Genomic DNA, 133,725 nt, shown 5'->3' with positions numbered 1-133,725 from the left:
CTCATCAAAGCATACTTCTTATAGTTCTCCATAGAAGGAATTTGTTAGTGCAAACCAAATGTAAAAGCATACACACAAAGGTAAGAAGACCAGAATAGTAACTTAAAAAAAATCATGGGTCTTAATGCAAACAGAATGGGGCAACGAGAGCCGGGAGAAGAGAAAGTCCTAAATATGGGGCCGAAAAGATCAGAATAAGAAAAGCACCTTTCCAAAGAAACTTGCCTTGTTTGTGTTTTTTATATAAAATGGGAAGGGATGAGCTGAGACCCATGCCAAGGAGAGCAAGTTTCATTCCATAGGTCCCATTGAAGCAAAGTCATGATTGCCTCAACTTTTTGGTGCTCAGTGGGAGACACTTTAAATGGGGCTTGACTTTCAGAGACTGCTGAGCACTCTCTGAAAATCATGCCCCAAAAACCAAGGCAACCAAAATCCTAAATTGCTTTGGAAAATCTTAGCCAATATAGAGTTTAAGGCCAGAAGGGACCACCAGATCATCTAGTCAGACCTGTTGCATATCACAGGCCACCAACACCACATGGCATCCACACACTAAACTCAACAAGGGAAATTAGACCAGAGTATTATAGCCCACAGGAGACTAGACTACAATGCATCACAGGCAGAGAAAGCAGGGACCAAGGTACACTAGTGCTCTGCATGCCTGTAGAGACAGGGAAATGATTGAGACATACCCAGATAATCTTGGGCAGTGAACCACACCCACATGCTGCAGAGGAAGGTGAAACACCCCAAAGGTCACTGTCAATCTGACATGGGGAGAAATTCCTTCCCAACCCCACAGCTTTGGATCAGTTAGACACTGAGCGTGAACCAGCCAGCCAAGCACCTGACAGAGAATAATTGGTGCCACCTCACAGACCTGGCCCTCCCTATCCAGTGTCCCATCTTCAGCTCTGGCCAGAGGAAGGACATTAAAAAAACAACAACAAAGGATATGCTGGGGGGGGGCGGAAATCCCATCCTGACCCCTACATATGGCCAACAGAAATCCTGAAGCATGAGCTTCTAGAAAACTGGAAGTGGGCCTGAGCCCAGCCCCCTACCATCACACGCAACCCTGTCAGACAATTGGACTCATAAATTTGTCCAATTCTCTCTTAAAACTAATTAAGTTGTTTGCCCCCACAACTAGTACTGGGAGGCTGTTTCAGAACCTCGTCCCTCTGTTGGTTAGAAATGTTCTTCTAATTTCCAGCCTGAATTTTTTCCTGGTCAGATTACACCCCTTTGTTCTTGTGTCAACATGTCCTTCAGTTTAAATAGCTCTTTACCCTCACTAGCATTTACCCCAATGTATTTATAGACGGCAATCACATAGTCCTGCTGACTTAGTCTTACAATGGTGATCTCCTCTTCATTCTGTCTGGCCCCTCTCTTGTTCATGACCCTTATTTATCTGTATAATTTAAGGCTGGATTATAACTTTATAATCTGCCTGAAAAAGGGGGTCACGTATAGTTGTGCTGCTCCAGGAAAGGAACAGCTAGGGAAGCAAACTGAGCCTCTGAGCTACTCTCTGCAGTAGGGAGGTAGAAAACGATAACCTGCCTCAACTGGTACAGTGTTCATCAACAAACACCCTAGTCAGTACACTGAGGGTGCAAAGCCAAGTCCCTGACCTTTTCACACCTCCTCCTGCTTCCCTCTCAGGCTGCAACTACTGGAATAAGTAGCCCATGCAAGAGAACAAGATGATGTCTTAGATCTGGTCCACACTGCGAGGTTAGGTCTGATTTAGAATTTACACTCCCTTCCACCTATGCATAGGCACGTAGAGCTAGTGACAATCTAGTCCTTAGCTCCGTAAGCTACTTGGAGGTGGAATCATGTCTTCTTACATGTTTTTAAAGCAGCTTGTACACCCCCTGTTCTATGTAATTGATTTATAAAACAATGGTTATTGCCAGCTGCTCATTATACAGAATAGTACAACAGCAGCCAATGGGATGTATTTGGAATAAAATGCTACAGTGTGTTCAGTGGGCTTGATCCAAAGCCTACTGAAGTCAACAAAAGTAATGACCTATAGAATATAATGTGCCCATATCTATAGCTTCTTCCTCCTTTAGATACAACTCTCTTCTATCTTGTTGAAACCATTGACCAGAGTTATTTGGGACACACGAGTCCCTGAGACTCAGCATAGTTTAGAAAAGAGCTGGTCAAATAGTAAAAAAAAATGGATTTGGGTATATTTTCATGAATACAAATGCCAACTGAACATTGTTACTGTGATTTGTGGGCTGATGTTATTCATTATATGTGAATATTTTGACAACTGCTCGTATCTGAGAAAATGTTTGTGTATACCAAAAGTTACACACATTTTTATTCTAAAATTTAATTCTAGAAGTTTGATTCTCCTGTTTAAAAAAAAACCTGCCACCCTAACATAAATACCATATAATTTAACATAGCACCAGGAACAAATAGCAAGCATGGAACAGTCAAAGTGAGGGGGGTAAACAACTCTGATTCTAAAATTTAGTCTTCTGACGTATTTGCCGAATGTATATGAATAATGAATATGTTCAAAGAGAATCAGGATGAGTTCACAAATGATTCCCTAGCCAAAAAGTGGGGCTAATTCATAATGAATGTTTTTTTAAGAACTGATAAATAATTTAACCCTTATTACTATTAATAATTGTAGTTCAGAGGAATGAGGGAAAGAGTTGAAGTCAGGAACTCCTAGAATACTAATCCAATCACCCTGTGCCATTGGGTGACTCACTTGACCGCTCTGTTTCTCCATCTGTACAATGGGAATATTTACTTATCTACCTCAAATGAGTGGAGGAAGGTTTAACGGAGTCGTTTGTTAATGTTTGTAAAGTGTTGGCTAAGTGCTGGGTTGTAGTACTAATATATGGGTATGCGCACAACCTATGTGCTGTGATGCTCCACAAATTAGGTATTGTTTCCAAATCCCCAGATACAATCACCCACTTCTGAGATTTTGAACAACATGTGACAAGTCATAGTCACGATACTTAATGCAGTACTGGAAGGTATTCGGATACTACAATGATGAAGGTGACATGAGAACCTATATAGAATGGAACAGAATAGAATATAATACTAATTTATATGTGGTCCCTTGTGTTAATATTTGTCATGAATCAGATACACGCTCATCCAGCCACCCCATATGTGTAAGCCTACTCCTAGCAATTACACATTCATGACATGTATAATCTATAATTAAGTAAATATTCCAGATAGCCCTGATAATCTGAAGACAGCATCCACTCTAATTAACATGTCACGATTACTCCTTTTCTCCCACTGTGACAGCCTAACCTGCTTCATCCATGTCTTAACCTGAGTCATCCAGGACCCAAAAACAGAATATGAGAAGGGATCCGTTCCACTGAGAAGACTGCTGCATTTGCACTTGTAGAGATGCAACCCAATTCAATGTCTCCATCCTATCACCTATGAGAACCCAGTGATGGGTTCTTGGTCCAATACTATTCAATATTTTTATCAGTCATGTAGACAACAATATAAAATCTTTGCTGGTAAAGTTTGCAGGTGACACAAACATTGGTGGGGTCATAAACGACAAGGAGGCTAGGTTACCATTACAAAACAATCTGAATCATCTATTTAAATGATCACAATCCAATAAAATGTGTTTCAATACAGCCAAATGGAAGATAATACATCTGGGAAGAAGGAATGCAGGCTATACCTACAGGATGGGTATAGGATCTGAAACTGCCTGAGGGTGACCCCTGAGGAAGACTAGGCCTATCACAAGCTTATTGATGGGCAAGTTGAGAAGTGCTTTGATGGCTGTGCTTTGGTACATACCCATGGAAAAGATATCTGATCGTGGAGAGCTTTCTACAGGCTTAACACAGATCCAGTTGCTAGAACTGCAGTGAAACAATTTAACCTTGAAATAGGATGCAATTCCTTAGATCAATTCACAATCTTAGTCACAGACTTAGAGTCTTTAAGGTGAGATTAGACATGTTTTAAAGAGATATGCTTTAGTCCAGCTTCTGGGAGAAATTGTATGGCCTATGTTTTTGGATGGGTGGGCTGCATGGTCATGGTAGTCCCTTCTGGTTTTAGAGTAGCAGCCGTGTTAGTCTGTATTCGCAAAAAGAAAAGGAGTACTTGTGGCACCTTAGAGACTAACAAATTTATTAGATGCATCCGATGAAGTGAGCTGTAGCTCACGAAAGCTTATGCTCTAATAAATTTGTTAGTCTCTAAGGTGCCACAAGTACTCCTTTCCTTCTGGTTTTGGAATCTGTGAATTTTATGAATCCCCTGTTCATGCCCTTCCTTTGTGGGCCAAGAAAAGAATAGGATTACCTGCACTGCTTCAACATGCTCATAACACTTGCAGCTCTGCATTAAGATAATGACTATAATCGGCTCTCATGTTTCAGTTGGTCACCTACAGTGGCCAGAAAAGAATCTCTTTCCCTGATGCATAGTTGACCAGATGTATTTTGGGGTTTTTTCTGCCTTCCTCTGAAACATCAAGAATTGGCCACAGCTGGAAACAAAACATTGGACAGGGTGGACCAGTGATCTGAGATGGTACAGAGAAAAACCTTTTTCTCAGCTGCCTGGCTGGTGTGTGTTTCTCACAGGCTCAGGGTTAAACTGATTGCCACATTTGAGGTCAGGAATGAAAATTTTCCTTAGGTCAGATAGGCAGGGACTTTGGTGGGGTTTTGGCTTCCTCTGCAGCATAGGGGTATAGATCGCCTGCTAAGATTATCTGGGCATATCTCACCTAAATGATTCCTTGCTGTTGTAGGAGACTCAAACCCACTGGTGGCAAGTAGGGGCTAGGAACCAGCTCCTCAAAGATATTTAGCTGCCTAACTCTCAGTGAAATCAGATAGAATTAGGCACCTAAATACTTTTGAGGATGTGGGCCTAGGTTCAATATGGGGATTTAGATTCGATGTTACTATGCCTGAGGTTAAGGTGTCCTGCCACCTAATGCCTGGGGAGAGTTAAGTGGCTAAGAAGGGGATTCATAAAAGCCAGCAAGCTGAGCAGGGAACCACATAAGCTAGCCAATGGGAAATGTCTAAGCCCCCAGCCCTTAAAGGGATATTGAGCCTGAAAGATAGTGAGAATGACTCAGTAGCCCAGGAGCTAGAGCAGTCACATGGGTGACCCCGGCTACAGTCCGAGCGCCAATGAATATTTTATTTATACAAGTGGAACAGCTTCATTTATTTCATTTCATTTATTATAACATTCATTTATACAAGTGGAACAGCTTCCCCAGGAGAAACTGAAAGACAACCTGACCAGAACACCCTACCTTGTAGCCTGATGCTTTGGGCACTCACCTATGAGAAATGGAGGGGGAGGGTTTCAGATCTCTGCATCTCCATCAGCTGTGTTTTGTGTGGGATACAATCTGGTAGACAGCTACTAAGCATGCCTACCAGATCAGATAAGATAGGAGGGAGACCGCCTAGATGGAGGATCCAGCTGGGGTTTAGATATCCAGCTGCTCAGCTGTGTCAGAACAGAGGTTGCAATTCCTAGTAATTCATGATGACAATGGATAATCATAGGGCTAGAGAAAAGCCAGACAATGACTCCGTAGCCTAAACCCTGCATCAGAATATGCCATAGCTCAGAAGCTAGGACACTCTCCTGAATGTGGAGAGTATTTGTGAAATTCAAATACATTCTCTATATCAGGGAGGGAGAGAAATGAATCCGAGTCTCCCATGTCCTAGGGAAGTACCCAGACTCCTCAGCTAAAGGTTACTAGGAAGCTCTTTCCCACCCTTCTCATTAATCCAGCCTTTGTTTTTATAAAAATGCCCAAAGCTAGAATGAAAATTTTCAGCTCAAAACATTTTGTTTTGACCCAATTTAAAATCTGTTGACTGTTCAATACGCTGAATAATTTCATTAATGGTTCAATCTAAAACAAAATGGTTTTTATTTTTTTTTAATTGCCAGTAAACTTACAAATCCATTATTCATGCAGCTCTAAGTATGATACAGTCTTTAATTACATTCTTGTATGTAACAAGTATGATCAACATACTTGTTTTTCCATAGGACCTGGATATCTCAACAGATTCTGGCCCTGCATGCTAAATTGTTAGAATTATTTGTGCTGGCAACCAAACTTCTCATTTTGTGCACAGGCGAGGCAGATATAGAACTCCCACCTTGTCCTCCAGTACCTGCTCTATTAAGTTAGGGAGGTTACGCTCGACACTACCTCCGTTTTCATTGTAACGTGAAAATCGTGCTGTGTGAACAAAGTGCCAGAAATACAAACTGAACGACAAGAAAAACTCCTTCTAATAATTTGAAACTGAGTTCCTTTATAAATGGTTACAATAATTTAAAATGCAGAGATTTACATAAATCTCAGCGAGAATCAACTACTAGCTGATCTTATAATGGCACATGTTTTAGGAGCTTTCTTCTTCTAACACACACACTCTTCTCCTCTTCAGTTGGATCCAGATGCCCTTATTTGGGCGAAGTATTAGTTCTCCCACGAGGCTAAGCCCTTCTCGCTCTTGACTTGTTTCCACCCAAAAGCGCCGTAGGATGATGGCTAGAACAGCTTTCTCTTCCATCTGTGCAAAGCGCTGGCCTTCAAGTTAAATTGGAACAAAACCAGTAGTAGTTTAGAAATTGTAATTACATGGCAAAGGTTTCCCACAAAATGCAGCATGGAAATAACTGTGCATCTGGTGTCACAGATTATAAGCCAATATGGGCCAAACTCAGGGTTGAATGGATGTGCACACACAGTGAGAAGGACAGAATTATGTCTATTTTTTATCCTAAAAGTGGAGTGTGCTGGTGTGGTAGAGAGGGAGAGGAATTAGGCAGATGATCAAAGGTTTACAAGAAAAGAGGAGGGGCGAATAAATAGACAGAAATTAAAAAGGAACTAAGCAAAGTGACAAGGGTCACAGACCACACAATTTGCCTGGGTCTACACTAAAAATTTATATCAGTATAGCTTCGTCTCTCAGGGGCGTGAAAAATCCACTTCCCCGAGGGATGCAGCTATACCAACCTAACCCCCGGGGTAGACAGTGCTAGATCGATGGAAGAATTCTTCCCTTGCTCTAGCTATCCCCTCTCGGGGACATGGATTACCTACGCCGAGGGGAGAATCCTTCCCATCAGCATACACAGTGTCTACACTGAAGCACTGCAGCTGTGCTGCTGTAGTGTTTGAAGTGTAGACAAGCCCAATCTTAGCCAAATATTTAACTCAAAAGAGATGTGGATTTAAAAAAGTTGTTTTCTGCTGCATTTCACACTTCCATCAACACCTTCTCTGTACATTGTCTATTCAGACTGCTATCTATCTAGGCAGGAATCATTATGTCTGCAAAACATCCAGACTTCTTTGGGTGCTCTAGAAACAATTAATTAATTAGCCTGGGTATAATAAATTCGATCAGCTTTTCAACACACGAAGATCTGATCAAGAACAAAAAAGTAATCTTTGAGGGTTTTTTTTAATTTTAGCTTCACTTAATATTTGGACTCCTGAGAATATCTACTATAACTTCGCACTGCTGACAGAAGAGCATTGCCAGTAGTGGTGCTTCTGTCATTGGGACTGACCCATACAAAATGGAATGAAACCCTGAAAATGAAATGAGATCAGACCCATGGAAATTTACCTTCCTCTCAGTATTTTGACCCATTCAAGGCTGTTAATATAATAGAATAGTGCTTCTAGATGAAGGTTCAATAGAAGGACAGCTTCTCTGATGTCACACCAACTATATAATATATACAATACTCCAAAAGCTCTTTATTTTTGAACACCCATAGCTGTGTTAGGTGCTTCAGAGAAACAATTGGAGACACAGTCCATTCCCTGAACAGCTTACAAGTTTAGGAATTCAGTGAACACCCCAGCAATCAGTGCAGAAGACAGAAGAGGGTTCTTAAATTTTCCCCTCCAGCCTGCAGGTTAGGACCATTGTATAGCCAGCAAACATATCCCAAGAGAAAGAAGGGAAAGACAGTGGCTCATGTTGTTCCCTAGTGAGTTGTCAGGGTGTCACTGATGGGTTCTGGAGTCTTGAAGATGTGTCCAGCCCTCTTGAGCAGAACTGAAGTTAGCATGATACAGTGCTACATATGGAGCATGTCCCAGTAAGGAGGAAAACAATAAAGTGGGTGTAATGTGGACTCTGAAGAACCCCACGGGAAGAAAGAAAATGTTGTGACAATGATCATGTGAGATACTGGTACTGCTTTGCTACAGTTCTCATCTACAGAGATCTGAAATCTCCATTCAAATTCATAGGCTCTGTTGTGAGTACTACAGCAAAGGCACCTTCACCTAAGTGGTAAGAAAATAACCACATATGGGACTTATTACATTTTACCATGTACCAATACAGTTTCTGGGTCCAGCAGAGAAGGGCACATATGCATATGGGTGCCTTCCCTTAGAATTCTCAGGGAAGAATCGCTCAGGCCTGAATTCTTCTGGCTCTGGGAAAATCTCCGGTTCTCTGTGCAGCACATAAGGAACCACAACTACCTCTGTTGCCTTTGGTATCTTAAATCCTCCTGCAAAAACAGTATCAACATGCCAGTGAAGTAAGTGGCTTTCTCTAAATGGATACAAAACTCAAAACCAATTTTTGATTTGTGCACTACCTTGACGGAGCAGATATTTATCAAACCTAAAATGATTAATACATACAAAAGGCTGAGAACTACTTACTAATATGGCAATCTTCACTTGTGGTGCGGGCAAAGAATGGAACAGAAGGGAAGAGACGAAGGGCTTCTTTAACAACACACTCAAGATATCGGAGCTTCTTCAAATCATCCATTGTGACTGGCCGGTCAGAGTTCCCTGATCAGAATCACAACAGGGGTGTGAGAAACAACTTTCCTAATCAGACTAAACACACAAGCTAGCTGAAGAGGCTCACAGCTATCTTAAACGATGACAAAACTACAACTGCACCACTGTGCTTACGGGTTTGAATCATTTATCTCAATTTTCATTCTTGTGATTTCTTTAAACTATTATTATTTATTATTTGTATTGAGATAGCATCAAAGAGCCCCAGTCATGGACTAGGACCCCATTGTGCTAGGCACTGTACAAATATAGAAGAGATGGTTCTTGCCCAAAAAGCTTACAATGTAAGTACTGAAATCTGTCACAACTCCCTTAGCATCAAACCAACTCCTAGTGACATCTCTTTCTCCACAGAAAAGTTACAGCTCATTTAGTGGCAGTACAATGGTTTGTCTTTCTAAACCTCTACACAGAAATTAATATATAAACCATATACTGTACCATGCAAACTTACACCCACATCCAAGGAAAGAGTAGAAACTTACCAAACACTTCATCCAATTCTCTGTGAACTTTCTTCTGGGCTTCAAGATGGCATCCAAGTAAGTAGATGGCCCAGTTCATAGCAGCAGCTGTTGTATCATGCCCCTAGAGGTACAGATTTACTCAGATGTTCAGATCTGCATTATCCTCATGCATATGAAGATAAATATATACAAAGAATTAGGGATATTATAGAGGTGAAACCTAATTGTACAGATACAGAAGAAAAGGTAAGACTATATGAATCCATGTAACAATTTGGTACCCAAGACATGACATAAGAAATAACCAGTTATGCAATTGGATGGATGGAGACTAAGATAAGAAAAAAGTTAAAACAAATCATAATAATTAATAAGCAGAAGTCCCTTTGCCATTGCTCTTCTATTACTTAGCTTTTCTATGTTGGCTGGGTGAAGGGTCTTCCTCCACATTCAGTCTCTATGAGGAAGAAGTTTGCTATTTTTTCCTTGTAGACATAAACTCGTTGACCCACTAAATTGCTCTGGACAGTCACAATAATTTAAACACTATATAGCAATCTTAAAGTCACTATTTTTTCCTCAGTCAACTGTTGAAAGGGCATTTGCCCTTCTTCACCACTTTACAATGAAATGTAAGTATACCTGACTTTTTAGTTACTCACTATCTTTACTATCCCATGATAAAATATACAGTATTACCATCAATTACCGGAAGAGGGCAAAGAAATTTAATTTTGCTAAGATATATATTACAAACATAAAACTCATCCATTCAAGTACTATGTGCTAAAGAAAACAAGAGAATGTTCACTAGCAACATATTTTAGTACAAGAAGTTTAATTTTAATCATATGTACTCTAATTATGCCAGAGAGTAATAGTGACCACAGTACAATTAATTCCACTGCCTCTGGGAGTACAGAGTTACACCAGCAGAAAACTGGAGCAGTACAGCAGGGAACCAGACCCAGTGTGATCTTTTCTAGTCATCCTGTGTCATAACGGATCTAAGTGTAATGGAAAGTATCCAAAGACAGCTGACAAAAGCGATTAGAAGCATAAAGAGATTGATTGTGGGAAGAGACTGGGAACATTCAGTTTAGTTGGAGTACCTCAAACATGAAAGTATCCACTTCTTCTCGAATATCCATGTAGCTCAGTTTGTTCCCTTCATCATCAGTTGCATTGAGAAGCATATCAAGAAAAGCCCTTCTCCTTTTGTGCCCACTTTGTTCACAGTTGTCATCAAAGTCATCTTTCTGTTGTGTGTGGTTCTTTATTTCACGGGCTTTTTCTGCAATAACCTTAGATATAAATAAATCAATATATTATTTTTTCCACAATTTAGATTCCACAATCTAAGTGTGTGACCACTGCACACGTACTTTAAAATAACTTTTACCTCAGATATTTAAAAACTGATTCTACCTCTGACTCCATGCTATGCACTGGTTGGTGATAGGAAGCGACATCTATACCCACCCCCTTAGTATTTGTTTTCCTATTGTACACTGAGTTTGCACAGGTCAGTGTTGTGAATCATGTAGAATCTGAGTTTTTAAATCCATGCTGGCTCTTTGCTTTGATTGTCCTTCATTTCTGAGTCTTCAATACCGTGTCTCTAGTAAGCAATATTATAATACTGTATAGTGATAGTACATCACACAGAATGCTAATCAGCATCAAGTTGTTATAGAAAGAAAGACAGGATTTGAATGGTAACCCATGTTAAGCACACCATTGTAGCTGGAGAAAATTAATTAGAATCAGATGTTACTTCTATGGATTTAAAATTAAGAGAAAATAGTGGACTTTTATAAAAAGTAGGTCATCTCCATGTATATTTTCCTTGCTGAAGTGTATTCACTGGTGTTTTTATTTTTAAGTATTCCATGCAGTCCAAATTTCTATCATTTTCTCAAAATTCAGATCTGAACTGAAATATTTAAGTACTGGACAAAGCACCAGAACAAAGCAGAATGCCGTTTTCAAATATTTTAGCTGTTACAAGCCTTAGGGTAAAGTGCACCAATTATTTTAAAATGTTGAGAACATTGTACGTTAAAGGAATTAGGATGATTCTATGTGATTTTTTTTTTTTACCACCAATTACAACTAAGTCATACTATTACCACGTGAGGGTGACCCATTGACTAAAACCAACACTCAAGTAATGAGTTCTAAGTCACATTATCTCTCCTCTTCAGAGGATTTCTTTAGGGACTGAATATCATAAATATTCAGTTCTCCTATTATATATATACACCACAGATAAGGTGATGTTCCCAATGACTGATTCCCTGTCACCACATTCACAATCTGGAATCTCTATATTTACTACATTATTTCTCTCCATTAATGGGAACACAATAGAAAAAGGAACAACAGGTTACATGGTCAGTAAAACTGTGAAGGATCTTGAGGCTTCTAGTATGTTCCCTTCCTTCTTGGAACATAGGGTACATCAAGTTAGACCAAAGCCAAGGAGACTTCTGTCTATGATGAATGAGGTCACTCATCCTAGGGTAACAAAAATAGCATTGTAATATTTACTTCTGAAAACATATTCACAACATGACTACAAGAGCCTAATAGGGTCTAAATTTCCTGGTCCTGGACAGGATGATGCAAGCACCACTTGATGTTGCAGACACAAACCATTTGGTCTAATCTTTAGAGATGCCCTCAATCCACTTTTAATTCATTATGATGCTCACTCCCAGCTATAATACTTTTCACATTTTTATTTATAGAAATGCTTCTGTCCAGTGAAATCTATTTTCCCATATAAAAGCAATTCAAGAAGTTTGTCACTATGAAAAAAAAACCTAGGGTCAACTTTTTCTCTTGGTCATACTAATGTAAATCTGGAATAACTCTACTGAAGTTCACAATATTAATCTGCATTTGCAAAAGGATCAGTCCCAAAACAAATCATTGTATAACCAATGCAATGCTTGTTCTAATATAATCTAATGTAGACCAATATGGTCTGATTCTTATGGTCACTAAGGCGCTTTTATATTGCTGTGGCAATAAAAAGGGGCTTTTGAATTAGAATAAATTACAGTTACACCCACTGTAAGGTCCCTTTACACTGCTATGGTGTGACTAATTTATTCTCACTTCACCATTGTGTTGCACCTCCTGTAGTCTTTTACACTAACGCATGACGAGTGCAAAACATCATCATTCTAACCAGACACCATTTCATACTCACTTTGCACTGTGTAAATGCTTATACAGGTGCAAATCAACAGTGAGTTGGGCCCAATGTGCTATATAGATTCAGTGTCCTCACGGCCCCCCCCCCATAAAGAAGACTAAAAGGAGCTGTGGTGACTAGTCCAGCCAATGTTAGCTATGGAAGGGCTGATTTGCAACTGCAACCTGTTCACACCGTTATAGAAGCTGGCCTTGCGGAGCCAATACAGAGGTCTCCTCTGTGCACATACAGCTTGCATAGGTTCTACCAATGTCCTGCCACTCTACCTCCATATGCACTCCCCCATCTCCACACATGGGCAATCCAGGACCTAACTTGCACATCAGCGGACCTTGTGCTTGAGTGAACTGTTGCTCTTGTGCAGGCCTGGTTGTCCTACCAGATTTTGCTTTTGTAAGCTCTGCGGTGCTATAGCTGGCATTGGCGTTCTCAATCCTTCACCAACAAAACTAAAGACAGACATGAAATATCTACACTTACTTATAAACAGCACGGACGTATTCAGAATCCCTATTGTCCTGCGCACCAACATTCTTGCCCATTGCAGTTTCTAGGAAGAGAAAAGAGAAATTTTTGAAGAGTACATTAGTGGGGTGGAAAGCCAAAAGTACATTGACAACATACAGCCAGGAGTTGCATGAAAGCATTGCAGCCATTTACATCCTCATCTCATGGCATTTCTCTTTTTTTAGAATATGTACTCTTAGCGTCTAGTCCTAATATTCCTGTTCTTTTAACTCTCCGTCAGTTTAGATTCCATGTCCGTTTTACCCCATAACACAATGTTTGATTGTTCAGATAGACACAAACATAATTAAAACAGAAAAGATGTGTTCAATGTTGATAATACAAAAATAGTGGTACAAAACCAGCGGGGCTTTTTTGTCAATTATCACAGCAAATGAAACTGTAGCATTGCGAACAGCTGTAGTCTCCTCATCATTTACAGGACTTTTATAGCAACTGTTGAATCATCACCAGGACTTACCACAGATTATATCAAGGGCACAGAGAGTGATGTCTAGAAAGCAATCAAAGGGCTCTTTGTCAACTTGCTTTTCAAGTTTATCAACCAAAATATTGGCTTGTTCATTCATGACTTCTAAAAAATCAGCTAGGATTGTGAAGTGGAATGTGGGAGTTATCATTTTCCTTCTGGAACGCCACTTATCTCCAGTGCTACAAAATAAAGAGTTGGAAATTAAGTACAAAAAAACCTCACCAAAAAGGAAACAATTAATTGCTTGTGGAAATGCTCAGTAAATATACAATTCCTGGCACTAGAGTAGCTACAACTGGTAGATAGATTCTTAGAGCTAATGTCATAAATATAAAGGGAAGGGTAAACACCTTTAAAATCCCTCCTGGCCAGAGGAAAAACCCTTTCACCTGTAAAGGGTTAAGAAGCTAGGATAACCTCGCTGGCACCTGACCAAAATGACCAATGAGGAGACAAGATACTTTCAAAGCTGGAGGGGAGGAGAAACAAAGGTTTTCTCTCTATCTGTGTGTCGTTTTGCCAGGAACAGAAAAGGAATGGAGTCTTAGAACTTAGTAAGTAATCTAGCTGGATATGCATTAGATTCTGTTTTGTTTAAATGACTGATAAAATAAGCTGTGCTGAATGGAATGTATATTCCTGTTTTTGTGTCTTTTTGTAACTTAAGGTTTTGCCTAGAGGGATTCTCTATGTTTTGAATCTGATGATCCTGTAAAGTATTTACCATCCTGATTTTACAGAGGTGATTCTTTTTACTTTTTCTTCAATTAAAATTCTTCTTTTAAGAACCTGATTGCTTCTTCATTATTCTTAAGATCCAAGGGTTTGGGTCTGTGTTCACCTATGCAAATTGGTGAGGATTTTTATCAAGCCTTCCCCAGGAAAGGAGGGTAGGGTTTGGGGAGGATTTTGGGGGGAAAGACATTTCCAAGCGGGCTCTTTCCTTGTTATATATTTGTTAGACGCTTGGTGGTGGCAGCAATAAAGTCCAAGGGCAAAAGGTAAAATAGTTTGTACCTTGGGGAAGTTTTAACCTAAGCTGGTAAAAATAAGCTTAGGGGGTTTTCATGCAGGTCCCCACATCTGTACCCTAGAGTTCAGAGTGGGGAAGGAACCTTGACAGCTGATCTTTTCAAATGCTGCCAGTGGACAATGTAGTCTTTGTCAGTCCATCTTCACTGATGACACTAAAGAGTGGCTGTAATGACTAGTAACATTTTTCATACATAAATTAATGTCGGTAGTTGCAGCCAGCACCACTCACCATAAGGGGCAAAATGGAAGTGCATTTTGCTAAAAAACTTCTAATCATACAGTGCTACTAACAGCTTGGTGCTAACTGTAGCTTTGCAAGACAAATTTGACGTATTTGCAAGACAAATACGGTGAACAAAATTACTCTAAGGCAAGGGCTGACATTGAGAAGGCACTTGCGGAGTAAGGGGATGAGGATAAGGGTAAATAAGAAGTCCCTTGTTAAATATTTAGCATCCCAGCTCCGGCTAAGACCATCTTCACTGATAATCATAAATGGTGGCTGCCCTCATTTTTCCACTATGTAGAAAAGTGAGGTTTACGGATAGTTATAGCCTAATATCCAATTTTTTACGTCAGTATCATCTATCTCAGAGAAGAGGATTCATCTGCCACAGAGGTGTTAAGGTGATGGGACAGAGACTGCCCAAGTATATGTTTCTGTGGTTCCTCCCCCCTGCAGGAAGCTGTTTCTTTTGCAGTGAGACCAACTAGTTTTGTTCCTCCCATGAACCTCTTTCAGAGTGCTTGATCCCAGCGACCCAAGCCATCTGGCTCATTCTGGGTGGGCCAAATCTACTTCACCTTCCCCTCTGCTGGGGTGTCTAGTGGGGTGCCACTGATGCTTCTCCAGGCCCCTCTCCCAATTACTGCTATTCTTTAAGGTATGCATGTGCTTGATCTTGCACCATCACAACACAGGCTGGCCAAAGGAGGCAGTGGGCCTTCTCTTCTTAGCTACTCTAAGCTACTCTAGCCTGTCTGCTCCTTATGCTGAATCCCTACTGCAATCTTAAGAGGAGACCTAGCCTGTGTCTCAGACGGTTTCAGCAGGGAACACAGCATCTTCCTGTTTGGAGCAGGGGAGCTCACAAACCCCCCACCCCTAAAATCGCTTATTTTTTAAATGTCCCCAAACTAAGCATTTCCTTGAACTGACCCTCCTTTGTCTACTGAGTGAAAGTCAGGAATACAGCATTGCTAGGATCCAGCCACAGTGTTAGTTCATTCCGAGTCTCTAATCAGTAAAAAATTATGGGGGAAATAATCACCAAAATATTTACAAAACATCTGAAATGGCAGATACCTACATTACACTTGTGCTTCCAGAACAGCATAAGTAGGTACTATTGCACTGAGGGAGCAATAAAGTGGGGCCCAGCCAGGGCCACCCCTCCCTCATGAATGGTATCCCCAGCACTGTACAGGGGAGACATCCACGGTGGACATTAGGTACCTTCCCTCCCCAGGCACATGTCCACTGTGGCAAAAAGACAGCAGAGGAGCCAGCCAGAGACTAAAGCCAGCAAAGCAGCAGTAGAAGCAACTGAACCAGGCACCCAGGAACACTAATAATATTTTCTACAGCTTTGACTGGACTTTCTCTGCCTTGTGCTGACTGGGGGAAGGGACTGGAGCAAACAGCCAACGTCTCTATTCCTCAGCCTGCCTCCACATCTGACCTTCCCCATATACCTTCCTCCCATCCCTCTTTTCATCTGCTCAGGCCCTCTCATCACTCTCCTTTCCTGCCTTTTCTGTTGTGTGAATCTCCTCTTAGCCCCCTTCAGAAAAAATCATCGCACTAGTATGACATCTGTGCTCCCACATTATTCACTTTGCTTGTGGGTCCCTTTCCCTCACCCTGTGTCTGTCTTGTCTACTTATACTGCAAGCTCTTCACGGAAGGGTGTATCTACTGCTGTGAATGTGTATGGTGCCTAGCACAAAAGGGGCCCAATGCATTACCCTAATAATCATAATTCATAATAACAACAGACTATCCCTTCAGCAGAGGTATAAGTGTGTATAATTGATAAATACATAAACACACCACCTTTGATATAGCACATAAATCCAAGCTGACTGCGAGTCAGATTCTGTCTGCAAGCTTGCTTTTCATTACACCCCAGCAGCTGCACTTAAAGTTCTAAGAACATAAATGAAGGCAGAATTTAATAATTCTGAATCAGATAACTGGCAAGGTGCTCAGGGTGTGCTTCACAAAGGGAGTTAAGTGCTGAATTCAGATACCTTGTGCAGAATTTAGGTCTAGATTGCTACAAGTACAAAAGGCCCTAATCATGAATGCAATGTTACAGTGGTGGCTAAGGAGCTGCTCTGCAGCTTTGAAGGGTGGAGAAGGATTCTCCTGCTCCATTCCCCCACATAGTGGTGCTCAACATGAGCACTATTCTCCTTCTTTTGAGCCCCATGGTTTGAAAATGAGCTATGTTTATTGTGCCACTTGCTCTGCATCTAAGCTGCTTGGTAGCTCTGCCGAGGGGCAGTGTGGTCCAGGTACTAGAATAGGAGTCAAAAGACCTGGAGTTTTGTGCCACTGTTCTGCTAGATGAACTTGGGAAAGTCACTTCACCTTTCTGTACCTCAGTTTCCCAAAATGTAAAATGAGAATAAAATTTACCCTTCTTTTAAAGGCTCTTTGAGATCAACAAGTTAAAAGCGATACATGAGATGCAAGTAGAAGTAGCAATAAAACACACACAAAAATATTTAAAGGATGGAAGGAAGGGGAAGTAAATGGCAATGAATACAAGTTAAAAATATAGGCAACTGATATGCGAAGATAAAGAAATATATGACATATCAATGTCCAAATGGGTTAGAGACAATAATAAGGTATTTTTTAAACATATCAGGAGCAAACCAACCCTATGTCAGGTATCAGAACGTTGCTTGATGTAAATGATTTAATTGTAAATACTGATGCAGAAAAGGGAGAAATGTTCAGTAGATATTTATGTTCTGTGTTTGGAACATGCAGCAGCCTGAACCCATTACACACAATATTGTGGATGGAATAGAAAGGTCAACATCTATAACAAAGAAGGATGTGAGGAAGTGACACTCACCTCTCACGAGCACCCCTTCTGGTTGGATGTGTCTACAGTCTTTCAGTTCTGGTAGCCCCTGCTGGTGGTTCCTCAGGTGGTTTTGCAGTGATTCAGCCCTCTGGCTGAGTCACCCACACTGTCTATATGTGAATCAAAACAGACCCTTTCCAGGACATACAGTCCACCAGAGGCCTGTCTATCCCTCCCCGAGCTCAGTGTCTAAGTAGTCCCGGCCCTGGTATGGGTATGTGCCCCTGCGGCCCTCCCCAGACTCAGTCCCAGCAACTAGCCACGAGCTCTTTCTTAGCTCCCCCAGTTCTTGCTAGCAAACTGTCTTAGGCTCAGTCCCAGCAGCCAGCCAGGAGCTCCTTCTTAGCTCCCCCAGTCACTGCCCAAACTGAGCTGTCCGTTGTCCTGCTATTATTTCAGACAGCCAGTAACCTGGTCCTCTCCCTTCCAGCTCCACGCAGCAGCTGACTCTCGCTCCTTTTTATATTGCCCTTCTGCCAGATCCTCTCTGGGACGAGGTGTGGCAGGACCCTGAGGCCTCCAGCAGGGGGACTGTGAGCCTAGTCTTTCCTGGCACACAGCATCTTCTTAAATTAAACATTTCCAAATCCACAGATAACTTACACCCAAGAGCCTTAAAGGAACTAGCTGAGGATCTCTCTGAATCACTAATGTTAATTTTTAACAAATCTTAGAAAACTGAGGAAATGCCAAAGGATGAGAGCATTGCCAACATAGTTCTAGTATTTAGAAAGGGAAACAGGGATGACACATGGAACTATACACTGGATAGCCTGATTCTGATCCCAAATAAAATGATGGAATAGTTAATTTGGGACTCTTATTAAAAAAGAATTAGAGGCTACAAATATAATTAACGCCAGTTAACATGGTTTCATAGAAGGCAGGTCTCATCAAATTAACCGGCTGTTATTTTGTACCTGCCACTGCGGAGAGCCCCAGGTCCTTTAAATCGCTGCCGGAACCCTGGGTCTTCCAGCTGCTGCCGCTACCCCAAGGCTCTGGCAGCGGGGCTCTGGCAGCAATTTAAAGTGCTCAGGCCTCCGGCTGCTGCCCGGAGCCTATGGCCCTTTTAAATTGCCAGCTTGGAGAAGCTGCCCCCTACCGGTATGGTTGGCTGTGCAAAGCTCTTGCAGGTACGCCGTACCGTACCGGCTTACTTTCACCTCTGACAAAGGCAGAACACAATAGCTGGAAGTTAGACAAATTCAAGCTTGAAATAAGTTGCCATTTCCTAGTCGTGGGGGTAATTAGACTTTGGAACAATTTACCAACATAAGTGGTAGGCTCACAGTTGCCTGGAGTCTTTAAAATGAGATTATATAGCTCTCTAAAAAATATGCTTTAATCTACCTTCAGGCTGGATGGTCATTGTGGGCTCTTTGGGCTCAGAATCTGTGAATTTATTAATCCCCCCCTTCATCCCTTTTTTCATGGGCCATAGGGAGACGTAGGTGTGTCTGCATTGCCCTCAGCATACTCATTTACACTTGCAGCTCTGTATTAAGACAATGATTATCATCAAATCTCATTCTTCAGGGTTTCAGCCACTCACCTGTAAGGATCAGGGAGGAATTTTTTCCACAATGCACAATTGGCCAGATTTCTTGTGGGGGATTGTGTGGGTTCACCCGGGGTGAAAGTAACTAAAGGGACTTACTGGTACGCAGGGCCAGGGCCTCAACCAGAAGGGGCAGGGCTTTTAAATCCCCAGGCTCTTTAAATCACAATTTAAAAGGCTCCGGAGCTCCAGCAGAGATTTAAAGGGCCCGAGGTTCCCAGCCGCCACTACCACAGCGGAGCCCTGGCCCTTTTAAATCACCGTTGGAGCCCCGGACACACAACCGCTACTCCAGGGTTCCGGCAGCGGGGCTCTGGTGCGATTTAAAGGACCGGGGGATCTGGCCGCTGTCCGGAGTCCAGGGCCCTTTTAAATTGCCAGCCTGGGGAAGCTGTCCCCTGCTGGTATGGTCAGCTATGTATGCAGTACCATACCGTACCGATTTACTTTAACCTCAGGGGTTCACCTTTCTCTGAAACATCAAGGATTGGCCACTACTGGAGACAGGACACCAGACAGGGTGGACCACTGCTCTGAATGGTACAGAAAATCGTCTCTCTCAGACAATGCCTGGTGTGTCTTGCACACAGGCTCAGGGTCAAATTGATCACCCAATTTGGGGTCAGGAAAGAATCAGCAAGTCAGATGGGAAGGGTACTTGGGCATTTTTTGCCATTCTCAATAGCAGTGTGTGGATTATCAGCCAGGATCATCTGTGCCTAGTTTACCTAATCAATTCCCTGCCATTGCAAGGGCCTTGGGTATTGGTAGCACCTTAGTCTTTCTTGTTCTCTGCCCGTAGCACACCTCAGTTTTGTCTCCTGGGAATTAAAATACTTCACTTTAACCCAAGTGTGGCAGATATGGCCATTTCCTGCAATATCCTTGGGAATTAAGTTTACATATGTTTGGGGTACATTGCATTAAATGAATGGTTGTGGGCCTGGATGATCAAATGACTATATTGAACAAAGTAGCAGACAAAAATGGATTCTTGGGATAATACCAGTGAAATGGATTTCCTGGGAAAAATCTAGGGGGAGGTGAATGCAAATTTCACACCCATCCCTGCCCCACCTATGGTTATGCAACTGCACCCTAAGAACAGCACAATCATCAGCTGATTCTGGAATCCCAAGATCAAAGGACCAAGCTATGTAAAGGAAAGATGAACCTATGCATGGGTGTGCTTGTTCTGAGCAAAAGCTGTGATGAACTTGTAACTACAGAAAAACCCTTTGATGGGGTTGGAAGCACTGACGCCTACCAAAGTCCCTGCTGAAGTAGGGAGTGGTGGGGGGGTCATCTTTGGTAAGCTTTCCAGCACGTGTGTAGATTCTTTTATTGTTTTTTATATGTTTTCCCTGTAATCCTTTCACCTTAAAAATAAACGTGCTTGCTTATAAAGAGCTGTGTGGCAACTTATAACTGTGTGCAATTTAACTGTCTATAGCCTTTGGAGAAAAAGCAAAACACAGACACTAGCCTGTTCAGGCAGTTTGGCTTGCTGGGAATACCACAGTTTAGGCAGGGAACCATGCAACCTACAAAAACTCCATCAGGAGGGAGAGAGACACGAAAAGGTGATGGGTGAGGAGTTGGGAGCCTAGAGTGGGTGCCCTTGCACATGGCTCGCCTTGAAGTTCATGAAGCTGAGTCTGAGGACAGCTGAGAGCTAGCTCAAAAAGACTACTTGTGTCATTTGTGTGGGGACAATATTTGATATTGCTGGATTATAATTGACTGATATTCTTTTGTTGAAAAATTAAAAGTTGTTTCTAACAATTATGAAAACTCGAGCTCAGTGAGTCCAAGTGAGGTCTTGCTACATCATTTGCTCTACAGTCCCATTCACATTCCTCACATTACACAATCCTTTCAAGAACTGATCCTTTCTAGACTCCAGATGGTGGCAGGAGGACCCCATTTTATGGCCCTGCAGGCGATACGTGGGCCTAAAGCTGCTCTTTGGGCATCTGTACTTTAGATTCTAATATTCAGACTCTAATTATGCCTTTTATTCTGTCTATTAGCAAATAAAATATAACACATTCTAGTCTTCAGGTAGTAAATATACATAATAACTTAGAATTAAACTTTGCATAACTTTAAAGGTACATGACTCTATTTATATATTACTATACCTTGTTAGAAGTCCTGTGCCAAGCCATGGATGTAGAAATTTGTACACAAAAGATTTTCCTATGTGCTTTGAACTGTTTAGAACAACCTACCAGCAGGAGAAAAGACAGAGGGGAAAAATCTCTTTAAAAGAAGAAGCTGGTAACACTGTATACTCATTCTATTTTTTAGGAGGAGGGCACTTGCAAAATATATTCAAAGCTATGACTGCTCTCCTATATACTTGAACACTCATTTACAATCAGAGATTGCTTTATATGGCTCAGTCAACTTTACAAACCCTGGAGGTACAGGAGAGATCATTAACAAGGAACTATTTATCACAATAAAAATACATCATTTTGACTGTAAGACCAGGAAAATGTTCCAATGGATTGTAATAGTCAATAGTCTGAATACGACATTCCTTTTTAATATATTGCAATATCTCCCAGGCCAAAGAGAAGTTGGATATCTGGACTGACAACTTGAACTGCAACAGTCTCTCTCATGTGACTGGTAAAAGTACATCTTCCTAACAGTAATATTAAACACGAGACACAGAATATAATTATTTATGTAATATATCTACAAACTTTGCCCAACTAGAGTAGGAGTCTTTCTTGGGGAATGACACCATCTTGTGCAGAATCTAAGCTTTCATTTTTAAAGTTAAGTTTCTAGCCCTTCGTCTTGTGAAGATAACTTGATTTCTGGTTGGATGGTTTACACCAAGGCAGCGACATCTTCCCAAGACAAAGGAGGTCAGTCTCCGAAGTGGGGCTGAGAGCGATAGCCACAAGTTTGTGAAGAAGAGACTTTTCAGAGGCAAAAAAATGGGTTGTTTTCTTGAGAAAGGGCAGGGGACATAAACACAGACTCTTATTAACAGTAAGATAAGTCATTTTGTCAGCCTCCTCGATTTTTAGTTGGACTAGTAGATTTTTATAGGAATTCAGCAGATATAAACTGGTGCTGTGCTTCCAGGGGCTCTCCCAGCAACTCATATAGCTACCCCTCTTAGCTCCATAGAACTGATATATTCCCAGAGGCGTTTCCATGGGGTCGGAGGAATGGGCGAGCAAACTGAAGAGGCAGGTTTACTCCAGTCCATGGCATAGGGTAGAAGGAGCTCCTAGGGGTGACACTGAGTCAACCTGAATTTCTTGCACATATATTTAAAGATTGAATTATATATACCTCTAGAGGCTGATGGTAGTGGGCAGATTTTATACACTGAAATACATAAACAAGTGTCCTGATAATCAGTGGCAGAAGAGATACCTGAACAACAAAGCTGCCTTAAGGCTACTCTGAATAACGCATTCTCCTTTATAAAATAATGTCTATGGTTTTAATTAAAACATTTTTTTCAGTTTTAATCCGATTGATGCAAGTTATATAATTTCCATCAGATAAACTGTCTGTCCTCAAGTCCTGTTGAGAGATTTCTTTGTATGCACTTTATTTAATAAATACAATAAAAAGTATCTCACCCATATATCATTTGCTTATATAAAACAACTGTGCCTCGAAGATAATAGCACAACACTGACGTTTTAAATCAGTGGATCAGTAACACAGTATCTGCATTCAGAACCTCTTATGTTGATGATGCAAAGTGAAGTTCAAGGTTTTCCACATCCAAAACCTGGATAAACATTTCCTCTCACTTAGTCGAGAATCACAGAAGTATTGTTAATCAATGTAAAGACCCAGAACAAGAAATTTTGCATTTATCTCCACACAAACTACAAACCATTCAGGGCTACACTGCACTATTTGCACCCTGCCATAGTAAAAGGGATTGGTACTCACACCCCTGCAATGAGAACAACAGGGGTATTGTGTCTCAGTTGCACTGACAGGGAGTGATTTGTGTCATTCCTTTAGCTCAGGCAGCAACCACTGGGAGGAGCATATGGTATGCAGTCCCTGTGCTCCCCTGAGTGCCTAGAGTTATAAAGCACCTGCACAAAAATAGGGAGGGAGGGCAGGCAGGGAGGAGGGGGAGACCAGCATAAAGCCTAAGCTGTAGAACTAACAAGAAGTTTGGTGACTGGCATCTGTGCTTCATGACCAGCCATTTTCAATGTTTACTATAAACTCTGGAGATGAAACAACACAAAATTTCAAATTAGGGAATAACTGTCATAAATTGTATGACTTGTACAAACAAATCTATTAAACCTGAGATACAAACACTCACCTCTACAGCATCTGGATGATATAAAATCACAAAAGGCAATGGTCCTATCCAAAGTTTTAGCAGTGGTAGATTCCTGTATTCTGCTAAGTTGTTTACTATTTGTTTAAAGAAATCTGTGGGGGGAAAAAATCAATTTGAATAGGCCAAAACCAGAACTTCTGTAATCATGTAATTGACAATGAGTTCACTGTAGTGTTAGTTTTGCTACTGTGAAAAAGCAAGTATGTTTTGCACTTATTTATTATGTTGATCATAGTAGCACAATCAGTCGAGATTGTTATAAGTACTGTACAGACACAGGAATCTTGCAACCTAAATAGAAAGGACAAATGAAAGAATATAAATGAAATATTTTATCCCCCTTTTACAGATGGGGATCCAACACACAAATAGATTATGTGACTTGCCCAAGGAAGTCCATCGCAAAAGAAGACTATGACTTGCCAAAGGAAGTCTTGCCCAAGGAAGTCTATGGCAAAGCTAGAAATTGAATACATTTCTCCAGAGTCCCAGTCCAGTGCATTAACACAAACCCATCCTCATACTGATTAATTTTTCTGAACATGGAAGATGAAATATAAATCTTTGGGGGAGGGTAAGGATCATCTATTAAGTACAAGAGAACCTCTACTAATTGATTTTAAAGACCTTAATTGAGTCCCTCTAAAATGGCACCACGAACATCTGAGATGAAAGGGGAAATGAGATTATGCAGATGAATAAATCATTCCACAATAATGCTAGAGTCCCACATTTGAAAGAGATTTATACACAAAAGACCAGAGGGTCACCACCTATTATTAAGATTGCCTGACACTTTCCACTGTAAGGCCTCATTTTTAGTTGCTTATAATTTTGCCAAACTTTAACAGTTTGGGTTGCAAATTTCCACGCCAGGTGCCCACCTCAAGCCAAATTTCAGCCAAAACTGTTCAGTTGTTTTGAACAAGTTGAACAAGGCTAAGTACAAGTTGTTGTTTTGCTCATGTTAAAAAATTCTTGAGACCTTTATTTTTAAATGCCTTAACACCTCCATGCAAGGGAGCGGACTGTGTGTCAGGAATGCACCTTGTGCCACCCCAGTAAAAATCCGCCCAAATTTGAGCAGCTTTAGCCTTTGAAAAAAAAACATTTTGTACTTGTTCAATAGAGACTTGCTGGGTTTTAACAGCTAAAAATCTCTGAAGATTCCTTCTTCACTGAGCATACTTGAGTCTCTCACAGCTCCGTTGTGTGACCACACTTTTTATGTGCCATCCCTGCAGAGCAACTGGCTATACTGCATCCCCTCCCCACCCTCACATGTGACCAGACCATGCATATGCCATCCTCACAGAGTGACTGAGCTGCCTCCATCCCCTCAACAGCTCCTGCATGGGACTGGACTGCACATGCCCTCCCCAGCCAAGGGTTACGAGGCTCAAAAGAACTTTCAGCATAATGGCTGCTTCAGCCCAGGGTACAACTGGGCACCACAACTCAGAGCAGGGAGCCTCTCTCTTCTGTGCTCTCTATGACTCTCCCGCTGGTACCCAGGCAGCATGGAGAAGGAAACTGCAGACAGGACAAAAGTCAGACCAGGGGGAAGGAAAGGAGTAGATTGGGACAAGAGAGCTAATGAAACTGGGACCGTGAGGGGAGAGAAACTCTGACTGGGATTGGACAGGGAATACTGGGCTGACTGGGCAAGGAGACTGGGAGCTGGGGAAGGAAGGGCATGTTGGGATTTGTTGGGTGGGGAGACAGGGACTAATTGGGCAAGGAGACAGGAATCATTGAGGGAAATGGGAAGATAGAGAACTAGGATACAGTTACCTGGAGGGCTGGGTGGAGGGAGGGAAACTGGGACTGTTTGGCCACAAGACGGGGACAAGGAACCAGGGGGAAATGGGAGCATGTGAGAGGAGAGACAGATCTGACAAGGAACTGGAGTGAGTGGAAAGAAGTGAGACTGGCTGGGCAAAGAGACTGGGACAAGGAGCTAGGGAGGGAAGAGAAGGATACTGAGACTGGATGAAGAATCCTGAGAGGGAGACTGGGACCGATAGACAGTACAAGAGGGAGAGAAAAGGCATATCAGATGAGGAGCCAGATGGGAAAACTGAGAGATGCTGGGCAAAGAGACAACGACTGGATGTGGGGACAGGGAGAGATTTGGAATCATTGGGATATTTGGATTCAGACAGTGAGACCAGAGGGGAAGACAAAGACTGGCTGGGTAAGAAGACTGGGTCTAAGATAAAAAGCCTGATAAGAGGTGACTGGATAGGCAAGGAGGCCAAGGCTGGAGAAGTGAGCAAGATATAGGACTAGAACAGGGATAGGAACAGGTTGGAGGGGACAGGGAAGAAAGGGATCAAAGCTTGGGGAAAACAGGCAGAAGAGTTTGTGGAGAACATGAGCCTCCAGAGTCTGGATAAAAGCCAAAATTCCGGAATCTCATCGTTCCTCTGTTGACAACAAATATCTGTGAAACTAACTGGCAAATCTGTGTCTCATCCCTCTCTAGTGCTGGCCCACAAAGAGATGGCATACTATTGCTATCAGATACTCCATTAGTTTAAGTGGCAGAGGTCTGTGCAGTGGATTTAATGGTCTCAACCTTGCTGATGAACCATGTAGGTGTCAATACAATGATGGAATACATGATGGAATTTCTGTTTTTTCAGCTTGCTTTTTAAAAAATTCTGAAAATTACACACACACAAACTATGTTTAAAACCATTGTTAAGGTTACAAAGTCAGAGTTAAGGTTCTCTGTGCATCCTGAAGAATATACATTATGATACAGTCTTTATCTACATGATCAGATATTTTTTTCCATGAGCCCCGTGCCTGATTCAGTGAATGGGATGGAGCTGCTCTGAGGATTAATCAGAGCCATGTAAGTGAAGGAATCTGCTGTCTGTAGGATCCCTGCCTCATTTGTTATAGAAAAGGAGCATAGTTGGGGCTCTACCAAATTCACGGTCCACTTTGGTCAATTTCACGATCAGAGTATGTTTAAAATCATACATTTCATGATTTCAGTTATTTAAATCTGAAATTTCATGGTGTTATAATTGTAGGGGTCCTTACCCAAAAAGGAGTTGTGGGCAGGGTTGCGAGATCATTGTAGGGAGGGTTGCAGTACTGCTACCCTTACTTCTGCGCAGCTGCTGGCGGCACCACTGCCTTCAAAGCTGGGGAGCTGGAGAGTGGCGGCTGCTGGCTGAGAGCCCAGCTCTGAAGGCAGAGCTACCTGCAGAGCTGGGCCCTGAGTCAACAGCTGCCACTCTCCAGCCACCCACCTCTGAAGGCAGCAGTGCAGAAGTAAGGATGACATGGTAAGGTATTGCTAACCTTACTTCTGCACTGCTGCTGGCAGAGCGCTGCCTTCAGACCTGGGTGCCCAGCCAACAGCCGTCGCTCTCTGGCCACCCAGCTCTGAAGGCAACACAGAAGTAAGGGTGGCAGTACCACAACCTGACCTAAAATAACATTGCAAGCCCCCTGCAACTCCCTTTTGAGTCAGGACCCCTAATTTGAGAAACACTGTTTCTTCCCTTCCCTTCCCCTCCCCGTTCCCCCTCCCCCATGTGAAATCTGTATAGTATAGGCTACAAGAACACAAAAGACCACATTTCACACGGGGGAGAGGAACTTCACAGTATGTAACGCTTTTTTCATGGCTGTGAATTTCGTAGGGCCCTCTGCATAGCAAATGAGGGCAAGGGTTTGCAGGAAGAGAAAGGAGGATCTGGTGGTTTAGATAGTAGAATTCTGCCCTGGAGAACTGGCTTCTATCCCAGCCTCTGCCACAGAGGGTGATGCTAAGCAGGTCACTTAACCCAAATTTTCCACAGGTAGTCATTAATTGTGTGTTCCTCATTTTCTGGATGCCCAAACGTGGCCTATTCAGGAGAAGGGCAGGGGGCTCATAATTGCAGCTGAAGTCAGCGGGAGCTGTGCTTGAATATATAAAGTGTGATACATTGTTAAGTACTATAAAAAATCAGGTCTTCAGCATCTCAGATTGAGCACCTAAAATTAGTGGATATTTTTTACCTTAATCTCTCTGTGCCTCACTTCCCCATAATAATACCCCCTCACCTAACAGTGGTGATGCAAAAAATTAATTAATTAATGTTTGGGAAGCAGATGGATACTACTGTGATCAGTATCATAGAAGAGACCTCAAGGAAACTAATAATTTTATCTTCATATTAGAATTTGACTAGCATGCAGTAAATACAGCCTATGGCAACATACTAAACCATCGGGTTAAAACAAAACATTGAATAGCTGCTCATTAACTGAGCACTGTCCATCCTACATGCAGAATGCGGCTGGGGTCCTATGGAAAATATAGTATGTGATCATGTAATTAAAGACTAGATCATAATCCATATGCATAAAGAGAGCTCTTTTAAGGTTGTACAGCCAACCTTAATGTTGGCATTTCCTAACTTTTGAGTGCTTGACTTGAAAACCTTCATAATATTCTTTTAAACTAAATTTGTGTGTGCGATAGATATAAATGTAGCAAATGCTGTCTTAGGCCCTGAACTTGCAAGGAATTCCACACAGGCAGCCGCCTGCACTTGTCCAGAGCAAATGGCAGGATTGTGGCCCTAGTGTATGTCTTTTAACCCACATATGTCATAGTACAAAGTCAGAAATGACATGTAAAAGAGCAGTTCAGCCGACTAGATCTTTATCAGAATGTATGGTGCAAAATAAACACATTTAAACCACCTAGAACCTTGAAAATTTCCCTGGTATTGGCAAGACATTCCTACAAAAGCATTATTTATGCTTACCCTGATCAAAACAAAATTCTGCTTTTAAAGACACTCATTGGCTTTCCAAATAAAATACTGTAACATTTCCAAATCTGAGCCCTGTCTGCTCTATAACTGGTTTCCAGGCCCTGGGCAACAAATTGAAACAGGAAGACTAGAGACTCTTCTCTAAGTGAGAGCTATTGGTTTCCGTAGAATCTAAGATTTCTGCTCCTTGTCGTTGTGAAGATAACTTTCCAAACATGACCCAAGTATGATCTGATGCAGCATTTCCTGGCCTTTCATAGAATCATAGAAGATTATGGTTGGAATAGACCTCAGGAGGTCATCTAGTCCAATCCCCTGCTCAAAGCAGGACCAACACCAAGTAAATCATCCCTGGCAGGGCTTTGTCAAGCCGGGCCTTAAAAACCTCTAACGATGGAGATTCCACCATCTCCCTAGGGAACTCATTCCAGTGCTTCACCACCCTCCTAGTGAAACAGTGTTTCCTAATAGCCAACCTAGACCTCCCCCACTGCAACTTGACACCGTTGCTCCTTGTTCTATCATCTGCCACCACTGAGAACAGCCGAGCTCCATCCCCTTTGGAACCCCCCTTCAGATCCGCCCTTCAGGTAGTTGAAGGCTGCTATCAAATCCCCCCTCACTCTTCTCTTCTGCAGACTAAAAAAGCCCAGTTTCCTCAGCCTCTCTGCATGTGCCCCAGTCCCCTGATCATTTTCATTGCCCTCCGCTGGACTCTCCAATTTGTCCACATCCTTTCTGTAGTGGGGGGCCCAAAACTGGAGCAGGTGGCCTCACCAGAGCCAAACAGAAGGGAATAATCACCTCCCTCGATCCGCTGGCAATGCTCCTACTAATGCAGCCCAATATGCCATTAGACTTCTTGGCAACGAGGGCACACTGCTGACTCATATCCAGCTTCTCATCCACTGTAATCTCCAAGTCCTTTTCTGCAGAACTGCTGCTTAGCTAGTCGGTCCCCAGTCTATAGCAGTGCATGGGATTCTTCGATTCTAAGTGCAGGACTCTGCACTTGTCTTTGTTGAACCTCATCAGATTTCTTTTGGCCCAATCCTCCAATTTGTCTAGGTCACTCTGGATCCTATCCCTACCCTCCAGCATATCTACCTCTCCCCCCATCTTAGTGTAATCGGCGAACTTGCTGAGGGTGCAATCCATGCCATCATCCAGATCATTAATAAAGGTGTTGAACAAAACCAGCCCCAGGACCAATCCATGGGGCACTCCGCTTGATACCGGCTGCCAACTAGACATCGAGCTGTTGATCACTACCCATTGAGCCCAACAATCTAGCCAGCTTTCTATCCATCTTATAGTCCATTCATCCAATCTATACTTTTTTTTAAACTTGCTGGCAAAAATACTGTGGGAGACCGTATCAAAAGCTTTGCTAAAGTCAAGATATGTCATGTCCACTGCTTTCTCCATATCCACAGAGCCAGTTATCTCATCATAGAAGGCAATCATGTTGGTCAGGCATGACTTGCCCTTGGTGAATCCATGTTGACTGTTCCTGATCACCCTCCTCTCCTCCAAAATGCTTCAAAATGGTTTCTTTGAGGACCTTTCTAAATCAACAGAGAGATTGTGCTGGTTAGGCTTTTGGAAGGGGAAGAGCTGCCACCATTAGGAGAAGGGTTCCGTGTGTGTAAGTTTGTAGGAGGGCTATACTTCCCACCTACGGGAACAGAGGCTTGAGTGCAGTCTCACCTCCTAAAGCAAGAGTCCATGGGAGTATTCAAGCTCCCAGATAGAAGGCTCTTTGGGTGTAGGTGGGGACATCAACAACACCCCATCGCCCCTTAGAGACAGTTCTGTGGAGAAGAGTCTCTCTTGCTACAGCAACAGAGGAGGAGGATGCTAAGTCCATCAACCACAATCTACCCCAAGCAGAGTTTCATCGAGCTCCCAACACAGACACAGCTCTCTGTTGGGATAGCCAGAGGGGCCCCAACACAGGGCTCTGTGTTGAAATGTCTGCTCAGTTTTAATTGGCCCTCACAGGAGTTTGATTAAAGGATAAAGGACCCCTGGGTCTTTGAGGCTCTTGAGGTGCTGGTGCTTTAAAGCTCCACCCTCAGAATACCTGTGCTGGCCTGGTGGCTAATTGAAGCTGCTCTTTGTGAGCACTTGTGCACCAACTGGGACCCAGTGTCTCTAGATGGGTTCCCTGCCCAAGTGTGAAAGATCCAGGCCATTGTAGTTTCTCCTGGTGGCTGTGCTGCAGCAAAGAGCTCTGGGGCAGCTTGGAACTTTAAAGCTTCACATCTACAAGGCCTGTGCTGGCAGCTGTTGGGGCCATGGAGTGGGAGGTGCTGAGAGGAGCCAATGTACCCCACTGCATTTGTCTTAACTCCAGCAGGTAGGGAAGGGTCCAAGAGGTTACATAACATTTATATATAATGTGCTACAAATGGACTTTGTGTTGTTTCTCTAGTAAGAGAGTTGTGGCAGATGTATGTTAATTACACATAAAATAATTACGTAAGATACTAAGTCCAGGAGTTATTTAGTGTTATAAAATGTGGACTTCATATTTTACAGATAGAAGAACACAACGTGAAATACAGCTCACAATTTATAACCCATAGTACATATATTATACTTCTGTTTTGCCACAGAGGCATTTTGCAGATGCAAGACCATATCAATCTACATTTTAATGAAAATTCTATGAGTGTGAGAAGGGCAGGATTCGGCCTGTACATTTAGCAAAAAGCTAACAATAAACCAGATCAGCTACCTTTTGGGATATCCAGACACCAGATAAAATTCACCGTGTTAGGTGTTCAGTTGTTGTAAATCAGCAGCACTCTATTGAAGACACTGGATTTACACCAGTTGCAGGTCTGGCCTATTGTTTTCCCAAATGACATCAAGAAGAAAAAATTTCACCAGCAGGAGCATTAAACCTACATTTATTGTATTGTCTTCTTCAGCACAACCACCACACTCACCCTGCAGCAAAGTTAAGCAACTAAATAATCCTTTTTCTTCATTCCACTTCAGGTATAACTTACCTGAAAGATCCCTTTTGTTAAAAAAAAATCAAGGCTCAGTAATACAGCACAAAACAACCCATAGTTGCACAGGTACAATAAGCACAGAAATCCATGCATATTGATATTTTTACTATCTCACTTTACTCGCACAATAACTTCAGCACCTTAAGACTCATATGAATATAGATGTATAAAAAAGTCTCACAGTAGAAAAAGAATTAGTAATGTCTGATTTGTCTTGAAAATCAGAGGAGCATAATGAATGGACTCATAACACTGGAAGGTGGAACTGTTCCAGTTTTGCATAAATACTGCATACACTTTGAAAGTTTTTTCTGAAACAACAATTCCTATGTACATAACAAGCTCATCTAATTATGTAATTATCCAGCGCTTTAGCATAAGACTCCTTTACCGTAGAATCTAGTGGGAAAACATGTACCATGGCAGTTGTTTTTAAATGTATTAACCATAAAGAGGCTGACCAAGGGTCTCTAAAGTTTCACTGAAAGACAAGAAATGGATTTCAAAGCATACAGGAGTGGTGGAAAGGTAACTTCTGAAAAAGGTAAACTTCAAAATGTCCTTTTGAACTCTTGAAAGTTAAAAATATTTGACATCAGTTAGGAAATATCTGGTAAAAATCAAAACAAACAATTCGTCCAAGTTTAATGTTACGTTTGGACCAAGACAGAGGGGGAGCTGCAAGCAACACAACTGTCTGCCGGCGTAACTACTATTCCGGATGCAAAAGAGAAACTAACACAGAAGGAGGCTTTGCAATAGGGAGGCGAAGTGCTCAAATAGTTAAAGGGACAGGACATCATTGGTAAGAACTTGTTTTCGTGAAACAAATTATAATCAATTTATAAACTCGTTGGAAATAGCGGGGAGGGAATACCCCAGGAACCATGAAGACTTGTCAGAGGTTTCTGGGGGAGGTTTGGTTAGTTGAAGTAGAGTCTCGGTAATACTGCCTGTCTGCCTGGATCTAGAAATGCAGCAGGATGCTAAGTACTGAAATCTTTTTTGTGTTCAGCTTGAAAAAAATCCTTTAACCTAAGACCAGCTCGCTCCTACTCTGTTATTCTACAACACCACCACCACTTAGTGATGGGGCCAGTCCAGCTCCACGGCTGCAAATCAGCTCCTATTTCTACAGCCCCTGGAAATCGCCAGCCACTTCCCGAGCACTTTACAAATATCTACACCGCTGTCCGCCCTGTTGGCAGGGCTTATCCCCAGGGCATTGCGGTCACCCTGGAGAGAGGGTGCTGCAGGCAGCGGCTCCACGAGGGAAGAGGGGTTTGCAGGCAGCTACCGCTACATGTCTGGGCGGCCGTTACCTTCTCCTTTGCGCTCGAAGAGCAGAGCATTTCCCAGCAGCGGGTAACAGGGGCTGAGCCCCGGAATCGGCTTCAGCGCCTTCCACTTCCCCAGGTAATCCGGCAGCAGGCGGAACGTGAAGGCTGCCAGCAGCGCGAAGAGCAGAGTGGCGACTCCAGCCCCCCAGTAGAGCAGCTGGTCCCCCTCCTGGGCCAGCTGCAGAGCCCCCATCGCTGCCCCCACCCGGCCGCCGGGCGTGCCCTGAGCCGTCGTCCCGAGAACACTTCCCCCCCGCCCGAGCCCGAGCTGGGCGGCTGCGCCGAGGGACTCCAGGAGGCGGAGCCCGAGCCCCGGGGCCTGGGCTGGAGCGGGGGGCCGGGGGGCAAAGCGGCAGGGAAGAAGGGAGCTGTAGACCGGCTCCATGAGCGAGCGGAGGAAGGAAACGCTGCTGTGATCCGTGGTTGGCCTTGTTCTCACTGTGTAAGCCGGGATCTGCAGGGGCAGCCTGGGATCTGAACTTGGAGGGTCAAGTGAGGTCTCCCTGGGGTTGTCAGTGACCCTAACTACCACTGCTCATAGGTAGAGGGGTCAACCCATCCTTCACTCAGCTACTGCCAGGTCCAGCGCACAACTACTAGCCTTATGGGCAACACTGAGAATACCTTCAGGACACAGGCAATATTACATATGAGGGCAGGCTCAGTGGGGGAGAGGGACAAACCTCAACAACCAAGTATAGTCATGAGTTGATACCCTGTGGGGTAGAGGGCCCAGAGCTCGGTCCTCCAGCCCAAGCCTGAAAGTCTACACAGCAATGAAACAGCCCCACAGCCCAATCTATGAGCCCAAGTCCACTGGCTCCCTTCTTCGGTCAGTGGAAGCACTCCTGGTGAGGATGCGCACCACTGACACAAGGAGGGTAGCTGCATGTGAATCACTGCAGAAATTACTGCGGGGGCTGTTGTAGTAATGTAGAATGTCGTTAGAGGAGGCCCTGAAACATAAACCCTTGTATCAGAAGCCTGGTAGGAGGCCTAAGGCCTGAACTAAAGTAACGGTCAAGACTTTATTAACATAAAGCAAAGTTAAGCTTCAGCGTAGCAGCCGTGTTAGTCTGTATTCGCAAAAAGAAAAGGAGGACTTGTGGCACCTTAGAGACTAACAAATTTATTTGAGCATAAGCTTTCGTGAGCTACAGCTCACTTCATCGGATGCATTTCAAGTTAAGCTGTGAGCAGCAGGCAGGCCCTGCTCAGAATCTGGCAAGGAAAGGGCTGATGTTTCAAAAACACACATACCTAAAAGGTACTGGACACTAGAGATATAAACGTGTGCCAGGATGGTACCAGAACACTCCAATATTTGCACATTCCACACCGATAACAAGGAACAAGCTGACCCATCCTAAAGACAGGGGCAAAAGGGTAATATGATGGATGGGGTTGTTTTGATCAAACCAACATGTACAAGGTAATAGGCAGCACCTTACTACGTCGAGGGGTTGTACCTCAATATGTCAGGAGTGAGCTGTAACTTTTTTGTACCTGTATATAAGAATGCACTCCTGAGGGGTTGTCTTTGTCTGGCATAGGGGCAATGGTAAATCCCATCACTGACTGAGCCGGTCCATTGTCAGGGAGCATATATGTACTAGCAGAGCTGTAGGCAGCTGATCCAGGGAGCTAGAGACTGTGTTTCGTTTGGCAATAAACCCGACGAGGTGCCTTCATACCTTATCAGAGTCTGTGGTCCTTAGGATTTCTCTTGGGGTCTGCTGCGCCAGCTATCTGTGCAGAGCCAGGGCAGCAGGCAGTGGGAACACATGCACGCAGCCAACTGTTATCAACATTGGATAGAGCAGAACACCACCCTGGTGACGCTTGACTACAGCTGTAAGTCTGCCAAATATAGGTCAACTTTCTAGTGTAGACATACCCTAAATCAGTGCTTCTCAAATATTGCAGGTTGGCAACCCCTTATTTGAAGTCAACATTTTTCACAACTCCATTACATTTACTATAAAAAGTAAGAGTAAAAAAATGTATAGACGGTAACAATCATAACCCTTTATAATTTATTTGGGTACGTGGTTTAAGAGGTTGCCATAGAATACTTGACTTTGTAGGGTGAGGATGTGTGGGGAGTGAGATTTTCTTTACTATAGATCGTAATAAAATTTTCAATGCTTTGTGACCCCCCCACACATGGGGATCACAAGCCACTGGCTTAGAAAACACTAATCTAAATTGTGTAGGAAGTCAGACTAGAGCTGATCATAATGATCCCTTGTGGACTTAATCTGTAACTTCTCAGAGTTATTGATTTTCTTTCTGATCTTAGTCTAGTCCTTGTTGAGGTACACAACTCCTGACATATCCAAGTAACTTAACAATATTTTAGTACACGAGATAGAGAGAGATCCCTCCTTCAATGCCCTTAGTGAAGCTAACTCTGCTACATTTCCTCCATGATGAAAACTTGTCTCTTGTCCATCCAAACGCGCATTTAAGCCTTTCTTTTTTACATCTCCTTGTGGATACCCAGCTAGTAATTGATCTTCAACATGGCCAAAATTGAGCTTACAATCTTCACTCACAAATTTTCCATCACAGTGTATCACACCACCATCCTCCCAGTCACTCATGCCCAAAATCTGGATGTCATTTTTGACTGAGCCCTCTCTCTAGAGGCCATACAGGGTCTCTTCAAGTATCACCACTTCTCTCTTCATAATATTTCAAAGTTTTAGCCTTTTTCTGTCTCTCCAGATTGCTAAGGCTATTGTTCAGGCCTTCATCATCTCATGTTTTTGTATATGAAATAGAGATTATAAATTGTTTTGTACTTTAGAATAAGTTGTACTTTATGCCTTTACATTTGGTTAAGGTAGTTGACCACGTATTAGATGTGGAGTCTGAAATTCAAAATGGTGTGTCTGCCAAACAACAGCTCCACTTCATCTTTGTTTAGCTTCTTGTTGCAGTTTTCACGCCCTTTTGGAACTTTGGCAGGAAAGGCAGTTAACGGTTAGAACAGAACTGGTTCAGACAGGTTCCAGCAGGGGAGCTGCCAGTTTTACCTCAGAACTTTGGTGCGCTTGTTCCTATATAAACTCTGAGCGCCCGCTGTCCTAGAGGCAGCCACGGTACCGTTATATTTGCGCAGCTACATGGACCAGAAGATCAGCATCTGAAGACATCAGCATTAAGAACTGTGATTGTGTTACCAATCTCTAAACCCCACATTATTTTCAGAGAAAGGTGCAGAGGTCCTGTAGATCGCTCACCCTTGGGTGATCGCAGAGCCGGGCCTCTCTTTAGCATCAGCAGATCCTGTTGATCTCCCACTAAGAAGGAGTTGAGACCCAGGGTCCATCAGTTGGCTGTGACAACGGTGTTGTGCCATCTACTGCTTATCAACACCTAGAAACAGTGGAGTATCTAGGGTATTTTTGTTTTAGGTTTATTTGTTTATTTCCAGGGTATCTGTTTGGTTGGGCCTGGATTTTAAATCCAAATTGTCAAACCACATCTCGCTGTTGCTTCTTATTAAATTATCTGTTCTAAATAAAAGCTGTCATCTGTTTACTTTATTCTTCTCTCTTCTTTTATCCATTTGCATCATGGGATAGGGAGGCACACTATCTTTCCCAACCTCCAGCTGATAGATACCAGATAAGGGTCCAAGATCCTGCTAATTAGCTGCAAGGGATAGCTGGCCTATACCTTCCTCACCATCATAGTTAACGTTGCAGGGTTAACACTTTCACTACTATAATCTCCCTTTCTCTGGCTTTGAGGAAGACAAATTGCCTTCCTAAAGCCATTTAAAATGTTCCAGCTAGGATTATCTTCCTGGCTCATCACTAAGAACTTCTGGGCTGCTACTGACAAAGTTCTAAAAATTTCTCCTATTTTAAGAGTCTAACTGAACACTTCAGCACTCTGCTGCATGATCCTATTGCCACCTTTGAAAATCACCATGCCTGCGGCTTGCTGAAGGTCTCACATCAAGTCAGTAATATAGCTGGTGTGGTCCAGAAATACAAGTCCAGGGATATGAATTCTAGTCACAGCTCTACCACTGATTTGTCTTGTGACCTTTGGCAAATCACTTTCTGTGCTTTCGGGATTTAAGAATACCGGTGAAGGAACAGGAATAATCTGTGAGATTGATAGTTAACTGGAGGGATTAGAGACAAGAACAAAAACTAAAATGAGATTCATCTTGGTAAAAGGTATATTGATGCCACACTTAACCCTGAATACGTCTGAATATTAAACTGAGGCTAAGGCCTAACTTCCTCGATCCCTGTAACTCTGTTTCAAGGGCAATCCTAGTAGTTATCTTCCTCCCTACTTAATTGCTGTCCTGAGTAACAGTGGTTGAGGTCTAGGTTGGCTATTAGGAAACACTATTTCACTAGGAGGGTGGTGAAGGACTGGAATGGGTTACCTAGGGAAGTGGTGGAATCTCCATCTTTAGAAGTGTTAAAGGTCCAGCTTGACAAAACTCTGGCTGGGATGATTTAGTTGGGGTTGGTCCTACTTTGAGCAGTGGCTTGGACTAGATGACCTCCTCAGGTCTCTTCCAACCCTAGTCTTCTATGATTCTTACATAACATGAGGGAAAATGGAGTAACCAAACAGGAATACAGGACTAATTCTGCCATAAAACTATTGGCCACATAATTGTGCCTCTAGCCTGCTTCGTGCATAATAAAAAGCCCTACCTTACATGCCAGTGAGCTGCAGTAGCCAAGGGGAGGGTGTCCCTCTCTCTCTCTCGCTTGTTAGCATGCACGTACACTCAGCCCTGCCGCCCCCCCACCCCCCGATGGTGATCACACAGGCATGCACCCCCAGCCCCGCTCCCATCTCTGAGGCTGCTCCAGGGACACTGAAACAGACGTGTTGCCGGGGAAGAGGCACGTGTCCCCCGGCAGAGGTTTTTTTGCATTTTTCTGTGTGGGGGGCACAGAAAAATGCAAGCCATATGAATTCTGTGCCCCCGCATTGGCGCAGAACCCCCCCCACGCATAACATATGTATAAGAAACATAGAGCATTAGGAAAGTAGGTGTGAACTCTATATACCACAATCATAGTGAATAGTTTGTAGATACAGTATATGCAAATATGTCCCAGTTTTATTAAACAGCTCTTTTATTAATTATTAATTATTATTATTATTATTATTAAAGAAGCTATTTATGGTTTTCATGTATTTTACCATCCAGCTCTCACTCAGTATTGAACCCAGAAGGAAGCCTCTAACAGACTGAATAATTTTCCTTCTCTTACCCCTTTATCCATCATCTACAGCAGCACCAGGCCCATTTCAGTCACCTTACCATTCGGCACCTGGTCTTATTGCACCGCCTCAGTTTTTACATCCCGGGGACTTAAGCGTGTCCCATGCCCGAGTCTCCATTACTTGGCACCAATCTATCACCGAGACCTTCAGCACCCTTTCTACAGTACTCCCCTACCACTTCAAGCCTCTCAAAAGAAGACTACGACTAGGAAGAGGACGGTGAACATATGTTTTCCTCACAATATTCTTCCCAGGTTCCATTACCTGCAACTGGGAGATGCATTACAGCATAGTCTCCCTATCCTAGCAGCTACATGCACTGCTATGGCAACCCCTGGATGGGACCACCTATACCCTTCCCTGGGTGTCATATCCTTGGGAGCAGCAGTTTTAGGAAGAAATCACTTGAGACACTTGAGAGCTGTGAGCCATGAAAGCAGCCATTTATTTTCACACACTGAACTAACCAAACCGGCTAAAACTGGCTGGGCTATCCCCTAATAATCTAACTCAGTTGCCATAGCAACAAAGTGCTGTTACCATGACAACCAAATACACAACATATTCCTCCCCCCTTAATAAGAACATCCTCTAAATAAAACAAACATTAAAATAGAGAAGGAGAGTAGACTGCCTCCATTCCCAGCTAAACCCCAGGGATTATGTTGCACCATAACCGTGGGTTCACCCTAGCTAAAGATCCAGCCATTGAGGAGGTCTTCTGTCTCTAGGTGGATTACGGCAAACTTCTGGTGTTGTTGCATCCAAAAGTACCTTGGGCACAGGCCTGACAATGGGCTCAGGGTTCGTAGCACGAACAGGTGAGGAGGTGTTATCAGCTTGTTCCGGGCAAGGGGGTATCTCAGCCACCAGCAATAATGGAGAAGAACAGTCAGGAACAGGTGATTCTTGATTCGGTGTCTCGCCAGAAGAGGTGAAGTCAGACAACTCAACTGAAGATGTGTCCTGAGGACTGGCATGACCTGGCAACAGCTGATCTACATGTCGCCACCAGGTAAGAGTCTCTGCAGTCTGGACTGTGTAGGAAACAGGTCCTGTTTGAGCGATGATTGTGGCAGGTACCCATTTAGCTCCAGAAGTACAATTCCAAGCCAAAACAGGCTCTCCCAAGCTAAAGGTTCGGTCTTTTGCTCTGGGTGCACATCTGCTGACTTGATATTGCTGCTGACGTTGCACAATTTGTCTGGAAGGTTTCAGCAACCTTAAAGATCAAAGCAAGTGTACAGCTGTCGTCCCATCATTAGGGCCGGGGATGCCTTGGTCATTGCATGAGGTGTGTTTCTGTAGGAAAGTAAGAAGGTGTCCAGATGCTCTTGAATGGACTGTTGTCCCCTTGCTGATTTCAAAGCTTGTTTCATTGTCTGCACAAATCTTTCAGATAATCCATTGGTGGATAGATATGGTGCTGAAGTGATGTGGTGTATCCCATTTGCCTTCATAAAATTTTGAAACTCCTGAGAGACGAACTGCGGTCCATTGTCGCTCACAAGTTGTTCTGGCAGACCGAAACGACTAAAAAGAGTCCCCATAGTTTTTGGATAGTATTCTCTGCAGTAGTGGACTGCATTATAGAGACTTCTGGCCATTTAGAATGGGCATCTTCCACCACCAAGAATATGCTTCCTTCAAGAGGACCAGCAAAGTCAACATGAATATGTTGCCACGGGCTTTCAGGCCAGTCCCATGGGTGTAGGGGCGCCCCAACTGGGGTGCATTCCTGACACCCTGACATGACATACAAGCTCTTGCCTTCTCTTCAATAGCACTGTCCAATCCAGGCCACCAAAAATAGCTTTGTGCAATTTCCTTCATATGCACTATTCCACAGTAACCAGAATGTAGCTGTTCTAACATCTGTGATCTCAGTGGTGGTGGGAAAATGATAAGTCTCCCCCACAACAAACAACCAGATTGGATCAATAACTCTGTCCTCCTGGACATATAGGTAAGAAGGCCAGGTGAGACCAGAGAGGTTCATCGAGATGTTCCATGCATCACCAGGTCCATAACTTGGGACAATACTGGGTCAACGCGAGTTGCCTTCTTTATCAGAGTAGCAGTGATGGGTGTATTCTCTACGTGTTCAAAGTAGAAGATTTCCTTGTGGGTAGTATCTTGATGTTTGACTGGCAAATGCAACCTTGAGAGACCATCTGCATTGCCGTGCAGAGTGGATTTCCGATATTTGATCTCATGTGTGTGCACTGAAAGTAACAATGCCCAACATTGCATACGACTAGCAGCTAATGGAGGAATGCCTGTGTAGGGTCCAAAAATTGACATCAGAGGTCGATGGTCTGGGCAGAAGTTTACTCTTCTTACAAACAGGTACTGATGAAACTTCTGAATTCCAAAAACGATTGCCAATGCCTCACATTTGATTTGGGCATAGTTAGTTTCTGCTTTGCTTAGAGCGCGTGAAGCAAAAGCAATAGGTCTCTCTTCTCCCGAAGGCATAAGGTGTGACACGACTGCTCCCACTCCATAAGGGGAGGCATTGCAGGCCAATTGTAGGGGTAAGGATGGATCAAAGTGCGTTAGAACTTCAGAATTTAGCAATGCATCCTTAGCTTTGTTAAATGCAACATTACAGTCCACTTCCAGATCTTGTTGTGCCCAATGAGTTTGTGAAGTGGTTTTAGCAGTGTGGCTAACTGTGAAATGAACTTTCCATAATAGTTCAATAGTCCTAGAACCAAGTGCAGCTGGCTAACATTTTGAGGTGGGGGAGCCTCTACAATAGCCTTAACTTTTGCAGGGGCCTTATGAAGACCTGCAGCATCAACAATGTGTCCCAAATATTCAACAGAGGGCTGGAAGAATTCGCACTTGTCTTTGCAGACTCGTAGGCCATACTCTTCCAGTCTTTGTAGGGTAGCCTCTAAATTCCTTAAGTGATCCTCTTCATTCTTTCCAGTGACCAGGATGTCATCCAGATAGCACTGGACTCCTGGCAAGCCACACAAGATCTGGTCCATTTGGAACAGGGCAGGAGCAGGCGTTATTCTGAAGGGTAGGTGACAGTATCGATAAAGCCCCTTATGACTCACAATAGTCAACAGCTCTTGGGACTTTTCATCGACATGCATCTGTAAATAAGTTTGACTCAGATCAATCTTACTGAACTTTTGTCCCCCAGCCAGGCCCACGAAGAGGTCATCAATGTGGGGAAGCGGGTATTGCTCTGCACACAACACCGGGTTGACAGTGACTTTAAAATCACCACAAATCCGGAGAGAGCCATCTTTCTTCACTATTGGAATGATAGGAGTGGCCCATGGGCTATGGGTAACTGGTATTAGGACTCCATTGGTGACCAGACACTCCAGGTCCGCTTCAACTTTCGGCCTGATGGCATATGGCACAGTTCAGGCTTTCGGATATTTTGGTTGACTGTCAGGTTTAATGTTCAATGTCACAGTGATTCCCTTCATACTTCCCAGATCCTCTCCAAAAACAGCAGCATGTTTCGTTAGTATAGTGGTCAGACCAGTTTCTTCTTTAGTCATTCGGTGCACTTCTGCCCAATTCAGCTGAATCTTCCCAAGCCAAGACCTACCCATTAAGGCTGGGTAATTACCTCTCACCACAAACAGTGGCAATTTAGCAGCCTGTCCATTGAGCTCCACTTTACGCACAGCACTGTTCTTTTACCTGGATAGAACAAAACCATTTAGAAAAAACCCCAAATTTTTTCTCTCTACTACTAAGTGATCACAGGAAAAAGCTATCTCAACCCAGAGACTCTCCAAATGGATTGCTGACTGCATACATCTGTTACCAGCTGAGGCAAATACACCCTCCTACATTAATTAGGACACACTCTGCTAGGGCTGTCTCCACCTTCACTGCCTTTCTCCATAATGTCCTGCTTTCTGACATATGCAAGGCAGCTACCTTGGGCAGCACTACACTCTCATGCTCACGGCAGCATCCGAAACCAAGATGGGTAGCGCTGTCTTGTCAACAGCCTTCTTACCTGATCCAAAATCCCAACCATCCTAAGGGATACTGCTTTTCAGTCATCTGAAGTGGAGCACCCCCAAGAGACATCTCTCTCTCGAAGAGGTTATTTACCCTGTGCAGTAACTGATGTTCTTCAAGATGAGTGTCCTTGTGGGTGCTCCACTACCCACCCTCCTCCCCTCTACTTCAGAATCTGGAACGCACTCCATTGTAGAGAAGGAACTGAGGAGCCCGGGCCGTGCACATGCTATTCAAACACTGACAGCTAGTGAGGCAGGCACAGCGCATGCACGGCCCATAGGGGTACTGCTGTAGAAATCTCTGATTGAAGGTACTGGGATGCACCTTGACCTGAAGTGGAGCACCCACAGGACACTCATCTCGAAGAAGATCAGTTACTGCACAGGGTGAGTAACCTCTTCTTCCCACCTAAACATAAAAAGTCAGCAAATTCAGAGTGAGGAGGGGACAAGAAGGGCTTACAAAATGGATGCCTTTAGAGGATGCAAGATGGCCTTAGGATTTTTACCTCTACACTGTGACATGGTAAAAGCCACTCATTTTACAGTGTGGATACAGCTGTTGCCCGGGTCGCCAAACTCACATCCAGAGAGTCGGCCAGCATTATCTCACAATCACCTAGGCCTGTGTCCCCCAACCCTTCTACCCCAAACTTACCACTTGATTCCCAGGAACCGGAAGCACTCTCCTGGTTCAAACACAACTCTGTGAGTTTAACCCTTCCTTTCCATGCCGACTGCTCAACTGTAAACACAGTTAACTTATTATGTGTTAACTAAGTCCGTCACTAAGAAGAAGCCCTACATCAAGCACACTGCTAGCTGACCAGAGGAACACAGCCAGATTCTGGTAAAACTGCAGTGGAAGGAGTGCAAGACATTTGACTTCATCAGAGCACAAGAAATGATCATGGGTACAAAAGCATCTTACCTGGGAGTGTTGGGGAAAAAACAGTTACTCGCCTCTTGTAACTGTTATTCTTCGAGATGTGTTTCTCATATTGATTCCAATTAGATTGTGTATATGTCATGTGCTCAATTGTCAAAGTTTTTCCCCTAGCAGCACCCGTCAGCTCGGCTGTGGAGCCCCCTGGAGTGGCGCCTTCATGGCACTCAATATATGACCCTGCCGACCCGGCACCCCCTCACTTCTTTCTTGCTGGCTACTCCAACAGAGGGGAAGGCGGGTGGGTTTGGAATGGATATGAGCAACACATCTCAAAGAACAACAATTACGAGAGATGAGTAACTGTTTTTTCTTCTTCGAGTGATTGCTCATATCGATTCTAATTACGTGACTCCCAAGCCTTACCTAGGCAGTGGGGTCGGAGTTAAGAGAACGCTGATTGCAGCACCGCTTTGCCGAAAGCCACATCATCTCTGGCGTGCCGGACAATGGCGTAATGAAAGGTGAAGATATACACCAAGGACCAAGTTGCTGCCCTGCAGATTTCTTGGATAAGGACTTGGGTCAAGAATGCCACTGATGAGGCTTGGGCCCTCATGGAGTGTGCTATAAAATCCAGGGCTGGTAGTTTGGCCAGCTCATAGCATGTGCGGATGCAGGACATGATCCAGGAGGATATTCCTCGAGATGAGGCTGGGAGTCATTTCATCCAGTCTGCCAATGCTATGAACAGCTGGTTCGACTTTCTGAATGGCTTAGTGCACTCGATATAGAAAGCTAGTTCTCAGTGAACATCGAGGGAGCGAAGCCGCTGTCCCTGGTTACTGGCATGAGGCTTAGGGTAAAAGACGGATAGGAAAATGTTCTGACTAGTACGACATCACCTTGGGGAAAAAGGCCAGACATGGCCTGAGTTTCACCTTATCCTTATGGAAAACCGTGTAAGGTACATCAGAGGTGAGGGCCTTTAGCTCAGACACCCTCCTCGCAGATGTAATGGCGACCAGGAATGCTATCTTCCAAGACAGGTACAGGAGGGAGCAAGTTGCCAGTGGTTCGAATGGGGGCCCCAGGAGCCTGGAAAGGACCAGGTTAAGGTCCCATGCAGGGACAGGTTGCCAGATCTGGGGATGTAGGCAGTCCAAACCTTTAAGGAAGCGACCAACCATAGGGTTGGCGAAGACAGATTGACCAGACATTCCTGGGTGGAAGGCCGAGATAGCAGCGAGGTGTACTCTTATGGAGGACCCTGCCAGGCCTTGATGTTTCAGGTGTAGGAGGTACTCCAAGATGAGAGGTACTGGAGCCTAGAGAGAGGGTGTGCAATGCTGGTCACACCAACACAAGAATCTCTTTCACTTCGCCAGATATGTGGCTCTAGTAGAGGGCTTCTTGCTGCCAAGGAAGACCTCCCTTACTTGTTCCAAGCATGGAAGTTCCATGGGGTTCAGCCATGAAGCTTCCAAGCCATGGAGGTCAGGATGATGGAGGCGACCGTGGTCCTGAGTGAGTAAGTCGGGGAGGAGAGGGAACGTGACCAGTGCGTCCACTGACAGCTCCAGTAGTGTGGTGTACCAGTGCTGGTGAGGCCATGCTGGAGCTGTCAGAATTATCTTTGCCCCCTCCCTGCAGACCTTGAGCAGGACCTTGTGCAAGAGAGGGAACAGGGGAAAGGCATAGAGCAGGCAACCTCTCCAGGGTAGCAGTAATGCATTCATGAGGGAGCCTGGGCTGTGACCCTGGAAGGAACAGAACATTGGGCACTTCCCGTTGCGTCTGGTGGAAAAACAGGTCAACCTGGGAAAACTCCCAGCTTTGGAAAATGAGGTGTGTGACATCTGGCCAGATGGACCACTCGTGTGTGCGGAAGGACCTGCTGAGGTGCAGGGCCATCCTTAGGCATACACAGCATACGTGGCTGCATAGGGCACCTGAAAATTTGGGGTACCCCTGGGTCTTAATGTCCACCCTCCCTCCTCTTCCTATCTCTGTTCTGACTCCTCCTGCAGGCTCCCACAGCTACCTGCTGCAGCCTGGTGAGTCTTCCAGGGGAGGGGATCTAGTAACTTAAAAGTGAAAAAGCCTTCCAGGCCTGTTAGCACAACACTGAAACTGTTAAAGAGCGATTCAAGTAGTAATGAAGCCATTTAACAGGAATTTGCCAACCCCTAGGTATATACTGTCAGTTTCTGAATTTACTGACAAAAACAGTTGTGTGTTACTGTAATATTTACTCAGAACATGTTAGTCTACAGGACCTTCATTTAAAATTTGCTTTAAAATATTTCATTAGTGTGTTGCTGAAGATTATAAAATCATATCTCTAAAAAATCCTTGCATAGTTTTTTAGATAGATGCACAATCTGAGTATTCATCTTTAGCCTTAAATGCTTGGCTCTTCAGACATATAGTTTTTTAAATAAATCCTTCAAAAGCCCACCCATATCTAAAATACACATTTTAATTTTAATTACATAGTAAAAAAAACTTTCTTCCAAAGTCGTCCTGTTCTTTCTGTCCATCTCTTTCTCCCTTCACACCCCCATTGAAGAGAGCCTTAAAGGAACAACACCCGTTTCCTTCCAGATAGCTGGACAAATAAGTTTCCCTTTCTTCCCTTCTACTTGATGAATTATTTTTTAAGAGAACCCTCTAGCAAAATCAGTATCTTAGTAAGATATAAAATTCTTTGTTATGCCTAAAATCTTTGGAAACATATTTTTTAAAGTTGGTGAAATTTCATAAACAGGTCTATCACACAAAATAAATTAGTGTTCCCTTTTTCTAAAACAATGAACAAACTAAACCTCTGACTGATTAATTTAAAATAATGTCTTTGTTTCAGTGAATTAAATATGTAGTAATCTGGAATGATTACTTTATGAAGGCTTAAGAGTACACTGAAATTATAAAATCACCTTAGAAATACTGAAGAAGAAAACATAAAACAGAAGAGCTGCATCATGTATTCCATAATATTTAATGTTGTATTCAGCTGACTTGCCCTTACTACAAAGTTTTTGCAAATAAACCTCTGACAAACTTCAGGATATATCAAAAAACCTGTGACTGACATTTTTTATTCCCAAATATGGTGCTTTTAATTAGGTACCTTCTTCATGTCCAGTCTTCACCATCTGACATGCAGTGGAAAACATGCTCCATTTTCTTTAGAAAGAAATTGCAGAAGAGTGTTTTTTTCAAATGTCATTTGCTTCATTTCGGTTCAGGGATTTGGCGGGAGTGGGGGCGGGGCCTGGATCAGAGTAGGGGTGGAGTATGGGCGGAGCCACAGACAGAAGAGGTGGGCTGGGGAGCTAGTCTCCCCAAGCGGCAGCTTCACCCATCGCCCATGACAGCAGGTAAGAGTGGGTTGGATCCCGCACACCCAGTGTGCACTGGAGACTCCTTAGGCAGGGGCCATATTTACAGAGCCAAACATATTGGTGCCACACATTCTGCATGAGGGAGAGGGTATGTGGGTCGCTGCGGGGAACTGTGATTCTCCACCGCCATGAGGCAGGCCGGGCGACTCAGTATCCTTTGCTGCCTTGTCGCCCCTGCCCCGGGCTGTGAGCCTAGACTGCCGTCGGGCACAAGTTTAATAATACTGCGTAGGGCCCCATAAATCTTAAGGATGGCCCTGCTGAGGCAGTCAGCGAGCGTGTTCTGAACTCCTGGTAGAAAGGATGCTTCCAGATGAATGGAGTGGGCTATGCAGAACTCCCACAGTCAGAGGACCTCCTGGCATAGGTGAGAAGTACGGGCTCCCCCTTGCTTGTTCATGCAAAACATAGCAGTGGTGTTGTCCATTAGGACTGCTATGCACTGGCCTTGCAGTCGGGCCTAAAAGGCCTGGCAAGCGAGGCGCACCACCCCAGCTCCTTGATGTTAATATTTAGGGAGAGCTCATCCTGCAACCACAAGCCTTGTGTCTGGAGATGCCCCAGATGTGCGCCCCCCCCCCATCCCAGAGCCGACGCATCCATAACCAGGGACAAGGAAGGTTGAGGGTTGTGGAAGGGTACTCCTCCCCACACCGCTTGGGGATCAAGCCACCAGCGAGGAGACATGAGGACCTGCCCTGGCACCGTGACCAATGAATTCAAGCTGTTGCGCCCCAGGCGGTAGGCCAAGGTGAGCCATGTCTGCAACAGTCTGAGCCAGAGCCTAGCGTGCCGGGTCACGTAAGTGAAAGAAGCCATTGGCCAAGGAGACTCAGGCATCTGCTTGCTGTTGTGGTTGAGAATTGCTGGAGGTTTTGAATTATGTCTGTGATGGCTCAAAATCGGGACTCCAGCAGAAGGGCTTGCGCCTGAACCAAAGTCTAACACTGCCACAATGAATTCTATTCTCTGGGTCTGTTCCAAGGTCGACTTCCCCAAGTTGAGGAGACCAAGCTACTCAAACATGCAACTGACGAAATGGATTTGGGACTGCACCTGTGCCCTGGTGCGGCCCCTGAGCAGCCAGTCGTTGAGATAGGGGTATACTTGCACCTGCTGGCAATGGAAGAAAGCAGTCACAACTGACACGCACTTGGTGACCACTCGGGAGGCTGTTGAGAGGCTGAATGGTAGGGCAGTGAACTGGTAATGCTTGTGGTTGACCATAAAGTATAGGAAGTGCCTGTGTGCTGGACAAATCGCTATGTGGAAGCATGCACTCTTCATGTTGAGGGCGTCATACCAGTTTCCCAGATGCAGAGGAGGGATAATAGTGTCCAGAGAGACCATGTGGAACATCAACTTTACCATTAATTTGTTAAGTCCGCACAGGTTTAGAATAGGTCTGAGATCCCCCTTGGCCTTGGGGATTAGGAAGTATTGGGAGTAGAATCCCTTGCCCCTTAGCTCCTGAGGAAGCTCCTCCACCGCTCCTATGGCGAGGAGCACCTGCACCTCCTGGATAAGGAGTTGCTCATGAGAGGGGTCCCTGAAGAGGGACAGAGAAAGGGGATGGGAAGGAGGGTAGGAGCAGAACTGGAGTATTCCCCTTCCACCGGACCCAGCAGTCCAAGGTTATTTGGGACCAAGCATGGTAGAAGTGGGACAAACAATTCAAAAAGGGCAGGGAAGGATCCGGGAATGAGTCTGGTGCACTGTCCTCGGGTGCCCCTTCAAAAGGCTTGCTTAGAACTCAACGATGGTTTGGTCGGGCCCTGGCCTTTTCCGGAAGGGGGTGGGGGTTTGGAAGGCTTCCTTCTGCCATTCTTGCCCCTTCTTCCATAAAATTCCTACCTCAGTCGAGGAGGGTAGGAGAGCTGCTGCTTCTGTTGTGGCTTAAAATGCTTACATTCGGTTGTCAGGGCATACCCCAGGATTTCATAGTAACCCTTGAGTCTTTGAGGCTATGCAACTGAAAGTCAATCTGCTCCGCGAACAGGCCTGCCCCATCAAAAGGCAGGTGTCTCATTGTCTGTTGAACCTCACGCAGTAGGCCTGAGGCTTGCACCCATGAGGTGCACCTCATGGCGATACTGGAGGACAAGGTGTGCGCCACCGAGTCCGCAACATCCAGTGAGGCCTGTAAAGAGGTCTGTGCCACCACCTTGCCTTCCTCTACTATGACTCCAAACTCCTCCCTGGACTCAGTTGGCACAAGCACCTTGAACTTGAGCATTGAGTTCCAGGAGTTGAAGTTATAGTGGCTCAGAATTGCCTGCTGGTTGGCAATCCTGAGCTAGAGCCCCACACTGTGGAGTACACTTTACATCCGAACAAGTCCAGTCATTTGGCTTCTTTGGACTTAGGCGGGGCAGCAAGCCCCAGTGCTCCTCTCTCTCTCATTTATAGCCGCAACCACCAATGAACAGGGCTGCGGGTGCATAAAGAGGTATTCATACCCCTTTGAAGGCATGAAGTACTTCTTCTCAATGCCCTTAGAGGTGGGAGGGATGGAGGCTAGGGTCTGACAGATGGTCTTGGCATTGGTCTGTATAGGTTTGATGAGGGGCAGAGCTACCCTCAAAGGACCCTGTGGGGCCAAAATGTCGACCACTGGGCCTTCAGACTCATGTTGTGTGCCACCCTGCACAAGAGGTCATGGTGGGCATGACTATAGGAGGTGGTCCGGCGATGGAAGTGCCTGCAACGGCCTCATCTGGGGAGGACGACGAAGAGGCTAATGGGGGGAACCAGGTCCTCCTGTCCCTCCTGCTCATCAGGAGCCTGACGACCTGTCTCGCTGGTTATACCAGGCTCAGGAAGCAAAGTTGGAGATGGTTCTGAGGGGGGGCGGGGACACGGCGCCTTCTTAGCACCCCTGGGGTGGCGCGACTGGCTGAGGCTTCTGGCATCCTAGGTTAAGAGGTGGCCAATCAGAAGCCTTTAGACTGGGCACCCTGGGCCTAGTGGTATGCCCAGAGGGTCAAGAATGGCCACGGTGCTTGTCCCTGCCACTGTGCAGGCCATGGCCCTGCCCCCACCACAGAGCATCCATAGCCTGACCGGTGACCCGCCCTGAGCACCTAGATCCCGAGTCAGAGGACTAGAATCAGGACCATGAGGGCCAGGGCGGTGCTGAGCGAAGCTGATCCGGCAAACAGCGCTGCGCTGAGGAGTGGTGCTGTGACCTGGAACGATGCCATAATCTGGAGCAGTACTGGAATCTGGAGCTATGCGGAGTCACTGAGCAGTGTTGGGACTGGTACCGGGTCCAGGACCTGCTGCGTGATGGGGACCGACATGTGGATCAGCGTTGCGATGGTGAGCGCTGGCGCAACCTGGTGCGGTGCCGCGAGTCCGACGGTTCCGTGATTCTCTCAGTGGTACGAGTGTTGGATCATCGCTGGTTTGCCTCGAGACAGTGCCATACGATGTGGTACCAGAGGTTTGGCGTAAATCATAGGTGACTTCAACGCTGTCATGGCGATGAGGTTCCTTGCAGCAGCAAAGGTGTCTGGGGTGGATGGCAGCTCCACTTCCTCGATGATGTAGGCTGGGAAATCCAATGGCACCAGACTCAACGGTCCGCCTTGCGGGGCCGAAGTCAATGGTGCCATCTGTGCAGGCTTCAGCATTGGATGCTCCTCACAAGGATGCGCCCCATTGGCCAGCTCTAGAGGGGTGGACCTCTGGGATGAAGAACTGCTCCTCCCTTGCTTCCGGTGCTGCTTCTGCACTGGGGAGTGGGAGCGGTGCCGGGTCGATCTTGCTGGTTTCGGCACCGGGGAGCAGCGGTGCTGCAGGTCTCTACTAGAGTCCATCCGCGGTGCCACTTCCACCACTGTCGCCAGGGCGCTACGCACCAAAGAACTTGGTACCAGGTCCTGCCGCACCGAGAGAGGCTGAGGTTTAAGTGTCACCTCCATAAGGAGCTGCTTAAGGCATCTTTTTTGGTTCTGGGGTGAAACCCTTTACAAATCCTGCACTAATCGGCTTGGTGATCCTTCCCCAGACACTTCAGACAAACGTCATGGGGGTCGCACATTGGCATGGGCTTGGAGCAGGACTTGCAGGGCTCGAACGCCTGGGACTTGCACATAAAAGCCCTCCCAAGAAAAAGCAGTTGGGATAGAGGGTAAACCCCCCAGCCCAACTGCTAAGAACTAATACTAACTAAAAATTCAACTAACTAAAATATTTAAAGAACAGAGACAAAATAAAGAGGCTGGGGAAACGTGATAGAACTTGCTGAGCAATACGTCACAGTTCCAACGACTGTCACTGGCAGTAAGAAGGAACTGGTCAGCAGGGTCATATTTTGAATGCCATGCAGGCGCCACTCCAGGGGGCTCCACAGCCGACCCAACGGGTGCTGCTAGGGGAAAAACTTTCCAACGACTGCACGTGGCACACGCACACCTAATTGGAATCGATATGAGCAATCATTCGAAGAACCACCACTGGCATGTGATCAATACTGGGAGCATGATAAGCACCTGAAGACCACTTACTGCCAAAGCAGGGGTGATAACCACACCTCAGAGCACTCCCAATCAGCATCGACCTGCTTCTTCTACAAGCAATCAGATTGGGTGCTGGGAACTGTGCCAAACAAAGAACCCACAGTGCTGCATGACCATTTCCTGAGCAGGCACGGCTGACAAGAATTATGTTGTCCAATGAACAGGGGACAGGACTGGGACTCAGGAGACCTGGATTCTATTCTCAGCTCTGCTACTCACCTGCTGGGTGATTTGGAAAAGTCACTAAATTTCTCTGTGCCCCTCCAATTTTTAGTCTATCTTGTCTATTTAGACTGTTGGCTCTCTGGGGCAGGGATTGTCACCTATTGTATATATGTAGAGGGCTAACACGTTGGAGCCCTGATCTTGGCAATGCCCTCTAGGCACTACTGCACTACACAAAATGAACAACAAATATTTTTAAGTTACTTTTTGTTTTTTTGTATGGTCTAAACAGATGCAAGGAGTATGAAATGCTGCCTCTATTCATTAAGTAAATATTTTAATGTTAAAACAAATCTGCTGTAGGATTAGATACAGGAATTTTTATTAGTTTTCACATTAGTATGTGTCATTAAAAAACTTCAACAACAACTGGTTTGGGTAAGTGAGACCTGTCTTATTCACAGGTCAGCAAGCATGTTCAAATCTTGAGAACGTAATGAATAATTCAGCCTGACAAGACAACTGTTGTTTCCTGAGAACAATTCCATTTGAGCTACAGAACACTTAACATTCTGAACAGCTTAATTACTAATAATGAATGAAATACAGCTCTCTAATCACTGTTCAGATGAAGATAAATTAAACAAGGAAGAAAGGCTATGGACAGGCAATTTTTACAGAGAGGAACAGTCTGAGACTAGAAAAGAGAAAGGGCATAATAAACACGGGGTACTACAAACTCTTATTTAAAAAGACATTAACTTTGTACATAATCAGTGCAAGGACAGTACAAAATGCCTGTAATATTGGAAAGGGGAAGGGGAATATAGCTACAGGGACTTAAGCAGGTTGTGACTTGCTTCTGCCAACAGAGAAGCAGAACTATGAAGTTGCTTCCCAAATGAAGGGCTAAGTCAGTGTATGTGTGTGAAAGAGACAGTGGCCTCATCTTTACCCTGGAAAGACACCAAATTCCTACAGTCTAGATTTAATCCATTGCTTTTCTTTTCTTTTTCTTTCATTTTGCTCCAGTCTCTGCTGATGCTACTTTTGAACAAGGCCATCCACATATGCCCAGGATTGGAAGACGAAGCAGCATACAGTATGCTGCAATACTCTTTCTTTATTCCTTGTGACAATAGCTAGTAGGCCAAGCAGTATAGTCCTCCAATTAGTGCCATGGATTTTCTGTCTCTTTCCAAGTTGTATTAAGAGGCTACTTGAAATCTCTTCCTGGAAGTGGATGGATTTCTTTGAAAGGATTTGGAGTAATGTTGTGAACCTGAAAATAAAAAACATTATTTAGTAAGTGTACTATAACCAAAAGTCACACCAACCCTGTATTTGGGTTGTTTCTGTAGGCCTCCTTTAGAAGAACATTTATTAGCTTGATTGTAATTCTCACACATCACCTTTTTTATCCAAGTAGTTTTTTTTGGTTTGTATTAGTTTCTCTACACAATGCTTTAACTAAAGAATTATACAAAACTCAGGAAAACCTACAATTCTTAAAAATGAGAATGGACACACAATGTGTGGAATGGTAGACTTTCATTGGCTGAATGGAACCTAACATAAGAAGTACTGCTTTATCCCAGAAGTTAGAGAGCCCCATATGAAGATTCATTTTAACACTGAATCCAATATCCAGTACCTGCTTGTTTTGCTGGTACAGCAAAGGAAAGACCTTAGCTGAAATCCAACAATGATTTAATTTAAGATTTGATTTAAAGAACATTATAAACAAAAAATTTCCATTTTCTTTTTTACATTAAAATTACTTGTTTATGTTCAATATGCTAATAATGAATAAGGGACTTGTACACTTTGTAGCTCATGTAAGCCAATCTTATCGCACCCATCAGGGGCTCCTTGCATCCCTCCATTTCCCCCCACCTCCAGCTTCTCATTTGTCACCATACCATCCTCCTCTTTTTCAGGGACTCCCTGCAACTCCCCCCAATCTTCTCGCTGCCAGGAGTTTTGTGCCCCCAATTTCCCCCTCCTCTCATGTAAAGGCTACCCCTTTCTACCCCCAATTCTAATGGCTCTGTGTCTCCCCATTCCCACGTCATCCCATGCACTCCTCCCCTATCTCCCTATGCCAAAAGGTCTGTCTCCCTCCTCCCACCATGCAAGGGACTCCCAAATATCCCCCCACACCAGGGTCCTCCCACTCTCCCCATCCCCCTTGGCAGGGACTCTGCTTGCAAACCTTTCACCTATTCCCCCTATACCACCCATACCAATTGCCATCCATTCCCTCTCTTGCCCTATACCAGTGTCCCACATTCTCCCCTGAGTGGCAAGGGCCCTGTGTGTACACCCACATTTCCCACCTCAGTATTATGTCATTCACGTGTCAATGTGTCAAACTCTCTTGGGAGGATGAGCAGGAGTACTGTGATGCTGGAAGGTACCAATGGGTGCCATCAACCAGATGTTTGATCTACAGACAACTGCAGAGATGCTTGAAGCTATGTCTGTGCTAGACAGATGGCAGTGCCCCCACTTCCTCCCTTTCAATGTTCTGATTTGCCCCCCACAAAAAAACAATAGGGTTCTAGCCACTGATGCCTCGAAGGGACTCTGATATTTTGGAATTGATTAGATGCAATGTTCAAAAGTTTTCGCATTACATAGACAGACAGACAAACAGAGAAATGCTATCAAGTTGGGTGTAAAGCTTTTGCAACCTCAGCCAATGAAAAAGCATAATTCTATGGAGTATGTTTAGACATTTTATAATCTAGTGTGGAATGTCATGTGCAATACACATCTATGAATAAGTGTCTGGAAAAAAACTATAAACAACCACCACCACCGCTGCCATTTATATAGAACCTACGAGGGGGTTGCATACTTTATAGCTTTTGTAGGCCGAGCTTATTGTACACACCAGGGGCTCCTTGCACACCTCCACCCCGCCGCAAAAGCTCCCTGCATCCTGCCCTCCCATTCCCCTCTATTTCAGGAACTCATCCAATCTCCTCCCTGCCAGGGGTTCCGTGTGTCCCCCCATTCCCCTCTCCACCCATACCAGGGTCCCCATTATCCCCACCATTCCCACCTCTTCCATGCCCTCCTTTCTCCTCTTCCTCCCATGTCAGAGGCTCTGTGTGCTCCCTCACACAAGGTTCTCCCAATTTCCCCCTCATCAGGTGATCTTTTTTAAATTAATCTTTTGGTTTTGCTTACCTGTTAAAAAGCCTTGACCTGTCCATGTATGGTTAGCAAAATCCATGGGCGTCAATGACCTTTTATGAGGGGTATCTGACTGTAAAAAGAGGGGAAATATTTTTGTTCATTATGGTCCGCTCACAGATTAAGGATTTGATTGTGACTTTCACACCACAGCCCAGCACAGAGGGCAGTGGTGGAACTGCACTGCTCTAGAAGGAGTATAAGAGAAATTGTGCCTCCACAGGCATCTTTCTTGCAAACGGAGGTGGTGCAATCTGCTTCATTCATTAGGATGCAGCGGATCTCTCTTCCCAGCATACTAACCCCACTCTTCAGACCAGTGTAGATGGGGTGCAGGAATGTGGTCCCCCCCTTTTAGACATCCTGCTCTCTGGAGGGAGTAGGAGTAAACAGCCCCTTCACTCCTGAGATCACAATGTCTGCTACTGTGGGAGGCTGTTTTGCAGTCAGACAAAGATGGTGGTGGTGCTGGGGAGGCAGGTTTTCTGCATCTCTCTCTGTCCCACCCTTCCATAGATGTCTGGCCCAACATCTTTAATCACACAAAAACCCACCCTGAATGTGTTAGTTGTGTTGGGTCTTGAAAACTGATCAATAATGACAGTTTGTTCTCTAAGTGGTCGTCGCTCTGTACTGTCAGGTACTGCACTTGACACTCTACTATGAGGATATCGCCCTCTAAGCTGAAAGAGAAAAAAAAATTGAGCATTGAAATAAATGCAAATATTGGCATGGCTAAAATAAGAATCCTTTTGACCTTTGCTTAAATTAAAAGAAAAAAAAAAAAAGCAAAGAGCTAATTCTCCATTAAGTAAAAGGCTTGAGTTAAGAGTTTTTAAAATAACTAGGCTGGGCTTTTCAAGTGGATTTCAAGTGTCTAAAAATTAAAACAACATGTAATGCATCCGATGAAGTGAGCTGTAGCTCACGAAAGCTTATGCTCTAATAAATTTGTTAGTCTCTAAGGTGCCACAAGTACTCCTTTTCTTTTCATGTTTTTTAGAGAGAGAGGGTAGGAGAGGGGTAAGTGTAATTGCGAGAGGTTCTATTTAAGACTAAGAATGATAGCTGTGTTAACAGCACGTGTCTATGTCTCATGTTCTACATAATTTGAGAGGGTTATGCTAGATCCTATTGTGCCTATTATAAAAGACGGCTAGGAGAGTCTCCCACATCCCAGGTGAGTCCTCTAACCATTGAGTTTTTAGTAGAAGGAGTGGGAGTGCGGGACCACCACCACTACTGTTTTTCATGAGAAAGGACTGAGTTGGCTAAAATGCCTAATTCTAGGAAAGAGTTTACAGGTAGGAATCCTGAGCAGAGGGAAGCACCTCCCTCCCAGCAGAGAGTTAGGCACCTAACATCCTTTGAGGGGCAAGGCTTAGACCTCACCCCTCTCCTCAACATCTCTACTGACTAGATTAGGAAGCTCCTGCTCAGTTTGCTGACTTCTGTAAATCCCTTTTTAGGCATCTAACTCGATCCATGCATTGTATAGGGAGTCTGGGCACCTAATTTCGGGCTGCAGTTTCCACTAGGCGATAGGATGCTTAAGTGCTAGGCGCTGCTGCCTCACAATCTTTAACTTATCTATCCTTAGAACTCCCCTGTGAAATATAGCAGTGCTATTATGTCCATTTTAGAGATGAGGAAGTGAGGCACAGTAAAGCAAGTGACATGCTCACAGTCACACAGGGTATCTTTGCCAGAGTAGGGACTTGAACCAGGGTCTTCTGAGTCCTAGGATAATGCCCCAACCACTACACCATTTCATAAAGGAGCATTAGAACATACAAAACCATAAAGGTTATGGGTTTCTTCATGTATATCCATATTTATAATTTTAAAAATATTGGGAAATATATTATTCAAACTGAAATAATTTCAAAATTCTAATTTATTTTTCATCATTTTTCTCTTTTCTTGTACTTCATGCTTCTTGGACAATGAAAATGGATCAGTTTCACTTTTATTTATATTCACTTTTAGTCAATTTCAATTTCTACTTCTCATGCACTGGCACAATGCAACAAAACACTGCAAGGCAATATATAAATCTAAAACACAGATACATTTATATCTGCTCTTTTGAAATTCAAGAAAAATTATTTAATTTTAGAAAAGTATTTTTAAAATAACCTACATTTGGGGGCTAAAATATCTCCTAATGTCCCTTCAAAATGTAACTATAAATTCTCACATATGTTAAGGTCTTGTATCTCAATAAAATATGATTGAATACAATTCTCCCCAAAGTATTAATTTCAACCAGTGATACAAAGTGGGTTTGGGGAATTTTTTTTTGTTCAAGTTACTGATGTCCTTTAACATTATTAACAAGTACACATCTTACAAAGCCTTGCCGTGATCCAGGTACTGAAAGATACTGTTCAACAGTCTCCGTGTTTATTGGCGGTAACTTGTTCCGGGCTGTATGTACAAGTGGAGAGGACAAGCGATCTAAACCAGTATACCTGTAGGATTCAGATTAAACAGATTTCAGATCCATCTAATACACCGGGGACAACATTTCTTAATACATTTAAGTTACTGTAAATAGCAGAACACTTAATGCAGCAGCAGCTCTCAAAACATGCTTTATGTATGCTTCATTTTTCTGTATGAAGTGTGGAATCTTTCAGCAGTCTTTTACAATACTTCACTAAACCCTGTAACAATGAATGCTCTTGTTCAAGTTCAGCAAGGAAGAAGAAAGTGAAACTAAAAACTCACAGTTTAGTGCCCCTAAGGACTTCATCACTGTACACATTAGGAGTCTTTGAGCATAGTGGGTCTGAAGTGAGAGATGGTAGCCTACGATGGGTTGGCATTTTCCTAGAAGATGCCAGCAGTACTCGAGATGATGAGAGAATACTGTTATCAGTAGTTCGCCCCCGCCGATTCCGCACAGAGTTGAGAACACTGGAGCCTATGCTATGTTGTTTGTCTTCTTGTTCATTCCTACAGAGAAAACAAAATGCACACTTTTTAGAAGAATATAATTGTTACTTTTATAAATTAAAACTCAATCATATCTATTACTGACAGAAAGATGTCCGCATTTTTAATTACATTTTTGAAATCTCAAAGCATATTTTATATGGCCAAAATGACAAAGTACAGCATAAAAAAGTGTACTATTTTCATAGCAATATTTACTGTATCTTGTCTGCCAAGCTTGCATGCCTCTGTTGGAGTGGTTTAGCTTGAATTGTCATGACGCCATTCAAGTCACTATTGAAATTGCTGGAGAAACGATGAACCTATAGAGAGCAAAAAAATAAATGCATTTAACTTTTCAGTCTCATTACCTTCTATGGAGAAAGGCTTCAAAACCCCCCAAAACCCACATAGGTCAAAAAATGCTTTAAAAAAGTATGCAAGAGAAATCCCACTTCAGAACATAATGGAAAATGTCTCCCATATACAAGATAAAATGTTAACAAATAAGGGTTAATACTCCACAAAACAAAGCTTGAAAACCAAGACTAACAATACATATTACAAGAAAGAATTCTTGAATATTATCACTGCAAACATAAGTAATATGTATCCCATTATTTATTGCTATTATAGGCAGACATGGCAGCAATGACTATAATTAAGGTTGCTTTTCCATTCTATTGTAAGTAATTGAAAACAGAGCCCTATAACTTTTCCTAAAGCTTTTTCTTCAGGCTAAAATTTTTCTTATTACGTGTCCAATTCAGGATTCTATATATAATTTATATATATAATTTATTTACTTACTTTTTGAAAAATTGCAGCAAAAATGGTTTAGCCATTTCTGAGAATGAGGTTAGTGAAAAATACGTTTTGTTACTATTAAAAAATTCTTACAACCACTTTATAGAGAAGCTCTACCACCACCATGCTTTAGAGTAGGGACTCAAAAATTTAGCAGAGGAGTTGCTGTCGGGACAGAGAGGTGACTTGAAATTCCCCCATGAAAATCCATCCAAATTTGGCCACATTATAAACCTCTGACCGTTGCTGTCTGCACCGAGAAAAGGTTTGTTCGAGGATGGTAGCTAAATTCTCAAAATATTCCATTTTCACTGGGCATACTCTAGGTCAAGGCTGCAGGGGCTGAACAGGACTTTTTTTTTGGTTGCTCCTGGCTGCTGGGCCACTATAATACTAAGCACTGGAACTAAGGCTTTGTCTACACTACAGGGGAAATTCGATCTAAGCTATGCAATTTGAGTTACATGAATAGCGTAACTCAAATAGACGTAGCTTAGATCCTCTTACCGCGGGGTTGACGCTACACAATGTCGACAAGAGACGCTCTCCGCTCAACTCTCCCTACACTTCTCAATCCGGTGGAGTACAGGAGTTGACAGGAGAGCGATCTGCGATCGATTTAGTGGGTTTTCACTAGACCCACTAAATCAACCATCGATGCATCAATTGCTGCTCCTTGATCCCCCATAAGTGTAGACAAGCCCTAAGAGCAGAGAAGCTGTCTCTTCTATGTTCTCAAAGCTCCCTCTGTGGACGCCTAGGAAGCATGGAGGAGAAGAAGGCGGCTGCTTGAATGCAGGGGCAGGGACATGCTGGATGTGAATAGGGACAGGCTATGGGAAACAGAAGCATAGGGGACAGAGACAGAAAGGGACAGGCTAAAGAAAACAAAGAGAAGAGTATGTAACTGCTAGAGCGTACCCACCTCCAGAAACTCAAATAGAACCCAAGACTCCTAAGTTCCAACACTGAGGCAGACACTGAACAAGTCTCTTTGTCCACCAACCCATAATGCAGTGGGGAGCGGAAGGGGAGAGAGAGGGAAGGAAAGAGAAGAGAGAGAGAAGAGGAGCAACCAAGACAATCTGATTTAGGGGTTTTGAACGAGGGGAGTTAAGCTGGAACTTCATATGCACCTTGCAGGGAAGAGTTCTTTCATGGTTCTATTGAAAGGGAAGGGTTGTCTCTCAATATAAAGAGTATGATTTTCTGGGAGGGAATAGGGAGTATTGCTCTCTGTTTTTATAGCACCTAACACAATAAGGTTAATTCTAATTCTAATTGGGGTCTTTGGGCTCTAATTGGGGTCCAGATAAAAAGTGGTTATAACAATGATGTAGACTTGTGTTTTTTTTACAAACCAGACTCAAAGGTGGAAAGTCAAACTAAATACCTTAGATATGGATAAATCAATAAAATGGAAACTTTTCTGATCTAAGTTAGAAAAGGCTAGGCCAACTGAAAACAGAATTCTGTTTTGTGGAACAATATTTTACCTGAGATGGAACAAAATGCGAACCAAAAGATGTGCTTCGTGCCTCAGAGCCTGTTGATGGGGGGACACTTGCTGTATCTGCTGTTATACGGGAGACTAGTTGATGTGGCAATTTACTTGTAATAGCTTTCAATTTCTCCACCTGCTTATCATTCTCTACACCAGTGTAGAACATACAAGTGATTAAGAAACAAAATTTTATGCAGTTAAACAAATTGATGATGGTAGGAAAATATCAGTGACTCAGGTTTGACATATCTGCTAGATAAACAGTATTCCACATTTATTATAAATGTTATGACATTTTGTCTTAGATTAGTTTAAATTTAAGTCTTCATGAAATTTAAAAATAAACTAGTTGTGAGTTTAAAAGCATTTATTTCTAAAAACATTTTCAAAATGACTATTTTCTCTGTCAATGATAAATCAGTTGGGCCATGTACGTGGAAGAGATGTAATTTGCTTTTTTTTTTAAAGAAAACACTGGTAAAACAGCTGGAACATTATTGAAACATTCTCATGTAAGGTGTGTTAGAAACAGAAAAACGTGTGAACAGAAGAAACCAAATGTCCTCTTAGTCCATTCCTGCCTGCCAAAAGCTGTATTGCTACTTTTCCAGTGAGTATAAGCCATTATATTATTTCTATCATACCCTTAAATTTCTCAACAGTCCTAGCCCACATACTCTGCTTAGCAGCCTATTCTCCACAAGTGGATTTCCTTCTTCGAGGACAAGGTAGCAAACCTAAATCTCCTCCTCTTTAATGCATAATATTGAGCTAAACAATTCACTTATAGCCTGAACAATTCTTGTGCAGTCTGGCAATAACACATGCAACACTCAGTTCTACCAGCAGACTCCTGCAAATATTTAACAACTTTTACTTAGACTGTGTCTACACTATGGGGGCTATAGTGGCATAGCTATGCCAGCATAACCCCGTAGTGTAGACACAGCCTAGAGCAATGGAACGGGTTTCTACATTGTTTAGGGAGGTAATGTTCCTACTGAAATAGTAACTAGGTCACTAGAAGCATTCTTCTGTCAACCTAGCTGTGTCTATGCCCGTGGTTAGGTTGCATAGCTACACCACTCAGGGCTGTGAATATTTAAGTGTAGACCAGCCATAGTTTTAAAATGAATTTGAGGTTTATTATTTTACTAGTTTCCATTGATATTTTTTCTTTTTATTTAAGATTGATTTTATGCATGTTTTTCTGGCATTGTTTCTTCTGTTAATCTGCATTGTTTCTTAAACTGTATGTCCCATTAGCTTCTAAAGGCAACTCCATGCACATGCCAGAGGACAACAACATTTCACCAATAGTTAGTTCTTTACCTTCTGCTTTTCTGTGCAATAGTCTGTTAAAAACACCAGGAAGAGTTAAATTTAATCACAGTGAACTATGTTCTTTCATCCTATGTTCATTTCTGCATAACCCACAGTCAGCGTAGCTCTCTCTCCTCCTCTAGTGGCTGGACCACACAGAGTTTGATGAGTCTCTACTGCGATTTCCTTAACAAACTTGGGTCTTTTCGCTTAAACATTAGAGGCTAATGCTTTTAGATACCCAGGTCCCAGATTCAATCCCTACTGCTGAAGAGCTTCCAAGGGGCATCATGTTACATATTGCACCAAAGATCTCTCTGTGCCTACAAGCACTTCTTGTGAGAGGTTTCAGAGTAGCAGCCGTGTTAGTCTGTATTCGCAAAAAGAAAAGGAGTACTTGTGGCACCTTAGAGACTAACAAATTTATTTGAGCATAAGCTTTCGAGAGCTACAGCTCACTTCATCGGATGCATCAAATAAATGTTTGTGCTTATGCTCAAATAAATGTTAGTCTCTAAGATGCCACAAGTACTCCTTTTCTTCTTGTGAGAGACCTCTCTTTATGGGCTTGATCCAAAGCCCACTGAAGTCAGTAAGAATCTTTCCTTTGGGAGGATGTGCATGCGTTTTATAAAGTGCCATGTAAACACACAGTGATAGTTAAGAATAATAATAAAGATGTTTGCTAAGCCATATTTAATTAATTGGTGAAATTAAATTACTGTTCCAAGTACAAGTCTATAAGTGCCATCTACAAAAACTCGGAGTACCTGTGATAGCAATTTCCCAGTTTTTTCTAATCAGCTCCTCCAATATTTCAACTATATTGCTCCAGACACCATCAAACACTTCAGCAGCCACTGCGTCTTTGATACAGGCATTGGGAGAAATTGGAGGAATGCCACGTTTATTCCTCTTTCGAGCAAGCTGGGCTTTCTTTTGTTCCAAACTCTCATCATCACTAATGATTGAAGCAAATTCAGCTTTATTACCAACTTCTACATGTTTTTGTTAACAAAAACAGTGAATCTAACCTATTTTCTTATGGATCCAGAAAAGCATAAAATAGATTTGTATTTAAAAGATCAAGATTCATATTATACATGATCCAAGTACTGTGGGAAGAAAACAGAACCGCTCTAAACTGAAATTATGAATTGGTTTTACTTTGCTTTGTTGCCTCTTGCTGGTTGAATGGCAGTGGTAGCAGCATGAAAAATTAAACTGGGGCATTATAGCAAGAAGTTTTTGAGACTCTTGATATAGCAGCCAAAGACATAGATAGTACAGCAGGAATGAGACAAAACTGATCGGCTTGGGCATATGGGGTTAGAATCCCACACCCCCTCACCTAAGGAAAATACCATCTCACCAGCTTTGAAGGGGAGAATATTGTATAGAGTAGATCCTTAGCTCCACATCCTGCTCATCCAGACACATTTGCCATGACCATGTGGAGTGACCTGGAGGGATTTCTACAGCTTTGCAAGAGCAGGGGACCATGTAACTTCATGTGCCACACCCACCCTTCCATTATCATATGGACATTTTCACCCCTCTTTATTTCTCTCTCTTCCTGTCTGGACTGGGGAACAGGTGTGTCACAGAACCCTTACTCACTGCCTCATGATATACTTAGTATGAAAAGAGCTTTCTGGAACTAAATTTTATTCTATGCTTGTTCTAACATTAACTATATCATATTACAATTTAAGAAAATGAAAAAAATTATATTAAAAACCATCTCTATAATCTCAATTCAGAAAGGCCCCATCCTTGGATGCATTCTAAATGTGCCAGTGGAAAGTGACCCTAAAGATGGTGTAGCTGGCCCCAGAAGAATCAAACTAGTTCAGGGACAGGGCACAATGGTTCCTTTACCGTAACTTCCCAACCCTACAGCCAGCAGTGGGGATGTGGTTTCCCCGCACTCTCACTCTTCAGGCTCCTTTAACTTTTGCCAGGGGACACATCAGTAGCCCAGGGTTGGAAGAGAAAGGAAAGGGGGCTTAAAATCACTTTTCCATCCCCCCTTTTTGAGTTACACAGTGTACTTCTGAACCACAGAAGTGAGGACTAAGGAATTTTCTAAATTAATTGGAAGTAGGTTTAGAGAGAATCAAAGCACCAGGTTTTAAGCAATTTCATGACAGTTTCTCATTATATTCTTCAAAAAATATATAATTTATTTACAGCTCCTTGTTGTCAAAAGCAAGATATTCTTCAATTTTTCCATCCACCTCATAGATTTCTTCTTCCAGGAATGAATACTCAGATGAGTCAGAAACAGAAATCCTTGGGGAACCACTGTCTAATGATTTATGTACTGGGGATGCTATTGGAACTAATTTAGATCCCAAAATGCACAGCCTGAAATAAAAGAATTAAAATTAAATATACATGGAAAGAAGTGTAAATAGGCAGCTGCTGCATTATCCTGAGGTGTTTTAAGGTTATTAAAATAATATGCCTATAAACTTATGAAAAGATACGATAGATCAAAGTGAAGTGCTTTTGACTAAGTAAATTTTATTTCCACTACATAAAGGCAACATACTGAAACGATATCCTAATAAGGTCTTAAAAGCCTACGGTACAATTGCTGCACAGTCAAAGGAACTCTTTGATATATCATACAATCTTTTCACTTATTTAATCATCTAGAATAGGTAATGTTTATGTATTTGTGACTGAGGGGTTTTTTATGTTAACTGTAACTATATTTAATTGCTGTAAATATTAGGAATATATGAAAAAAATGTAATGTCAATAGAAATGCTTAAAGAGTAACATATATGAAACTGTTAACATACTCTTTTGTGTTGCTAGTACTTTCACAGAGGCCAAGTAAAGATTTGGTGTACACCGAGCTAGTTGTTCTGCACTGAAAATGCTGAAAGCCTTCATCCTTAGGAAAAAGGAGCTGTTTTCCTAAAATCCTGCAAAATACAAAATGTGAAGTAGTTACACATAATCAAATCAGAATACCAGGAAGTGCAGCAATGTGAAAAATACAGACACCTGCAATGCCAACAAACAGGCAGAAATAATTTAATAATAGCTCCCATACATTTATTCTGAGTAATTAATGGGAATAAGGGGCCAGATCCTCAGATAATGTAAAGTGGTATAGCTGCACTGAAGCCAGTAGATCTATGCTAATTTAAACCAGTTGAGGATCAGGCCTATAAGCTTTAAAAATAGCCAGACATTTACTGAAAAGACAACAGATAACACCCACACTAGCTATATGAACTACGTTATAAAAGTTGATTTGCATACAGAACATAAAACTCTCTTTCATATGAACAGTCCATCAGACAACATAGAAAGAGAAAATTTTAAAATACATGGAGAACACGATCCCAATAGGGTTACTTTAATATTACTCTGCACAACTCTAGTAACACAAAAGTGACTTCCCTGGGAACAAAGGATCTGACCCAAAACGTTTATAAAGGTCGTTGCTAATGTACTTGTTACTGAAATTGGGACCAGATAAGGCTTCAATGTGTAGGCTGCAATTGGGGGGTGGGGGAGGGGGTATTTTTCTTTTAATGTATACACAATCCCTTTGTGAAATAGAGAATTTCGGATAATTATTTATCTGATTAATGCTCATTACTTTACATTGCTCTCCACTAAACATTTTCAAGGGCTCTTGAGTGGAGTCTACAGGTAATAAGTAGGAACTTGTATATTTGAATCTGAGATTCTCAGGTTCGTTCAAATACTTGGAAACTTTTCCTTGAGAAACTCCTACTTTTTCACTGAATAGCACTGTAAATAAGAAAGTTCTGAGTCATGTTCATTAGTCAATAACTCATTAATCATTACAAATTCTCTACTTTATAAACTGACTCAGTAAGTAAAGACCTTTTCTTTTATTAGGTTTGATCCCGTGCCTATTGAAATCAATGGCAATGTTCAGGCCCAGTCTGAGCAACTAAATATGTTTTGCTGTTCAAACGGAGACCAGCATGACTTACTTATTTTACATAAAATGGAAGGACTGACTGTAAACCTCTTATTCACACTGGGGAACAATTACTCACAGCAGCAATCCTGCTAGAGTCAATGGAGCAACTCCTGAAATTGCTGAACACTGTGAGTAAAGGCGTTCACAATCTAGCCCTGACTGAGAACGAAGGTTTTTTTTTTTAAAGCTCAGAGTTAACTATGGCACACCATGCATTTTTCAATATCAGGTGGTAGAAAATTCCCTAAAATAAACTCCCTTAGCACCTGTAATAAGCACTGTAATGTTCACAGAACTTCTCGTACCTGTAAATATTTCTTCGAGAGCTGACATTCATGTCAGGAAGGCTTTTTCTATATCACTAGAATTTTTCCATACCTTTCCAGTAATTCATAGATTCCAAGATCAGAAGAGACCACTGTGATCATCTAGTCTGACCTCCTGTATAACACAGGGCATAGAACTTCCACAAAATAATTCCTAGAGCAGATATTTTAGAAAAACATACAAACTTGATTTAAAAAACACTCTCTGTCTGTGGAGAGGAGATATAGCTCTGAAAAATGGACATGACAGGATTTGCAAGAATGTTCCACTCACGGGACAGGGGATATGAACTTGGAAGCCCAAAGATCCACAGAGAACCGAAGGACCAATGCAATGGACTCTCAAAAATCCATAATGACAGCGTTGTGTGGCTCTCTTGCTAACACCTCACCTAGTAGGACAGCCTCTTCAGAAATCATGTTGCTATAGTGCTAGAGCTGTGCACTATTCCCCATTTGACAGGGTAGAGGGTTTCAGAGGCAAAGTTTATGTTGGTTCACTCATTAACTTGTACAAATTTCCAAGCAGAAATCTACTAAGTTCCCAAGGGAGCCAGTCACTCAGAACAACTGATTCCAACCTCCACCCCCAGTCCTGACAAACACTTGCAAGCCTTATAACGAGGTGTTTGTACAAGAGGCTTCGGAAGATTCCCAGAGAAGAAATGGAGCATACAGAAACAATCCAGACTGGAGAAGAGCATGAGGACCCTGTATCAAGCTCTCTTTTCTACTATACTCATCTTTTTTCAAAATAACTTAATAAAATAGTTAATGACACTTATATTCCATAACTGGTCTATCCAGTGTTATCGTAGCTATGTTGGTCCCTGGATATTAGAGAAACAGGGTAGATGAGGTAATATCTTCTATTGAACCAACTTGTCCCTCTCACCAACAGAATTTGGTTCAATAAAAGATATTACCTCGTCCATCTTGTCTCTCTACTATCTAGTCTATAATCTTTAAATTGGCTCAAATTAAGTTAATATATTTCCCTCCTGAATCATGTACCGGTAGGCAGGTTCAATCTACCTATTCCCAGGAGCTCATTAATAAGTTCCATTTACTTTTTACCATCATTATCAGAGCTAAGCCAGGATATCATAAGTACCCAACATTCATATGTACTCTAGTCCAGTGAAAATACTGTAAAAATATAATCAGCTGAGAATGCATATATTGAATTAGCTACACTTCTACACAACAGCAGGATTTCTGCATATCCTATGAATTGTTATAGCATTTAAAGAAAGAAAAGATTTTGTATAACAATATGGAAATGTTAAGTCAAGTTTATGTATTTAATGTCTCCTGATTCACATAAAGGATTGTAGTATTTATTAGTTATTATTACTGTCAACTTTAACAACACATTCTAAATCTTTTTTCATTGACATTTGGTAATTATGATTCTCTGGAAACTTAAAACTAAAATCCTTTTAAAGATTAAGGACTAGGTTGTCCAGATACACACAGGTTCACATTAGAATGGTGTGGAGCCACCCTATGACAGTAAGAGTATACATATGTGCGCACACAAGGCAGTACCACTTTAATGGTGTTGTGTGAACCTCTGAGCACATAACAGGGCGTCGGTCTCCTCCCTGCCCTCGTTGGGTGGTTTGCTGTGCTATGGATCGAAGGAAAGAGCAGTCCCTGTGTTCCACAGGCACCTTGCACCACCATGAAAGAGCCAAGGACATTTTCTCCGTAAGTACATCTCTCTCCATTTACAGAACTACTTATTGCTTTGCTAACATTTCACTTTGGTTCATACTGGTTTATATGACTCAGGATGGTGACATCACCATGGCCACATACTGTTCCTGCAGCCTATGGACACACTCTTTTCTCCCTGCTCCTAAAAAGGACAGCATTCAACAGGGCAGAATTGGCAGCATGGATGTCTTTCTATTGACTTCAGGGCAGACAGGATTTTGTTGTACGTCTTCACTGAGGTTAGTTTTTATAAATAGAGTATTAATTGCTATTAGATGTAGTCTGTAAATATTAAAAGTCACTACTGAAATAAATATGTTTCTTCTTTTCTCATATTAATTTTCCACACACAACTATTCTCATGATACTGCACTAATACAAAATCTTTTGCGATGATTACATTACTTAGGAAGAATATCATGAGCAGGTAGAGCACTGAGAGTCCATGCACGGCTAAGAACTAACACACAGTTTGACCACTAAAACAATGAGGAGTCCGGTGGCACTTTAAAGACCAATAGATTTATTTGGGCATAAGCTTTTGTGGGTTAAAAATCCCACTTCTTCAGATGCATGGAGTGAAAATTACAGATGCAGGCATAAAAGCTTATGCCCAAATAAATCTGTTAGTCTTTAAAGTGCCACTGGACTCCTTGTTGTTTTTGTGGACACAGACTAACACAGCTACCCCTTTGAAGTTTGACCACTGAACTGCAGATGAATTTGAACACAATTCTGAAAATAGTACTACAAATATAAGCCAATAAGAACAGCTCAGACCTAGAAAATAAATAAATTAATCAAACAAAATTCTGATAGCTTCAAACTAATTCTAGTATGCAATTACCTTACCTCAGATGAAGAGATCTTTTGGTCCACTCTTTACATTCTGCCTGCAGACTCTGGGTTTGAGAGCTTACTTTTCCTTCAAACAACATTTCATCCACATCCCAGAATGACTGATGCACTCTTTGTGTATTAGCTTTGTCATATTCCTACAAATTATAAGACTGTTTTTAGGAAATACAGCTAAACATATTTAAAATGAGAACCATAACAAATATATGACATTTTAAATTATTATTATTAGTCACTGGAGACAGAATTGAGTTAACAAATGACCTTGTTATTAATTTGGTTTTCTTTACTACTATAGCAGCTGTCTTGCACTGGGAAAAAAAAGTAACTTTTCGATTACAAGTCATGTGCTGTACGTCAATTCAAAACCTTAGTTTTCTGTAAAACAGTTTCATCTTTTATCAGTAAATTAGACAAAAAGTACTATTAATAAAAATTTGTGACATACATCATCCCTCCAAGAGTAAACTGAGCTTCTTTCAGTGGACAAGCCTGTAGTATAGCTTTGTATTCCAGACCAAGAATTATTCAAGTCTGTTGGTGTTATAAAACTGCTAGAAGACAGTGATGAAACAGTTTCACTGTGGAAAGAAACAAAATAATAAGAATCAAATGCATTTTACACAAACATACTAAAAATAAGATTGCACATATTCATACCATATATATGGTAGCGATGTATGCCTGTGTGTGACATTGTCAAGGTTCCTTCCCCACTCTGAAGTCTAGGGTACAGATGTGGGGACCTGCATGAAAAAAACCCTAAGCTTATTTTTACCAGCTTAGGTTAAAACTTCCCCAAGGTACAAACTATTTTTCCTTTTGTCCCTGGACTTTATTGCTGCCACCACCAAGCATCTAACAAATATAACCGGGAAAGAACCCACTTGGAAACGTCTTTCCCCCCAAAATCACCCCAAGCCCTACACCCCCTTTCCTGGAGAAGGCTTGATAAAAATCCTCATCAATTTGCATAGGTGAACACAGACCCAAACCCTTGGATCTTAAGAACAATGAAAAAAGCAATCAGGTTCTTAAAAAAAGAATTTTAATTACAGAAAAAGTAAAAGGATCAGCTCTGTAAAATCAGGATGGTAAATGCCTTACAGGGTAATCAAATTCAAAACATAGAGAATCCTTCTAGGCTAAACCTTAAGTTACAAAAAGACACAAAAACAGGAATATACATTCCATTCAGCACAACTTATTTTATCAGTCATTTAAACAAAACAGAATCTAACATATATCTAACTAAATTGCTCATTAACCCTTTACAGGAGTTCCTGACCTGCATTCCTGCTTTTGTCCCGGCAACAGCAACACACAGACAGAGAGAACCCTTTGTTCCCCCCACTTTCATCTTTGAAAGTATCTTGTCTCCTCATTGGTCATTTTGGTCAGGTGCCAGCAAGGTTATCTTTAGCTTCTTAACCCTTTACAGGTGAAAGGGTTTTTCCTCTGGCCAGGAGGGATTTAAAGGTGGTTAGCCTTCCCTTCATATTTAATGACAGACACACATGACTTTCAGAACATGCTGTGAAATCCATCTGTTAAATAAGGGTAATGAGATGGGTACGGGCTTTTAGGCAGAGTGGGATGGGTGTATGCTGCAATCATACCTGTCATCCAAAGGCTGATAGGTAGGGCCCTACCAAATTCACGGTCCATTTTGGTCAAATTCACGGTCATAGGATTTAAAAAATGGCTAATTTCATGATTTCAGCTATTCAAATCTAAAATTTCAGTCTTGTAATTTTAGGGGTCCTGATCCAAAAAGGAGGGAGGAGGTTGCAGTACTGCTGCCGTTACTTTTGCACTGCTCCTGGCTGCAGCGCTGCCTTCAGAGCTGGGCAGCTGGAGAGCGACAGCTGCTGACCACAAGCCCAGCTCTGGAGGCAGAGTCGCCTCCCGCAGCAGTGCAGAAGTAAGGATAGCATGGTATGGTATTGCCATCTTTACTTCTGCACTGCTGCTGCAGAGCTGGCACCTCAGTCAGCAGCTGCCGCTCTCCAGCCACTCAGCTCTGAAGACAGCACAGAAGTAAAGGTAGCAATACCGCAACCACCCCTAAAATAACCCTGTAACCCCCTGCAACTCCCTTTTGGATCAGGACCCCCAGTTTGAGAAACTGTGGTCTCCCCCATGAAATCTGCTCAATATAGGGTAAAAGCACACAAAAGACCAGATTTCACAGGGGGAGACCAGATTTCACGGTCCATGACACGTTTTTCACGGCTGTGAATTTGGTAGGGCCCGATTGATAGGTTAACTTTTCTCCATATTACACTGCTGGATGATTATCATTTTAATTATTACCAGGACACCCTGAACACGTGTATAGTGATTTACTTTACACATGCGACCATGCACATGCATACATACTCAATATGTGAAAGGTGCTGAAAGAATAATATGGCCCGTCCTGCACAGTTAAAGACATTGCAGCCAAAATTGTACAAGTTATAGACAGTGTGACAAAGTTCCCCCTCTGCCTTGGTGGGTTCTGCACTTTTTGGCAGATTTGCTCACCTCAGAGGTTCACGGCAGCCCTCAGTTTGGCCTCTTCTGCTAGAGGCTCAAACTTGCTGTTCACTCAGCTAACCTCATCACTGGCCAACATGGGAGAAATGGAGAACAATCTCTGCAGTCTCTGTTGACCCACCTAGTGGGTCAGGGACAGGCCAGATCCCTTTCCAAATTAGAACTTCCCTTTTGGTGTTGCTCACAGACCAGGTCAACTCCTCCTGTGTCCAATCAGGAGTTGGAGGGATGGGGGCAACCCGGGCCCGCCCTCTACACTGGGTTCCAGTCCAGAGCTCTGTGGATAGCAGCTGTCTGTCTCCTGTATCAGCTGCGTGACAGCTACAGCTACAACTCCCTGGGCTACTTCCCCATGGCCTCTCCCCAGCACCTTCTTTATCCTCACTGCAGGATCTTTCTCCTGAAGCCTGATCACATATATACTATTCAGTCCTCCAGCAACACACCCTCTCACTCCCTTCTCCTTGCACTCCCTACTCTAACTGATGGGAGGTCCTTTTTAAACCAGGTGTCCTGTAATTAGCTTGCCTGTCTTAATTGGTTCTAGCAGGTTTCTGATGGCTCTAGTGCAGCCCCTGCTCTGGTCACTCAGGGAACAGAAAACTATTCATCTAGTGGCCAGTATATTTGCCTTCTACCAGACTCCTGTACCCCACTGGTCTGGGTCTGTCACATATCCCTCCCCCTGCTCAACACCAAGGGGCACATGTGACAAGCCATCGGCATTGCCGTGACAGCTCCCTGCTCTGTGTTGTACAAGAAACTGGAAAGGTTGGAGGGATAAGAACCACCTAGTCACCCTTACGTTCTTCTCCTTGTTCAGCTGCATCCATTGAAGAGGGGCATGGTTGGTCACGAGGACAAATCTGCCCCCGAGCAGCTAGTAGCGCAACATTTCCATGACCCATTTTACGGCGAGGCACTCTCCCTCCACCACTGCATATTTTTGTTCCCTCGGAAGACGTTTCCTACTGAGGTTGAGAATTGAGTATTCCTCCTCCCCAACCATCTGTGATAGAACAGCCCCCAACCCCACTTTCGATGCATCAGTCTGCAGGATAAATTCCTTGGTGAAATCTGGGGCTATCAGTACGGGGTTATTGCAGATGGCAGTCCGTAGATCTATTAATGCTCTCTCTGCTGCGTTAGACCATCTCACCAGATCAGGTCCATGGGCCTTCATTAGGTCTGTCAGAGGGCTTGCCCTTGTGGCAAAGTGGGGGATATATCGTCGGCCAGAGCGGCATCTGCCCCCTGTTCAGCCGTGGGCTCAGAGTTAACAGCCAGAACAGACCCTTCACTGGTAATTGGGTTTGCATCTAGTTACAGGGCCCAAGGAAACCTTAACCACTGCAGCGGTCTCCAGGATTTCACCCCCTTTCTCTGGACTTTCTTCTAGGACACATTTTCCTATGCATTTTACAGTGAGTTCTGTTTCGTGCTTAACTGCCAATTCCTGGCAGCCAGTAACCTCAACACACTCCCTGCCATCAGGCAAAACACTCCCATCACCCAACGGGATAGCAACAGGACAGGAGCTAGTTTTACCCACTCCCACCTTTGGTAGCAAATTGCTTTGCAGGGCAGTAGAGGAATTAAAGAGACATTCTCTCATTTCCTCAGCAGTTTCTGTAGCTTTGCTCCTTCCCACTGGGGCTTCAGCACAAGATTTCTCCTCGCTGTTGACAGACCCCTGCATAGCCCTAGCCACATTGAAAAAGTCATTTCCCAGAAGAATTTGTGCAGGATTTTGAGTATCCGCAGCCACAGTTAACTCAGCTTTCAAATCTCAGATTCCATGTGCACTTTAGCCAAAGGCGCAAGGATTTTGTGACCCCCTACTAACAAAAGCTTTGCCATTTGTCCTGGCAGTATCTTTCCTGAACCAGGTCTCTCCTGACCACAGAGATTTCTGTACCAGTATCTCTCCATGCAGGGAGTTCTCTGCCAATTACTTTGACAGCCTTCATGTGCTTACTGCCTGGCTGTGCAGTGGCAACCTTTACAAATCCTGTGTGATAAGTGGCAACTGCCTGAGGTGCCTCTGTTCTCTCGGTAGCAGCATTTCCATGAGTTGTCTGCTGCCTGTTCCTACTCAGCAGAAGGCACATATTCTTCAGGTGTTCAGTGGAATTACGATAGCATCTGCTGGGCTCTTCTGCTTTCACAGGAGATTTGGGACAAAGACTGGAGGCGAGTGTCCAGCCTCCCATCCACCCTCCTTCCCGGGGTAAAACGGGGACTTTGCTTCCCACCAAACTTAAACTCCTCTGCCTGTGATTTATTCCACTTGGTGCTTCGGATTGCTCCAATTTATCAGCATAAACTGCAAGTTCATCAATGGTTTCCATCTTTTTATCCCATAAACACTGTTTTACATCAACATTAGACACAACTGTTCCTGACCAACCAAATCATACATTCCTTCAAAACTTGTATAAATATCTTTTCCCCTCACCCACTATCCAGTAAATCTCCCATTTTGGTTCACATAAGACACATTACTTAATCTAGACCCTCTCTTAAAGCTTCTAAATTTTACTCTATACATTTCAGGTGTAATCTGAAACTGTTCAAAACCGAATCCTTAAATTTACCATAATTGGAACCATCACCCATGAACATCTTATTAAATATGAGATTTCAGGCAGCAGAATTTTTGAATATGTCCAGAGCTCTTATTGAATATGTCCAGAGCTCTCCCAGTCAATTTTGCAACCAAAGTGGTCATCTTTGGATCGTCAGGAATCACATAGAGCATACACAGCCTCTCAAAGGTGATGAAATATTCAGCATGATCACCAGAGTCATTATATGGTGGACACAACCACTTCCACTTGTGGATTTTTGGAGAGGTGGCGCCCCCTGGTGTGGGGTTTTGTCTCCTCCTCCTCCTCTCCCTGTCAGCCTCGAGCTGCCTTGATTCCATGGCCCTCTTGTGGGCTGCTTTCTGGGCCTCAATTTCTTTGTCTTTCAAATCCAGAGCTTGCTTCTGGGCTTCGATTTCTTTGTCTTTCATTTCCAGGGCTTGCTTCTGGGCTTCCATGGCCCTCTCATGGGCTGCTTTCTCCCTGGCATTTTATGCTTCTTGTAATTCCATACGTCTTTTATGCTTTCTCATTTTCCACTGCCTGAAATCTGCAGAGCTCCAACTTTTTGGTAGCTTCACTTTCACTCATTTTGCAGTTTTTTCCTGTCCCTTCTTCTCTTGCCCGAAATAAGCAAACAGAAAACAAACCAGTAACCGCTTTGTCTGTTCTCTAGTCACCACACTTAAAATTCACTTAAAATCACCACCAGTGTTACAGGGCAAAAAGCTGTGCACACTATCCTGCCCCCTACACCACTGTGACAGGTTTGGCCCTTTGGGGTGTCATCTGATGTGTCAAGATGCCACCAAGTTAGCTTATTCTGCCAGCCTGGGGTCCCCTTTACCTGGCCTTACCGGGCTAGGCTCACAAGTCTCTTCCAGTCAAGCACACAGGCAGGGCCACACCCAGCTGCATAGACAGACAGAGATCCGTTCTGGTGCCCATTCCCTTTAAGGGGTACAAACTGAAAGGTTTTATGAAATTCACCCTCTCCCTCAACGTGGAGGGAGATGTGCACAACTTCTTACCCCTCCCCCCTCAGTTAGCAATTACATAAACTGGGTTATATTATAAACAAGAAATAAGTTTATTAACTACAAAAGGTGCATTTTAAGTGAATATAAGAGATAACAGAACAAAGCAGATTACTGAGCAAATAAAACAAAATACACAAGCTATGCTCAATATACTTAAGTAAAAGGTTATAAAATGTAAATAAATCACCCTAAATGTTATTTTAGGCAGGTTACAATGTTTCTGTGGTTCAGAGTTCCAGTTATATTCCTTTTCAGACTGGATCCCTGTCTCAGCCTGGACTCCCCCCTTGCTTTCCCTTCAGGTGGCTTTAGCAGTCTTTCTTCTTGGGCAGATAGGCGGAGAGCGGGAGTCTTGTTTGCCTTCCTCCCCACCCTTAAGTAGGATTTACATAAGGTGGGAATCCTTTGTTTCCCAAACTGACCTCCCTTCCTTTCCAATGGACAGTTACAAGAAGTTCCAGGTAATGTTTAGTATCAGGTGATAAGACCACCTGACTCTGTAGTATTTCAGCGTCCATGAGTCAGTTGCAGTGTGGATTGTCCACAGGAAGGCCAAGCCTTTTCACAATCCATTGTCCTCGCTGATGGGTCATCAGCCCTGTCTGGCTTTTCCATTGTTGTACCTGAAGCCTTACAAATGGGCATCACCCAAAGTAGCAAAGTTGAAATACAGACACATCGTCAATATTCCTAACTTCAGATACAGAAATGATAAAAGCATACAAATTGGATAATCACATTCAGTAAATCATAACCTTTCCAATGACACCTTACAAGACCTATCTTCCATAAAGTATTTCTCAGTTATGGCATATTCATATCATAAGCATATTTTCACAAAATATGGAGTGAAACATCACAGGGCCCATTCCAAACTTTCAGTTATGGGTTTTTAGTTTGTTAGGAGGCTTTTAAGTGGCTGTACTCTGGATCCTCCAACACTGGAATGCAGTGAAGATCTAGGCAATCATCTTTGCAGACCAATCAATGTCTAAGCCAGTGGTTCCCAAACTTTTTCTGCCGCTTGTGCAGGGAAAGACCCTGGCGGGCCGCGCCGGTTTGTTTACCTGCCGCGCCTGCAGGTTCGGCCAATCGCGGCTCCGAGTGGCCGCGGTTCACTGCTCCAGGCCAATAGGAGCTGCTGGAAGCAGCAGTCAGTACATCCCTCAGCCCACGCTGCTTCCAGTAGCTCCCATTGGCCTGGAGCAGCGAACCGCGGCCCCTGAGAGCCGCAATCGGCCGAACATGCGGACGCAGGAGGTAAACAAACTGGCGCAGCCCCCCAGGGGCTTTCCCTGCACAAGTGGCGGAACAAGTTTGGGAACCACTGGTCTAGACAGTGGTAGTTGGAATGAGGCCTCTTTAAAGTTAGCTGATCTACAAAAACAGTTAGCTTTCTCATCACTGAACTCTGAAGTTTGAACCTGGACTCTCCGTGCTGGCTCTTTATTTTGCTCTGAGGTTGTGGTGCCCCAGAGTCCAGTAGCGTAGTTCAAACCCAGAGATATTTACAGATGATCTGATTAACAAAGGTTATTTGTATTTTGTGCAGTACAGAGCCTGTGTGTTTCTATTCCTAGATTAAATGCGTTTAGATACAATAATAATAGTTTTATAAAAAAAGAATATGGGATTATATTACTCAGCAAGTGGGGGCAGAGGAGAGGAGAGGAAAAAACTCTGAGAAGGAAAGAATCATGGTTGTACAAAATATTAAGTACACTGGAGAAAATGCAGACCAAAGGCAAATGTTATCTGCCTGAAATGCGGCAAAGACAAACTTTGAGTTAAGCAGACTAATACATAAAAAGTTGAATTTCCTTGCTATCTCAGCTAGTTAAACTGCTGCTTCCCTTGCACGGCCTAATGTTTATTTGGAAAGTTGAAGTCCTCACTTAACACTTGTCATCCATGAAAATGACCTGGAATGACCAATGAAATCCAAGAGGTAATCTGAAAATAATCACTTGAATTAAAAGATGATGTTTCTTGACCCTGTACTCCTGCAGGAAAAGCTTACCGAAAAATGATTGATGATATTCATTTTAACTATGTCAGAGAATATACTTCAGTGGAAAGAAACTGCACTACATTTGTATAAAAGCATGATATTAAATGCAGCCACTTTTTTCCAAAATAATAAAGCAACCTGTTAATTATCCAGATTTGCTGTAGACACATTATAATATTTAATTATAATGGATTATATTACCATACTTAGCCCATTGTTCTATTATTAATAAGTGCTATTTCAGAAGTTAATGCATACCAGGTAAAATTGTCAATGGCATCCTGCACATTTCTCCTAAAAATTGCTGGAAGATCTCCACTCTTCCCTAGGAAACAATGATCTGTAGATCCTTTGGACAGCCCCTTTCTGAAAACACCACAAGAAAACAATATTAATTTCTATAGTTTGTACATAATCATAACTCATGTCTCACAATCAAAAACAAAAAGGTAGAAACTAACTACTCAAACCGCATACTACTGTATAGCCAAATGAAAAGAGCAGATTAGACTTAAAAGAGGTTCGGAGCAAATGATTTTCACACTGCAATTGATACTGTAAATTCTAGTCACAAGTAAAAGAAGAGAGTTCTGGATTCCTGTACAACACTCAAGAATGTGCACTTATGGAAAGAGTGGTAGTACAGCACTGTAAGACGGAATGAATTTGCTCCCAAACTGACAAATAAGAAGGCTTCTGCCTAGGAACTAGTACTATAATCAGGGATCGGAGGGAAGATCCTACAAACCTTTTGCACACAATCATTAGTCAATGGGATTATTTGTTTAAAAGGACTGGAGAACTGGGTGCCAAGATAGCAATGAAAAAAAGAAAATAAATTAGCTTTGCATTTAGTCCATTTATAGAAAAAAAAAGTATTATTTTCCATCTCCTGCAACCTATTTTTCTTTACAGACTCAAACAACTTATTTGCAGGATCTGGACCAACGACTGTATGATTGCAGAATAAAGCACCTCTCACCACTGGACAGGAACACTGGCTGAAAAATATCTGGCCTATGAATTCAGAACAATGACTTGAATTTCCGCCTTGGCCAACTCCTTAAAAGTGTTAATTAATTGCTCAAACAATTTTAAGATATAGTAAGTCAATTTACAAGAGCTTTCCTGAGGGAAAAAACGTGAGTGTACTTTTATTGGAATTAAAGGCTTATTTTAAGAGTGGTATGAATCTTTACAGAAATCTACATGTTATTCTTCAAGCACTTCTTTATCCTGTATTTTGCCGTTCAGAAACCACAGGAAAAACACTCATGCAGTATTCCCTCCCGGCACCAGAGGTACTTCAAAAGCACAAAACAGTAATTGTTCAGACAGTACTTAGTTAAATAAATTTTGTTGTTCAATCATTAACCTGCAGCTGATTTCACTGCCTGTAAAGTCTGCAGGAAAATAAATTACAAATATGCTACTAAGTGGAAAAGGACCTTTTCAAAGAGTCTTTAAAAAGTCAACTTAACATTTTCATTAGGAAATCTGAGATGCTAGTTAAATATCAAGGAACATGCACATATCAAAATTTTCATGAGCTGCGAAAGCACCATGACTTCAGTTCTGAAGACATTTGGATCATTTGCATTACGGAATAGGCCATAACATTATTCATTACTCTGCCCTTTCCGATGTAACAAGTGTTAGTACTGATCTTCTGACTCATTTTGATTGCTACTTATAAAATGTAGTTCTATGTCGCCACCCTCAATAACTTAAAAAGTCTATAAACCTTAAACTACATATTTTAAAATACATAGATGAGGAAAACTATACTGTTGCTTTATTGCTATTTCTACAACAATATCTTAGGTTTCAGAGTAGCAGCCATGTTAGTCTGTATTAGCAAAAAGAAAAGGAGTACTTGTGGCACCTTAGAGACTAACAAATTTATTAGAGCATAAGCTTTCGTGAGCTACAGCTCACTTCATCGGATGCATTTGGTGGAAAAAACAGGGGAGAGATTTATATGCACACACACACAGAACATGAAACAATGGGTTTATCATACACACTGTAAGGAGAAAGAAAAGGAGTACCCGTGGCACCTTAGAGACTAACAAATTTATTAGAGCATAAGCTTTCGTGAGCTACAGCTCACTTCATCGGATGCATTCGATGAAGTGAGCTGTAGCTCACGAAAGCTTATACTCTAATAAATTTGTTAGTCTCTAAGGTGCCACGGGTACTCCTTTTCTTTTTGCGAATACAGACTAACAGGGCTGCTACTCTGAAAACTGTAAGGAGAGTGATCACTTAAGATAAGCCATCACCAGCAGCAGGGGGGGAAAGGAGGAAAACCTTTCATGGTGACAAGCAAGGTAGGCTAATTCCAGCAGTTAACAAGAATATCAGAGGAACAGTGGGGGGTGGGGTGGGAGGGAGAAATACCATGGGGAAATAGTTTTACTTTGTGTAATGACTCATCCATTCCCAGTCTCTATTCAAGCCTAAGTTAATTGTATCCAGTTTGCAAATTAATTCCAATTCAGCAGTCTCTCGTTGGAGTCTGTTTTTGAAGCTTTTTTGTTGAAGGATAGCCACTCTTAGGTCTGTGATCGAGTGACCAGAGAGATTGAAGTGTTCTCCAACTGGTTTTTGAATGTTATAATTCTTGACGTCTGATTTGTGTCCATTCATTCTTTTACGTAGAGACTGTCCAGTTTGGCCAATGTACATGGCAGAGGGGCATTGCTGGCACATGATGGCATATATCACATTGGTAGATGCGCAGGTGAACGAGCCTCTGATAGTGTGGCTGATGTGATTAGGCCCTATGATGGTATCCCCTGAATAGATATGTGGACAGAGTTGGCAACGGGCTTTGTTGCAAGGATAGGTTCCTGGGTTAGTGGTTCTGTTGTGTGGTGTGTGGTTGCTGGTGAGTATTTGCTTCAGATTGGGGGGCTGTCTGTAAGCAAGGACTGGTCTGTCTCCCAAGATCTGTGAAAGTGATGGGTCGTCCTTCAGGATAGGTTGTAGATCCTTGATGATGCGTTGGAGAGGTTTTAGTTGGGGGCTGAAGGTGATGGCTAGTGGCGTTCTGTTGTTTTCTTTGTTGGGCCTGTCCTGTAGTAGGTGACTTCTGGGTACTCTTCTGGCTCTGTCAATCTGTTTCTTCACTTCAGCAGGTGGGTATTGTAGTTGTAGGAATGCATGATAGAGATCTTGTAGGTGTTTGTCTCTGTCTGAGGGGTTGGAGCAAATGTGGTTATATCGTAGCGCTTGGCTGTAGACAATGGATCGAGTGGTATGATCTGGATGAAAGCTAGAGGCATGTAGGTAGGAATAGCGGTCAGTAGGTTTCCGATATAGGGTGGTGTTTATGTGACCATCGCTTATTAGCACCGTAGTGTCCAGGAAGTGGATCTCTTGTGTGGACTGGTCCAGGCTGAGGTTGATGGTGGGATGGAAATTGTTGAAATCATGGTGGAATTCCTCAAGAGCTTCTTTTCCATGGGTCCAGATGATGAAGATGTCATCAATGTAGCGCAAGTAGAGTAGGGGCATTAGGGAACGAGAGCTGAGGAAGCGTTGTTCTAAGTCAGCCATAAAAATGTTGGCATACTGTGGGGCCATGCGGGTACCCATCACAGTGCCGCTGATTTGAAGGTATACATTGTCACCAAATGTGAAATAGTTATGGGTCAGGACAAAGTCACAAAGTTCAGCCACCAGGTTAGCCGTGACAGTATTGGGGATACTGTTCCTGACGGCTTCTAGTCCATCTTTGTGTGGAATGTTGGTGTAGAGGGCTTCTACATCCATAGTGGCATGGCCATACCCGCATGGCCCCACAGTATGCCAACATTTTTATGGCCGACTTAGAACAATGCTTCCTCAGCTCTCGTCCCCTAATGCCCCTACTCTACTTGCGCTACATTGATGACATCTTCATCATCTGGACCCATGGAAAAGAAGCTCTTGAGGAATTCCACCATGATTTCAACAATTTCCATCCCACCATCAACCTCAGCCTGGACCAGTCCACACAAGAGATCCACTTCCTGGACACTACGGTGCTAATAAGCAATGGTCACATAAACACCACCCTATATCAGAAACCTACTGACCGCTATTCCTACCTACATGCCTCTAGCTTTCATCCAGATCATACCACTCGATCCATTGTCTACAGCCAAGCGCTACGATATAACCGCATTTGCTCCAACCCCTCAGACAGAGACAAACACCTACAAGATCTCTATCATGCATTCCTGCAACTACAATACCCACCTGCTGAAGTGAAGAAACAGATTGACAGAGCCAGAAGAGTACCCAGAAGTCACCTACTACAGGACAGGCCCAACAAAGAAAACAACAGAACGCCACTAGCCATCACCTTCAGCCCCCAACTAAAACCTCTCCAACGCAGCATCAAGGATCTACAACCTATCCTGAAGGACGACCCATCACTCTCACAGATCTTGGGAGACAGGCCAGTCCTTGCTTACAGACAGCCCCCCAATCTGAAGCAAATACTCACCAGCAACCACACACCACACAACAGAACCACTAACCCAGGAACCTATCCTTGCAACAAAGCCCGTTGCCAACTCTGTCCACATATCTATTCAGGGGATACCATCATAGGGCCTAATCACATCAGCCACACTATCAGAGGCTCGTTCACCTGCGCATCTACCAATGTGATATATGCCATCATGTGCCAGCAATGCCCCTCTGCCATGTACATTGGCCAAACTGGACAGTCTCTACGTAAAAGAATGAATGGACACAAATCAGACGTCAAGAATTATAACATTCAAAAACCAGTTGGAGAACACTTCAATCTCTCTGGTCACTCGATCACAGACCTAAGAGTGGCTATCCTTCAACAAAAAAGCTTCAAAAACAGACTCCAACGAGAGACTGCTGAATTGGAATTAATTTGCAAGTGAGCTGTAGCTCACGAAAGCTTATGCTCTAATAAATTTGTTAGTCTCTAAGGTGCCACAAGTACTCCTTTTCTTTTTGTGGATACAATTAACTTAGGCTTGAATAGAGACTGGGAATGGATGAGTCATTACACAAAGTAAAACTATTTCCCCATGGTATTTCTCCCCCCCACCCCACCCCCCACTGTTCCTCTGATATTCTTGTTAACTGCTGGAATTAGCCTACCTTGCTTGTCACCATGAAAGGTTTTCCTCCTTTTCCCCCCTGCTGCTGGTGATGGCTTATCTTAAGTGATCACTCTCCTTACAGTGTGTATGAAAAACCCATTTTTTCATGTTCTGTGTGTGTGTGTGTATATAAATCTCTCCTCTGTTTTTTCCACCAAATGCATCCGATGAAGTGAGCTGTAGGTCACGAAAGCTTATGCTCTAACAATATCTTAGTGTGTAGAGAAAAGTTAGTATTTTTTAACTGGAGTAGTTGTTAGTTTACAATCCTAAATGTCTATAATCTAACTCAGTTGTTGAATTAATAAATTAAATTGATCCCTTTAGAACATACAACACTGAGAACTCACAAATAACAACTCTAAGAGTACCCTGACAATTATTAAACTTGTATCAGTCAGCGACCTTAATACTAATATACAAATAACATTACCCTGCCAGCTAGCAGCCTTAAATAGTTAAATTCATGAAACAATCTACCTCAGCCAGCAGACAATAAAATCAGAAATACTCCAAAAAAACCCCTCATCCTTAGATCACACACAGTAATATAACCTCATCTCTCTGCAAAAACCCCATCAAATACAATACTAATTTTTTCCAATATTGCCATATTAATGTAATTTTAATTGTTAATACTTTTTTAGTTAAATTTGAACATACAATTTCTATTCAATATAGTATTGTTGTTAAATCGTTATATAGCAGTTTATGAGGTATATATATATATATATATATATATATATATATATATATATTCAGAACACACATACAATATTTTGCATAGACACAGGAGAGGGTTCAAAGCACTATACGAATGGTAGCGTGATGGGACAACTGTGTTCTATTTTCATGCAAATACTTAGACTTGTTCTTAGATAACTAACCCTGCATGTAATATTACAATATAGTTTTCTTTAGAGAAATCATCTTGCTCAGAAAAAATACTTAAAATCTCTTTAGAAGAAATACACGCATTTGTAAAAACAATATACAGGCTCAGTCCTGCAACCTTTTCTTAGATGTATAATTCCTACCTTAAGTAATACCCATGTAAAGTTTATATGATTGGTCATACTATTTTCCAGTTTGTCTTAATGTTGACTGGGATTTAATGTAATGCATAAAGCCACTGTCTATGGTTATGAGAAGAGTTCTGTGAAGAATGACAGGAGCAATTAAAGCCTTAAATTAAAGTCAGAACAGTCACTTTGAGCTATATTCTACCCTTGTTCCAAATGTGGGCCTTCCACTGATTTCAATTGGACATATTTGTTTATTTCTAAAGAACAAAGGTCAAATACAGAATCAAGTCACTAATCAGGCATAAAAAATGATTATTACATACACGTACACTCCTCCTATTTAATCCTGCATCTATCATGAACCTTTGACTGCCTTAGCTGCACTCTGCTCTTTAATCTCTCCCCCCAGGGAATTCCAAAATTCCAAACTTCTGAACAGCTTCAAAACAGACACTATTATTTTAATTAAATCCACTGGCCTTTTTTCTCTTCCCAGATGTGAAACTCACACCTCACATGCCTATGATTAAAATGACCTGAGGCCCCAGTCGTACAACAGTCAGTCTACAATGGCGATGATATTCATGGTCAGGTATCTTGTGCCTCCTGAATGCTAGAAAAAGCGCCTCATACTTTTCAAAAGGAGAGATTCCCAAAAGGGGCTGAGAGACTGACCTGGAAATCATGACATTTGTATGTATAAACAAAATCTATTTGTACAGAATTTTTAATGCAAGAGATTTTCTCGCTCCCTCAGAGGTCTGCGTGAGTTGTTCTCCTGGCACTGGGAGAGCATGGAGCTACAGGCTGAGGTATGAAAAAAGTAACAATAATAATAAAAAAAAAAAAATGCAAGTGCTCTAAAACAGGGAAAACACTTGATGGTATGGTTTCAAGGTTTTACCGCTGATTCTTTGAGATGCCTTGTTGTCGGTAATACAGTCATGCCAAATTTACACCAATACACCTTGCTGCCACCCCAGCATGTATTTTATACACCATTCACGTACCCTATTCGTAATAAGCTGTATGTAGATACACACACACACACACTGGACACGTGTAACACAGCCCTGCACACGCCCTGCCCCCGGGAATTCCGACCTCCGCCTGCACACGCCGGGAAGGTGGCCCGAGGCGCGCCGCAGCCCCCCGCGTTTTCCAGCCTTACCCTACGACCACCAGCTCTGGATCTCGGGCACGCCGCGGCGGGGCGGAAGTCACGGGCGGGGGGCAGGGGCGCCGCACCCCGCTGGCCACGCGCATGAAAGGCGCAGAGAAGAGCGACGCCCGGGCTCGCAGCAGCCCCGCAGGCTCCCTTCCCCTCCTGGCGGCCCCAGCGCGGCCCCGGCTGCCAGCAGCGCCCCCCTCTCATTTCTCATCGTGACCCTCCATCGCCCGTCGGGAGGGAGGCCGGGGGCGGCTGGGAAAGGGGTCTGCGGGGTCGGGCTGCTCCGGAGACGCTGGAGCGCCACCCTCCGCTCGCTGCGGGCTCTGCGCGCCCCTTCCCGACGGCCGCAGGTGGCGGGGCGCCGAATCCCCACAACGGCGGCAGCAAGCGGGGCCGGGCGGCTCCTTCGGTCCAGGGCGCGGCTCTCCCCTGGGTACACTGCGCCGCGCCGGCCCACGCGCCCGGAAACCCCACTCTAGCCAGCCTCCGCCACTGCCCGAGCAGCCGACCCAGCCAGCTGCCAGACCCTGCCCTCCTTTCTCACGCCCACGACCCCCCTCGCCCCCATCACACCCCACCCCACCCCACACACATCCCGCCTCCCAGTTAGTCCCCTCCTTCCAGGAACAAGAGCCTCCAGGCCCATGCCCCCTAAACCCAACAAAGCCCTACCCAGCCCCCAGGCCGGCTGGAGCAACTTGTAGAGTAGGGGTGCTGAGAGCCATTGAACCCACCTGTTAACCCTGTAGATAATGGAAACCACTTCAAGCCCAGGGGGGCTGCAGCACCTGCAGTTCCAGCACCTATACCACCCCCCACCCTCCTCTTAGCCAATAGGAAAAGCCATACCCACCCTCCTAACGTACACCTGCCAAGTCCTTCCACCCTCCCCCCCCACAAGCAGGAAGATCTCACACACAGTGACCCATTAAATTGTGAGTTTTAAGAAAGGAGACCAGTGGTTCACATATGCCTGTGCAGGTCAAATCCATCGTCTTCCTTCTGCCCCTTCTTCACAGGATTTTCAGGGCAAGGCTGCTGATGGACTACTCACCAGGATCCAGATTCAGCCAGCATTGGGTAGCACTTCACTGTCGTCATAACCCTACTGAAATGACAGGGTGACGCACAAAGAAAGTTACTACTCAGTGAATACTAGTGGTGGAATCTGGCCCACCTTATCTGGAGGGGAAAAATGCAAAAACAACACAAAAAAACAGAGGTAGGGACAACTGCTACTAGGAACTAGGAGTAAAAATACTCCTGTTCAGAAAATAGGACCAGGCCTAGGGGTTAGAGTGAGCTACAGCATCAGTCCAGGCAACAAAATGCATGCACATCCTCAATGCACAGTAAACCATAAATATATGGAGAAAATAAGATAATTAGTGTCACTCTGGGGAATGATGGTGATTCCTCCTTTGCCTAGTGTGAGAATTTTCATTTCAAAAGCATGATTTAATAAAGAAATTCCAAGGGAGATCTCCACCAACTGACTTTAAATGAAGGTTTATTTCAGAAACGAGTTTCTAATGCAGTTTATTCACTACAAAATTCCTGCACTTGCCCATGGCACTGGCAGGTGTAGCCTATTGAGTATTTCCAAACTCTACCATTTAAAAATTTCTCTGTATTAATTATATGCCTTATTAAATAATTCCACACACTCCCACCCCTACCCAAATTTCCTCAGTTGTTTCTGAAACAATTCCTGTATGTTTGGTTTGATGCAAGAGAAAGGCGAAGCACCAGATAACACCTACATCAGGCCTTGGCTTTCCTTTGCAGGGGTTAATGAATTTGGGAAAATGAGTCAATCCAGAGCAAAGAGTTGGCTAGCAGCCTCTCCCTCAAAATCCTTCTGGGGGGGCAGAAGGAGGGCCATCTCAGATAAATTAATCCATACCAGTTTTCCCCTCCACTATCCCAGTTTAAAGTATAGCTAATTTTCATGCTACAGGCAATGGGGGAAGGTGTGACTGCATATTTACTCCAGAGCACTTCCCACTGCTACCAGTGTACAGGTTCCAACAAAACATGTACAACTCAGATAAATACTGTACATCTCATCATAAACAAGCACTACCAGGAAAGGGAGAGGTCTTAGGGGAGCTAAAAATAAAGTGCTAAAATAGCAGGAATATATAACAATTTGTTAAGCTATATTAAAATATTATTTAAATCTTGAAAATGTAATATTTAGATTATAGGTTTTTGTTTTTATTTTGGTTTGTTTTAAGAGAGAGGAATGAAAAGGAACGTATGCAGAAATATTTCTAATGTTTACTAATACAGTTATCCTCACATACAGGATTGAAAAACATTTACTTTACACATTCTTCTGAACCACTACAACATTAAATAATAATAATTACATAATCCAGACAATAAGCACAAAAGAACATTGCAACATAATTTTAATTGTAAGCCACTACGAATAAAGACATTAACAAAATGCAACTTATGAACTGCACACTGTACATCTTTAAGTATAAAGGAGAAATATTTGCTTTCTTCTAAACTATAATGTAGTTTTATACTGCCACTAGGTGGCTACTTTGTTTATCAGAGTGTTACACTAACACCACAATACAGCAGCTCTTATGGACAAGTCACTTCAGTATTAAGACCCTAATTTACAGATGTTTGTGACAGTCTTAAAAAAAACCCTGAGGCTGACATTTTTCATATCTGGTCACAGTCCAGAGATGAATTTTATGAGAAAAATTCGACAAAAATTCCATTTGGTTGCCTGAGATATTGGGGACAGGGCGATTTTCACCACGTAAAACTCATTATTTTTTTCCTCTACTAGGATATCACAAATACTGAGGGGAACCAGGGAAGCTGAGTCAGATGGATCACAAAGAGAGGAACCACTAAAGCCATAATTCCCCTGTGGAGCTCCACTAGCGGTAGCAATTGTGAAAGCAGCAATTAGGACATGATTACCATGGTATCTTACTACACTTAGTGAATGGACTAGGAAGAGGACAGGATTGTGGCTAAAACGGGGCCAAATCTTCATCCCCTACATGGAGTTCAAGTAAAAGGGTTTTGCACAGGAGACTTATACAGTGGCTTGGAGGACAAAAATCCCCTCACCCAAAGAGGGAGGCAGAGCATGGAGCACCTCCACAGGTTGGAGTGCAGTGAATTTCCCAAGGAGGGATGAGATGTTGAATATCATTCAATGGTCATTAAGGGCTACACCCTGCCTTAAAGAAGGCAAGAGAGAAAGAACCCATAGATCTTGAGGCCTCTGCATGTGCTGGGCCCTCCTCATTGCTTCCTCGCCACTCACCCGGCAGCATGTCTTTCATGACCTGTACTGTCATTAGAGTTTCTACCAATCCCTCCAAGTGGAAGGAGTTTGGTGTGGAAGTCAATGCTGGTTGAAGCATCATTAACTCCTGTCTCAATATCCTTCAGTCTTGGAATAAAGTGTTCTGCATAGAGTGATTGCTTCCCCTCCATCCGCACCCTCAGTATGTGTCCTGAATGCCAGCTGAAGCCCAGCTGTGTGGAGTTGGTGCACAGCGCCTTTTGCTGGCTCAGAGAAAAAGAAGAGTGCAGGCTATGTAGGTTCTACTGTACCCTTTCATGGGCTTAGAACCCTTCCATGTTCTTTTTTACTCTGTTTTGTTTCAACACCTTGATGTAGAGGAGAATATAGGGCCTCAAATGAGAGAGCAGAAGCATATGGTCGTGCATAATGCCAAAGAAGTTGCACAGAGGGTGCTGAAGTACTAATGGAAGAATCTATGGGTGGGAGAGAAGCAGAGAATACTGGGCTCTCTATAGGAAGGGTGCAAGAGAGCACCAGAGGTTTATACAAAAGAGTACAGAACTGCTGTGTCTTACATAGAGTTCAGGAACGCATGAGGGTATTTTAAATTGTAAGCTCCTGAAGGCAGGGACCGTCTCCTTTTGTGTTTGTACAGTGCTTCGCCCAACAGGGGCCTGGTCTATGACTGAGCCCTCTAGGTGCTACAAATGCAATACAATAATACCTATGAAATAGGTCTGGGAACACATAAGGGGACAGTTTAGGGGAATGTGTAAATATCTCAAAAGTTTCTAAAAGGAGGTTTGTGAGCATGTAGGAATCTTAGCAAATGGACAGATTCAGGAAAACACTGAGGAGCATCTACAAAGCAGGAGCACTTAAATGAAATATTAAATAGGAGTGGTGCAGAAGAGCTATTCACAGGGGATGTTGAATTACATGAGGAAACTCTGAAAATGTGTTTGAAGTGCACAGGAAGGCTTCTGAATGGTGTGCAAAAAGCATCAAGAATTTTAAAAAATGGAGTAACACGGTATCTCTATAAGAGAGGCGTGGTAAAAGTTTCTAGGGGAAAGTTGTGGAGCACTTAAAGGTCTCTAAACAGGAAAACAGAGACTACTGAAATTTTCAAATTAGTTAACAGAAGTGTATGGCTGTGATAGAGAATTGGGGTCATTAGAAGAAGGGTACAAAAAGTACTTGGAACTTCTATGGTGAGCATATATGGAAGTCTATGGGTGATCTCCAAGAGAAATGGATACTCAGAGCAAAGGAAAGGAAACAAAGGAGCACAAAATCTTTAAAATTAGGGTTCTTGGATATATCAGGAACTACAGTGCTTCAAGCAATCTTTAGAGTGATGACAAAGCACATTAAAGAGAAATAGGGTGTGGCAACACGAGGTATTACAGGAGCACACTAATTCAGGAGCACACTAACTGTCCATAAAGGGCAAGGCAACCACATGCAATCTTCTCTCTTTCTCCCTTTTCTGACCCATTTCTCTCTTCCACTACAGCATACTAAGCAGCAGAAGAAAATTAACAATCAACATGAATTTGCCCATGCAGTGTTGAGCAATATTTTCCCAGAAGCACTGGCTACAGTAGTGTAAATTAAACTAGTTTTGACTCATCATCTTCAAGCTGCTACTGCTGCAAGCACATCCAAGGAAATAATACTCTGCAGCAGGACAAATACAATGTTGCTGATGGGAGAATCCTGTGGAAATAACTATTAATGTGTGGGGAACGTGGTGGGGAGGGAAACTGCAGATGCCACAAATGTAGGATAACTGCAATATCATGCCTTGTTTAAACTCCTGTATCCTCAGAGAGTATGCTATAATAGATGTTAGATAACTAACTATGCTACAAAATGAAACCATAAGAAGAAATCAGTGGCAAGCTTCCGCACCACAACTGCAGTCACTTCAACTTCCTTTTTTTCCTCCCCCTTAAATTATTTATCTTGTACCTTAAAATATACATTTTATAGTGGTTTGCAAAGATCTAAAGAAAATATATTTCTAGAATGAAGATGGTAAAATTACAGCTCTATTACATCAAGAAATAAATAAGAATAAGATTATGGAAATGATAGATTATCATATCATCTGAACAAGTGGGTGCCAAAGGAAACAAAATATTAGAAGAAAAATGTTGAGTGACTCCAATGTGATTTATTGCAGGCTGGAACATACATGCTATAGTTTGCCAGAGAGGAAGTTCAAGATATGGAGAATTACAGATAGAAAAGGGAAGTGAAAAAAGGCTGTCTATAAAGCTACCCCGGGGAGGGGGGGGGGGGAAGGACATATAGCACAAAATCACTATCAAAATAATGCAAATGGGAATGCTACTTGAATTTACAGTCCCAATAGAGATACAAGACCTTCACAACTGTATTTAAAACTTAAGTTAGGCTCAGTACATTATTATCCACACAATAAATGTTTGCATTGCAGTGCTATAGAGGGGACAAAAGAGTCCATCCCCTGAAAAGCTTACCATCTAAGTTAAGAAGAAATTGACTAGCGCAGGTACAGATGCATAGAATCATAGAAGTGTAAAACTGGAAGGGACCTCAGTAGGTCATCTAATCCAGTCCCCTGCACTCAAGGCAGAACTACGTAATAACTTGACTATTCCTGATAGGTGTTTGTCTAACCTGGTCTTAAAAGCATGCAAGTATGGAGATTCCACAACCTCTCTAGGCAATTTGTTCCAGTGCTTAACAACCCTGACAGGTAGTTTTTCCTAATATCCAACCTAACCCTCCCTTGCTGCAATTTAAACCCATTGCTTCTTGTCCTATCCTTAGAGGTTAAAGAGAACAATTTTTCACCCTTCTCCTTGTAACAACCTTTAATGTACTTGAAAACTGTTATAACGTTCTCTCTCAGTCTTCTCTTCTCCAGACGAAACAAACCCAGTTTTTTCAAATCTTGCCTCATAGGTCATGTTTTCTAGACCTTTAATCATTTTTGTTGCTCTCCTTTGGACTTTCTCCAATTTGTCAACATCTCTCCTGAAATGTGGCACCCAGAACTGGACACAATACTCCAGTTGAGGCAATATCGGCATGGAGAAGAGTGGAAGAATTACTTCTCATGTCTTACTTACAACAATCCTACTAATACATTCCAGAATGATGTTTGCGTTTTTTGCAACAGCGTTACACTATTAGACTCATATTTAGCTTGTGATTCACTAAAATTCCAAAAACTGCTTTCCTCTGTACTCCTTCCTGGGCAGACGGGAAGGAGAGAGAACAGGAAGAGAGAATGAGGGTGATTACAGTAAGATCGCATGATTCATATTTTAGAGATTAATGCATATAGCATTGAGAGTTTCATTATTCCCCTTCAGCCTCACTACTTAGCAGGGGAAAGTAAGGTTTATATATCTCAATATGTGAAGGACTTGATAGAGTGGAGAGATGGCAGAGAAGGTCAAGAAAGGAGTTCCAGACTTAAGAGCCACATAAAAGAAAGTGAAGCAAAGAATATATGAGTAAGAAATAAAGGAGGCTGTTAGACCTGTGGCTTAAGCTGAATGAAGAGGTGAGGGGAAAGAGTGAAGAGGATGTGGAGGAGCATCAAAATAAATGCAAACGGAGAGAGATGCAAAAAAACTAAGACTATGTCTATACTACAGACTTCTGCCAATAAATATATATGTTGATTGGGGTTTAAAGAGGTGTGATCACAGCTATGCTGACAGACATCTGTAGCACAGACACAGTTATACCGGCAAATCTGTGCTTTTACTGGTGAAGCTTGCTTCACTTGTAGGGGATGGTTTTACTATACGGATACAAAGCACATCTTTGACAATATAGCTGTAGCCATACTAGGAGTGCTTTGTCACTGTAGTATGCCAGTATTCCTAGACCAGTAAAGCGCTGCTAGTGTAGACGTAACTTGAGTTGTTCATGGCCTTAAAGGAGCTTGAATTTGTTACAGAAAGCAAGAGAAAGCCAGTGAAGAGGAACTGAACATAGTAAGAGAGATAGGTGTCAGATCATTTTCACATCTAATTTTGGACAAACTAAAGAGGAAACATAATCAGGAGACCAGAAAGGAAGAAGTACTTTAAATTCAAGAAAAGAGATTGGAATAGATAAGAATGGCTTGAGGTGGACAGCATCACAATAGCAACAATCTTATTTGATTTGGACAATGTGGAGAGGGTGACGTAGGGTACCACACTTCGGCAATACTAAGAGTATGGTCATTGGCATGGTCAAACTCAAAGTTCCCCCAAGTCAATGGTTCATTGGGCTGACACAGTGAAGGCAGGTCAGTTTCACAGTTAACAGTACCCAGGGGAGTGACTTGCCAGCATCATGTCTGACTGTAAGGGATCAGGGCATAGGCAGTCTTGCCTAGCAGTCACAGTTGGGCCAACCCACATGTCAAGGATGGCTACAAGGCAGAAGTCAGCAAGCAGGGATCAGAATAATCACTAGAGCCGAGATCAATAAGCAAGAGTCAGGGTCAGAGTCAAGGCAGGGTCAGAGGCCAGAGATCAGAGGTAGTTAGGCTGGAATCAGGAGGCAAGAAGAAGAGAGAGAGTCAGGCAGGGGTTGGAGACTGGAAATCAGGAAGAGAGGTGAGGTCTGGAGTCGCAGCAGGCCAGATATCTGTGTAGTTGCCCAGACAACTTCCTAGTGCACCTTCTACGGTTAAACAGCAAGTATGGACCAATCAGAGGGTCATAGGTTGCTGTCACTGGACGGTACTTCCTGCAGCACCTAATCTCCATAGTGCCCCTTGGATATGATAGTGCATTGTCTCCTGGGGGCAACATCACATGTCCCAGGCTCTACAGATCTGGGTTCTAGTCACATGGATTAATACATTACACACACCATTTCCTCGGAGTTGACCTCAGGCCTGTTTTATCCAGCTGGTCTTGAGGAAACCTTTTCACCAGGTCAGGGCATGACACGGGCAGCAGCAACACTCTTCAGGATCATAACCCTCCCAGTCATTGAGCTAGTACAGTCTCCCATTCTGCAGTTTAAGAGTACAGGATAGTATGGACTATCCTCATGCCCTTGGACCTTGACTGGCGGGGGTGGCTGTTGGGACCGGTCAGGAAAAGGGTCCTCCATGTAAGGCTTCAGGAGAGATGCACTGAAATCATGTGTCTTAAGGGATTGAGGGAACTGCAATTTGAAGGTTACAGAGTGATTTGCTGATAAATCCAGAATGGTCCAAGTAACTGGTGGTCTAGCTTGCAGATCAGCCTGTTCATACAGAGATGTTTTGCTGCCGGCCAGACCATTTGGCCTCCTGTGAGGGCTGGGCCTTCCTGGCATCAATAGTCCAAATACCACTTGTAGTCTTTTTGTGTCTTCATGGTGGTCTTTAAGCTCTTCCTGGATATGTTTAATTCATTGGATCCAGCCAGTGGCTGCTGGGTTTGGGCAGGCTGCCAGCAAAGCTGGGAGGAACCCATAATTTGAAAAATGGGACTCTGCCCTGTGGAGGCATGGTCAGCATTGTTGTATGAGAACTCAGCATAAGAAAGGAGGGAAAAGAGTTATCAGAATGGTAGTTGACAAAGCACGTTAGGTATTGTTCTAGTACTTGATCCACCTTCTCTGTCTGCCCATCTGTCTGAAGGTGGTACGTAAAGGAGGTAAAAGCGCGAATGTCCAGTAACCGGAGCATTTCACGCCAAAGGCATGAGACAAACTGCTGACCTTGGTCCAAGATAACACAGTCCAGAAGCCTGTGGATTAACATGCACCACTAGCAGTTGAGCCGTTGCTTCAGCAGAGAGCAGGGGGCCAAAGGAGATGAAATGCATCATTTTGCTCACTTAGTCCACAATGGTCAAGACTACCGTGTGGCCACCAGAGTCAGGGAGTTCCTGGAAATCCAGGATGATCGAGGCCCAGGTTATAGATCAGGAGAATGCCAATGGGCTTAGCATGGGGTCTCTTGGTGTGTGCACCCAGGTCACAAGAATCAACATAATCCCAGACTTCAACTTGTAAATGGGGTCACCAGAAGAAATGGAAAGCCATGCAGGAAGTCTTAAGGCAGCCAAAATAGCCCACCAATGGAATGTCATGGCACATATGACGCACTTCTAGCCTGGGACGCCTTGGTGGAATGTAAATACACCCATTGAGGTTATGTGATCATGTTCCGTGTGGATCATTGCATTTTGGTTCTGACTTTCATTTGTTCAGGCTGTTCCATCACCTCCTGGGCTTACAGATGACCCCACAAAGCAGATTGGGTTAGATCAATCAGGTCTTGGTGTATTGCAACACTAAGGAAATGGTGAGTTTTTAGGAGATAGGGTGTTTATGGTTAGTCTCCTCATCCTCTTGGTAATGTTCACTATCCCATTTTGGGATAAGGCATCAGCTTTCCCATTCCTGGCTCCTGGGCGATAGGTAATGATGAAATCAAACCAAGGGAAGAACAATGCCTACCTGAGCTGTCTTTGGTTCAAGGGTCAAGCCTTATGAGGCTAATCAAGGTTATTATGGTCAGAAAAAGACTTGCATCTGGTGTCAGACTCCCTTGAGGTGATGGCACCACTCTTCAAAGGCTGATTTAATCACAAGCAGTTCTTTGTCTAATATTTCGTAATTCCATTCAGCAGAGGGGAGTATTTGGGAGGAGTCTGAACACTTGCTGTAGCCTGCACCTCTGAATTAGTATGGCCTCAATCACAACACTGGATGCATCGGCCTCCACTATGAATGCCTGGGACAGGTCCATATATGCTAGATTAGGAGCAGTCATAAAAGTGGTTTAAGCTATTCAAAGGCATGGTGAGCTTCAGGCATCTAAAATTTGATGGCTTTCCAGAGGAGGTTTGTCATGGTTGGTATTTGCCCTGAGAAGCCTGGAATTAACCATCGGTTAAAAATTTGCAAGTCCAGAAACCCCTGTAACTCCCAGGGGGACCTGGGCACTGCCCAGCTGCAGACAGCCTCCACCTTTTGTGGGGCCATCTTAATGCCCTCTGGGAAAAGGATATAACCCAAAAATTCTGTGGAGGATTGGTCAAAGGTACATTTTTCCAGTTTCACATATACGCTCTGCTTCCATAGTCTTTTCCGGATGGAATGAACATGATAACAATGTTGATCAGGGTTCTTTGAAAACACAAGTATGTCACCAAGATAGGTGACTACATATTGGCCCAGAATGAAGTGTTGAAAGGTTATGGGAGCATTGGTCAGACTACATGGAATTACTAAATATTTGTAGTGCCCACAGCAGGTTCAAAAGGCCGTCCTTCCATTCGTCTCCTGCTTTAAGGTACATTAGGTTGTAAGCTCTCCAGAGATCCAGTTTGGTGAAAATTCAGGCAGACCATACATGATCTAATAATTCTGAGATTAGGGGCAGGGGATACCAGTGTCAGACCATCACCTGGCTTAGGGCCTGAAAGTGTACGCAGAGGAATAGCATTCCATCCTTTTTCTTAACAAAAAGGACCAGAGCCCTGGCAGGGAGGTGGAGTGCTGGATGAAGCCCTAGGCCATATTTTCCTGGATGTATGAACAAAGGGCTGCCAGTTCTGGCTCAGACATTGCATAGATTCCATCCATAAAGGACCTTCATCACGGGATGCAGGTCTAAGGAGTAGTCATAGTCCCAGTGCAGATGTACCACGTCTGCATTTTTCTTGGGAAGCTTGAGAGCAATTCCTTCTGGCTAGCCAATGCCAGAAATCTGTATGGTTGCCCAGACAACTTCTTGGAATGCTCTCCAAGGTTAAATAGTGATCATGGTCCAAGCAAAGGGCTGCAGGTGCTTTCACTGTGGACCCTTTGGGTGGTATTTCCTGTGGCACTTAAGCGTTCCTTGGATGAGGCTCTGCATGGTCTCCCTCTGGTGATGTGGAAACATCTGCTATCCTAGACTGCAGACCCAGGTTCTAGTCCCACACATCCTTACGATTGCCTTTGATTGCCCTAGCCCAATGGATCAGGTATTCATTTTGCACCTGGGTGAACCAGAGTGGGCCATTCAGTGTGCTATCAAGAGAGACTTGAACACGACCTTCAGGGTTGTAGTCAAGCACCTTAATCACTCAGCCTCCAATAATTTTGTTTGTTTTAAACTTAACTGGGTTTTTATTCCCCCTCACAAGCCTTCTCTCAATAATGAGGATTTAAGAATCTAGCGTAATTCCTAATACATATATAAAATTAAACTCTACATAATAGCATCTGAATAAAGGAGATGGAGAGCGGAGTCCCTTACATATGAAATGTACTGTTTTTTAAATGAGTATTTGGCACTTACATCCCACAGTGATTAGAAATACATAGGCAGAGAAAGAAAAAGGAAAGTTATCTTGCCGTTGAACATTTCATGAGTTTTCTCTCTTTGAGTCCTGATGTCATATCAGGGTTCTAAATGAAGGGAAAACTTGGGGGAAGTGTAATTGCATTTGAAAAAAGAGGTTTATTACTTTAAACAACAGGAAAGCACATGGCTGATACCTGATGCCAGTTTTCAAACTGTTTGCAGACACAATATGAAGATACTGGGCTTATTCTCAGCCGATTTAAGTCAACACAGCTCTACTGAAGTTAATGCAACTACCCAATTTGCACTAGCTGAAAATACAGCTCTGTTTATGTATAGAATACAGCACTGTTATAGTTACAAAGCTAGATGGTCACTAGATGTCACACTTGTTCCATAAAAATGAAACAGTATGCACTGATATTTCACTGGAGAAATTAATGGGTATCTTCCATAGTAATATCTACATGGCTAAAAGGAAACTTTAATACAATGATATTTACCTTCTCACAGAACTCTGTGATGAAACTAAAATGCTTGAAATATTAACTCTCCACTAGAAATGGACCTGCATCCAAACCCTGGATCTGATCCCCCTTCCCACAAAATTTCAGTCTGTGTGGGTGGGCTGGGGGGGGAGTGAAAGGGGCATTCAAAATCCAGATCTGAATTTTGCAGCTTTCAGGCCTATCATGTGTCTCTACTACAATCCTTGGCAGCGATAACGGGTTATAGCAGGGGGACTAGAGGTCAGTACCACAGAGTGTTATTCTGATCTCTTTTATTGTCCTGCTATGTAAGTTTGGGAAAGTCACTGACCCTTTCTGTGCTTCATTTTATCCACATATTAAATGAGTATATTACTATTACTTGTCTCACAAACACTTTTTTTTTTTTTAAAAGAGAGAGAGCTTTGAGATCCATGAATGAAAGCCACTATAACATTTGTCATCTTGCTGAACAAATGAACCACAAGATGTCTTTAACATAAAAGCAATATATACATCTATCTAAGGAGACTAAATATTGAAAAAACAATCCTTTGACACTAATTTGGAAGAATAAATATTGATACCTAGTTTTTTTGTTTGTTTTTGTTTACTGATTAAAAGTACATTTGTTATTTCACAGAATCACTTTACTAAGCGTAATGCTCACTATGAGTAGTCTCAAGGAAGTTAATAAGACTGCTCATGGTAATGAGTGGCATACCTGATAGTAAGGGCTTACAGATCACTTCCTCAAGCAGAAGCACCAGGTCTTGGGGCCTGTAATGTAAACTTAAGTTCCTTCCTTTCTGGTGAATAGCAAAAACACACACTTGCTTTTAGCTTATACTTTTGAACTATTTTTATTGTCTTTTGTTTTATTGTGTCAGTAGTGCACTAGCCTTTCACAATTATGGCCTAATCCTGCATGCTCTCATTCATATTCTATGCAAATGATGTCTGAAAACTTTCTCGCAGCTGAATGACTGCCAAAGTTTGGACATTATCCTGAAGTACTGTACACTGTTTGAATCTAACATTACCCAGAAAATAGAAATTGGGAAACAAAAAACTTGGTAACAAAACTGCCTGAAAAACAAATATTAAACTTAAATATGCAATGACCTGAGAGCATTTGCTGAGTATTAACTCATGCATGTTTTATTTATATCTTTTTTAATCCTCATTTGGTGCAAAAAACTTGTATTTCACAAAGCAACAGGGTCATCTGTCAGATAATGTATTATATACATTATTTCTTAGACTGAGCTTCTGAACACTACTGAGATAAGACATACATACTTAGTAGTTCATTTATCTTTAAAGGCAAATCTGACATTTTATCATATTTTTACATAAATTATTAATTAATGTCAAGAAAATGCAATCATCTTAATTAACTACAATAATAAAGAAAGCTAATTAGTGTTTTGGTAGAGGTGTTTTATTTCTTTGGGATCTGATAGGAAGCATTTACTGCAGTAGGATCAAGTGTCCTTGGAACTGAAGGGGGAAGGGGAAAAAAAAAAAAAAGGCTGAATAAAATTCTTGGAAATGGTCCCTAAGGCTTTCAAAGCACATCAGTAAGAAGAATACAATGATAAAATACAGGGAAAACACGATTACTATTCTTTACGCATACAATGGATTTCTTTTATCAACATAATGATTATGTCAAAGTGGTCAGTAAATCTTTCTTCTCTCTTTTTCTTAACCCAAAAAGCCTCGATCACACAGCCACCATCAGAACTATTTGATCTACTGTAAATCAGGTACTATTGAGCAGCTAAGATAACAATGTACTTTAGAGTTTGCATTAAATTGTTTCGAATAAACCTCCACTGCTCACAGGAGGTCTGAGCGCAGCAGGAGTGCTCAAGCCATGTTTGGAGCAGGCCGAAGAAAGAGTCTGCTCTAACTTGTGCAAGGAGCCAGACTAGCTCCTGGCAGCCAAGGCACAGGAAGGCCCATACCTTGGTCACTGTATCGGGCTCACAACAGGGGTAATTTGGTCCAACATGTGTGCAACACGAGACCAGACAAAAACTTGGTTTAATTTCGATGGGTATTCAGAGGTGCAACAGGACAGCCTGTGCCCCAGAGCCACAGCTATCCCAAGATATGCACACAAGGTGAATATGCTCTGACAAATCAATATTTAATGTGCAATGCCTCAGACTTTTGATGTCCCTGACCTTCTCGCAACTCATATAATAACAAATACCAGACTGAAAACTATCCCCACAGGCATACTACTGTACATTTGCTTATTTTGAGGATTGACACTTTCGTTCAAAGCATCTGGGCCAATTTCACAAAGCTGAAAACAATTATGAGCCAAATCAGCTGGGGATGGGGGAGAATTTAAATGGAAAAATGTGCATATCTGTGAATGGCTTATTAGATGCTCAAAAAGCAAAAATAAAGAAAGAAGTCTGCACTGGTAAAAAAAACCAACCTGGCTTAGAGAGGATGCGGAGGTAGCTATAAAAAATGAAATATATGTAACAAATGAAGGAAAGTAAAGTAGTAATGAATATAAATCAGAAGCTAGGAATTGCAGAAAATTGGTAAGGGAAAGAAAGGACACACAGGGGGAAAAAAAATCTATGGCCAGCAGAGGATAATAAGAAAGAGATTTTAAGTATATTAGGAACAAAAAAAAAAAAAATCCTGAAAATGGTATTGGTCTATTACTAGATGGAAATGGTAGAATTATCAGTAAAAATGCAGAAAAGTCAGACATGTTCAATAAATATTATTGTTCTATATCTGAGGGGAAAACAGTGATGTAGTCATATCATGATGATGATGATACTCATCTCATTCCACTATCATCTCAGCTTAGGTGCCCGGTGTGCAACCACAACCCCTGGCTTGAAGGGGTTTCCATCATATGCAGGGTTTACAGTTCGGTTCAATGGCTCTCAGTACCCCCACTGTATACATTGTTCCAGCCCCCCATCCCAGCAGCTACCACAGTCAGACATTTTTGGATGCATCATCTGGACCTGCTGGTTTAAAAACAGCTGGCCCCAGAGCTCATTGGACAATGTCGCTTTCCACTAACTCTTGGAACAGAGAGGAAGTTCCAGAAGATTTAAGAAGGCTAATGTTTTGCCAATATTTAAAGAGTGTAATCAGGATAACTTGGGCAACTACAAGCCTGTCAGTCTGACATCGATCCCAGGCAAAATAATGCAGTAGGTGATATGGGACTCAATTAATAAAGAATTAAAGGAGGGTAATACAATTAATGCCAATCAACATGGGTTTAAATAGATCCTGTCAAACTTTCTTGATGAGATTAAAAGTTTGGTTGATAAAGATAATGGTGTTGATGTACTATATTTAGACTTCCATAAGGCATTTGACTTGGTACTGCATTATATTTTGATTAAAAAACTAAAACAAAAATGAACATGCTTCATATTAAATGTATTAAAAACTAGCTAAATACAAGGTCTCAAAATGTAATTGTAAATGGGGACTCATCATGGAGCGTGTATGTTTCTAGTGGAGTCCCATAGGGATTGATTTTTGACCCCATGCTATTTAAAATATTTATCAATTACTTGGAAGATAAAATAATTATTGATAAAGTTTTAAGAGAACAAAAAGATTTGGGGAGTGGTATATAATGAAGAGGACAGGTCACTGATACAGCACAATTTGTATTGCTTGGTAAGTTGAGTGCTAGCAAATAAACATATTTCAATATGGCTAAATATCAATATACACATCTAGAAACAAAGAAAATAGGCCACACTTACATAATGGGAGACTCTATCCTGGGAAGCAATGGCTCTGAAAGTGACTTGGGGGCCATGGTTGATAATCAGCTGAACATGAGCTCCCAGTGTGACACTGTGGCTAAAAGGGCTAATGTGATCCTTAGATGCATAAAACAGAAATCTCAAGTAGGAGCAAGGAGGTATTATTGCTTCTGTATTTGGCACTTGTGCAATCATTACTGGAATATCATCTCTAGTCCAGGCATCTGCAGATGAAGAAGGATGTTGATAAACTGGAGAAGGTTCAGAGAAGAGTTATGAGAATGATTAAAGGACTGGAAAACATGCCTCATAATGATAGACTCAATGATTTTTTATCTATTTATCTTAACACAAAGAAGGCTAAGGAGCAACTTGATCACAGACTAGAACTACCTACATGGAGAGCAAATATTTGATAATGAACTCTTTAATCTAGCAACATAGGTATAAAAAAGAGCCAATGGCTAGCTGAAGCTAACAAAGTCAGACTGGAAATAAGATGCACATTTCTACAAGTGAACATAATTAGCCATGGGGACAATTTCCCTAGGGTCATAGTGGATGCTCCATCACTGGCAATTTTTAAATTAAGATTGTATGTTTTTCTAAAAGAAATCCTGTTTCAAACTGGAATTATTTTGGAGAAGTTGTATGCCTGTGTTAAGCAAAGATCAAGCTAGATTATCAGAATTGTCCTTTACAATCTATGAATCTAGTAGTGGCCAGTGCTGGAGACAGGGCACTAGTTTAGCTGCATCACTGATCTGATCCAGTGTGGTGGTTCTTATTTTCCTCTGAAAAAAGCCAATATAACAAAGAGGTGATGACTTCATTTGTTCATCTCCCAATTTTCCATGTAAAGTCTGGGGTCACTTCCCTGATCTAGTTATGGATGGATAAAATTTTATTGTCACAAACATTGCATTAAATTGCATAAACACAAGAATAAGGTCACTGTTAGCAGATACCCACTTTGCTTTCATTCATAAACATTTGAAAATAACTCACTCACACATAATATGCTACCCACACCAAGATCAATAATCTTCTTCTGCTATCAAGATGACGTGCCTGCCATGTTTGAATGTTTATTTATCAATTTTTATGGGAAAGTTGGGCTATTTAGGTTCTACTGTCTAGCATGGATTTAGTGGCAGGAGGGCCATGGGCTTCAGGTATTGTTCCAGAGGTCTCTAATTGTAGTGAAAAAGAAAAGGAGTACTTGTGGCACCTTAGAGACTAACAAATTTATTTGAGCATAAGCTTTTGTGAGCTACAGCTCACCTCATTGGATGCATAATTGTAGTGAGTAGGGGGACCAGGAAGAGTCTCAGTGGCTATCATCCTGAAAAGTGCTTGGATTTCAAAGTCTCTTCTCTACAACTTTAGAGCTAGGTCCTGTTAGTGCATGGTGGAGCAGAGGCCATGGTGAAAGATGTTTACAGAGAAAGCCATGCATGAGTCTTTCAACTTACCACCATTCTTTACAAAGGCCCAAGACACAAGATAGCAGCAGCATATCCTGAGAAGTCCAGGAGGTTAATTAATAGGTCTCCTTAATCATCCATTTAAAAAAAAAAGAAAAGCCCATGAAGGAGATCCCATGGTACACTCCACAATCATCAACCAGGTCTCAGGGAGACCTGCTGGTAGGCCTGATGGAAATAACTCATATATAGACCCACCAGAAAGTATATGGGGTTTCCAGGACAAGGCCACTGAAGCAAAATGTTAAGAACACTATTCTCTATGCAAGTTGCAGAGTCAGCTGCCGAGGAAAGTCCTCTCTGCTCTAGGGCAGCTGAATTTCAGAATAGCTCTGCATCCCACAATGAATATGGCAAAGGTGTCTGTGAGGGAAATACTAGTTATTTAGCTATTTCTCTTTTTAACCTTTTCCACGGCGAGTGATGCCAGAACATTAACATTCCAATCCTTTCCGAGTCAAATATCCAAGTGCACTCTTGTCACCAGCCAATTCTAAATAGAACACAAGGTGACCTTATTAAAACTATCACAGAGAGTCAAAAATTTTCATTCAGTAAACTTCTTCAACTTGTTGCTATCCAGTAATATGTGGTAGTGGGAAAACTATAATTTGGTGATAAAGGCTTCAGTTCTCTTTTCTGCTTGGCAGTTTGCTCGAGCCCTCATTCTTAAAAATCACATCAAAACAACAAAACAACAGTTAAGACAAATAATTTTCAATTGAAAAATTGCTAAAGGTTACAAACTACATCCCGACTTGTCTCTCTCTTTTCTTAAAAAATTATGTACTGAAACGCCTGGATTTCACAGCACACGTGTACTCATTTTCAAAGACATCATTCAGTATTATGGTCTGTCGGCTTACAAAATAATAATTTTCTTTCAAGTGGTAAACTGAGGCATCTAACAAATGGAAATATAAAACACTGATAGAGATTTGGCCTTGGTACAATTGTCATCTTTTAAGAAGCATATCCTTGCTTTCATTTACTGTAGACTACTATATTATAATACTCCGTCTGCTGAGTTGACAAGTACTTTTAATATCAAGCTTCAATGAACGTAAAATTCCTCTTCCACAATATTACATTTTATAAAGTAGCACAAGCACATTTCCCTAATCCTCCCATCTCTGGAACAATTACTAATAAAACTAAGAATTTAATTTAAATCCTGCAATTGCCATGGATATAATACAGGCCTAAGTATATTTTGAAATTGATGTTAAGAGGTACTCTTCTTCTAGAGCCTCTTAATTCAGTTCTAATCAGAGAGCAAGTTCTCTTCTCCGATTTACTTGACAAATCTTTACTCCAATATTCTGCTCTCCCTTTGTATACTTCTCCTTCATAAGCATGGCATCAAAAACACATACATTTTTAAAATCAGATCTGTTTGATACTTAATATCTTTATGGTGAAATGGAATGATCTCAGCCAGAGTGAAGGGAAGATGTACAGTTACTGACTGTAAATGTACAATCATTTTGCAGTTATGCAATTCCCTGCACAGTGGTTGATGAGAGTCTAATCTGCATAATCTTTACATGGTTACTGAGAAATAATCACTTGTGATTATGCAAATCCCTCTCTCTCACTGGATGCAGCCTTCACAACTCTGTATCCAGAAGTCAAAAACAAAGCCACATCAATATCGGACCCCATTCCTACCTATTGTCAGCACTTAAATACCACAAAAACAATGAGGAGTCCAGTGGCACTTTAAAGACTAACAGATTTATTTGGGCATAAGCTTTCATGGGTAAAAAACTCACTTCTTCAAATGCATGGAGTGAAAATTACAGATACTGACATAAATATACTGGCACATGAAGAGAAGAGAGTTATCTTACAAGTGGAGAACCAGTGCTGAACAGGCCAATTTAGTCAGGGTGGATGTGGTCCACTCCCAATAATTGATGAGGAGGTGTCAATACCACATTCTACAGGCCATTATCCTCCGATCCCACTGAGGAGCACCAAAAGAAACTACAACATCTGCTCAAGAAAATCCCTGCTACAGCACAGGAACAAAATCTTCACAGACACAGCCCTAGAGCCCTGAACAGGTGTATTCTACCTGCTACCCAAGATCCATAAACCTGGAAATCCTGGACGCCCCGCCATCTCAGGCACTGGCACTGTTACAGCAGGATTATCTGGCTATTTGGACTTTCTCCTCAGACCCTACACTACCAGCACTCCTAGCTATCTTCAAGACACCACCAACTTCCTGAGGAAACTACAATGCATTGGTGATCTTCCTGAAAACACCATCCTGGCCAACATGGATGTAGAAGCTCCTTACACCAACATTCCACATAAGGCTGGACTGCAAGCTGTCAGGAACAGTATCCCTGATGAGGCCACGGCACACCTGGTGGCTGAGCTTTGTGACTTTCTCCTCACCCAAAACCATTTCAGATTTGGGGACAACTTATACCTTCAAGTCAGTGGCACTGCTATGGGTACCCGCATGGCCCCACGGTATGCAACATTTTTATGGATGACTTAAAACAACGCTTCCTCAGTTCTCGTCCCCTAGAGCCCCTCCTCTACTTGTGCTACATTAATGACATCTTCATCATATGGACCCAGGGTAAGGAGGCCCTTGAAGAATTCCACCTGGATTTCAACAATTTCCACCCCACCATCAGCCTTAGCCCACACCAGTCCACACAAGAGATCCACTTTCTGGACCCTACAGGACAAATAAGTAACGGTCACATAAACACCACCCTATACCTGAAACCTACCGACTGCTATACTTACCTACATGCCTCCAGTTTCCATCCAGGACACATCACACAATCCATTGTCTACAGCCAAGCCATAAGATACAACCAAATTTGCTCCAATCTCTCAGACAGAGACAAATACCTACAAGATCATTATCAAGCATTCTTAAAACTACAATACCCATCTGGGGAAGTGAGGACACAGATTGACAGAGTGAGACGGGTACCCAGAAGTCATCTACTACAGGACAGCCCCAACAAGAAAAATAACAGAACACCACTGACTATCATGTACAGCTCCCAGTTTAAACCTCTTCAGCACATCATCAACGATCTTCAACCTATCCTGGAAAATGATCCCTCACTTTCACAGACCTTGGGAGGCAGGCCAGTCCTCTGTTACAGACAACCCCCCCAACCTGAAGCAAATACTCACCAGCAACTACACACTACAACTCAAAAACACTAACCCATGAACCAATCCCAGTAACAAACCCCGTTGCTTCCTCTGTCCCTATATCTACTCCAGCGACACCATCAGGGGACGCAACATCATCAGCCACACCATCAGCGGCTCATTCACCTGCGTATCTACTAATGTGATATATGCCATCATGTGCCAGCAATGCCCCTCTGCCATGTACATTGGCAAAACCAGACAGTCTGTACAAAAAAGAATGAATGGGCACGAATCAGATATCACGAATGGTAACATACAAAAGCCACCAGAAGAACACTTCAATCTTCCTGTATATTCAATAACAGATTTAAAAATAGCCATCCTTCAACAAAAAAAACTTCAAAAACAGAATTCAAAGAGAAACTACAGAGCTACAATTCATTTGCAAACATAACACCATTAATTTGGGCTTGAACAGGGACTGGGAGTGGCTGGCTCACTACAAAAGCAATTTTCCCTCTCTTAGTATTGACATCTCCTCATCAATTATTGGGAGTGGACCACATCCACCCTGAGTAAATTGGCCTGGTCAATACTGGTTCTCCACTTGAAAGGTAACTCCCTTCTCTTTGTGTGTCAGTATATTTATGCCTGTATCTGTAATTTTCACCCAGTGCATCGGAAGAAGTGGGTTTTTTACCCACAAAAGCTTATGCCCAAATAAATCTGTTAGTCTAAGGTGCCATGGACTCCTCATTGTTTTTGTGGATACAGACTAACACTGCTACCCCTCTGACACTTAAATACTGTAAAAGTTGCAACAGAAATAATGAAGCTATATTCCCAGATATTAAATGCAAGTTGATTAACAAAGGAATTACTCTTACTTAGTAGAAAAAAGGGGACTAAGGGTATGTCTACACAGTAACTAGACACCCATGGCTGGTCCATGCCAGCTTACTTGGGCTCACAGGGCTTGGACTGTGGGTCTGTTTCATTGCTGTGTAGACTTCTGGGCTCGGGCTGGAGCCTGGGATGTGGGAAGGTTACAGAGCTTGGGCTCCAGCCCAAGGCCGGAAGTCTACACAGCAATGAAACAGCTCCGCAGCCTGAGCCCTACAGACCCAAGCCGGCTGGCACAGGCCAGCTGTGGGTGTCTAGTTGCAGTGTAGACATATCATCCTGAGGCTCTCTTAGAGTAAGAGGGCATTGAAAGATGGTGACAGGTTGAAGAGTCTATCAGAAACTATGGGGACCAGGTTTACTGAAATGAGATGTTCTGAAGCTAGCCGCCAATCAAAATAGAGGTAGTTGTTTTAGGGCTCTCTGTTCAGTTTCTTAAGGTGAAAAGTTTAAACAAGCCTAGAACAGAAGGCCTGGAAGGGAAATAGTAAGGCTGAAAGAACTTCGTGGCCAAGGTACAGATGGTTGGGAAAGGCTATAAGGGAAAGGATAGATAAAGGGGAAAAATAAAAGAAAACTGATTATATTATAGCCCTTGTGATAGATAGATATTTAATAGAGAGCAAGAGATAGTAGTAAATATCTTTTCTCCTTTTCCAGTTTCTTATAGTTTTACCCATATGTGATTAATTGGGGCTATATCTATACCACTTATGAATTCTAACTGCTATTGTGAAGTTGTATTATGAAAAAAACTGCTCTATTGTGAGTGCCTATATGTATGTGAATCCATCATTGCTGATAGTGCCTTTAGCATGTACATCCCAGACAGTTACAAAGAGAAACACTTAAGGTTAACAACAGTACTTAGACCTCACATGGTTATGAAAAAAAAAAAAAAAAAAAAAAGCATCCACATCCTTTGAAAAACCTGTTTAGCTGATTCCTCTGAAGAGAAGGGAGCAGATGAGCAGTGGAAGTTACCCTGAGGAGAACAAAAGAGGCCGGGTGACCAGAAGGGGTTTAAAATATATGAACACACAGATAAATAGAACAAGCAACATGGGGCAGGAGAAAGCAAGGCCACAGATGCTGAATAAAGGATTTCATGAGGGAGAGAGGCAAGCTAGCATGCAGCAGACTGAATGAGGAGGGGACATCGTGGTTATCTGCCCTCTGGGACCCTGATGGTTCCCCAAGGACTCACAAGGGACAGGTAAGCTAGAAAGTGAGGGACATTTGCAGTTGAAAGATGTTCATTATTTTTTATCTGTATTCTCCTGTGCTTTACATGATTAAGTATAAAAAAGAGAATAAAGGTTTTACACCATACAGAGTGTGTGTGTATATATGCTTCACAACCACTCGGTGCCCCAAGAGAGTTAAAGCGTAAACCAGAAGCTTGACACCTTTGAGTTGGAGTGTTGGTCCATTTAAGTAAGTGAGATATTTCAGGGTCAGCACTGGTCGCGGGGCCTAGGGCACAAAGAAGAAAATCTACCAGAAAAACCAAGAGAAAAACCAGTGCCGCAATCTGTTGAGGCTTGTAACGGGGCGGGACTCACCCCTGTGGTGCCTCCTGCTGGTAGTCCTTGGGAATTAGCTCTTCAAGCCTCCGGAGTGCCCTCTGCAGACCGGTGTCCCACTTGCTGCTGGCCCCCGTGTTCCTCCCGGACCACGGTGCCCCTTTACCCGGGGTGCTGCCCCCTGCAGTACCCCACCACAGATCTGGGCCTCCCTCTCCCAGGGGAACTCCCACCCCACTATCCCCACCTCGCCTCAGTATATGGCTACTGCCCAGTCACCATCTAGCCCCCATTCACTGGGGCAGACTGCAGTATATAAGCCAATCATCACAGGCAAAGCGGGGTTTGGACCTGCTGCCTCTGCCTAACCGTGGGCTGCCCTATACAACCCCAGTACCTATTTGGCCTTATACTGGGCTGCACACTGGGGGTTTCCAGGCCAGAGCTCCCCAGCTCCTCTGGCCTTCCCCAGCCCTGCTTCACCTTAGGTACCCAGGTACACTCCCCAGCAGCCAGGGGCTTCTCTCTCTACAGCTAGAGAAGACTCTCTCAGTGCCTGGCCCACAGCCCTTTTGTAAGGGCCAGCTGTGGTCTGTTTGGGGCGTGGTCAGGGATGAAAGTAAATTGAGTGACTTACCAGTACATTGGGCCCAGCTCTGGCCCCCGGAAGGGGCGGGGTTGAGGGGGTCAGAGCCAGCCCCAGCCCACCCTGTAAGGTAAGTGCCCCCCCCCACCGGGGTAGCAGCAGCAGCCCGGGGCTCCGGGAGCTATTTAAAGGGCCCGGGGCTCCCCTCTTCTACTGTGGCGGGGCTCCAGAGGCTATTTAAAGGACTGGGGCGGCTGAGGCAGCTGGAGCCCCGGGTCCTTTAAATAGCCCCTGGAGCCCCCACTACTCCAGGGGCTATTTAAAGGGCCCCCGACTCCCCTACTTCTACCGCCCCAGTCCTTTAATTAGCCCCCAGAGCAGTGGCAGCGGGGCTCCGGCAGCTATATAAAGGTCCGGGGCGGTAGAAGCAGGGTAGCCCCAGGCTCTTTAAATAGCTACCGGAGCCCTGCAGCTGCTACCCCAGGGCTCCAGCTGCAGGGTTCTGGAGGCAATTTAAAGGGCCTGGGGCTCCAGCCACTGCTGGGAGCCCCAGGCCCTTTAAATTGCCCCCTAGGGAAGCTGGGCTGCCCCAGTACGGCGCACCGGCTCTTGCCGGTATGCCGTACCAGGGCGTACCAGCTTACTTTCACCTCTGGGCGTGGCCCCCAGTTGTGGCTGCTCTGCCAGTCAGCCCAGCTTTTTCCCCGCCCCAGCCCTCTCCCAGGGCTGTTTTAGGCCCTTCCAGGCAGGAGGGGTGACCATCCCACTACAAGGCTCAAGAAGCTTAAACACACACCAAGAGATCCACAGCACAGAGACTCAGATTGTTCTCACAACTGTCCTAAGTGGATGCCAGGAGGGAGTGCTTGCTAGAGCAGCAGGTATTTATTTTGAGGGAGAGAGGGATGAAATCCCAGCTATATTCTGTTGGGAGTTGGTGCAGGGTTGTGCCATCATCAAAAAGGCCTAAGCAGCCAAAGCAAACCCATGGCTTTGAACAACTAGTGTCTCCAACCATACTCTAATAAAACTCATTTCCCAGTCACAAACTAGGTGTACTTTTTAATTGGCTGCAGAACTGCAAACATGTATTCTCTCAAACCCTACACATGACCTGTTTTTACTGCACCTCAGTATTTATGCATTATTTAATGTTTTCTTTCTGCATCACATAGATAGTTGAACATGTTCCAGAGAATGACTAGTGCGAGTTATTGTAGCTCTGCTGATAAAATAAACTAGAACTTGTTCAGCCTTGACATATGCAACTAGATACTTTTCAACAATTAAAATTTTAAAACACTTTGATATGGGCTTCTTTGTCTTATTTACCATATACATGAAGGCTATATCTAACTTTTATCTCACGATGAAGGTTTCAGTCTGGATGGAAACACCACAATATTATTCTTGGAAACAGTTAAACCGGTTCATTGCAAGATATTTCGCTGTGCTGTTCAAAGTATTGTATTTAAGATTCCATTCACAGCTTACAGATATAAGCTTTTACAAGAAACACTTTAAGCTCTGTCAGAATAATGTACATGATGTTTAGTTATTCAATTATTAATATAGCTTGATCTAGCTCATGCAAAAATTTAGTGTTGATCCTAACAGTTCCATGCTTTTTTAAAAATTTGTAAAAATGAAACAAAAATGTGAAGGAGTCATTAATAAATATGCATTCCATATTTGAATTTTAACGCAAATTTCTCTTTCAGAAGAGAAATCTGTTTGACTTCACACAGTTTTTAAAACATTGTAAATAAAGGGCCTGATTTTCAACACCATTTCCAACCTAGTTTTTCTCTGTGCACATGCAACTTTGTGCACAAGCATGCACATACATTGTTCCTACACTATTACCAGAGTATTCTAGTGAAAGTAATAAAATGATGCACATGCAGATGTATATGGCTCACACTCAAATGAAAGTCTCCTTTAAAACATATTGAGTAACCAACTAAGGTTTTGATAAACTGTGATAAGATGTCCCCATAGTACCAGGCATGTAAACAAAATGGAACCAACTATACTACCACAACAAAAAACACTTAAGGAATTATTTTTTATTTTTATGAATAGCAAGCTAAAGCCACAAACACTACACTTTGGTAAGGAATTGTATATTCTACAAATTTGCCTCTATTACTGATTTTTAAAAACAACTCTTCTGTTCCACATTAAAATTGTTACTCTTGGATAATTTTCAGATCATATCAAATATATATTTCTTACTAGTCCAGTGCCCAGAACCACAGCTTCCAGGAATGGCAATTGCAGGGAAAATCCTGGTCAGCAACTACAGTCATTGGTTGCAGTGAAATTGTGTACAGATTAATCTTCTGAGAATTTGGCTGCAAACTCAAGTCTCCACTCAGCATTTGCAAACTGAGATTTTTCAAAGGCTTATCATTTGGATGCTGTTTCAAAAAGGCACAACTCTGACACAAACCCAACCTCCCAGCCAAATTTCAAGCCCTTTCTCCAAAGCATGAAAGCACTAGAGATTCTCAATAAAAACAATTGTAAGCATTATTTTTAACATGGTAGAAATAATAATTTTTTCTAATATTGTTCTCAGAAATGGCTGAACCATTTTTGCTGAAATTTTCCAGACAAATACAGCCTGCGGCTGGCAAAAGGCATGGAAATTTTCAGCCTAAACAATTAATGTATGGCAGAGTTATAAGGTCATGTTTTCAGTTGCGTATAACAGAAGTATCAGGCTACCTTAATTAAGGATGGTGCTGGTGGAGATACCTATAATAATCTGGTTCAATATTTCCTAAACAAAGCTCACATTATTAATCAAAGTCTTAACCCGCAGCAACCAAATCAAGAGACGGTATTGTTTTATTTTTACAAAATCACCAAGTGTTCAGTCTTTACATGTGAAAGCTGACAAATTGTACAATACTTGTTTCTGGTGAATGGAGAATCTCAAGAGTAGTATTACCAGTAGTAAATAAATACATTCCACTGTAATTATATCAGCTATTTGCATGTATTCATATAGTTCACCTCACTGCAGTATATTTTCAGCCAAATAAATAAAATACATCTTCATAATGCCCTTCTTATAATATCATTGAACTGAATTTTGTAACCCTGCTATTACTAACAAACTACTTCAGACACTAGAAGGACTATATACTTTGTAATGTACTCTGCCATATCAAGGTCATAAATACAAGTATATTACTGCTTTTCAGAATAGGCTATTAGATGAAACAACTGAAAATACACTACAGAAATACTGAATGAGCTATAAAGGGAAAGTCAAAACGTAAAACTTTTTTTACTTGTGAGTATCCCACAATTAAAATAAAAACCCACTATAGTGAGGGAGAATTTGTTTTTGTTTTTTACATGTACCAGATATATTAGCTTGTAAAGTGCTCAGATACCATGGTGATGATCTTAATATAAAGACAATAATGAGGTGAAATTTATGCTTATTCTTATTCTAGAATATGAGAATCATTTAATCAGATTGCAGGAATATATTTTTCACAAAGTAACTTTTTCCCCCCATCCATAAATTGCAACCACAGCAACAAATGCTCCCTTTCCATGGCAAAATTGCACAACAGACAGAAGCTTGACCGAAAAACTCTGTGTGGTCATCCAACAGAAGCACCCTGTATTTCTTCCTTCCAGAAGTAGGGGAATGTGGCCATGTGACGAGCACAGGGTTTTACTAGCATTCCATCTTGATCAGAAGAAAACCCCTTAATTATTGGAGCAAATATTGGAGGCCCAAAGATTTTAAATACGAAAAAGCAGAGACAAGGTATTTGTGGCCAATATATGCAGAAAAATAACAGCAACACTTAATCTTTTTAATACAGACACCATCAAATAGTAAAAAAAAGAATTTGAAATAAACATGCAAACTAGCAGTATAAAACTTTCCTTTCCTAATGGCAGTATGTTTCACAGACAATCCAGCAATGGGCTTCCTTCCAAATTCACTCTGGCTTGTCTGAGCTGTAATTCTTCAGTTTCAGAGTCAATTTCCATAGCAAGGCAAAGAGAACTCTTTGGTACTTCTGTCAGGACAGGCTGTGGATGCTGCCATCAGCTGCACACTGTAGTGGTATTTTTTCCATTTAAATTTTAGTTATGGCAGCAAAGTGGCCATGTAAAAATAACTCCCTTCCAACAGATCCTTTTATTATGAGTCTTACTGTATCTGTTTATTGTACTTTAGTGAGAAAAAGTTATTTTTTACTCTTGTTAACACTATGACGTTCATCCAGCTATGGGAATTAAGCTGAATTCTCTTATGGCTCATGCATCATCAACGTAATTGTTAACTAAGTGCTAAATTACACAAATTTGTTACTTATGTGTGAATATAGCTTGATTTACAGATCTTAGGCAGGATCCCAAATCATGTTGGCCACCAGGAAGTTTAGACTTGAAATTAGACGAAGGTTTTTAACCATCAGAGGAGTGAAGTTTTGGAATAGCCTTCCAAGGGAAGCAGTGGGGGCAAAAGATCTATCTGGTTTTAAGATTCTACTTGATAAGTTTATGGAGGAGATGGTATGATGGGATAATGGGATTTTGGTAAGTAATTGATCTTTAAATATTCAGGGTAAATAGGACTAATCCCCTGAGATGGGATATTAGATGGATGGGATCTGAGTTACCCAGGAAAGAATTTTCTGTAGTATAGTGTAGGCTGGTGAATCTTGCCCATATGCTCAGGGTTTAGCTGATCGCCATATTTGGGGTCGGGAAGGAATTTTCCTCCAGGGCAGATTGGAGAGGCCCTGGAGGTTTTTCGCCTTCCTCTGTAGCCTGGGGCATGGTTGACTTGAGGGAGGCTTCTCTGCTCCTTGAAGTCTTTAAACCATGATTTAAGGACTTCAATAGCTCAGACATAGGTGAGGTTTTTCATAGGAGTGGGTGGGTGAGATTCTGTGGCCTGCGCTGTGCAGGAGGTCGGACTAGATGATCAGAATGGTCCCTTCTGACCTTAGTAGCTATGAATCTATGTGATCACTTTCTGTACATGTGTAAAGCCGACAGATCCCTCATCAGTGGGCAGAATCAAACCAGGGACCTCTGGAGCTTAGTGCATGAGCCTCTACCACATGAGCTAAAAGCCAACTGCCTGTTAACTAAGGCTGTAGAGCAGACTCATTTAATCTCTCTCTCTAAGTAGTCTTGATGCCACTAGACAAGGTAGAACACCACACCCACAAGATGTGTGGGTTACACATGGAGTGCCTAGAAACCACACATGTACTAGCTAAAGCCCCCTCAGTTGTCTAAAGGTTTGGTGCAAATTCTCTAAAATGGACGTTTTGGGCCAAAGTTCATGATCATTCAGTAGAGTAGGAGAAACCACTTCTGTCCATGGGATGATCAGTCTTATACTGCACAAATTGAAATTGATTTTCTGTTCCTTTTATGTCCCCAAGCCCCTTCCCAAGGAGAAGATGCTGAACTGGCAATGAGGAAAACCATTATTTTACTGTGATCTAAAGTTGTGAATAATTTTTACCTGGTTTTTTTTGTTTGTTTGTTTTTGTTTTTTTTTGTTTTGGGTTTCTTTTTTTGCAAAAAAACAGCAAAAAACAAACTTTTTTGGCTACTATAAACAAAAGTCACCTTTAAAAGTAAAAAAGAAGAAGAGGTTACAATTTAAAAAAATCCTACGTCACAAACTGGATAGGGGTTTTGAAACCATAAGATATTGGCCATCCTCTCAAGCATTTGGAAACTTTTTGATATCAGTATTTCAAGTGACATCACCTACCCAGTTATATAGTATTGTTTTGTAATCAGCTTGCTGGCACAAAAGAATACAAGAGGCAGAGGAGAAACTGAATAGAAATACAATTCTTAAGGCTGTGTAAGTATTATTGCTAAAAAATAAAATGATATGATCTGAAACAAAATTAGGAGCCAAGAAAGTATGAAAAAGGACAGTTTATTAGAAGGATTTAAAGTTTGCTATAGTTCTTAGCCATAATATTCAAAATGCTGTGAAGCAATTTCCCTCGCTCCCTACAGCTTATGCATACCAATGCAAACAAAACACCATCTCCTGGAAATTCATCTAATCCTGTCTTTTTTCTGTACAGAAAAGGAGTAAATTATACACTCATGCCCACATTTTGAAATACCTGAGAAATTACATGAAGATAAATGGAACACAGTCCTCTCAATCCAACAAGGGACAGGTTCTGTGCTGCCCTTCCTGACGGTACCTCTACATTACACTTTATGGTGGCGTTTAGAGTACATACACTGCACACTTCCCAGCACAGGTATAAATACCCATGTAGATGGTCAGGCACTGCTTACGCGAATAAAGACACCCTTGTGGGTATGTACCCTACATGACTCTCTACACACTCAAGCAATGTCTCCCCTGTCTACATTGCTATTTTTAGCAGTGTAGTGTCCCACTGCCAGAGCCTTTCCCCACCACAGGAGATGCCAGAACCTTTCCCCACTGCTGCCCCACCACTAGAGCCTTTCATTGACACACATAATTAATGCCACGTGGGCATAGCTTGCTTTTCACTGCAGTGTGTTGCTACACATATCCTACACAGAGCCGCCAGTGGTGTGTAGTGCAGACATATTTTAAGAGGTTCAGAAGGCACGGTCCAGGGGGAAAAGGAGAAAACCTGGCATTAAGCTTGTTTTCCAGTGCCCAGATTCTGGCCTCTGACTTCTGCGGGGTCCACTGTGGCTGACTCCAGGGCCACCCAACACAAATTAGAGCAGCAACCTTCTAATTTACAGCAGCCTCCCCATGGCTATATATGGGCTGAGCTACAGCCTTAGAAACGCCAGTGGCTGGCACTATATATAAATAAAACCCCTCCTGTCCTGGTTCGGCTCCCAGCACACTCCACATGTCAGGGGCTACAAGGTGCCATAATCTGCTTCTGTGTCAGGGAAATTCTTCTCTGGCCTGATGTGACTCCTCCACAGCCCCTATAAACTAGTGGAGTAGCATATTGGGGTACGAGTCAAAATTGGCCCCTGAACCTTTGGAAAAATGTATGAACTTGCATATAACACCATCCTCTTAATTGTTTATAAATAGGGTTCCGTGTATGTCACAAATTCCGTGACTTGCCGCGACCTCCATGACTTCTGCGGCAGCCAGGGTGGCTGACCTCAGGGCTGCCCAAGCAGCTGACTCCGGGGCCAGCTGATCAGGTGGCTCTGGGGACAGCCACACTGGCTGCTGCTGAAGCAGCCCCACAGCCAGCTGCACCAGTGGCTGCTGGAGTGGCCCCGGGGCCAGCCAAACTGGCCGCTGCTCAGGTGGCCCCGGGGACCAAACCTTCTTTTCATTGAGAGCACTATCCAAAGAACAGTTATATAGGAGCAAATCCTAATCCCAGGCAAGTTAAAAGGAGAGTTCTCATTGATTTCAGAGGTGTTGTGTTAATTAGGATTTAGCCCTAAATATTTTGTTACTGATATATTTTCACTCAATCCCAAATCCAAAAATATCCTGTCAATGCACCACAAATTATTTTAAAGCTTTCTTCTAGTTACAATATTTTTAAGTGACACTACAATGTTATGTATAGGATACTACACAGAGTGAAAAAGATATATGTTAATTGTCTAGCACTTGGAAAAGGAGAAGGGGACTCAAGGGATTATGATTCTGTTTCCATCTCACTTGGTCACCTTCCGCAAGTCACTTATGCCCCCTTTTTCAATGTGACCACTGATTTTGAATGCTGAAGCCAAGACTCGGAGGAACAAACTGGAGGTGGAAGATGACATCATGGATGGAACCTGATCTTCTAAATTCTGACATATTAAAAGTTAAGTGCACAGTTAAACAGGACCTCCAGAGATTAGTAGCACTTTGACAAATGGGGGAAGATGCTTTTGATAGATAGATATTGGCTGTGACTCAATAAGTTCTTCAAAGTATTTCCCTCTTCCAACCAATATCACTCCAGTTTTGTCCACTTTAAGTTTGAGCCAGCTGTTCTTCATCTATACACTGATCTCCTCTAGGCATTTTTTCATTCTTAAAATGGCACTGGTTACAACTCTGGAAGAGGCCGTATACAGTTGGGTGTCACCAATGTACTGGTTTCAGAGTAGCAGCCATGTTAGTCTGTATTCGCAAAAAGAAAAGGAGTACTTGTGGCACCTTAGAGACTAACAAATTTATTAGAGCATAAGCTTTCGTGAGCTACAGCTCACTTCATCGGATGCATCCGATGAAGTGAGCTGTAGCTCACGAAAGCTTATGCTCTAATAAATTGTTAGTCTCTAAGGTGCCACAAGTACTCCTTTTCTTTTTACTAATGTACTGCTGATGGTGAAGTCTATGGCATCTCATTTCCAAATGATTTCATATTGAATAGTGCACAGCAGGATAGATTTTACAGAACTCTGCAGGGGAGGGTGCTTTGTTTTTGTTTGTTTTGGGGTTAGGAGGATTTTTCTGGTGGAGGGGGGCAGGAAGACTAACAATTGCGTATTAGTATTCTTGGGCCCTGTTGGAGACTAATTCATTAGATACCTAGCCAATTAGGCACTGGGGTTGGAAGGATGGAATCCTTTTTGACCACAACAGCAGTTTACACCTCCTCCAGTGCTTCAGACTGTTCATTGATTATTATGCAATTGAAAGAATGTGAGTGATTGGCATATTCAATATTCAGCCTACAACAGGGAGAACTGAATTCCAGATTGTCTCTCTTTTTGGTATTTCAATTTTATTGAGGATGCGATCATGCTAAAGTAGTTGAAGAAAACGGTGATGAAGTAGAACATGAACACTTATTTATTTGAATGATTACTTTTCCATAAATGTTGTTTTAAAAGAACAAATCACATTTTAACATTTTTTAAAAAACAAATGGAAAAGGATTTTATGTTTGGATGAGCTACCTCATCTGCTTAAATACTAAGCAACAAAATATATACTTTGTAATTTAGACCAACTTAAATCTGAACTCAAGGTAAGAAGGACTATAGTTATCAATATTTAATTTGGGTGCTTCTAAAAGCTTAAGTGGAATCATCTAATTAAAAAAATGCTAATGTAGAGGTATAGACTTTCTTCTCCAAGTGCCATATCTTATTCCTTCTTCTTTATCTTCTTGGTATGTTTTTTTTTCTTTTTAAAACAGACAATACATGTTTGTTACATGCCTTTTGGGTATGAATAAAATATTTGATTTGCAATTAAAAATACACAAAAGAACATAAATTAAATCAAATAGAGGGGTCTGAACTCTAAAGGGCATGGTCTAATAAAAGGAAGTAAGCATTTTGTAGTGCACGTCTATCTTGGATCTTAGCAAGAACACGCAACCAATTTTAAATGACAGAAAATACATTTTAAAGTGTTTACTGATCAGCCCTTGTCAGATAGGCAGCAATTTCTCTTCAACAATTAACTAACAATAATCAGATCCATTTTTTAATTTGTCTAATAGATTACATCCTCTACTTTTTCACTAGGAAAACGAATTCAGATTGCATTATATTCTGCTTTATTTTTCCTATTCAAAAAAGAAAAAACAAAAGGATACATTTAGTATTCATGAAATTAGACACACAGCATTGACCTGATTCAGGCATGATGTACGCAGGAACTGCACAGCCTTCCTCAGACAACTCTGCCGATGAACCTCAATTCACACCTACAACAACGCTGTTACGCCAGTCCTGTACTTTTTTCAGCAGAGCGCAAGTCATGCACTCACACAATTATCTGAGCTTTTGTGATGTGCACAAATGGAGATGAGGATAAGATCACTACACTCATTTCTAACCATTATTGTTATTTGTATTGCAGTAACACAGCTAGGAGTCAGGTCCTGTATAAACGTACAGAGAGCACAGTCAATGCCCCAAAGAGCTTGCAAATTATTCTGAAGACACAATGTAACAAAAAAGGAAGAGAAGTGGGCAGGGAGGATGACTTATAAAGATAGAACCATACAGTTATGTATGTTAGTGTGACGGGGCACACTCTCACTCTAGTATAGCAAAGACTAACAAGCTCTTCTGTGCTCCTTCAGCATTACTAGGCACACCTGTAAGGCTTGCTATGCCTGGAAGAGGATCTTACAAAGGGAAAACCTGCCACAGGACGGCGTGGTGAACAGGAGTAAGATTGCTGTACCTCTGAGACTACTGAACACAGAGACAGATAAGCCAACAGAAAGACAGTTGCAGGCCTTACCACCCCTGAGCCTACATGGACCAGCTATAAAGCAGGGTGCCCCTCAGGAGGAGGGGCAGGAGGCAGACCCTAATTATAGACACTATACCTGCTGATAAACCAAGCCCCAGAGGGGTGACCCCAAAAAAAGACTATCTAAGAGACAATCCACCTTTGCCTTTCTTTTACTCTGATTCCCTTCTCTCTTAAGGGAGAAAGACCTTTCTTTTGTTTGTGTTTATTTTGTTTGGAAAACTCCTTTGTGGTACAAACAGCGGAAAGACATCATAAACAATCAGAATTGGGATCATGTGGGGACTCAAGGGAGCACCAACCATCACCACCCAGTTAGCTATTGCGCAACTTGTAGGTTCCAAATCGTCAGTGTTATTTTGCTTCTAATAACTAACTACGTAACTACCTATCTCCAATTACTGTATAATCAGCATTGTTGTCCAATTTCTTACAGGCATTACAGTGGAACTGGGTCTTGAGGCAGAATTAGAAAGAGGAGAGAGCAGTGATCTAAAAATGGATTTGAACTTTATCCACAAAAGTAAATGGCTAGTGCACTATTTCCACTGCATTATATAAAAGATTGAAAAAGATCCCAAATATTTGTGATTTGATTCTCTTTCATATTTTTAAACCAAACACTTCAGTTCAAAGTCCAAAACTGTTGTTTTGGGGGTTTTTTGGAACAGATATCTGCTAATGAACCCCAAATTGTTTGCTCAATAAGTGTTTGTGGACATTTATTGTATCTGTTTTTCAAATTAACATTTTACATCATGATAAGAAACACTGAAAGATAAAAATGTCCCCAGTCCTCTGCAGTTTTTAAACTATATTACCAATACTGTTCGTTTTATGGGAAACATGTAATAAAAAGAAAATTAGTTAAACATCTTAACTTAATTATTCTAACTTGTATTATAAATAATTTAAATATCTAAGCTGAATTATTTTAGTTTGCAGTATTAAATACAGTTGGCTTTAGTACTCAACTGAAGAAGTTAATTTTGATGGATTTTTTATTTCAGAAGAGACATATATTTTACATCTATTTTCTATTAAAATACGGGCAAAAACCCATTATCCAAATTTCATTTAGGTCCATCAGATCCAAAGTTTGCTGAAGAACATACTAAGTACACTCTAAACAGTGTTCAGATCAAAATGTACAGCTCACTTTCTCAGCTAAGTCTAAGTCCAAGTCCATTGTGTTTCCTCCAAACCAAAAAATGTCCACCCTGTAACAAGGGGAAAGTAGAGAAAGGAGAACATCTTATGGGTTATTTTTGTTTTGCTTTTTATGTAGATGTATACTGCACCGACAAATACACTTAGAAATGCATTTGGATTATGAAAGCTACTGAGCATATGATTTTGGCATTTTGATAATATGCATTTTTATATGGCTCCTCTATATGTATCTGTGTTTGTGGATATATTTTAACTTTTTAATAGGAGCTTCAGTAATAGCTATCATTTTGAAGGCTTACATTTATTTTTGCTTTGCCTCAAAGAGCTTAGTTTTATTTTATATAGATATTAGACTTGTTAGTGATGAATAAGAAGCTTATCCTGACTGTTTCTGCTGGCATTTCGCAAATCCTTGGCTTAAACTACGCCAGGTGAGATTTTAAACTATGCATTTAGTTGATAAATTAGCAAAGTCTTTTATTTTTAGGGTTTATTCATATATGTTCTAGTGTTTTTCCACAATTTATTTCTAGCTCCAAGGGCTAATTCAGGAAATCTTTTGTTTACAGGTGCTATTACTATCAAAGGCCCAATTCAGCAGGGCCTAAGATCCTGAGCCAAAGTCACTGAAGTCAATGAGAGTATTTCAACTGGCTTCAATGACCACTGAATCAGACACTAATTGAATCAAGTCCTGCGTGATTAGTATCCTTACCTAATAAACTGCTCATTTAAGGGCCACAAATCCTTCCCTGTTTTTTTCTTTTAGTATAACCCTTGAGTATCTAAAAAGCAAACAGCAAGTCTTTAATTATTATTTGCGTTATGGTAGCATCTAGAGGCCTCCGGGAAGGACCAGGACCCCACCATAGTAGGCACCGTACATACATACATAAAATGAAAAAAAAAAGGCCCTAGCAAAAGCTCTGAGATACTAAATGTCTTCATGATTATATTTGGTTATAATCTGTGTAATAATTCAATATGTGTGTTACTTTCTGTTCCTATTTTTTAAACAGATGGATGATACTTTTTCAACTTTTCAAAGAGAAGATTATGTTCAGATTAATTAGTACAATCCAATAAAAGGATAATTAGTCGCAAGTCTTGTGTGTATAGTGCTAATCAGAGACTTTCTGCATTGCATCGTGCCCAAAACACTGAATTTGGATTTTGATAACTACATAATAATTTGAAAAATCTAATTTTTGAAAGAGACACAAAATTGACAAGGTCATTAAAGTGTAAAGAAATAAATGTACATTGTTATAAGAAAATGTAAAAACTTTTTTTGCTGTGTATCTTATTGACACAGCTTTCAAAGGTTGAATTTAAAAAAAAGCAGAAAGTTAGTTTGTCTTTTCTACAGTGGATTCTTGGTCTATATAGACAACAGGGCAAAGTGAAACAGACAATATGTAATGTACTAGCCAGATGCAAGGAAGAATGTCGAGGGAGGATAAACACTGACTGGACAAAACTAGTCAGCAACTCCAAGGCCACAAGAAGCACATAAGTAACAATAAGACAACTGTTGTAAGAAATAATGAATAAATGAAAGCAATGAGTTAAAAAAGATAAAGAGCTACAAATTTGAGCATTAGCAGAATAAGTAAAAATGCATTAGAAAATAAATTTAGAATAAAATATTTACAGATGAGGTAGTTTTAATAAATTGCACCTATGTAATGTTACAAGACAAGGTATAAAGAATGTGTATGTTTAATGGGGAGGGGGATGGAGCAATCCAGATCGGACCATGTCAAAGTACAGATGGGGGGACCTGCATGAAAAACCCCCTAAGCTTATTTTTACCAGCTTAGGTTAAAACTTCCCCAAGGTACAAACTATTTTACCTTTTGCCCTTGGACTTTTGCTGCCACCACCAAGCGTCTAACAAATATATAACAAGGAAAGAGCCCGCTTGGAAACGTCTTTCCTCCCAAACCCTACACCCCCTTTCCTGGGGAAGGCTTGATAAAAAATCCTCACCAATTTGCATAGGTGAATACAGACCCAAACCCTTGGATCTTAAGAACAATGAAAAAGCAATCAGGTTCTTAAAAGAAGAATTTTAATTGAAGAAAAAGTAAAAGAATCACCTCTGTAAAATCAGGATGGTAAATACCTTACAAAGTCATCAGATTCAAAACATAGAGAATCCCTCTAGGCAAAACCTTAAGTTACAAAAAGAGACAAAGTTTTATCAGCCATATAAACAAAAAAAATCTAATGCGTATCTAACTAGATTGCTTATTAATCCTTTACAGGAGTTCTGACCTGCATTCCTGCTCTGGACCTGGCAAAGGCAACACACAGACAGAGAGAACCTTTGTTTCTCACCCCCCTCCAGCTTTGAAAGTATCTTGCCTCCTCATGGGTCATTTTGGTCAGGTGCCAGTGAGGTTATCCTAGCTTCTTAACCCTTTACAGGTGAAAGGGTTTTTCCTCTGGCCAGGAGGGATTTAAAGGTGTTCCCCTTTCCCTTTATATTTATGACAGACCACCTTTATGATGACATGTGGCTTACCTATGCCACCTTACCCTATTTCTGCTCTCTCTACTTTACGTATGTTTTATGCTTGATTAAGATGGTAATATATTGTCCTAAAAATTTCTTATTAAAGCTTTAAATTAGTTAGGCTTAGTAACTGGTGTGGACAGTGCTTTTCACCCCCCAAAAATGTAGCATCACTGATAAAAATCACATCAACTAATAATCAAATGTGAATCACAAGGCCAAAAAAGAGAGAGAGAGAGAGAGAGAGAGAGAGAGAGAATCAGATCACAGTAAATATAGTGATGGAGACTTTATTGTTCATCCAATGTTTTAGATAAGCAGAAACTGCTAGCTGGATTAAAATAGTACCATTAAGATCATGTCATCCATATGACAGGGTGCAGTTGTTAAAACTTATTGCTGGTTAGCTGGCAATAAGCAATATTGTTTTCTTCTTATCTTAAAGGATGGATGGTCAGTCACGTGTCTATTGTAATAGAGTTCTGAACACTGATATTACTACTCCATCCCTGCATAAATGCAAATCAAATAAAAGGTCTCCAGAAACAACATTAACTTCAGAGGCATTCCACTGCAACAAAGCAAAAAGCACAAGGCAGCATGTGAAGTGTAAACCCTAAGTACTTGCCAAATGGACTTTCCAGATTACAGATAAGCACCTTTCTATGATCTACATGATATTTTCTACTTTAAAAGGGAAATATCACAAATACCATGAAAATTCAAATTACAATGCTGTGGTATAAGTTCATAATTTTGGATGGACACCAAGTCTATTCTCTCACCAAGGCCTCTTTTTGTTCACGTAATGACCAAGTTTTGCAACACTTGGTAATCAGACTATAGCCTTCTGTTACAGCAACATCATTAGTGTGGGCTCACAAGCTGAAACACAACCATTATGAACAGGAATTTCAGGAGTTATGCCAGAGGAAATTTTCTAACACACAGCTAGTGGTATAACTGTATAATACAGAGCACAGGCTATTCCAACTAAGAGTAGCTTTAATCTTGTTTCAGGCATTTGGCACTTAGATCCCAAGTCCTCTCTAATTTCCTTTTAAAAAAAAATGTGCAAAGTGTAAGACTCATTCTCATTGATCTTTCTGCTGCTTTTGACTAATTCTTTTGCTATTTTTCATAACCTCTCCTTTCTCAACTCAGGACTTTCCTCCTCCTCCTCCTCTTACCTTACAGCTTGTTCTTTCAATGTCTCTTTTGGTGGCTCCAGCTTTTTCTCCACATCTGTTTGAGCCCAGTCTACTCTACAAACTTTTGCCAGCATAGCTACGCTGGTCAGGACTGGGTGAGGAATGATCTCTGACTGACAGCTATGCCGACAAAATCCCATACTACAGATGCAGTTATACTAGCAAAACTGCACTTTTGACAGGGTATGTCTATAGGAACATTTAGTTTCAACAAGCTGGAGTGTAAATCTACCTGGCACTGGCCTGCCACATTCTATCTGTCCTTGCAGACCCTGCTGCTGTGTACCGTAAGTTCCCTAGTATTTTTAAATCTTCTCCCATTTTAAAACGGTGTAGATCGGTGTATATACGTGTATGTACATATACCAGCAAAGCGCCCCTACAGCACACTCGGTCAGAGTCCTACAGGATCCATCCACTGTCCCTTCTTTTTTCATACTGCACTCTGTTCAACTATGTGATTGAAGTCACTGTCTTTATGCTCATGACTCCCAAATCTACTTCTCCTTTCTTGACCTCTCATCTTATACTTCTGCCTCTGCCTCTCGCCAACACTTCCCCCGATTTCTCCCCAGAACTTCAACTCAATGAATCAAACTGATTTATCTTCACTCCTAAATCTTTTCCTCTATCCCTTTCTCTGTTTCTGTTGATAGTACCATTATATGTTATTACCAAGTCATAACCATAAGTCATCATCAACTCCCATGAAGTCATCTTCAACATCCTCTCCTCCTCTTCTATCTAGGCCCTTACCAAGTCCTTTTGTTTCTTCCTCTACAATACCAAACTTTGTCACTTCTTTTATGATTACTGACAACATACTAGCCCATACCCTAGTTTTGCTCTCTTCTTAACTACTGTAGCCTTCAGATCTCTTATCCAAAACAGTTTCCAAAAATCACAGAATCATAGAAATGTAGAGCTGGAAGGGACCTCAAGAGGTCAGCTAGTCCATCCTCCTGCACTAAGACAGGACAAAGTATATTCTGACCTTTGTCTAACCCGTTGTTAAAAACCTAGAATGACAGGGATTCCACCACCTCCCTTGGAAGTCTATTCCAGAGCTTAACTACTCTTACAGTTAGAAATGTTTTGCTAATACCTAACCTAAATCTCCTTGCTGCAGATTAAGCCCATTATTTCTTCTCTGACTTTTAGTGGACATGTAGAACAATTGAACCTCTTCATAACAGCCCTTTAACACATTGAAAGATTTATCAGGCCCTGCTCAGTCTTCTTTTTTCCAGATTAAACATGCCGCGGTTTTTAAGTTTTCCTCATAGGCCATGCTTTCTGAACCTTTTATCAACAACCTTTTGTTGTTCTCCACTGGATTCTACAATTTGTCCACATCTTTCTTAGAGTATAGCACCCAAAACTGGACACAGTACTCCAGCTGAGGCCTTAACAGTGCTAAGTAGAGCAGGACAACTTCCTCCTGTGTCTTACATATGACAATCCTGTTAATACATCCAAGAATGATTTTTTGCCTTTTTTGCAACTGCACCATATTGAATACGAGTTAAAAATTTGTCATCCACTATAACCCCCAGATCCTTTTCAGCAGGACTTCCATCTCGCCAGCTATCCCCACTTTGTAGCTGTGTATTTTTCTTCCCAAGCATAGTATTTTGAACTTGTGTTTATTGCCTTTCATATTGTTGACTTCAGATCAATTTTCCAATTTGTCCAGTAGTTTTGAATTCTAATCCTGTTGCCAAGGTGCTAGCAAACTCCCCCAACTTGGTGTCATCTACAAATTTTACAATCATACTCTCCACTCCATTCTCATGGCAAGTTATAATAATGTACGTCATCCCTGAAAAATGGATCAAGCTGATAGAAAACATCTACAGCAAGTTGATGAGTGCAGTGAGATTAGACAAGAAGCTGATGAAATGGTTCAGGATCACTGGAGAATCTTGCCCATATGCTCAGGGTTTAGCTGATTGCCATATTTGGGGTCGGGAAGGAATTTTCCTCCAGGGCAGATTGGAGAGGCCCTGGAGGTTTTTCGCCTTCCTCTGTAGCATGGGGCATGGTTGACTTGAGGGAGGTTTCTCTGCTCCTTGAAGTCTTTAAACCATGATTTAAGGACTTCAATAGCTCAGACATGGGTGAGGTTTTTCATAGGAGTGGGTGGGTGAGATTCTGTGGCCTGCGCTGTGCAGGAGGTCAGACTAGATGATCAGAATGGTCCCTTCTGACCTTAGCATCTATGAATCTATGAGAAGCGACAAAAGGATGAATGGTATCACAAGATTTGTTCAACTTGGTTCTGGAAGCAGTAATAGCTGTAGCACTGACAGATGAAATGGGACGAGTCATGTTAATACGTAGAACGACAGTGCATAACCTTAGATTTGCAGAGGATATTGACCTCATGGTACTGAGCAAGGAGGATTTACAGAGAATAACTGACAAGGTTGATGATAAAAGCAGAAAATTCATATTGAACATCAGCATGGAGAACACAAAAATTATGGCAGTTGGAAGACAAGAGGTAAAGATCAAATTCAGAGACAGTACAAGAACAAGTGGAAAAATTTGCATACCTTGGAGGACTACTATCAAAGAATGGGAATTATGAAGATGATATAAAAAGAAAAATCAGACTGGCCACAACTGTATTTGCAAAACTATGCAAGATCTGTAAGGCTAAAAACATTTTAATAAAAACAAAACTCGACATATACCAGACAACTGTCAAGCCAATAATGGTCTATGGGTCAGAATGAGGAAGTACAAGTATATCTGACGATGAAATATTTTGACTGCAGAAATGAACTTGTTCAGGGTAATACTGACAGTTCCAAAACTGCAGAAAATAAAAAGATGAAGAGATAAGAAAATGGCTAGAGCAAGAAATAATGCTATTACAGAAAATTCAAAAAAGACAACTGTGGGGATTTGGAAATGTGTCAAGAATGCAGCTGAAAAGTATACCATACATAGAAATACATACCAGAGTTCAAAGAAGTGGAAATAAGAGGAAGACCAAGGATGTGTTGGACAACCATGGTGAAGAATGGCATGGAACAAAAAGATTTCAAGATGAACAAAGCTGTGAAGCTGGTACAAGACGGAGTAGTGGACATAAGAAGGGCCATACTGGGTCAGACCAAAGGTCCATCCAGCCCAGTATCCTGTCTACCAACAGTGGCCAATGCCAGGCGCCCCAGAGGGAGCGAACCTAACAGGTAATGATCAGTGATCTCTCTCCTGCCATCCATCTCCATGCTCTGACAAACAGAGGCTAGGGACACCATTCTTTACCAGTCCTGGCTAATAGCCATTAATGGACTTAGCCTCCATGAATTTACCCAGCTCTCTTTTAAACCCTGTTATAGTCCTAGCCTTCACAACCTCCTCAGGCAAGGAGTTCCACAGGTTGACTGTGCGTTGTGTGAAGAAGAACTTCCTTTTATTTGTTTTAAACCTGCTGCCCATTAATTTCATTTGGTGGCCCCTAGTTCTTATATTACGGGAACAAGTAAATAACTTTTTTTTATTCACTTTCTTCACACACTCATGATTTTATATACCTCTATCATATCCCCCCTTAGTCTCCTCTTTTCCAAGCTGAAAAGTCCTAGCCTCTTTAATCTCTCTTCATATGGGACCCATTCCAAACCCCTCATCATTTTAGTTGCCCTTTTCTGAACCTTTTCTAATGCCAGTATATCTTTTTTGAGATGAGGGGACCACATCTGTATGCAGTATTCAAGATGTGGGCGGACCATGGATTTATATAAGGGCAATCAGATATTCTCCGTCTTATTCTTTATCCCTTTTTAAATGATTCCTAACATCCCATTTGCTTTTTTGACTGCTGCTGCACACTGCGTGCACTTCTTCAGAGAACTATCCATGATGACACCAAGATCTTTCTCCTGATTTGTTGTAGTTAAATTATCCCCAATCATATTGTATGTATAGTTGGGGTTATTTTTTTCCAATGTGCATTACTTTACATTTATCCACATTAAATTTCATTTGCCATTTTGTTGCCCAATCACTTAGCTTTGTGAGATCTTTTTGAAGTTCTTAACAGTCTGCTCTGGTCTTAACTATCTTGAGCAGTTTAGTATCATCTGCAAACTTTGCAACTTCACTGTTTACCCCTTTCTCAGATCATTTATGAATAAGTTGAATAGGATTGGTCCTAGGACTGACCCTTGGGAAACACTACTCGTTATCCCTCTCCATTCTGAAAATTTACCATTTATTCCTACCCTTTGTTCCCTGTCTTTTAACCAGTTCTCAATCCACGAAAGGATCTTCCCTCTTATCCCATGACATTAATTTACGCGAGAGCTTTTGGCGAGGGACCTTGTCAAAGGCTTTCTGGAAATCTAAGTACACTATGTCCACTGGATCCCCCTTGTCCATGGACTTCAATCAGCCCCATCATTGCTTTTGAGCTGACAGAAAGGAATAAAAGAAGATAACTCCTCTCCACTTCATTATGCACGTTTTCATTAATGGAATATTGAATATTACCAGACCCAGGACAGATCCTTGCAGGACCTCCTACATGCACCCCCCTCATCTGACAGGAAACCTTGATAACTACTCTTTGTGTACAGTCTTTCAACCAGTTGGGCACCAGCCTTATAATTTCATCTAGACCACATTTCCCTAGTTTTCCTTATGAGAATGTCATGTGGAACTGTCCCAAAAAGAAAAGGAGTACGTGTGGCACCTTAGAGACTAACAAATTTATTAGAGCATAAGCTTTCGTGAGCTACAGCTCACTTCATCGGATGCATTTAAGCTTACTAAAATCAAGATATATCACGTTTACATCTTCCCCCTATCCAGTAGGCCAGTAACCTTGTCAAAGAAGGAAAATAGATAGCTTTGGCATGATTTATTCTTGACAAATCCATGTTGGCTATTACTTATAACCCTATTATCCTGACACTCTTCTTCCTTTTCTACCAGTGTGACTTTCTGCACCTCCAGAATTCCTGTTTTCCTCACAAAGTTCAAGTAACTTTTCGTTCAGAACACTGCACATTCTCCTCCTTCACATACTCCCATCCTATATTTCATTACAATAAGTTATGAATATTAATTTAGTATCACATTGATGTATATTCAATGTTTATGCTGAGAAAGTCAAGAAAACTGAAATCATAAGTGACCTCAGCAATCAATGTTACAGTTTTGTCCAACATGATTTTCACATCAAAATAATAGTAGATATCACATATCAATTTTATATTAAGGACTAAAAGAAATCCAGACACATATTTTGCAACACAAAGCTGTTTTTAAATACCCCAATTAAAATATGTTCTCACTAGCAGCATTACCAAATATTTGTTTTTCTCTGATCATAACTGTGCTAACTTTAGCCACAACTGAAGCATGATGTGGGTATAATAACTTGTCTAAAGTTTTAAAAGGAAAAATACATTCTAAAATTTATAAAGGTAAATAGCTGGTGAATCGGCTTAGCTACACTTGATGTTATTGGAGCTATGCTGCTTTACATCAGCTGAGAAACTACCCTGTTTTCTAATGTGGTACAACTTTTTGTTAGCAGAACATCCCCCAGTAGAATCACACAATCACACATTTAAGTGGCTGGATATATGTAGTTCTCTTTAACTATAATCGAAGTAAAGCATTTTCAGACTCAATGCTGGAAAAATTCAGATTTAAAGAAAGTTTCCAATCTGTTTTAAAGTATCTCTTTATATTACGAATATAATTCAAATGTGTACTTGAACACACAACAGGCATGTTGAAGCAGCCTTTTACAATGAGCACAAGTGTAAAAATAATCGTATGGCAACACCTCATTTGAACTGCCAGGCCCTTTTACCCTCTCCTTTGCCTTAGTGGGTTTCTCTGCCGAGCCCCATGTCTCATTGTAACAGAATGATTTTACCCTACCAGGATAAAAAGAAATAGGTGAAACTCCATTTAGGAGAGTATTACAAGCCCTGGGAGGACAGAATCGGATCTCAGCTTCCTTAACATAAATCCATTCACCTTGCTGACGGTGGTAGAGTTGCTCTGGATTCATTACACCTGTGTAACCCAGTGCAGAATCCAGTCCTCTGGCCCCCAGGGGCACAGCTGTGCACAGGAGCATTTTAAACCTTTCCCCCCCAAACATGGGTCCTTCCCAGAGGGGAAAGTTCACTAGTGCCTTGGGCAGCCCGGGGGCTCGCTGCATGATTGGGGCGGTTACCCATTGGGGGGGCAGGACGCAAGCTCCATACTTCTAAGGGAGGGTAACACCCTTCCCCCCCAAGCACAAAGCTGAGCCTTTCCTCGACCAGAGAGCCAGGGCCCCCGCGCTCCCAGCGGCCCCCACGCCCTGGCTGCCAGGGCAGGGGGAAATCCCGCGCCATTTCGGACCCAGACACAGCCGCCCCCCCCCCACTCACGCTGAGTCGGCGGCGCTGGGGGCGCAGGCTCCGCCCTCCGGGTCGCTCTCGGCCACCCCCTCCTCGCCGATGTCGGGCAGGGTGACGAAGAGCAGCGGCTTGGCGCCGAGGACTGCCCAGGCGCCGGGCTCTCTGTCCGCGGGAGCCGCTGCTTGGCGCGGGGAGCCGCTGCCTCCGCCCGGGTACGCCGCCGCCGCCGCCGCCCCAACCCCGCCACCGGGAGCCGCCCGCCCTGGGAGCGCCGCGGCGGCGGCGGCAGCCGGGGAGCCCCCCGCTAGTGGAGGGAGCGGCCGGGGGCCGGCGGGCAGGGAGCCGGGGAAGGACGGGGCGGGCAGGGGGGGGAAGGGAGGCGGCGCCCTGGACGCGGTAGGGCAGCCAGGAGCCGCCCCGGGCACGGGGGAGCAGGAGGCGGCGGGGCCCGGGGCTGGAGCCGCGGAGGGCTTGCAGAGCCTGGCGAAGATGGTGCCCAGGTCCAACACCGCCACCTTCATGGCTGCGCGCCCGGCCGCCGCCGCTCGCAGCCCCACGCGCAGCGAGAGCAGAGCGCGGAGCGGGCAGCGCCCGCCAGGCGGGGAGGGGGGGCTGAGCCTCCAGCCCGCCGAAGCCAGCCCCGGGGCCAAGGCGGGGGGTCCCCCTGTCACTGGCGAGCGGCGCGGGCCGCGCTCGCTGCTAGGGGCTCCGGGCTGGCAGGTTGCCGCAGGTGCCCGAAGGGAAGGGAGGGGGCGGGGGTTGCTAAGCTAAACAAAAACCCAGGAGCTGCGGTAATTGGGCGCTTGACGGCAGCTCCGGGGCTTGGGCCGTGCGTGGAAATTGACCGGGTGCATCAGGCGCAGCTCCCCCCGGCATAGCCCTTAACAGGGAACGTGTTGCTGAAGAAACAGACCTGTCCAAATTATAGATCATCTGGGCTGGACAAAAACGGCCTGCTGGAGCTGAACCCCAGTGGAACAATTCCTGGCTGGCCAAAGCAAGAGCTCTGTGGGAGGCGGGGAAGGGGAACGTGCAAAAGAAAATGGGATACTTTTTGCACAGCAAACAAAGCATGTGTCTGAAAAGGCTTTTGGTTTTAAAGAAGGTACTTTGTTTGGAATGAGGAACGTAGTTCTTACAGCTAAAATCCCAGCCAAATCAGCTCTTAGGTGAGTCTGTCAAACAAAGGTTTGTGGTAAAAAGGTATTAACTTTTTCTGGCCAAGTAACAAATCACCCCTGAGAAGAATGGATGAAAGCTGGATGCCTTGGCTCAATCCTGCTAAATCCAATGATGTTGTTGGGTTAGGTGGGAGGGATTGGGGGAAACAGCAGAAGTAATTTCTCCCCCTTTGATTAAAGTAGAACACCACTTCCCATTAACAAGGTTTGCAAACCAGGGTCCTGATACTGCAACTCTTAACAGTTGGGTGGATAACTGCATAATGAGGCTCTGCAGAGACACAGAGATCCATCTGCAAGCTAAAAGTTGCAAGAGTGGGGTTTAGAAGTCTAAATGGCTTCTCAGCTGTTCATGGATCTTTGGATAGCAATAATGAAGAGTGCAGTTTTCCTTGATGGAGACATTGCAACTTTTCCTACAAGATGCAGACTTCACAACCAGAGTTATCCTTGCCATATTTTCAGTTTGGATTATGGCAGTGTGCTTTATAGGGTAGGGCACCTGAAGACTACTGTTTGAAGCTGAAGCTAGTGCAGATTGCAAGTCACTATGGCTTGGAGAGTCTATGCTGTTGGAAAGTTCCCCTTAAGACCTGTGGGCAACATAAATTAGAGCAGCCTTCAGATCTGCACAGTTTGCCCCAAGATGTGGGGCCACAAAGGTATCTGGAAGCCACCTTTGCCCATCACCCCTCATTTTGTGGCAACCACAGCTTGATCAGACCAAGGTCTGGTCAAGTGTTTCACTATTGATTGGTGCCTCTCAGGGGTATCACAAACTAAAATTATGAAAATTGTCTTCCATTTTGAGTGTGCGCACCCACAGGCTGGTTTAATACAGTTGCTTGTGCATAAAGTCTACCTTTTTTTTTTTTTTTACAGAAAAACCATTAAAGTATTTAGTGAGATGATCATGTAGATTGTTAGAGTTTACTCATCAGGGAGTCTCCTTTGTGAGGCCAAATAGTCTATGTGTATAAATTATGATTAATTACAAGAAATCAAACTGCAACTGATTTCTATCTTAATGTTCTTCAGTCAATTTTCAACAAAAGACTCATTTTGAAAATGTGCATATCTGAATAAAGTGTAGGTATAGAGGGAAATATTACAAACAGGTTATTACTATTAATATTTATTACTATAAAATAAACAATCATAATAATCTTAATGACAATAAGAATTAGTAATACAAATACCATCCAGAGGATTCATTTAGGATTGGACCAAAGAGAGAGGTCAAAAAGGGTGCAGTAGTCAAGACAAGAGATGAGCCTGCACAAGACTTTCGGCAGCCAAATAGAAAGAAAATATGAAACTAGAGAGAAACTCTATGGAAAAAGAAGCAGCAGATTTGGACACAAAGTGGAGTGTGGGTGTAGTGAAGCAGAGTGACCTCCCTCCCTTCCCCACTGTAGAGCAAGGGACCATTACACTTGGTGGAGAACACAGGTAGCGTCCCCTCCTCTGAGATAAGGGGACAAGCCAATGACAGTGGTAGACAGAACCCCTTCACCCTTCCTCAATTTAGGAAGGATGGAAGCCAAGAAGTTGATTAAATGGCTCGCCAAGAGCCAGCAGCAACAACTACTGCAACAGCTTGGGAGTCAGCAACAGCAACTGATTCAAGAACTGGGGGGCCCAGAACTGTGAGCAACAACAACAGTGGGCTTGCAGCAGCTTGCAGCACTTCTGCCAACCCCAATGGGCCCTAACCCCAGCTGCGGCCCCGGCTGACCCCACGATGCTGGTGCACTTGGCAAAAATGGGCCCCAAAGATGATCCCAAGGCCTTCCTTATCATATTTGACAGGGTCGCCTACACAGCTAAGTGGCCCCTGGAGCAATGGGCCATCCTATTGGCTCCGTACTGGACAGACTTGGCCAACACTGTCTACTGGGGGGCTCCCAGTAGGGAAGCTCAAGAGTATTGGTGGTTGAAGGCCTCCACCCTTGATGCACTTGAGATCACACCAGAGACATTCTGGCAGCGACTCCAGGAGAAAAGTTACCCTCCTGGGGCCCAACCCAGGGCGGTATCCCAGCAGCTGAAGGATGCGTGCTGGCACTAGCTGCAGCCCGAACAGCGTAGGGGGCCGAAGTCACTGAACAAGTTGTGCTCGAACAAGTCATACATATTCTTCCAATGCAAGGAAGAACCTGGGTCCTCCGCCACCAACCAGTGACCCTGAGCATGACTGTGGCCCTGATGGACAACTTGTTGGTGGCATAGCCTGGGGCTTGGCCCATGAACCTCGTGATGCCCCCCAAGGGAAGGAGCAAACCTGCCTGAGGGATGTGCAGTCTTGTGTCTTGTCCATGGTGTCCCAGCAGCTGGGCACCTGGGCCATGAGACAACCCTAGCATGAGTTCTGGCCCTATTCTTCTGGCCTGGAGTGCATAGGGAGGTGAAAGATTTTTGTGACTCCTGACCTGAATGCCAGTGAGCAGCCCCGAGGGACATACCAAGGGCGCATCTCGTCCCGTTGCTAGTGGTTGGCACCCCATTCGAGAGAATCACCATGGATTTCATGGGGCCACTCCTGAAGAGTGTCAGGGAATTCTAATTCATTCTGGTGGTTCTAGATTATGCCACTCAGTTTCCAGAGCCGATCCCCCTTCGAAACATCACTGCCCGGATTATTGCCGCGGAGCTCCTGAAAGTCTTTGCCTGGGTAGGCCTCCCACCAGAAGTCCTGACAGACTAGGGCACCAACTTCACATCAAAACTCCTTCGCCAAGTCTGTAGCCTTGTAGCGAGGCCAGGACTGGGCCCCTCTGGTTTCGGCCCCTGTTGCCCTGTCCAATCAGTCAGGAATGCCTCAGCTTGATGCAATACCACTGTTCTTTATTTACAGTTGTTTTCCACCACCTGTGTACAGGTTTCACAGCCAATTTTGCCAAGTACTGGCCTGGCCAGCAACAGACCAGAAGGCTCCTGGCTTTCACCTCCCTCTGTGCCTGGCCTTTCCCCCTTCTCTCTGGCTTCTGCCCAGCCTGTATAGCCCTTGCTAATGAGGCTGGCAGGTGCTGCCTGTTACCAAGCAGACAGAGGGCTATCTGACCTGCCCCAGTTCATTACCTTTGATTGGGGCTGGAGTGACAGGGGCTGATTAAGTGCTTCTCACTCAGCACCCTGTCACAAGCCTACTGGGAATAAAAAATTTACAGACCTTCATATACCACCCACAGACGGATGGGCTGGTGGAATGTTTTAACCGAGCACTGAAGGAAATGTTGTGGAAATTCCCCCCAAAAGATCTTCACCAGTGGGACCTGTGAAAATATGCTAATAAGTGTGAATATAATGTAACTGGAATATGCTTCATGCAAAAGTCTCTTGTAAGGTATCATTACAAAGCTTATAATCTACTGAGTGTGATCATCCTATTTGTATGAATGTATCATTATTGTATCTGAAACTAGAAATATAAAATATAACTCTGAGGTCCTATTGTAGTTATGCAAAGTGAGGCCATTAATGTTGGTTTAGAATCTTGATGGCTCCCATCAGCTAGGACAATTGACTGCAAATGGCTCTGTTTACTTGCAAGCCTTCCTGTGAGTCAGGCTTGGGGTCTCACAGGACATGTGACCGCGTCACCTGGTACTGGAATCCTTAAACCTAGTGCTTTTCCATTTAGAAGGAGGGGTGGGGACCTAAAGAGACAAAAGATTCGTGCCTTGTGCAAAAGATATATAAGGGGGTGGAACAGAACAAAGGGGGCTACAGTCATGAGAAATCCCCTAGCTACCACCTGAGCTGGAACAAGAACTGTATCAGGGAAAAGGATTGGGCCCAGACTAGAAAGGAGTCTAGTCTGTGAAAGAAGCTTATTGGAACACCTCTGAAGGTGAGATTTCATCTATATTCAGTTTCCTACTGTATTAGACTTAGACTTGTGTGTTTTATTTTATTTTGCTTGGTAACTTACTTTGTTCTGTCTGTTATTACTTGTAACCACTTAGTGAGCTGTAGCTCACGAAAGCTTATGCTCAAATAAATTTGTTAGTCTCTAAGGTGCCACAAGTACTCCTTTTTCTTTAAATCCTACTTGTTATATTTAATAAAATCACTTTTGTTTATTAATTAACCCAGAGTAAGCAATTAATTCCTGGGGGAGCAAATAGCTGTGGGTGTCTCTCTATCAGTGTTATAGAGGGTGGACAATTTATGAGGTTATCCTGTATAAGCTTTATATAAAGTAAAACAGATTTATTTGGGGTTTGGATCCCATTGGGAGCTGGAAGTCAGGTGCTAGAGACAGGAGCACTTCTTAAGCTGTTTTCAATTAAGTCTGCAGTTTTTGG

General features: G+C 42.6%; 2 protein-coding genes across 5 annotated transcripts; both read right to left on the bottom strand.

Annotated features, from left to right (window-relative positions):
* Positions 1-5,944: 5,944 nt before the first annotated feature.
* LOC119854647 (cytochrome P450 4V2) lies at positions 5,945-33,113 on the bottom strand. Of its 3 annotated transcripts, XM_038399466.2 has the most exons (11): positions 32,782-33,090; positions 23,623-23,735; positions 21,437-21,522; positions 13,581-13,771; positions 13,073-13,142; positions 11,760-11,886; positions 10,479-10,670; positions 9,385-9,487; positions 8,753-8,887; positions 8,416-8,595; positions 5,945-6,640 (listed from the first exon to the last, which is right to left on the bottom strand). In XM_038399466.2, the coding sequence occupies exons 1-11, from the start codon at positions 32,990-32,992 to the stop codon at positions 6,453-6,455; spliced, it is 1,596 nt and encodes a 531-aa protein (XP_038255394.2). In that variant the 5' UTR covers positions 32,993-33,090; the 3' UTR covers positions 5,945-6,452. The 3 variants fall into 3 exon arrangements, with proteins under 3 accessions (XP_038255394.2, XP_043369566.1, XP_038255397.1); XM_043513631.1 differs by lacking the exon at positions 8,416-8,595 and having other exon boundaries at positions 32,782-33,113; XM_038399469.2 differs by lacking the exon at positions 23,623-23,735 and having other exon boundaries at positions 32,782-33,085.
* Positions 33,114-51,429: 18,316 nt separating this feature from the next.
* On the bottom strand, positions 51,430-128,980 carry FAM149A (family with sequence similarity 149 member A). Of its 2 annotated transcripts, none has more exons than XM_038401054.2 (14): positions 128,265-128,980; positions 76,166-76,273; positions 68,176-68,308; positions 67,722-67,864; positions 63,656-63,781; positions 63,036-63,212; positions 61,613-61,803; positions 59,512-59,666; positions 57,428-57,531; positions 57,002-57,229; positions 56,622-56,742; positions 54,823-54,951; positions 54,263-54,341; positions 51,430-52,346 (listed from the first exon to the last, which is right to left on the bottom strand). In XM_038401054.2, exons 1-14 carry the CDS (start codon positions 128,753-128,755, stop codon positions 52,273-52,275), a joined length of 2,259 nt encoding a protein of 752 aa, XP_038256982.2. In that variant the 5' UTR covers positions 128,756-128,980; the 3' UTR covers positions 51,430-52,272. The 2 variants fall into 2 exon arrangements, with proteins under 2 accessions (XP_038256982.2, XP_038256984.1); XM_038401056.2 differs by lacking the exon at positions 128,265-128,980 and adding an exon at positions 83,242-83,698.
* Between the last annotated feature and the right edge of the window lie 4,745 nt (positions 128,981-133,725).

The sequence above is a fragment of the Dermochelys coriacea genome, chromosome 4, assembly GCF_009764565.3.
Source record: "Dermochelys coriacea isolate rDerCor1 chromosome 4, rDerCor1.pri.v4, whole genome shotgun sequence".
Lineage (NCBI taxonomy): Eukaryota > Metazoa > Chordata > Testudines > Dermochelyidae > Dermochelys > Dermochelys coriacea.
The sequence above is the reverse complement of the archived record's forward strand: the minus strand, read 5'-3'. Positions and strand labels throughout refer to the sequence as shown.

Coding starts and splice junctions, on each gene's coding strand:
- LOC119854647 (XM_038399466.2), bottom strand. CDS start 32,992: ATGGGGGCTCTGCAGCTGGCCCAGGAGGGGGACCAGCTGCTCTACTGG. Junction 13,772..21,436: donor GGCACAGGACTTCTAACAAG/GTATAGTAATAT, acceptor TTTATTTTGTAG/CACTGGAGATAAGTGGCGTT. Junction 13,143..13,580: donor TGCCCTTGATATAATCTGTG/GTAAGTCCTGGT, acceptor TTCTCTTCCTAG/AAACTGCAATGGGCAAGAAT.
- FAM149A (XM_038401054.2), bottom strand. CDS start 128,755: ATGAAGGTGGCGGTGTTGGACCTGGGCACCATCTTCGCCAGGCTCTGC. Junction 57,230..57,427: donor AGCTTGGCAGACAAGATACA/GTAAATATTGCT, acceptor TTTTCTCTGTAG/GAATGAACAAGAAGACAAAC. Junction 52,347..54,262: donor AGGTCAAGGCTTTTTAACAG/GTAAGCAAAACC, acceptor TTTTATTTTCAG/GTTCACAACATTACTCCAAA.